At 42.6% G+C, this 143761-nt stretch overlaps 2 protein-coding genes across 4 annotated transcripts; both read left to right on the plus strand.

Annotated features, from left to right (window-relative positions):
* Positions 1 to 6983: 6983 nt before the first annotated feature.
* Positions 6984 to 8783, plus strand: LOC133626099 (uncharacterized). The gene is made up of 2 exons (XM_062002751.1): positions 6984 to 7006; positions 7616 to 8783. Exons 1-2 carry the CDS (start codon positions 6984 to 6986, stop codon positions 8781 to 8783), a joined length of 1191 nt encoding a protein of 396 aa, XP_061858735.1.
* Positions 8784 to 17142: 8359 nt separating this feature from the next.
* FBXW11 (F-box and WD repeat domain containing 11) lies at positions 17143 to 91563 on the plus strand. 3 transcript variants are annotated; one of them, XM_062002307.1, is made up of 15 exons: positions 17196 to 17233; positions 25715 to 25758; positions 25873 to 25952; positions 55612 to 55674; positions 56742 to 56967; positions 66567 to 66753; positions 67556 to 67646; positions 79262 to 79399; positions 79989 to 80107; positions 81286 to 81535; positions 82632 to 82750; positions 83420 to 83530; positions 84501 to 84579; positions 86057 to 86245; positions 89092 to 91563. In XM_062002307.1, the coding sequence occupies exons 4-14, from the start codon at positions 55624 to 55626 to the stop codon at positions 86216 to 86218; spliced, it is 1533 nt and encodes a 510-aa protein (XP_061858291.1). In that variant the 5' UTR covers positions 17196 to 17233; positions 25715 to 25758; positions 25873 to 25952; positions 55612 to 55623; the 3' UTR covers positions 86219 to 86245; positions 89092 to 91563. The 3 variants fall into 3 exon arrangements, with proteins under 3 accessions (XP_061858290.1, XP_061858291.1, XP_061858289.1); XM_062002306.1 differs by lacking the exons at positions 25715 to 25758; positions 25873 to 25952 and having other exon boundaries at positions 17143 to 17233; XM_062002305.1 differs by lacking the exons at positions 17196 to 17233; positions 25715 to 25758; positions 25873 to 25952 and adding an exon at positions 34219 to 34320.
* Positions 91564 to 143761: the final 52198 nt, after the last annotated feature.

Raw genomic sequence — 143761 nt, forward strand, 5'->3', positions numbered from 1 at the left:
TCAAAGTTTGATTGCGTTGCCTTCCTTGCAGCAGGTGCTCTGATTTGGAAAGAATGGCTACACATTGGTAAGGTTTCAGTAGTCATATTTTTGAGACAAAACATCCCAAATCTAGTCCTGATATTTTGTTTGCCAATCAATTTTTATTAATAGGCCTTGCTTTTCATTTTTATAATTGTCTTCTTGGAAAATCATTTGTCATTTTTATGACAACAGTTTTTCTTTATTCCCTTTTAGTCTTGGAAAAGACCAATGTCTAAAGAGGAATTATTTTCATGATAGCACACTCATTTGGATTTGTGCTCACTCTTGGGTTTAGACTCTCCAAAACAGAATCTACGGAACTCATTTTTGGTTTTAGACTCTCCAAAGGAGGATCTGCAGAATATCTCCTAATCTTGTTTTTGTTTACCATACAAATCATTTGTTATGTATGATTTGTTACTTCTTTGCATTTCATACATTTTAAATTGAATCCTACCTCCAAACATATTCCAATGTCCCCTATGAATTTCCTGACATCTCATCCTTTCAATAGCTCATAATTTATATATATACCTGTGCTTCTCTCTGACGTGCCCAAGCTTTTGTGAAGTAAGTAAATGCCATCTCATTTTTTCAAACATACACCTTAACTTAGTCACACTGCAGGTCCTTCAGCTGATTGACAGCCAGCTGGACATGAACCAGCAGTGTGCCCCGCTAGTCAAGAAGGCCAGTGGCATCCTGGCCTGTATCTGGAACAGTGTTGTCAGCAGGAGCAGGGAGGTGATCATTGACCTGCACTCAGCTTTGGTGAAGCAGCATCTTGAATACTGTGTACAGTTTTGGGCCCCTCTCAACAAGAAGGACATGGAAGTGCTGGAGAGGATCCAGAGGTGGGCTGCCAAGCTAGGAAAGGATTTGGGGCATGTCTCAAATGAGATGAGGCTGAGGAATCTGGGTCTGTTTAGCCTGGAGAAAAGAAGGCTCAGGGGAGACTTTCTTGCTCTCTACAACTACTTGAAAGGTTGTCCCTAGTAACAAGCAATAGAACAAGAGGAAACAGCCTCAAGTTGCACTAGGGGAGGTTCAGGCTGGATCTGAGAAGGAATTTCTTTCCTGACAGGGTTGTCAGACATTGTAAGGGGCTGTCCAAGGAGGTGCTGGAATCACCCGTCCCTGGAGGGGTTTCAGAGCCGGGTGGGTGTTGCACTGAGGGAAATGAGCTGGTGATTGGTAGGACTAGGACAAAGGCTGCACTCCGTGAGCTTAAAGGTCTCTTCCAGCTGAAATGATTCTATGATTCCTATACCTGACAAGATGCTGATAGAGGAATGAAGTATACTGAAATGCCTGAATTCACCCAAACATGACAAAAGGCTGAACATCTCTGTGAGGTTGCTGTCTGAAGGATGAGTTGTGCTGCACCAGATTTTGGGCCTTTTGGTGAAACACTGTCCCCTGCTGAGAGTTTTGTGGATTTTATCAGTTGGAAGGGTCATGTGGAGAGTAATTTCTCACTTTAATGTTATTTTGTTCCTAAAGAAAATATTAAACACATTATCACTAACCATAAACACCGCCCTGTTTGTAGAATCATAGAGTTAATATATCTTTTCCACCATCTGGAAAAGACCTTTAAGATCATTGAGTCCAACCACACACCTCCCACTGCCCAGCCCATCCCTAACTCAAACCACATCCCTCAGCACTTCATCTATATATCTTTTAAATACCTCCAGAGATGGGGACTTCATCACTTCTCTGTCACTGAACTATTTTAGTACTGTCTATAGAGAGAGGTGGGTAAGATTGGGAGTGAAAGGAACTAATGTTTTCAGTGACTTTTTGATATCCTTCTTTCACAGGCATACTTGTTAGATCTGTCAAAGTGTACATCTGTAAAATTGAGTCTCAAATGGCAGAACAGGCTTGTGCCCTGACTGTGCCAAGGGAATCCCAACTAATTCTCTCACCAGCTCCCAAACAAGACTATTTTCTGCCTGACAACTTGAGATTCAAGAGCTGTGTTGAATTCTTCTCAGCTTGCAGATCATGAACAGTAAAGACACTGAAGTACAATATTTTCTTGATATCATTAACCCTACCAGTGATGTAGAAGCTGTCATAGAACCCAGTTCACATGCTGGTTTTGCAGGGAACAGAAAATAGGGGAAATATATGTTAGTGGACAAAGAGCTAATAAGATTTAACTATAAGCAAGAGGCAGTTTGTTGAGTGAGGAAGTTTACATGGTTGATTTCAGATGGATTCCTTGCATTAAAGGAGGTTTCATTTTGTGGTAGGTAGCTTACACGCATTGATGCAAAGAGGTTTAAACAGCATAACTAATTAACTTCTCCTGCTGTCACAAAAGCTGATCACTATCGCTCATTCTTTCTTACTTTATTGAGGACACAGAGGGAATAACCACTGCTGTGAGTATGCTTTGAAATAACTGGAACTATAACTAGGATAAATGGATAGCTTTCTCACATAGGAACATAATCCCTGGGGAAAAAAGAAACAAAATACATTTGTCCCTGAAATCCCTGAAAAAGGTTATATTCAGAAATCAAATTAACCCCTTTTCTTTCCTATAAGAGAGTCAGTGAGCCAAACAGCCATAGTTACTGTTCTCATTGTTTTATGTAGCTATCCACATCTTAGTATTACAGTGAATAGTTCCAGATGCAGTCAAATTAACACCTAAACAGTTCAGTCCAATTCATTAAAGCTTAGACAAATGCATAGGAACAATAGAGTTACTAATTAATACATTATCTGTCCTGACACATGTATTCCTGAGTAATGTGCCTCGTGTTATGCATACCCACATAATGAAAACTCTGTATTTTTCAAACCCAGCAAATCATCTGGAAATTATGATGTTAAAACTCACTTGTTCTGATGTCCATATTATAGTCATATCATAATTAAACATGGATTTTTTTTTTCCCCCCTCAAATACATTTTATTACTCAGTTATTTCTAATATAGCCCAGCCTTTCTTTGACCTCAAGGACAGAGCCACGTTTTACTGGCAGGTTACCAGTACTACTGCAGTTATTCAGCTTGTTTCTTTGTGAATAGAGCTAAATGGGTTGTTGCTAGGCTCATTAACCATGTTGCCATTCACATCATGAGCTCTTTTCACTGTGCAAAGCTTTATTCCAGATAACTTTGTGCCACTTGCCCGTAGTCACTAGGTTACTAGTGGCAGACTTGCTTGGCTCACAAGCTCTGCAGAGATGCGGTGTGAATGCATCAGTGATTCAGGATCTTATAATCAAGCTTCACCTTAGACTTGAAGTACATCTGTAGGTGGGAGTTTATATTTCTTCTGCATCAGCTGTAATATTTTACTTGCTCATTTTCAGGTTGCCTATTTGCAGCCAAGTAAAATCAAATTTATGGAGCTTTTTAAACCAAGATTTGAACTTATGTATTCCAAGAGCTGCACTACACAGAATGTTCAGGATGCTTCATTGCTGCCCATTCTGCTTCCCAGCAGCAAAGAAAGAGGGATTTAATCAGATGAGAGTGTCTGGGCAAAGTGGTAACTCACACAACACTTTCCAACATTGGGCCATGCCAGTCTGATTAGGCACAGTAGACTACATCCAAAGCACAAAAGACCTATCAGACACATTTTTATTGCATCAGCAGTTGCCAACAGATCTTTGCTAATGAAATCTAAGTGTTCATGAACAGTGGCATGAAAGTTGCTTCTTGCAGCTTTTTCATCAAGTGGCCAAGGCCATGCTGCCATGTGGCTTATGCAGTAACACTGACCTGCTGATAGACCTTTGTGTCAGAGCAACTTTTAAGAAGGAAGCTATACAACAACCTTACATGACTTATCTTTGTGAAGTAAATTGAAATGGCCACGTCCTTGGATTTGTGAATCTCTTTTATGCCACTTTTAGTCTATTTTTCCACTGGTGCAGTTATAAAAACCAGAAGTCCAATGATTAGAACATAGACTTCTTCAGAGTGAAACCAAAAAGTAGCAAATATCAGAGAACTGATGAATTTTGGCTTCAGCAAAGGTTGAGTGGAAAGATAAGGCATAAAAACTACCCTGTAAATTACTGAGGGATATGTACCAGACTAATGAAGTTATATAAGCAGAGATCTTTTCTATGATGCTTATTCTTTCTCTTTTTTTGAGACACATACTGATTTTAACTGTTCAGTTGCTGAACTGACACAGTACTTGAGCCCTTAAAAGCCAAACATTTTGTTGTGTTTGAATTTTTGCTAACACAAAGTAAAAGAGAAAAATCTTGTCCTTCTGTTTGAATACCATTTTTGTGCTCTCACAGATTTAGTTCCAGTTCTTCCACTCTTTATTAGAACCTGGATTCTGAGACAGTTCTTTAGAGTCTCACTACATCTCACTTTTTGTAGGGAAAGCCCAGGCTGGAGTCTGGGTCCTGCTCTGGGTCCAAGCCTCCACTTCAAGACAGCAACTATTTTCCATAAATTTCCAAGTCAAGAGATTTTGTGGCTTCTTTGGGCCATTTCCCAATTCAACCATGGGCTTTTTCAGCCTCCCTCTCACCCGTGCAAGAACAAGTTAGGTTTGTTAAAAGTACAGTTGGACTTGGTCATTCTTAGGAGGATTAGTTATCTGCAGCACTGAAATGAGTGCTTGTGTGAATCTACTCCTTGCTCTCTCTCTTCTCCCTGAGGCACAGAAACAGACAAAAGTTAGCAAAGCAATATCTCTGCAAAGTCATATTCCATCCCTATCTGTAGTCTTTGGGTGATTGCATTTAGAAAATATAAACACACATAGACACAGACACACACCCTGGCATGTATCTGCAGTCTTGCTCTCTGAAGAGAAGCAAGCTGCCAGGCAGGAAATGACTCTTGCAATGTCACCATGAAGGACTGTCAGAATGCATGAAGGAAATGAATGTCACAATCTTAAGTTCTCAAGTTTGTGGGGGGAAAAAAAAATCTGATGTAATTGGGATAATATTCAAAAGCTCAACCAAAAAATAATGAATTGACAAATTACAACAACAACAAACCAAAACCAGTATCAAAAAGTGTTCCTGTCAGAATAATGAAAACCATTTACTTGGGGCAAGTTGAGATTGGCTTTGGAAATTTAGATTGACAGGTGTTGATTCAGTTTCCTGGACATTTTATATTTGAGTCATCCTTGTTAAAGTATTAGGGAAGTTTATTAAAAACTTCTTGATCTTGTCTCCATTACCTGAAAGAAGAGGTGGCTGATTCTTTTACAGCATTTGTAACTTGCTCTAATTATTTTCAAACTACTGTGATGTTTTAAAAGCAAATGAGGGCTCGGTAAACATGCTTTTGTTTTCTGTACTGCTAAATCAATGTCTCATTATACATAGCCTATCTACCAGTGTACCTTGATGTAAGGGAAAGGCAGCATAGTTCCTCAGAAGTGTATTTCAGGAAAGCTTTGCAGATGCAGGATGTAGAGCATCAGAACGGAGTATATTGCAGAATACACTCATAATAGAATTGCTTGGGAAACCTAAGATGAAACTAGACCCAAAACTGGGAAAGTGTGTAAAAAGGCACCACGGCACTCTCCGGGAGCTAGAAAATCTAACCGGAGGCACAGTGACCTCTGCAGTTCTGTAACAAACTCTGCAGCTTCATTGCAGCCACAAACAAGGAGCCTGACCAGCAGTGAAGCATTTGCTTTATTAGCCACTCTTTCATGTTTTAAAATCTCCATTGCAAGAGTGTAAATTCACAAACAAATATCTTTGTGTGCTACTAAATCAAACGAAAATGACAGGAGGGATTATGTGAATAAAATATTGCCATGTTTACTCAGGAAAAGTAAATATTTACACAAGAAGTTTTCCATTTCATAAGTTATTTGCTTAGAATTGTCAGAAACAACCTCCCTGCAATAGCATGCATAAATAAGTGCGTATTTATACACATATTTATACATATATTTTGCATATGTGTATGTTTTATGTTTTATACATAAATATATGCATCATTTCTCTGCATGTATGTCAGAATAGTCTTACCATTTCTGTTTTACTTAATTTCAGTCTACCCCCTTTAACTTTAGAAGGAAATGAATAGTGATTTGCATGTCCCAGAGGTGTCAAAAGAGATATTAAGTAATATTAGGCATAAAGAAGTAATCTGACTTCATTCCTTCTGCAGATTGTGCAGAGGAATAGTGTGACTGGATTAGGAAACTGTCATTGTCAACTAATGTTATGTGTGAATGTCTCTGAACTCTCAAGTTTAACTACGTTATATTAACTTCCTCAAGTGCTTGAGGAAGAAAGGAGCATAAATAGTCTACTGTCAAATTGCCTTGCAAAAAGCCACTTCCAATGGGACATTTTTAGTTTCTTGGTGCACAATCCAGTGCCTTGTCAACACGTTTCTGGCTGAAGCCAGCCTTGACACACAGATCGTTCTGCATCTTCAGTGAGAGGTAAGCAGAGAAGGGGGTAGCTTTGGGCATGTAATTTCAGTCTTTGTAGCCACATCAGAGTACACGGATCTGCAAATCATTCAGGCTGGAAGAGACCTTTAAGCTCACGGAGTGCAGCCTTTGCCTCAGCCCTATCAACCGCCAGCCCATTTCTCTCAGTGCAACATCCACCCAGCTCTGAAATCCCTTCAGGGATGGTGACTCCAGCACCTTCCAATGCCTGACAACCCTGTCAGGAAAGAAATTCCTCCTCATATCCAGCCTGAACCTCCCCTGCTGCAACAATGTTTAGGGTAACCCCTGTGGCACACTCCCAAGTTGTGATATGCTCTCTGCAAGGCTGAATCCAAGCATGCCATTGGGAGACATTGCTGCTATTGTTGATGGTTGTAATCAAATAGGTTAATTTTGGGATACAAGTGTTGTCTGGATGCATGTTATAGGAAACAGGACACCCTTTGATTTAACACTTGGAGAAGGTATAGCTGTAATGTCAAAGGAGAAAGCCTCACAATGTAACTTGAGTAAGCTTCGGGAAATGGACATGTCTCCTGCTGAGTGGTAACTAAAGCACCTTTGGGTCTGGAATAGGCTATTTTACTGCCAGTATTCATATAGTATGCAGTTCCCCAGAGGATGTAAACATTCTGGATTTTAGACTAGATCTAGACATTCCAGGCTTCCCTCCTGGCTCATGTTGTGTGGGACCAGAGGGGAAGATGTGTTCAATTTTCCAGCCAGGCTCAGGTAACACTCTGAATGGTGAAATGGGGGAGGATCAGTGTGGTTGGGTGGCAGTTCCTGCCCCTAAGGGACGATTAAGGGGGGGGACAGTTCCTGGAACCTCTTGTGGGGGAAAGCAATGGTGAGACATTTTCCACTTTTGGAGCCGAGCTGTGGATGACAGTCAGTGTGTAGATGGATGAACATTAGGAGGGTTAGGTAAGGAGGAACAGAGGGGGAATGGGAAGTGCACAGGGCTCAGGCAGGGAGTGGCTGGGACCTGCGGAGAAGGAACCGGCCCCGGGGTGCTGGGGGCAGCACTCACCCAGCACAGCAAACTTTACTGTCCTTGGTAACACTTTATTAAGTTATTATTACACATCGCGTTTAGAAAAGTAGTGTAAAATAAATATTATCAAAGATAACAATAAACGGATTATTACTAAGCCCCGGCCCGGCCCTCCCAGCCGCAGCACCCGCGGATGCCGCAGCGCCTCGCCCAGGGGACACGGCAGCGGTCCAGCCAGCGGAGCAGAGCGCGGGCCGCCGGACCCCAGAGGCGGCCCCGGCCGAGGAGCTGGTACCGCGGGGGGGCAGCGCTGCCGGATGGCCACCGCCGCGCCTCAGCCCGCGGGGCCGGGGCCATTCCAGCACAGCCAAGCCAGGCTCGAGGCACCGTCCGGCTCAGCCAATCCCGACCCGTCCTTTCAAACCGGCAGGTTGTGTCCTGTCCAATCCTGGCCCGCCCCTTCGATCCGCCCCACGCGGCGCCCCGGACAAGCTCTCCCTGTTCTCACCCAATCCCGACCCGTCCTTTCATTTGGGCTCCGTCCCCGCTGCCCCGTTCCAACCAATCGCAGCCCGTCCCTTCAATCCGGCCCCACTCCAGCCCGCTCTCCCGTTCCCTGCGGGATGCCGCCGCCGTGAGCCCGTCTGGAGCAGGAGAACCCAGCTCAGCAGCACCCCCAAAAGCCCCAGGGCTGTGTTTTCAGGGACCTCCTGCTCTGTAAGCGGAAGGCAGGATCAGGGCTGCTGGCACTCCGACCCGAGAGCCCAGGCTCTCCCCGGAGCACCGCCGAGCGGCCTCGGCCCCGACCTCAGCCCAGACGCACTTACTGCCGCTTGCGACGGCCCCCAGGCCGCCTCCTATGCCCCGTGCAGTCCCGGGCACACTCTGTCTAGCCCAACCCGGCCCGTCCTTTCAATCCAGCTCCTCTCCGTCACTCTCCATCCCGCCCAATCCCGGCCCGAATCCATCCCTTCAATCCGGCCCCGTCCTACCCGGCTCCCCAGCACCGACAGCCCCCTTCCACCGATAGTCCCGGCCTCTGCTTCTCCCCTGAGCGCCCCCGGCACGGCGGCGCTCCCAGGGGCGCGCGGTCTCTCTGAGCCCCGGCTCTTCCCGGCTTTGGAGACAGGGACGAGGAGCGGCCGCGCTGCGGGCCCACCGCCTGCGCTCCCTGGGACCCATCGACCAACTGCTGCTGCAGGGGTTGCGGCACCACGGCGGCGGCAGCACCGAGGCCCGCGGCGAACGCGAGAGAGGGATGTAGCCGGATTGAAAGGACAGGTCGCGATTGGTCAGAGCGGGACGGAGGGGGCAGGGCTGGTTTGAAAGGGCCAGCCGGGATTGGGCCGAGTGGAAGAATCGGGTAGGAGTGAGCGGGGTCTACTGGTGGAGCCGGGCCGGGATTGGCTGGGCTGCCTGGCGGGGCGGGGCCGGTGGCTAAAACGCGCGGGCAGGCGCTGCAGTCAGTGTGGGTGTCTGGGGACGGAGTAAGGGTTTACAGAAATAAAACAATTAATATCTTACTATGACCACGATAACTAACGGCATCTTAATAAAGTGCAACCTGTGCAATAAAGCTTTCCCGGTCAAGGCCCGCGGGGAACGGGAGAGGGGGCTGGAGCGGAGCCGATGGAACAGACGGGCCGCGATTGGTCAGAGCGGGGCAGCGGAGGCGAGGCCGGAGTGGGCGAGAAGCGCCGGCGCTCGCAGCGGCACTGCTCGGGTGTGCAGCGTCGGGAGCGCTGCAGGGAGGGATGAGACCGGTGACCGGGCCGTGCCCCTTCGGCCGGGCCGCGACTCCCGGAGCAGCGCCGCGGGATGGGGCCGGATTGAAAAGACGCGCCGGGATTGGTCAGAGTGAAGATAGCTGGGGCCGAAACGGGCGGGGCCTAACGGCGGAACCGAGCTCGGATTGGCTGAGATGCCTGGAGGGGCGGGGCCGGAAGCTATAAAGAGCGTGCGGGTCTCTGGGCGGAGGTCTCAGTGCAGAGGCGTCTCTGGGCTGTGGGGGAGTAGGCACTTAAATAATACTGAAATAATTACTGTCTTATAGTAACATGTAATATATAGAGATATATATATATAGAGCATATAATATAGCAACATGGTGGTAAAGTGCAGCCCGCGCAATAAAGCTTCCCAGGTCAATGCCTGCGGGGAACGGGAGGGGTGGCTGGAGAGGGGCCGGCTTGAAAAGGCGGGCAGTGATTGGTCGGTGAGGGGCAGAGGGGGCGGGGCAGGATTAAAGAGGCTGGCTGGGATTGGACGGGACAAGAACGCCCGGGCTCAGATTGGCGAGGCTGGACAGGATTGGCTGGGCTGCTGGAAGGGGCGGGGCTGACGGTTATAAAGGGTGAGTGAGGGCGGCTCTTGGTGTTGCCGGACAGGGCTGCAGTGGCGGTGAGCGGGCCGGTCCATGGGCAGGCGTGGGGCAGCGCTTGGCGGGCGCTCGGTGTGTAGCACAGGCCCCTGTTGGAGTGGGTGATCCCGCAGGAAATGACGAGAGGGGCAGGAGGATGCAGAAGCAGTGTGGTTGGCCTGGCAGGCAGTTTGGGGCAGACCTGTCCCACGTGGCCTGTGTGCCAGGGTGCTGATGCTGGGCTGGGCCTGTCTGTGTCTGGAAGGGTTTTGGGTCCTGGTCTTGCCTAGTGATGGTCCTGAGGGCTATCTTGGGCCTGGAGAAGTGGGAGGGAGAAGTGCCGCTGTTGGGGAGGGTGGCTCTCAGGTTGAGCTGCATGTGAGGATGGAGGTTGTCTGCTGAGATAGCCTCTGGGTGATGGGGCTGTGCTGCAGGGAGACTGGGCCTGGGGGGCAGGGGGAGGCAGAGTATTAAGTATTAAATATTATAAAAGTATTATTAATATGTTATTATTTTATCACATTGTTATTACTGTTGTGTGTATAAATAACCTAAAGTAGAGCTCAGTGCAATAAGTCTTTCTCTAGGTGGATGTTGCCCCAGTGCTGCTTTCCACAGGGAGGTGGTGCCCAGTTCCCAAACACTCCCTACCAGGGGAAGGTAGAGGGGGTGCGGAGGTGTCTTTTACTTGCCCCGGAGCTGGAAAGTCCCAGTTCTTGCCTAAGAGATGAAGTACCGTATTTGAGTCTGATGAACCCAACTTAGCAGCTTCCCCAAAGCTCCAGAGTTATGTTTTCATGGCTGGGGAACGGAGCCATGTGCAGCCTTTTCATGCCTGAAAAGAAGGTGGAGGTGTTTGGGCTGTTTCTGGGGCTCAGACCCACCCCAGAGCTGCTTTGGGGAATAGGAAATGAGTGACTGTTCCCTGTCCCCACATGCTGACTGAGTGGCCTGGAGGTAGTCAAGAGTATGAGATTGTCACTGCAGGTGGGGGCCTGGTTGTGTTTCATCCAGGGTGCAAGATGCTGACATATACCAGACCCAAGTCTATATCTCTGGGCAAAAGGAGCGGGGAAGCCTTTATTCAGTGGCCACTCAGGGCAGTAGTGGGACAGTGGTGACAGCTCGGAGTGATACTTGAGAGATGACAGTGATTTACGATTTTGTCAAGAGCTCTAGTGCTGTCAACAGCGGCAGAAAGGGTATAGAGCAGGATCTAAGCTGTCCCAAGCTGGCAAGGATGGAAACAGACCATGGCGCTGGAGCTGAAGTGAACAGTGAAGGGCCTGGATTGCCCCCCTACCTGTGTGGCTGGAGCCGAGGTGAGCCAGAGCTGGTGCTGAAACACAACTTTGTAGGGTTCCTCACAGCTGGGGAACAGGGACAGCTGTGTAAAAATAAACCCCAAATGATTTCAAGCAGTGGGCCCCATTTTGCTTGTTTGCCCTGCACCATTTACTTCAGCTTCAGCCCTGTTCTCTTTGATTTGGCTCCAGCTTTGTGACTTCAGCCCACAGGTTTGTGTTTCTGTGCTGGAGCTGTTGTGACAAGGTCATAAATCAATCACTGTCAGCCCTCAAGTATCACAGTGGAAGGCACTCAGGGAGGAGTAGTTGGTAACTGAGGGGGAACACTTCGCTGGGAGAAGTGAGCAGCACCAGGGCAGTTCTCGCCTGAGAGAAGCTTCACTGCACTGGTTACGCTTCATTAAATTGTTACGCATCACAGCTATAATAACTTCGCCGTTATAACTTCAACCGCTGCCGCTCCACCGCACACAGACCTCGCTGCCCGCCTGCGCTTTGTTGCCGCCGGCCCCGCCCCGCCAGGCAGCCCAGCCAGTCCCGCCAACAGACCCCGCCCGTTCCAGCCTCAGCTCCTCCGCTCGGCCCAATCCCGGCCCGCCCTTTCAGTCCGGTCCCGCCCCCTCTACCCCGCTCCGGCCAATCGCGACCTGTCCTTTCGATCCGGCTCCATACCCTCCGGGCCCCGATCCTGCTGCCGCCGCCGCCGCTGGGTGAGCCCGCGGGCTCCCGGCCTTGTTCTCACAACCCCCGCAGCAGCAGTTGGTCGGTTGGTCCCGGGGAGGGCAGGCGGTGACCCCGCAGCGAGGCTGCCCCTCGTGCCCGTCCTATCTCCGCCCTGGCTAATTTCAGCGTGTCCCTTTAATCCGGCCCCGCTCCGTGCGACGCCCCGGACCCCCTGCCCCGCTCCCCCGCTGCTGCCGCTCCGGAAGTCGGGACACAGCCCGTCCCCGGTGCCCTGCCGGAAGGGCTGTCCCAGCGACGCGAGGTCGCTGCGAGCTCTCCGCTTCCCACCCAATCCCTGCCCGTCCTTTCAGTCCGGCCCCGCCCCTCTGCCCGGCTCCGACCAATCGCGGCCCGTCCCTTCAATCCGGCCCCGCGCCAGCCCGTTCCCCGTTTCCCCGCGGGCTCATGAAGCAGCGTCGACGGCGGGGCCTGCGGGGTCCTGGCCTCGCAGCCGCAGCTCCTGCAGCGGGGGTTGCATCTTGGGGAAGGGGACTGGTGGCTCAGGAGCGAGGACACTCCTGCTGCCTGGTAGCGACGGAGCTCACAGCGACCGCCCGCCGCCGGGAGCGCTCCGGGGAAGGAGCAGGGGAGCCGCGGCTGCGGGCGGGATGGGGCTCCCGGAGTGGCAGTAGCGGAGACGGGGAAATCGTATGGAGCGGGTCTGGATTTAAGAGACGGGCCAGGAATGGGCGGAGTGGAGATAGTTGGTGCAGCAACGGGCGGGGCTGCACTTTTGGAAGTGTTTTCTGTTTTGGCGGCGGATTCTGGCGAGACTCGATGTGTTGGGATGGGAGAGTGTCGGTTCATTAGGTGAGGAGAAAAGCCCAGAGCCCCAGCGCTCGTGTTGATTCTGATGTGTTCCTAAAGGAAGATGAAGTGCAGGTGCTTCTTTCTGCTTGCGGTCACCTCTTGTGTGGGAGCTGTCAAGAGACAGTTGCAATTTTGGAGCCATGCTGCAGTGTTGAGAGTCAGTGTGTAGATGAGAGAACTGCAAGACTTCCTTCGAACCTGGCAGAGTAATTCCTCTTAAGCTGAAACTGCCCCACCAGATGGGTGTGCTTCCACCTGAATAAGGTTATCATTAGTGCTTAATTACAAGCTTTGTCTTTGCTGATGTGCAGATGTGTGACAAAGATCTGTCAGCACACACTGAGGAGCTACTGCTACAGTCTGGGGTTAACCTGAAAGCCAGAGCACACACCCAGAGACGTGTTCCTCAACTTCTTCCAGTCCTACAGTTCATGGAGTCCTGGGAATACAGGGCTTGGCTTCATCGAAATCCAATGGGTTCATATCTCAGAATAGATTTATCAAAAACCTGGGGTTTCATCCCTCTTGTTAGACTGTGGCTCAGTCCTCATGAGCTCTTAAGTCAGGAGTTGCTCTGAAATGATTTTATTTTAATTTACAGATGCAAGGATCAATGTCCCCTGTTCTTGCTTTTCTTGGTGTTCTGCACTAAAACCCTCAGAAAAGGTGTTTTTTAAAAACTAATGCTTTCCTTAATTATTTTTGGTATTCTCCTTTCTTTTACATCATAGAAATTGTTTTTTTCCACATGATAACAAGCAGATGATGAGAACTCAATTTCCATCTGACAGCTCAGGCCAGTTTCATAGACTCACACCTGCTTCTGTAAAGTCCATCAATGCATTAATCACTCAGACTGATAGGTTGAGATCACACATTTACTCTTCAATTAAAGATTTACTCTTCAATTAAATGGAGGAATTTTCTTTTCCTGGGTCCTGCACACTCTTTTCCATAGTCAGAGAAATAGCTCTACTTTGGAAAGTGCCACACAAAATAGTATTGTCCCAGTCAGCAAATGTCTTCCCTGTGGATATTTAGGCTGAGACATGCTGATTTTTTTACTTTGGTGTCACAAACAAATATCTGCTGCCTTGTTTGATCTCCAGAGTGAGTGTCTGATTACAGGGAGAGCAAAAGCAAGCTGGATTTTGTCCCATCTTGTTCTTGGCGACACCTTAGTGAGCTTCCTGAGGTCAGTGGTGTTACACAACGTGAAGGCTGGGCTATAATTTGATCTGCAAGTCCTTTGGTGTCAGTTGTGATGGGAAAGTGGAAAGAACTCAGCCTGGGTGCCCTGGTTTGACAGGAATAGCCCTCTTGATGTTTTTTCTCATGGAAATAAAGAGTGCCTGGGGAAGGGTCTGCGAGTGACTCCAGTGTCAGGAGGATGGGGCAGCACTTCGTTTTCTCCAGTTATACGACTAGGGGTAATGGGCATAAGCTGAAATACAAGTAGTTTCACTTAAGCACAAGGAGAAACTTCTTAATTGTAAGGGTGAAGGAGCCCTGACCCAGACTGCCCAGGGAGGGTGTGGAGGCTCCTTCTTGAGAGGTTTCTAAACCCACCTGGATGCATTCCTGTCCCCCTGATCAAGGGGAACCTGCTTTAGCAGGGGGTTGGGCTGGATGAACTCTAGAAGTTCCTGCCAACTCCCACCAGTCTGTGATAAATGTTCTTTTAAGCATTTTGAATGAGTAAAATACATTTTTGCTGACATAATTGTCCTGTAGAGCAGGTGTGTTGACAACAAGAAAGGACTTTGCGCTGTTTTCATTTGTTCATCCTCCATTTCTTAACCATTTGGCAGAGATTTTAACAGGTAACAGAAAAAAAATGCTTAGCATGAAGCCCCCAAGTACCATTGTCATCACAAGCAGAGTCTCTACTGCTGTGCTGTTACACCAAGTTGCTGCTTAGGGTATTTTTGCTTCAAATTTCCAATGCCTACAAATGCATTGGGTCTATGCTGTGTCATCAGACAGCAGCCTGTGTACCCTTGGTCACCCAAAGCTCTCAGTGCTGATGATCCCAAAATCCCAGGTGGTTCCTGGCACATGGCGGCTATGGGAGGGTGGAAGTGGAGGATGGCAGCGAGCTGCAGCCTGCAAGTAGGATAGAGACCCCCAAAGCTTGAAAAAGCTGCTCGTTGCAGAGGGTTATGATGAGCTGGATGGAAATGCCACCCAAGAGTTGCCAGGGCTGCCTGCAGGCACAGCACATCTGTGCACACTTTTGTGTTCTGGCCTGTCTGTCTTCATGTGAGCCATCTAACCATGTCCATTTCCAGGCTTCCCAGCTCAAGAGGGACAGGGAACTATTGGAGAGAGGCCAGTGCAGGGCTACCAAGATGATGAGGGGACTGGAACATCTTCCTTATGAGGAAAGGCTGCGGGACCTGGAGCTGTTTAGTCTGGAGCAGACTGAGGGGGGATCTCATTCACATTTACAAATGTCTAAAGGGTGAGTGTCAGGAGGATGGGACAGCACTTTTTTTCTGTTCTATCCAGTGACAGGACGAGGGGTGATGGAAAGAAGATGGAAACCAAAAAGTTCCATTTAAACATAAGGAAAAACTATTTTTCTGTTGAGGTGAGGGAGCCTGGCCCAGGCTGCCCAGGGAGGGTGTGGAAGCTCCTTCTCGGGAGGTTTCTAAACTCTGGACACGTTCCTGTGTGACCTGATCTATGTGGGACCTGCTTTAACAGGGGGGTTAGACTAGATAATCTCTAAAGGTCCCTTCCAACTCCTACCATTCTGTGAGCCCAAACAGTCACCACACTTCAAATCACAGCCACCATCACCTACCCCAGGAGTGCCAGTGATATCAGTCCCAAGACTGGGCAGAAAGGGGCCTCTGAAACAAGCTCATTTCTTAAATCAATGATGCAGTGTGTCAGGACACTTTCCTCATGCAGTACAGTTTGCAGCAGCTTTTTTTTCATGGGTTCATCTTTCATTTCTTGATACTACTTAAAGAAAAAAAGAAATGACACCACTTACCAATTTGGTAATTCTGAAAGCCATTATGCCAACAAGTTTCTGTGTGTTTGCTGGTTTATGAGGAAAAAGGTAAGAACTAAATGCCCTAAGTGCTTTATTTTGAAGTCTGATTCCCAGCCTCAGGTCCTGAGAGGCCAGTTCAGGGTGCTGTGAAGATACTGAGTCCTGGGTGGTAATCACAGAATCCCAGCATGGTTGGGGTTGGAAGGGACCTCTAGAGAATATCCAGCCCAACCTCCTGCTAAAGCAGGTTCCCCTAAATCAGGGGGCACAGGAACATGTCCAGGTGGGTTTGGAAAGCTCCTGTGGAAGATGGCTCCTCCCTGTTTCACCATGGGTTGTGCAGGGTTCAGACAGGGAGGTTTCTTATTTCCCAGTTTTAAAGTGTCATTTTGGACTGAGTTATAAACACCCACCTCTACCACCAAGAAACCAGAGCTGAGGAGCTCCGATGGTTTGCAGCAATTGGTTACAAGTATCATTTTTAATGAAGAAGTTCCTAAACCCTGAGCTGAATGTTCCTGTGCCACTGGAAGGAGCTTGCTGCTGCAGCACCTTACTCACTGTGTTGGAGCTTGTTCTCCTTCCTCCCCTGGTGTTTCTGATTTTCCTATCAATAAAACAGTCCTCAGGTGTGGCACAAAGATAGGGCCCAATTTCTTTCCTGGCTAAGTCAGCAGGTTTGGAAGGCCATTTCCTGGTGCATGCTTTGGAGCTGATGTGGGGATCCTCCTCGAGACTGGCTGCCGGAAGCTTTTGTGTTCTGTCATCTAGATAAAAAACAAATTAAGCCGTTCGATACCAAGATATTAAACCAGACTCGGATAAAATTACTTTACTGTGAGCAGGACAAAGTAATGGAATTCATGGAGGAAGTGGGGAGAGCAGAAGCTGGAGGGCAGTAAAGGGCTTGGCGGGAGAGCCCGGGGTGAGAGGACAGCGGCTCTCCGAGGCGTTTTCCAGTGATTTTGGTTCCTCGGGAGCCTGCACCAAGCCTCCCCCGCTCTTTTCTCTCCCACAAACAGTCCTCGTAAGAAAGGGAGCAGAGCGGCTGTTGGGCTCCTTTGGTTCCATCCCGCAGCCCGTGTAGCGGAGCGAGGCGAGGGCAGCCGGTACCCTGTTCCTGGGTAGCCGCTCCCTCAGCGCCCCTTCGCTCCGAAGGGGCCGGGGCAGTTCCGGTGCCGCTGCTCGGCGCTGAAGGTGGCGCAGGAGTCTGCGGGCAGGGCCGGGCCCCGCGGGCGATGCCGTCCCCGCTCCGCGCGGTCCCTCAGTGCCGCAGCTCCCGTCATCCCCCGCGCGCGCCGCGGAGCAGGGCGGAAGCCGCCCCCACAGCCAATAGCGGGTGGCGGCCGCTCACCCGACGCCCCGGGGCGGGCGCTGTTTCGCGTCTTCCGGGCGCCGTGACGCCGGGGAGGCCGCTGCGCGTGCGTGGGGCGGGGGGGGCGGGAGCGCGGCGGCGGCGGGGCCTGGCGGGCGCGGGGCGGCGGCGGCGGCGGGGCGGGCGGAGCGCGGCGGAGCTGCCGCCGCGATGGAGCCCGACTCGGTGATCGAGGACAAGACCATCGAGCTGATGGTGAGTGGTTCCCCCCTCCTCCCTCCGCCTCCCGCGCAGCCCCGTCCTGCCCCCGCGCCCCCCCCCCTTCCCTCCGCCCGCCGGCAGGGCCCTCACCGCCGCGCCCGGGCCTGTGGGGCTCCGGCGCCCCCGCTTCGCCGCGAAGGTGACTCAGGCCTCGGCACAGGCCCCGGCCCGGGCCCACAGTGTCCCCAGCTCGCTCCGCTCCTCCCGCCGCCCCGCGGGGGGGAGATCCGCTCCGCTCCCCTCCTCCACCGTGGCCGGCCCTCAGTGCTCCCGGCACAGGCCGGGGCTCGACGAGCACCTTAATTTTACTGCGAGGAAAGAAATAAAATTAATAAAACTAACCGTCGAAAGCAGAGTAGGTGCAGGAGGCGCGGAAAATCGCGCCCGGCGCGCGGGTGATGTGGGCACGCTGCAAAAAGCGAAACCGGAATGCCCAGAGCACCCCGGCGGTGCGGAGCTCGGGCTCCCGCCGTCCCCCGCAGCTGCGGCGGCTGGTTTCGGGCCGGGGCCGCGCAGCTCCCGCCCCAGCCATTGCCGTCCCGGAGCCCCCAGGGCCCACCCCGCTGGCACTTGCGAAAGGCTGGCGGGCCCGGGGATGGAGGAGGCTCGGGGGGGCGGATTTAAACTCACAGCCTCAGGGTTTGGGGCTCACTCCAGCGGCAGTGCCGCTGGGGTCTGTGCCGGCAGCAGCTCTCGACGTCCCGAAGCAGCACCGGTGTTGGATATTAGCTAACTAGACCTAATTGATGCGTTTGTTGTAGCCCCTAATTAACGCTTACGCCGCTTAATTCGGGTTAATGGAGAGGCGGCCAGATGGAAGTAACAGAAGGAGAAAGGGTGGGTTTTTTAGTATAAGTAAATCTTAGCTCTCTGTAGCCAAATATTAGGGGGCTTTAGTTTTACTACCTTTAGGGATGAATTAAGATTAAGTTAGGAGCAGAGAGAATAATCAGTAAATATATTCTGATTTGTCACAAGCATAATTTGATTTAATGTACAAAATTTCACACAAGACTGCGGAATTGAGGGTAAAACAGAAATCTGCTTTAAAGGCACTCTGAAGGTGAGCTGGAGATAAAAGCTACCTTTTTAGCCAGTAGAGTTCATGCTAAACCACCTGGTGTGTAAGGTACAAACTTCTTTTGAGTATTGTCTGCTCTCAAGAAGCAGAACTTGAAAACAACAACAATAAAAGACATCCTCCACCCCACCAACCCTTTGTGAGGTTTTTTTGCTGTGTTTGTTTCTGATTGCTGAGGCCAGCAGCTTAAAAGCTGTTCTCAGCGAGCCTCCTCTCCCAGTCCCTATCGATTCGGTGATCTTGCACTTAACCGTGGGTGACATCAGGACTGTTTCCGAGTTAGTAGACTGCAGCATCGAGGATGGAGGCTGGGGGCAGCTCTCTGGGCATCTCTTACAGGACCAATCGCCTACAGAAAAGATGTCTGCTAAATTTCCAAGGTGTGAAGTGAGTTCTAGTGGCTTTTTTTGTCTTGGTTCTTTTTTTTCCCTACCTGGAACTGGAGGGTTACTAATACTCTTCAGCCTCAGGTTATGTGAGGCACTAAAATAGCATTTGAGGCTGGAAGATATGTTTGCCTCACTTTTCTGGCTTTTCTTTTTGTGAATGATGTCTGGTTTTTGTGAGTCCCTTCTATATGGGGACAAAATATTCACAGGCAGAAGCAATTGTGACTTCTGCTGATAATTGTTGTGCAGTTGTTTGCAGTTTGGACCTGAGAAATGTGTTAATTGATGCAAATATCGATGGGGTTATTCATGTTTTTATTACATAGTAGGAAATTTAAGAAGGAAAATTTTCTCCCTTTTAAAATAAACAAATAAATATAAAAAGATGAATAAAAATGAGCAATTCATTCTATGGTTTCCAGTAGGAAGGGGTACTCTTTAAAATATAGCTGCTAGTTGCATAGAAATTCAACCTTAGCAAAGGTGTGTGTAGAAACCCTTGTGTTTGAGTGTAAAAGTTTCACTACGATCATCAAAAGTCCCTCCTCAATGAAGACAGAGCTCAGAGGTTTCGCCTTGTTGTCTGTTGTAGAAGATGATATTCTCTGGAAGGTTTAAATACACAAAGCAGAAGTAGAAGCCGTATTGAAAGTGGTTTCAGCCTGTGGTTTCAGTATTAGATGCAAACTCTTGTATCAGTTGTTATTGCCAGTGGCAAACATCCCGAAAACAAGGCTCGTCCCGGCCTGCCAGACTCAGTAGGCTGCTTTGCTTTTTAAGAATGTTATGTTTTTACTAAAAGCAGGATGTTTTATACCTCTTTTTGATACAGGAGACTGGTTTTGGTGCACTTTGGGTACTCAATGACTTCCCTCCAATGCCAAGGATGCATCTGTAGTAGAGGACCAAATATATGATGCAAAAGTTCTGAGGTGCAAATACAATGTGATTCCCAGTGGCTGATAAACAAGAGATAATGTGTCAACGTGTTACTTGCATGGAAGTTTTAGAACATGATGTTCTAGCTCTCAACAGAGCTTAACTGGTTAGATCATTTGCATTTATTTAAAGAAAAATCAGTAATGGAAATAATACTGTTCTATTTTTAAAGCTGAAATCCAAGAGAAATATTTTAAGGTTTCAGAGTGACAACTTTAGTTTGCCATGTGAAGTTTTAGCGAGCCTTCTGAAGTCACTGTGCCTTTTAGGACAGCTGAAGGCTTTGTGTGTCTCCATCTAGTTTTGTAAATCATGTCTTTTAGTCACTTTAACAGGGATAAGCAACAGATTTAGTGATGGCGTTTCATGGCTTTCATTTCCACATGGCACCTACCCTGACAGGCAAGATACCCTTTGTCTGTAGAGGTGTTTTCAAGAGGTACGAGGCCCTGACGTTTAACTTGTATTGACTTCAGGAGGTCCGGGTTTAGGCTAATGCTCCATCTGAGGTGCTTTTCAGTTTAGATACCTTTGTATTTGTGCTGTCTGTTATAAATGCTTTGTGTCAGTGGGCAAACTATTAGAAAACAAGTAGTAAGGAAGTAATCTAGAACAGATGGAGAGCTAGCCAAAATGATTGAAAGGGCTCTTTCTTCCCTTGGTTTTGATTTTCTCTGAAATTAGATAACCTTTTTGTTCTTTTAAAGAACCAACATTTTTTCCTTTCTGAGGTGAAGAACCAACAACAGTGCTTTGTGAATTAGGTGGGTTTTTTTACCTACAGATTTTGAGTTGTGTATAAAGTTAGCGTTCCATCAAACCCATTGTATGCATTTGCCTTCAAGACTTGTTAAAAGCCTCATGTTTTTAATTTTCTCAGGAAGCTTCACAGAACCACACTTTTGTTTAACCAGCAGACTTTCAAAGTTGGGGGCTAATTAGCTTCATAGTTTGTATTAATGTCATTGTAAAAGCATATGTAAGTATGGCAAACAGGGTTTTTTATGTAGGTTAAAATGTTTTATGTATTGTGTGCAGCATAAGATGTGAATAGTATTAAAAAGTAATCAATCTGTTGCTCTCAGGTTCTTTTCCCCACCAGACACCTATGGGATATGGTTATTGAAGCAGGAAGACAACTTGTGTGTAAATTCTCTGAGTTGATGAGCTTATTGTCATCTGTCTTTCCACCACATCCTTGATGCTCATGCTGTTCTCTAAATACAGATCCCAAAGCTGCAGAGTTGGTAGCTGAAGTATAATGTTGCTTCCCAGTAGTAAAGGGCTGTGGAAACACCATGTCTAGGAGTGAAACTGACAAACGTGTTTAAGATACAAATGACAATACAGTGTGAAGTTACAGATATGTAAAATACCTTATTTGCTATATTACCTTCACTGCCTAGAACATCTCTGTCTCTGATAAAAGTGTCCAGTGTTTAAGTGCCTCTAAATAATAAATGAAGAGCTATAATTGATTATTTTGCCACAACTCTTTCAGTTTCTCCTGGCAGAACCTTGGTGTGAGCTGAAGGTCTTCAAAAGGTAACAGAATGAATGTACCTGATGTGGTTGTGCCTGGCCAGCCACAGCTTGATCTGTAAATCATACCTAAAGTTCCTTGGGTTACTGCAACTGGGGGTGGCTCTGCCCCCAAACTATTTAAAGCTTTACAGTGCAAAATAAATCTTTGCATCCTGTTTGGAAGCTAAAATGCAGGTGCTGTATATATCTCAGTAGGGCTGTAATGTTCTGGCTTTCTTCTTCCCTGTCTTCATTGGGAGCCAAGCAGGCAGTTACTTAGTTTTTTGTGATAATTCCCCCCCCCCCCCCCCCCGCCATGTTTGTAGAGGAATCCTTTAAAAAGTTTACTTTTGTAGTAGTAAAGATACAGATAGGTGAGGCAAGGATCATCTTTGCAACTGTAACAAAGGAGGTACTGTCCTAGCTAAAATGTGACTGGCTCTTAATCAAGGGCTGGGAGCAGATGGAGAATTACTAAGACCTTTGTAAAACTGTGGGTAAACTAGTTGTACTTTCTTCAGTAAGATAACAATCTATTTGCAGTTATCTTTTGTTTTTAATCGTCATTATTGAAATTAGCAGAGTTGAGAGCTGTACAACAGACATTAAAGCATCCAGACAGTGACATGCTGGACAGTTTCTTATGAGGCAGGGGAAAAAAAGGAAATGTCTAGAGCAGATATCTAAAGAGGTGGTGGTTAGAAGGCTGTTAAGAAGGCACAGACGAGCCTTTGAGGCAGGGAATGTTAGATTTGTGCGGCTGCACAGGCTATCTGAGTGACAGTCAGATCTCAGAGTGCCTGTAAGAGGAAGGATGCAAATATAAAGAGAATAGATTGCTGTGACTTTGGCAGCGGTGCAGAAAATGGGAAGGAAGAGCTTGAGAAAATGAATTGGAGCAAGGCAAGTGCATTTAGAGCCAGAAAAGTGATGATGAAATGAGGGAAGTGGACAAAGAAGTGTGGAAAGCCGAATCTTTTGGGAAAGGTTAGACAAAACAATAGACTGAGTGGGGAGAGGGGTGACAAAGGAAAGAAAGAGAATATAAAGATGCCAGGGAATGGTTAGAAGGAAAACACTTATATGTTCTGTCATCATTATAGCAGCAGCCTGTACGGCTCTCAGTTTGTAGAAGTGAAGGAAAACTGCAGATGCTTCATTTGTAGGGAAAATTCTGAAACTACATTGCTTTTGGCTCTCAATGCAAAGAAGTTAAAGTTTCTTGGGGAGGCTGAATGCTGATGTTTCACCAAAGGCTTTTTAAATCTTATCTGAGATTTGGTGACTTTTTTTTGCCTCACAGTGTAGTTAAACTTTCTAACGTGACTAAATTTGCAACCCTTGCAGCAACGCTGAACAAGTAAGATGCAGGAGAGAAGGTTCCCCCGCTGCCTGAAACACGTGTGTCACTTCCTGTCTGCGTGGGCACCTCTGGGTAGTTTTCAGGGCGATATGTTGCCTCTGAGCTCTGGCCTGGGACTGGGAGGTCCTGAATTGTGCTCGTAAATCCAGCATCCAGGTGTCCCTGTGGAATGAGATCACTGCTCTGCAGGAACGCTGGTGTGTGTGCCAGAGGCCCTGTCTGAAATGCTATTGGGTCGCTCCTTTAAAAAGTTGAAAAGCATATGTATGCCACTTGTGCACCTCAGACTGGGCTGAATCTGTCCCTTCAGCAGAGTGGCCTTGACTGTTACTAAAAATTTGGGTCACCGATGAGTGTTGCAAAGAGTATCTCAGCAAACCAGTCTGCCTCGTTACAGGCTGTACCCTTGGAGAGACTTGGGAATGTTCTTTGAAGGATGGATGTACCTTTTCATTTCATGTGTGTTTTCTAAAACACCTTTGCTGCTTGTTAAATCATCTTGATGTTTATCTTTTGATGTGTTACATTTTGATTGCTATGGAGTTTAGAGGTCACTGTTGCATTGGCATTTTCAGTTTCATCTTCCTGTGCAGCTCAAGACTGCTTGTGCAGCAGCCGGCAAAGGGAGATTGCTGATGGCTTTAAAATGAAGTGGATGTTGCAGCAAACATGCCAATGTAAGAATGATGTGTGGGAGAGAATGAGAGACCGTGGTTATAAGAGGGCTGTTCTGTGACAAGGAATTGTTTTGTTCCAAGGGAGAAAAGAGGGAAATGAGAATATTTACTGAGTTGTTTAAACTAATGCTGATTAATAACAATACTTACGTTCCAGCTTTTTTCTCTGTGGATGTCATCTTTCTGCTAATGCCACTGTTTATGTTGTCAGATAATCTGACAACTTCATTATTCACAGAAAATCTCCTTTTTCTGGAAAATCCCTTCCTTCCCCAGTTTATTGGTGTATTTATGAGCTCAGTGGTGTGGCATCTGACAGCTTACTCAGTTTTCCTGTACCACTTCCACACATTTCTCAGTATGAGTAGTGCATGACTGAGACCAGATAATGCACAAATAGTGCAATGCCATTTGTCTTTGAATGACAGAAAGGCTCTGACTTTTTTTGGAGCCTTAATTTGCTTCTCATGCAGGCTAAATTAACAATGAGAGTATTTGAAGGCATGTTGTTTCTTCATCGCTTTTTTAATCCAGGTCCTCTCAGGAGCTGCATCCCTGTACTTCTACTCCAGGAAATTGACATTTTTATTGGGAATCAGAGCAGTTGAGCTTCACAGATCCATTTCTTGTATGAATACAGACAGGAATGTGTAAGATGTAGTTAGGTACCTATTTGCTAGGAATAGATGCTGATCTACTCTCTGGGTAAACAAGTTAAAAAAGCTTTTTGGGTCAACTTTTAGCTGTTACAGTACTACAGGATTTTGTCTTGCTCATTGACTAAGAGGAGAAATGCAGCTAGTATCTTCAGTCTAAAGAGTTGCAGGGCTGCATCTTGAGTTTCATGCTGTTGAGAAGTCCTCGATTATGTAGCTTTGTTAAAAAAGAAGTTGTGTCAACGTGTGTTCTTTGCCTTTCTGTGAAGCTTTTGTTTGCACATCGGGATGCTTTGTGTGATGATACTGTGTTCAAATCTTCAATCCTTTTCAGTCACGCCAGTCGAAAGTTTGCAGACAAAAATACCTACAGCTCTTTGAAAAGTCTATGCTCAGAATCTATTTGCAAAACTCATTAACTTACAATTACAGCTAGTATTTGATAGATAATCTTTTAGGTAATTCTATTTGGGCAGTGAAGGGCTAGCCAGGAAAACTTGATATTCAGGCTATCTCTGTCATGCCTGAATATCTCCATCTTCTCAAAACAAAAATCAGATGTTACAAATAGTGTTAAGGAATGGCTTTGTGGTGAAGTGCCTCTTCTTCCATCACCAGCTGGCTCTGTTGTGACTTACCAAATCAGTACATTTATATAATTTTGAAAGCTGGCTTCTTACTGAGATATATTGTACTCTGAAAATTCTGAGTCATGTGCCTTGACATCTTATCGCTTTACTTGGCAGCCTTGGAAATCATAGATTGGACATGGTATCAGGCTTACAGTGCTGCTTTGTCCTTGAAATGTCATCCTATAATTGACTTTTGCTTTACCAGTGATAGAAAAGTAGAAGATGGCTTCACAATGAAGATGCTTCTTTCTTCGGGTAGCTCTGGGCAGTCAGGGACGTGACTGTCCTCATCGAGACGATTTCTTCTCTCAGTTGTGAACAGTGGCAGTCTCCCTTACACTTCTCCGAGCTGCTAGTGCTTTGAGAGGTGGGGCACAGTTATGAAGAACGCTTGGCTCAGCTCCCTGGAGAGGCTGGAAAGGGTGAGGGGCAGTGGTGGCTTTGTTCTTCTATGGATGTTGCAGCATTATGTTCCAGAAAATGTTACTGTTGCTTCTGGCTGCTGTTATGGGAAGTTTTGTAGTCACTCTCTCAAATGTTTTGAAGATCTGACTGGAAGACATGTAGTCTGGTCTCTTCAGGATATACTTTCTGTTACACACATAGTGTGGGCTTTCTGCAGACTCCCTTCTTCTCTTATGCATATTGTTAAAACTGCTTTAGTCACTTATACTCCAAGTGTCCTGCTGAAAGTACTGGATGAAAGCCTTTTATCGTCTTGCTGAGCAAGAGGTGACTTTATCTTGTCTCGGGAGCAGAATGCTTTGTCTTACTCTCTAGTTCTAGACTGTTTTCCACAGACACGGCAATACTGAAAATTGACTGAATTCAGTGCTGTCATTTAGATCATAGGTGTCTTGGAGATGTCATCTTTGTGCTGCGGATAAGGAAGGCAAGTCAGATCACGTTGAGTCTGGAAACAGGAAAATAGTCATTGCAATCAGATGCTTTAGAGCATGTGTATAGTGGGTTAGAACTGTTTTGTGCTGTTGTGAAGACCTTTATGTTGCTGTTCTGGCACCTCACAGAGCAGGCTTCAGAGGCATAAGCTGGTGGGTGAAGCTTTACATTTCACTTCATTATTTGCATTGTAGTTTCTTCTCATCTTCCTTAATCTTTGCCAAGTGAGCTGTAGCCCCCAAACACTTTTTGTGCATTGAGTGATACAAGGGAAAGTGCAATTTCTTCTCCGTAAATCTGTTTCTTTGTCTTAGATCCACCAATCCGACGACCCACTACCGTAGTCGTTCCCGGGCTGGTAAGGTGCCTAGGCTGCCTTGTCTAACAGCATTAGCAGTACGTAATTGGGGTTTCGTTCACAAAAGGAGTAGATACCCCAAGCTGAAGATGATTGGCTGCTCTCTTTTAACAGACAAGTCTGAGAAGGAAAACCCATTCGAATCCCCTTTCATTCTGGATTGGTGGATCTGAAGCCCAGAAACAAAGTTTCAGGTAAGAAGTCACCCTGTACTATATCTCGCTGCTTCTGCTTAGATGAGTGTGTCCGCATATTCAGTATCTTGCTTTAACTGCTTCATGTCCCTCAAGGGTTAGAACACACTAATTAGCTGATGAGCTTAAAGTAAGAAAGGACATTTCAGTACATACTCATGCAGTTTATGAGGAAACTGCAAATGTGCTGTGAATAACAGAGCTTAGGAACATAAGGTGAACTTGCCTTTTGCAGAGCTGGGATGCAGTACCTACAGGTACAGAGACACTAAACAAGGGGCTTACAAATCCTGCAGGATTCTGAAAGGAGAAAGCAGCCTTACCAATGACTTCATGGAACTTCTCAGTCAAATTCAGGGAAGTAATAGCTATATCTGCTCTGGTTTCCTAGCCATATCTACTGATGAGTTCATCAGAAATTTTGAGAATGTGTCTAGTTGTGCATAGTACAAATTCCAGTAGCTTTATCCTGATGAAATGCCACTTGAAATTCTGTTATGGGCAGCACTTGGACTCAACATTTTAAATCCTTCATGAGATGCAAGGTAGAGCTTTGTTCCTGGCTGTTTTCAAAGGGCACCTGAGCCAGTTGTATGGCACAGTTTTCAAGATGAGCTTTATTGTTTCAGAGTAGAGGAGTATGGTTGTGTTTTGAATGACACTCTTGTGAACTTTTGAGATGACTGTAGAAGGCTATACCATGTTATCGTAAAGAAAAGTTTGAGAAGCATTTGTGTACATTAGGAAGGAAAGCAGGGTCCCTGGCTGATAGGAAAACAAAGTTATGTGAGTTAAATGTCTGGTGTGAATGGAAGACCTGCACTCCTCCTAGTGCCCAGCTGTGTTGTAGGTTAGTGCTTTAATAAACCTGGCAACTTATTTCTATGGTTAGGCTGAAGTAGTATGCCTCAATTCCTCTTGATATTAATAGCTATAACACTAAACTGCTTGAGTGTTCTCTTTTGTAGACAGCTATTAAAGCAAATACTAAGGCCTCAACATTTAATCTACTATACAAGAGCCTCTTGTAGGTGCTGATGATCTCATGTATTGTTTTAACTCTCCATTTGATTTGCTGGTGTGGTATTTTGAGCAAAAATTACACACAAATTTAATTGAATACGAATATAATGAATTACATGTGCACAGGGTACTATTGTTTCCTCATTTTGTGCTTGGAGTGCTTGGATTTTATTTGGTGGAGAAGTATTGGGCATGGATTTTTTTTAAAAGGTCTGAGGGAAAATGTAGGGAAAATAAATGCTCATTAGCCTTAGTCTGACACATTTCTTGCAGTCTCATCCAACATAACATTGAATTTTTCCCACACACCAATCAGACTCAGCTTGGAGTTAACACTGCAAATAACATCTTCCCGTGGAATATTTACTGGTCAGGGTGTGCCTTTTTCTAAAATGAGAGAATGGGAAGGCAGAAGTGAACTTGTCATCTTGAATGAGGAAAACTGAAAAGAGGAAATAAGTTAAAATACACTGGTGAGGGGTAGGGGGAAGGCAAGGGAGAGGAAGCATAAATGTGTACCCCTGCTGATTAAGATCCCTGATGTTATAATATTGCTTAACTTTCTGAAATGTGAAAGAGTCCTACCAAAGGCAGTAGTAAAGCTAAGTTGAAGTGGTGGGGTGCAGGTATATGCAGGTTGGAGGCTTAGTTCTTGCCCAGATTTTGGTTCTTATATTTCAAAAAGTAAAATATCAGTCAGCTATCAAAGGCTATGCAAATATTCCCCTACAGCACTGGATGTACAAACCCTGAATGTGAAGCCAGCGTTTTATTACGTGCTGAGCCCAGACCTTGTATGTGTTTAAACTTGTCAAGTTTAAGTGCATGCTGCCTTGTCTATGCTACATTTTTAGATGGGGTTAATGCTGTTTTTAAACTGTGTTTAGCCTTCATCATCAAAAACTTCACACAGAAGAGCTTAAGGTAACTTAACATCTTAGACAAGTTTCAGCCATGTTTTTCTAAGTGATTAACTTATTCCCTCAAAGTTTCTACTGTTTCAGTTGGCAGTGCTAGGTCTTTTTTTCAGTGTTTCTCTTTTTCCCCAGTTATGATTTACTATGAGCAGGTGTGCTGCTGCCTGTAAATGTCCGTAACACCTCTGTTCCTGCTGCATAAAAGCGTAGGAAAGGCATTTTTTTCCTTTGAAATGGCCTTTTAAAAGTAAAATAGGATTTGTTAATGCAGAAAGGAATATCACATTCCTGGAGTTTTGAAACTGTTGGAATAGGTGAAGAAAGAGAGGGTTAATCTAAACATTGTGTGTTTTGAAACATTCAGATGATTTCTGTTAACAGAGTGACTTATGTAAAGGTATTAGGATTTTCTTCCTACTCTTTTGTATCTTCCTGAAAACGAGCTACTGCATCTCATGAGTCTTATCCTGGTGAATACATTGTAATGGAGTAAGATTGTTATTATATTCAAAGAAAGCATTTAATCTTTGCTTCACTGAACCCATATTCCTCTTGTAGCATTCATTTTGTTGTAGCAAACGCATACTTTGATCTTCAGGAGCAGAGTGGGACTGCGTTACTGATCACCCTGCTGTGAATTCATTGTCGTATCTAGAACAACGGTGTGGTAATAAGGAGAATTTCTCTGATAAATTATTTTCCCTTTGTCTTGCTTTAAATTTCCTGATTCCTCACTTAGTGTTTTCCCCCAAATGCAAGAAACTTACGTGCAGCTCTTGAATGGCCACTGGAAGGTTGTAACGCTGAGCGAGTTAAATTTTGAATGGCAATCATTTAGTTAAACAGATTTTTCTAATTGAAGTGTGCACTTCAATTGAAGGGCAGCATGCACTTACATAGTCATTGGCTACCTTTTTATTTTGAGTCAAATGATACAAATAAAAGAATAATCAAAAATAGTTCAGGAGTTAAAATGAGTCTGCTACTCTGTGGATACTTACTTTTGCATTTGTAGTTCACTGAAGGACAGAAGTGCAAGAGTAAATTGTACATCCAAGACAACTTTCTTGAGCTGAGTAGCTGGTTTTAAATTGCAGCAGAACACAGAAATGCATATGTAGAAGTCCACGGATTTTGGAATTACACTGTATGGTATTCACAGCCTTCCAAATCAGACACTCAAGACTGGACGTGAGGTTGCACTTTGGACGTGGAAAAGGTAGCAATGTGATGGCACCGATTCCAACAATTGGTATGGAGCATGTGAATACACTGCATCTCTCAAGGGACAACTTGGTTTTGAAATGAGAACAGGAAGAGTCCAAAGTACTGCCATTGATAAAGTAAATAATTTCTTTGTTTTCGAGTACCTCAGCAAAGATAATAAATGTTGTACCAAAATGTTGAGCATAGTGAATGTGTTACGCTGCCAAGCCAGGCTGTCACTTGTGGAACACACGGGTTTGTGTTACATGCATGCCCCCCACACCTTCCTCCTGATTAAGTATTCACACGTGAGAGTGTACTTTGACATTTCCACTTGTTCACCTCTTGAAAGTAATCAGACTACTTGTTCCAATAGCTGCTTGGTTCAAGACTGTACTGCTTGTCACTGTTTTGAATGAATCACTTAAAGTAAAAAAAACAAACCCAAAACAAAACCAGGTAAGATCTGGATGATATCCCTGCTAGCAAAAAGGGATGGAGTTTGAGTAGTTGGCAACTATTCCATGCCAAGTGTAAAATAATACTGAAGGCCTTTGAACAGTGTTACTGCTTTATGAATTGTTGTATCTTATTGTGGTTAATTTTTGTGAAACTAAGATCTGAGAGTGATACTAAATTTGACTTGGGAGCATACAGCTTTCAGAAATGGTTGTAGTGTACTGAGAACTTTGCTTTTCAGAGTTCCCCTTTGTGCATCATTAAATCTGAGCTACCAGGGAATGTGTCTGTCATTCCCAGCCACAGAGAGAGATTTAAGTAACAGTCGTTACTCTGTAAATTTATCAATATTAAGTGTTAATGGAAATAAAGAAATATCATTTCTGGTGGTCCAGGCCTAAATCTAAGTAAACAAAACAGTAAATTGCTAAAGTTGAATAGCACACAAGAATCTTGCAGCTAAAAACGTGAGGAGAATTCAGAGTGAAGGCTGAAGTTTTTTGGTTGTAATGTTTTTGCTAGTCTGAATATCTATTTGTAGCCCTGTGGACATCCACTCCGTGAACTAACCTTAGCAGGGAGCTTGTTTGTGGTCAGAAGGAAGGTGGGACAATCATTTCAGACTTAAGGATCTGTCAACTTGAATGATTTGTTAGGTTCTTATGTTCAAGTTTGTTTTGTAGTAAATTTAATAGGGAGAAAGTTGTTGCAGGGGTTGTGAATTAAAGTAATTAATCATGGTCCTTGCAGAAAATTGAATAAATTAGCTCTTTCATTTGTTGTGCTGCATTTTTCTTTGACATTCCAAAATACCTCCCCCTGCCAATCCTTTTCAGACTGATTTTCAAAAACGAGGATATTTTTGTCTTGAAGAACAGAACTTCCCAAACTGTAAACATACCAATAAACTTTGTTTCCTTAAATTATCTTTTATAAATACAATGAATGTGGTGAAAAAATCCTGAGGTCATAATTTTAATACTTTGTAAAAGTTACAGCAACCAGGCTTGTTTATGTCAATGCTGCTTTTAATTGTGACATTGCAACATTTTCGTCCCTGGATATCAGAGGAGTAGGGATTCCATCAGGAACACAGGCTGTGTAATCCATAGTAATTTTGAGCCATTTAGTGGATTTTATATGATAAATATGGGTGGCTTGAAATAGTTTTGTTTTTTTTTTTTTTTTAAGAGGTAAGAAAGTGTGAGAAATTCTGTGGGACATGACTCTACGTTTCAGATGCACTGAAAGGAAAGGTTTCTGAACATCTGACAGTGCAGAGTAGCAGTGCTGTACACCCATGAAGTCCACAGTGAATGAAATATTTGGATTGTTCAGGGCCTGATTTTCTTTCTTTTGATGCCTCTATCCTAAAAGTTACCACCTACAAAGCTGATTTATTGGAAGAACACTGCTGTGTGCTTTGCTATTAATATAAGAATTCCATAGCATCTGACCTTTAAAGATCCTGAAGCATATTCCTAGTTTACTGATACTACTGAGAATTTACAGTTTGAATGAAAATGCAAGCATTTGCCTAGATTTCTTAAACTCAAGATTTCAGGTTGAAACCTGAGTCTGAGGCTGGACCACCAAAGCAGTTCTTTATGTATACAATTCAACTCAGTCATGCAGTTACAAAAGTAATGTATTAATCTTTCCAAACATAAGCCATCCAAAAGATCAGAATGAGGGGTTCTGTATTTGTCTTTATTCTTTCAGCGTCATTTACTCCTTGCCACAAAGCTGTAAAGCCTTTCTTTCTGCTTGCCCCTCTCCCAGAAGCAGTGTGTTCAGATAAACACACAGCTGTCTTAATATGAGTCAATTAAAGCTCTACATTGCAAATTAGCTTGTTCTTTAAAATTGAAGTTTTGATTGGCCTTATTTTAGGCTGTAGGGTTCTATTGTCTGCCAGCAGGATTGACACAGTCTTATTTGTGCGTTTAACATTATGCCTGTTGGCCAGTGTCATTTTCTCTTTCCTAGAGTGTATTAAGTAGTGCTGTATCTCCCTGGGATCCTGATTAAAGTAGAAAGTGAAGGTGTAAGTTCAGGCTCTTATTATGCAAAGATGAAATCTGTCATTTCACTATTATGCTTTTATTTATGACAGTTCCTATGCAAGCAGGGTCAAGAAATAACACGTCAGTGAAGCAGACAAATATTTGCACATTCCTGGTTTAGTGTGAAGTAGAATGTAACATTTAATTTGTAGTATTGTGTAATATCATTGCTACAGCTAAGTGTCCAGTGATTTTTAGAAATTCTTTTATTCAGTGTTTTGTAATACCATGGAAAGGTTTTTGTGTGGCTTAAACTTGGCATGGAAAAAATAGCCTGTGTCTAGTGCATTTTGAAATACGTGAAAAATTGTTCTAAAGTTTCCCATATTTCTCTGAAGTTCTTAAAATTCAACTTATTTGCCTGGAGATGTTCCTAAGAGAAAACAGCCTAAGAACCTAAACCACTGATTTTTAGGTTACAGTTTGTGGACTCCTGTAGGTGTAGATTCATTATACACACAGGTGTCTACATCTTAGCTGAACATGATTGCAGAGAAGTTTGTTGTGTTTCTCAATCAATGACTTCTACCAAGTGATGTGAGCAGAATAAAGTTTTTTGCTGGGCCTGTGTGTTTAAAAATGCAAAAATCTGTGCTTTAATAAGTACTCACAGCAATGCACTGAATTTTGATGCTTCAGTGTTGTGGGAACACTCTTCAGGTATTGTGCCAAATAAGATCAAATAGTGAAACTGATTAGAAAGGAAGTTTCTTGAATTCTATCTGCTTGTTTTGAAGCAGAACTGTCAATGGTCTGTATAAGATCCTGCATCTTCCATATCATGATCAGTGAGTTTGAACAGTACATCCTGTTATTCTCTAAAAATATAAAAAGCTTCCTTCTATGTTTTCTGGCTTCTTACTGAAGTGCAGGTAGTTTCCTTAATGTCACTGGCTGACTATCTTGGAACAATTCTGGCAAATCAATTTCAAGTGTTTGTGTGAGGACATGTCAAAGTAAATGCAAAATAATTATAGACATATGGGATTAATTACTTGATGGCTAAATGAAAAAATCAATTTCCTCTAAACTTTAAGAAACTTTTAATAATATCAAACTGTGATTTACTTTGAAATTGAAAGAAGAATAATGCAATATAGCATAAATGTGTGTGTTTACCTCTGTACTGAGGGTATATAGACCCACTCATCACATGACAAATGTATAGTATGGAGCATCCATATGGAGTCACAACCTTTCTGCTGAATAAGAGGAGAGGAAGTCCAATGGTTTTGGTGCTGCTAGGGTTATCCTTCTACTGGTTTTGCTTTACTTTTTCTCTTTATCATGAAGATGAAAATATTAGTCTTTCTTTTGTTTTATTCATGAGATTTGGAAAAAGTTTTTAGCCTCTTTAGTTGCTCTGGGCTCCCTCCTTCTCCTCACAAGCTGCTTTCCCTGAGTCTTCACCTCTGCTCATTCCACTTTCAGCTTTGATCTGTGAGGGATTTTTCTTTTCAAGATTTGTTTTTTTATTGTAACTAAATTGGAAGCCTGTGTGAAAAATACTGAAAGCTAACTCTGCCAAATTTTAGAGCTGAGTTTGTGCATTGCTTGGTAGTGAGGAATTGAATAATTTTCCCTAACTTTATATGATGGTTATGTAGTGGCTGTACTGTTCTGTCCTTAAAAGGAGCTGTGAAGTGGTATCACAAAGCTATATAAAAAGTTTGAGGAGTCTGTCTGCATCAAATTTCTTGAGCTTCCAAAAAGAAACAATAAGCATTTCCAAGCTTTCATAACATCTGCTGTCAGCAATGAGGAGTCTGGTAGTTCAGCTTGGTTCTTTCTGGCTTGGGTGGTGGTATGAATAATCAATGTAGTCAGGGTATAATTTAGCTTCAGGGTACTCTCAATTGATAATAAACCTCTTCCTGAGTAACCTATTGAATCAGGATACCATGCATCTTGACTAAGCACAATTTGGTCTTGCGATTGGAACCTAGCTAGGTGTTCCTCTCTAAAAAACACTTTTTAGCTTTCAGTGTTCTAGTATGTAGACTAACCTCAGAAGTTACTGTTGGCTTTGCAGTTGGAACAAATAAACACATTGTTTTGAGAAAGTTGAGGCAATGCAGAGTGCCAAACCTTAATTACCAAAGCTCCTCCAGGTCATATTCTAAAAGATGGATTCTAATGAAAAGCTCCTGCACTTCTGGCCCCAAGGGCGACTGCAAAGGTAAAAACCTCACCAACAATTGGGGCCAGGCCAGTTTGCTGAGTAAAGCATCTTCTGTCCTTGCAGCAGACTTGTTTTGTTGTTAGCAATGTTTGGATGCGTTGCTGACCTGATGGACCCAAACTGTAACAACTCTGATATTGTTGTTAGTAAGTTAAAATGTTCAGCTGGGCACTAAAGCCAAGTGGTTGTACATAAGGAAAATCATCTCGTTATCCTGGATAGGACAGAGAGCTTACTTATTTTCTGAAAAGGATCTTCAGTTGTTATTTTACCCTTGGCTGCTAACCTTGTGATTAACGTAGAAATAACATAGATAAGTACCCACGTTAACATGCTAATGAGTTGCCTGCCTTGAGTGAATTGTTGTGGCATCTAACTGCTTCTTCTCTTCCTTCCTTTTTGTCACCCTGCAGTGTTCTGTGCCAAGGTCTTTGTGGCTAGGCTGCTCCAACCTGGTAGAGAGCATGTGCGCACTGAGATGCCTGCAGAGCATGCCCAGTGTCAGATGTCTCCAGGTGCCTTTCTTCTTTCTTGTTGTAAATGTTATGCGTATGCTGTTGAACATTTGTTAAAACTCTCAGGACTCTGTTTAATCAAATTGTTAAGTCTGCTAAATGTTTTTTGTGCATCCTTTTCTGAAATCTTCTACTTAACTGCATTGTAGGAGTGAATCTTAAGAGGGCTTTCTGTACAGTAGGTTCTCGTGGGGGGTGGTGAGCTGTTGTGTTTTATTGCCTGTTTACTGAAGTTGTGATACAAGTAGCATAGTTGTGCATGTTGCCTGCTACGTTTTGCTTTCTCATTTAATTTTTTTAAAAAATAACTTAATGAGCTTTGCCATTTCTATTAAATTGCAATGAACTGACTAGCCTGTAATATTTGTGTGATTTTAATTTAGAAAGGATAAGCTTTTTGTTTTGTACAAAGCGTGTTCCTGGTTCTAGCTTGACGTAACAGTCTTTGCGCATGTTTGAATGAGTTAGCACGGAGTACAGTGGCTCTTTGGGTTACTCTTTCAAGTGAAGAACAAGGGATGGGGGACTCACTCTGCATAGAAGACCATGAAATCTCAAATTCTCTGATGTTTTTCTTCTAGTAAGCTGTTGAAGCTGAGCCTGTGCAATTTATAGATGGGGGAATTGCTGCTGTTTCTTCACTGGCTTGAGAGGGACTGGAAAAAATAAAACAGGAGGTTTTGATAGCAGTTAACAATTTGGACCTCCCGGGATATCTGCCTTGGAAAGAAAATGTATAGTAACTGTGTGGCGCTACCTAAAGTGTTTCTGAATGTAACATTTTTAGCAGAACATAATTATTATTTAATATTAATGTCTTGTATAATGTGAAAATGCTATTCAGTGGTTCAGTCTTTCATGTGTAAAGAAAACCAAATACTTCCAAAAGAATTGCTTTTGGGAATGAGAACTTAAATTGAGTTTTGTTTGCAGTCAGTCTGCTTGAGTTCAGACACTGGATAACACAAATGTCTTGTCCTAGAGAACAGCCGTTTATTTCCAGACCTCTCCTCTTGCCTACAAAATGTGGCCATTTGAGTTCCAGAAAGTTTTTCAGAATTAAACACTTACTCAAATTTTCTGTTAAAATACAAACATGTTTTTTTCTGTTTTGAATGCTTTGTTTCCAGTTTTGAAATACTGTTCAAACAAAGGGAAAAAACCACCACGACCAAGGTAAACATGTAGGTGTAAACATGTAGGCTGTGCTACCTCACAGCCAAATATCAGTAGATTACAGTAGATCTTTATAGTCTGGGCAAAGTCACAGAGGTTTGTGTCTGTCTTGGGAATATTTACAATCTAGTTCTGATGTAAGATCTTCCTGCTGTATTTTCCTCTCATAGTTGTTTGATTGTGATGTTGGGGGTAGGTTGGATGGAGTCTGGTGGGATGGCTAATCATCAGTTTGAGGCTTGTTAATGAACCTCAGTGAAAGATGTGAGTGATAAGCTTGAAGCAACTGCTGCTTTGCTGTCATGAGTCTGTTCTTTGGTGCAGACCTAGGGCTGCAAGCCTACGCTTTCTTGTTTAGTTTTTTTACCTTATTTTTGAATTTGTGACTTATCCCTGTATTTGGCAGTTTGAGAACTATTTCACCATATGAGCAGTTTTGCTGTTAATAACTATTGTTGAAATGGTAGGCGTGGATCTTGGTTCCATGGGCTGCAAGCCTTGGGGAGAGCTAGCTGCTGGCCCCACACACAGTCAATTTCAGAAAGACTGCTTGGGCTGCAGGGCTGCTTAACAAGCTCAGGTTCCCTTCTGCAGGCAAAATATGTATTTCTGCAAATCCCTAGGTTGTGAATTGCAAGGACTCCTTAATGATGAATCTGACAACCTTGCCTCAATCAACTCTGTGGAAATTTCTCATCAGTTAGCACATGGTGGCTAAGGAAGTGCTTTTTTTTCTGTCAACTGAACTTTTGATTAAAACAATATTACAAACAGAAAAATCTTTATATGCAATTTAAATAATAGGAAACCTATTTATTAAGAATGCCCTTTTCATTACAGAAGCTGTCAGCAGGAGCATAGTAGTTAGGGCTGTAGTAGTAGTTAGCTATAAATTGTACAGGTGAAAGCTCAGACCAGGGTGGGTGGTAGACTGATTGATGCAGACTACATTGTGTTACAAATTTCTGTTGATACTATTGATTACAGGATAAAACACAGAACAGTTTGTTTGTGAATGTACTGCTTAAATTATAAGATTTTTTTTTGGAAACCTGTTATCACACAGGTGTGATATCATATCTCCTTAAAAGCCATAGCTAATACAACTCTTCTGTCAGCATGTGTCTCTGAAAAGAGTTCTCAAGCCTATGTTGTTTCCAGGATTTGTTACAGATCTGTCAGCTTTCATGAAAACCTCATTTGAAGTACCACTTAATTTGTGTAGGCTTTTTGCTCCGTGTGCTTGTAGGAATTTTAACAGTCCTGGAAAGCTTTAAACTAAATCACATTAACAGCTAACAGGGTTAACAAATTTTATCACTAAAGTACATCCCTGTAAGGCCAACCACATTGTTTAGATGGTGGGATTGCTTTGTAGCTGTCAGGAGCTCAGTGGGTGGAAAGAAATTATTTTGCATATCCAGCCTGTTGCACTTCAGGAGCTACTGAGGAAGGATTTCACCAGGGTGTTTGTTCCTTCTGCGTGTTGCAGGGCTTGTGCTTTACCACTGACTGCACCCTTCTGCTGGACTCTTGAGAGAATAAGAGGGATCACTGTCCTCAGCAGATAGCTGTGGCGCACACTGCTTGGCAAGGTGTAGAAAAAGCTTTGGTGATGTAAATTTTGTTCCAGAGGCTGTTTTAAAAACTCTTTATTTGTTGTTGTTGAACTGCAACCAAAGGTAAAAGGTTTTGAATCCTTTGGAACATCTGTGGGAGAGATTTGAAAAAATAAAAAGTTCTCCTTTCAGGCATGTGATGCAATGATGCCCAAAGGGGAACTTGGAAGTGAAAGTGGTACCAACTGCTTTTCCCCATTTTTTATTTTTGGTGCCATGACTTGACCCTTCCTTATTGTTTCCCGAGCTGTAAGCCCACATGTAAATGTAGAACCAGGAGATCTTTGTTCTTTGAATGTTCATCACATTCAATTAATGTCATGATGATAAATATCAACTTTAAGAGGAGAAGTATAGAAGCTCTTCAGTGATTCTTAGACGTTATCTAGGAGTTGTATCTGTTACCTGTATTGTATGTGTAAGAGCAATAAGCAAATGGATCAGAAAGGGGAAAAAACCCCAGTTTTAAATCAAGAGCCTTGTAGAATTGCTTCATGAAGCTTTTTTTCACTCTTACTGCTTTCTCAGACATTCAGGTTTCAAGAGTAATCCGCCATCAGCCTACATGGAGAAAGCAGAGGTTAGGTTTACTCTTGCCTTTCCATAATGTTGTTATTAATCATAAAACCTAACTAGGCTCTTCTAAAATCGAGATGTAACATGGAAACAAATATCCTCAGATGCTGATGGATTGCAGATAGTATTCCAGTTCTCCACAATGAGTCTGTTTGATTTTTTTATTCTATGTTTTTTCTTGTGCAGTAAGAAGTTTGCTCTCATCTATTCTGATTTTCAGAGTAATTAATATTATTTGGAAATAAAGTCTTTGGCACTTGTTGTATTGAAAAGGATATATTAAATGCCAATTCATAATGCTTGAAACTGCTTACATTCTGAAGTCTTATTTTTAACTATTATCTCTAATAATGTCTTTTGTACCAAGGAATTTACCATTGTGAACATACTTGGATTCAAATAGTTACTGTTTTCATCCTCTTTGATACAGATTTGACTGCAAGGTGAAAAGCCCACTAGTCTTACTTGGGCTTTTTGAGCAACTGATTATTACCAATTGTGTAATGCAACCATAAGGATATATCACCTTTCACAACTTCATCCTTATGCACCATTGGAGTAGTTCTGAATGTATTTTGTCACGCTGATTTGGGAAATAGCTCCAACAGCACTGTCACACAAAGAGAAATGTCCGGTCTTCTTAGTTCTGTAAGTAAACATCTCCAGTGTGAAGAGTAATCATTAGGCAACAGAGCATAAGTACTCAAATGTTACTTCAAATTATTTCATACTGTAGCATGTGATGAAATAATGCTTGGAGAATAAATTATTAGATGTAATGAAATTAACTTAGTAACCAAATACTGCTCAATCACCTCTTTCTTCCAGTTACTTTTCCTTGACTTTTTAAAAGAGATTCTTGTATCTCTTTTCTAAAACTCTGCTTAGTTTTCTCTTGCTCATTTAATCTGCTCTTGAAAGGGCAGGGCTTTTTGTCTACATCTTTCCATTTATTGTCCATAACTTTCAGCTTGATTGTGTGTAGTATCCTGTTCTTCCTTTTATGTTCGCACATAGGGTATGCAGCTTGGAAGCTTTACCAGAGCATTAATTCACTACAGCAACAATAAACTTCTCTCTCCAGTGGGAGAAGTTGACTTTTTCCTCCAGAGGCCAGATCTTGCCATTCATGTAGTGACTTTCTCAGACTTGAAGCTGCCCTGGCCCCTCCCAGTCTGTTCACCCACTAGTGTGTAGGCTTGAGATTGTGCACTTCACTTTACCTCTCTTTTATCCTTGACTTCTGTGCAGTTGGATGTCCAGCTCGATAGTTTTTCCTCGATACGCATTTTCATTCTTGCACCACGTGTCCCGGTGATGGACAAGCAGTAGCAAGGTGACATTGACTTAGCTCTTGCCCATGTCATTCCTGCTTATAGATTAAGACAGGAGTGTATTGATTTACTCTCCATAACTGGAAGATGTCTTCACAAAAATGGAGTCTTAAAAACCTTTTGAATTGGCTGATTCATCATTTAATATTGTTCAGAAGAACTTAATACTTGCCAGTGGCAAGTTCCGGATCATTAGAGTTTTAATACTTATTTTTATACAATAGCATTCCCTACAAAGGAAATGATTTCTGAATGGAATCTCAGTGCTATCACAGCTGAGCTGAGGCACAGAGAAGGAAGTTTATCTTTCTTGATAAGATACAATTTAGCATTAAAGCTCAAGCGTCTGTTTGTTATTCTTCCCTAATTTTGAGCTGTTGATATTTCTGTTCGAATACCAAAAGGAAGTACAACAATGGAAACTACAGTTGGGAAAAAAAAAAAAGCATTTGAAAATGAAGAATTCTGATTCATCATCCTTTTTTCACTGTATAAATGATGCAGTATTCTTAAAATGACAATGAGTGCAGTAGATGCATTCTGCTAAAACCTTTTCCTATTGTGCGTGAAATCACAAATCGGAGAATGATGAATAGCCTGTCTCTGTGGAGTCTGCATCCTTTTGAAAATGTTATTCTTCTGTGCAGCTGCTAAAATGAGTTGTCATAGCCAGACAACTGCTTTGCTTTCTTCTCTTAGGTTTGAAGTAATTTGCAAATACTTCTTTGACATGTTTTCTGGTATTTTGCCTCAAAATAGTGGGACTGTTACCATTCCTTTTTGGAAATGATCCAAAGGGTGCATTAAGAAGAAATGCATTTTTGATTCCTTTTCTTTATAGGAACAGAATGTTCTCTCCAATATCTGAAATATTTGAGCTTGCCTCTCTATTTTAAACAGGCCTCTTTCTGAGACAGAAAGCTTTAAAACGAAGCACGGTATTGTAGAAGCAATTCACGATATCAATACCTGTGGGATGGCCTACCCAGTCTGTAGATCTGATGTGAAAATGTCCAGTTTTCCCTCTATTCATCATCAGCAGTGCTTGCTAGTATTCTTGCTTCTTCTGGCTGAAACTGGACTCTGAAAAATAATAGCTGTTTGGATTTTGTTTTCAGCAATTTCTCATAATATCTGGGGTTCTTTTAGTCCTTTTAACCTTTTGGAGATTTTTTTGGCCATCCTGGAGGTCTCTGGACCACACTCTCTTATCCCAGTGGAGTGTTCAAGGTTGGGGCCAATAGTCCAGATGTGGGGTCAAGAGAGCCAGGTACAGCTCTCTACAGTCATATGGGACAGCAACTTGATGTGGTGCTTCCTGCTGATGTGGCCATGGCTTTTTGCTAGGTCTAGACACCATGAGATAAGCAAATGTAAAACGCAGGGGTTGTTTTTTCTCTGAGTGTGATTTATTATCTGAAGTGTTATGATAAGTGATTTTTTTTTTTCCAGTCATCTGTTGTGTATCAGTGCTTTCAGTTTTATGACTTCAGTTATTAATTAAGCCTATTCTTTGTTAGGGACAAGAAGGGAGACCTCTTTATTAGGTCAATTCATATAGTTTCTTTTTAAGTAGAAGAGAGTGGTTACTTACGAGATTGCTTTAAACTTCAGCCAGTGAGCCAATCTTGAGCTACAAACCAGAACTTTTCATCTTCAGAGCAGAAGTATGTTCCCTGATGTCAGAAGGCTAGCAAATAGAGTAAATTTCTGTAAGTTTTGGTTCCCGATTTTCCCCAGGCATGATGTGCGTCAGTCGCTTGTAGCTGACAGGCTTCTGTGAAACTGGTCTGGCTGTGTTGCTTCTGCTCTGTGGTAAGTGTGCAGCAAATGGTGACTATGAGCTGGGAGGGGAAAGGCAGCCTGTGAAACCTCCTCGTAGGCTGGGGTCATCTGCCGTAGCCTCTCCAGGGTGGGGCTGTAAGGGCTGCCAACCACTAACCTTTCTGTGTGTGGGTAGAGGGTTTTGCTGGCACAAACAGCTCAATATGTACTACTGCTTTTTTTGGACTTGTTTTCAGCAGTTTTTAGAGAGCACTACAGATCGTACACTTCATCTCCAAGCTGAAAACCTGCCTGAACAGAAGAATGACTCCTTCTCTTTCTAAAGAGCTTTTGAAGTTATTTCATCTGTGGTTGTTAGTTGACGAGCAACTTTCTCACCTTGGTCTCTCTTCAGAAGTTGCTGATACTCAGAAGTTAGTAATTTACTTTATAATCTTTATGGTAGAGATTAGGAGGAAGTGCTGATAAAAAGCCCTCTTGAGATATTTCGCTAAGCTGCTGTCTGCTGTAGAAGGAACTTCTGAAGATAGAAAAAGTAACATGAGCTTAGAGATCCGGTCTTCATTCCTTTGGGTAACTCGCTAGCCTACCTTTTGCTAGTGTTTCTCTCATGTACCATTTAGAGATCACAGTCTGTCATCTCTCAGGCTGGCAAGGATATGTCTCTAAGGAGGCAAGTACATTTCTTCATGACGGGCTTCTGTATCAAGACAAGCTACTAGACATTGCCTCAGTAAACCTAGACCTGTTGCTTATAGCTGCAACAGATGAGCTTCATTTCAAGCATGAATTTATGTTCCTCAAAAAAGCTAACACAGTCACACTAAGTTTAGTATATTATTTCACAAGTATCAGGAGTATCAGCTCCCCCCCATTACCTCTTACAGTTCATCTGCAGAAGACTGTGTCTTTGAATAGAGAGTTGTTGTTAGCCACATCTTTGTGTTTATGCTTTCTTAATCTTCTTTGGAAAAGAGGATTTTTATTTTTTCTTTCTGATCCTCTTTAAGATGCAATGAAATTTTCCAGGTAATGTGCCTTGCTCTGCATGCCTGCTAGTAGTGCCATGCTTTTGCTAGGAGAGAGTGAAATCCTTCTTAGGAGAAGAAAACGCAAGGCAGTTTGTTCTAGGTATATTTGATATAGTTGTCTTCCTTACACGTCTTTGGTCTTACTTTCCATGAAGAATTTTCAAGGAAACAGACAAAAACATCAACAAATCTTTCCCACTAATGTTGAAATTACATTAGTGCAGTTTCTTCACACAGCACTGTCAGACTTCTTACCCAAAACATCACTGGCAGAAGGATCATATCTCTTGCTTGCAGGGAATTAAACAGCAGTCTTTATAGCAGTGTTAGTAATGATTTTGCTGATATTAATGGTTTTACTCTAAGAGTCATCATAAGGACATTTAGTCTTTCTGTGTGAAAAGTTCCTGAGGTGCTTAGCAGGTCATTTCAGGGTTTCTCTGGTCCTACTTTATTTGCATCCAGTGAGTTACTCTCTAGATCTTCAAGGCTGTGGCATATGAGAGTCTTTACATACCTGGTTTAGTTTTTATGATGCCTTGAAATGGTGACAGAATCCATCTAAATTAAAGGAAGCATTGGAGGCAAGGGTAGGTCTATACACCCAATAGCAGGATTGAGCAAGTTTTACCAGTACCCATCTGTCAAGTATGGAAAAAACGTATAGTAGAGAAGGAAGGAACTATAACCAAAGTAGCCATGTTTGCAAAGCCCCTCTACAAAAAAGCATTGCTTTGTGTCACAGGATGGCCTCTCACAGTACTTGGGACAAGTGGATTTTTTACAGGTACTTCAGGAGTTGCATTTTGCCCTAGAGAAATACTGTAGGTCACGTTCATCCCAACCTTTTCACTTTCATTGTAAGTATTGAATTCTGTTCAGTGGCATTGCACTGATGTTTTTAGGAACTCCCAACTGTTGAAGCTGAGCTCTTTGCTTTTTAATTCTTACTTGTTTTTTGCATTCCTCAAATTCACATGCAGTTTTTGATCTACTTCCTAAGCTAGGCTCTAGGAATAATCCGAACTACGTTTCTAACCTGAGTTTTTCTGCATCCATTCTACTTTTTAATCTTATTTTTGAATGAGTAAACTGTTAAATAACTATAAAGTGTATCAATGTAAATGTCTTTTGGCACGTCTGTGGACACTTGAGCTGTTTTTCTTTGTGTTGCAACAGAGAAATGTTGAATGTCATTGCACTAAATTGATCAGGGCTGTTAGAATTCAATTCTGATAGAAAATATTTTAGAAATTGACATTTAAAAATTACTAATAAATGAAAGCCAACTTGAAAGTTCTGAGTTATTCAGTAGCTAATAATTAAATACGTTGCATGAAAAAAATCCTGTGAACAAGGATATAGTGATGATATCTTTAAAGTTGTATGTTAAAGTGCAGAATTTGGATGCACACTTGAACTTTGAAATTCATTCATAGTACTTTTGTCTACTTTTGAAGATAGCTGAGCTAGAGAATTTATTCAAGGCATGTAATACCAAAAAATGTTTGTTATGGCGTTACAGGAATCCATGTACAATTCTGTACACTTAAGCTCAGCTTGTTAGAGCAAATGTAATCTGAAAGTCTCATGTTTACATAGAATACATGCTTTTGGGAAAAATTACAAGAATTAGGCCAAATGCTTTTGAATTCAGTACCTGAATAATAAAAAATGCAGGATGCCTGCTGCAAAGTGATTGTCATCACTCCACAGTGCAGCCTTTTATATTGTTCTGTGGTACCATTAAATTCTTTGAGCCCTGCTAACTTCAAAGTCATCCTTCAGTGTAGTTTGCTCGAAGCAAAAGCCCTTTGAGATTCTGGATCAGGCCCCTGAAACTGTAGTTGGCACTTGGTATAATGCTGTCCTTTTGTTCAGAGGTGAAAGAAGCATATAGCAGTTTTCCTGTTGAAGTGACATCAAACTCAGCTGTCTTCAGGAAGCAAGAGGATGCTGGCTGGCATGCTGTTGTGCTTGCAGCTTTGATTTCAAAGGCTTTGTTGTACAATACACTAGTTTCAGCTGTCCCCTGCCTTTTCGATCTGCTGCCCAGTGCAACAGCTTGCCACCATTCATTTACATCCCTTCAAGCTGGTGCTGTGTAACTTAAGGTCACTGAAGTGATAAAGATTAAAAGTCTTCCAAAAAGAGGAACCTGAGACCTTGGGCAACTGTTCATCCCATTTTCAAATCCTTTACTGTAGAGTCTTACAGTAATGTGCTTTTTGTATTAATTAACTGTATCTTGAAATTGTAGAGGGAAAAAGTGGTGCTGGCCTTTACAGGTCAAGAGCATTTAGATATCCATTATATAAATCACATGAAATCTAAATTATGCAGTTGGACATTCCTTTTAATACCTAAATGAAATCAGCACTTGAATGCAGAATGTCTGGCTAACCCCAGGCAAGGCTGAGTGCATGTCTGAAAAAACAATGGAGTGTATTTTTACGTCTTGTATTACTGAAAGCTGCTTTCTTTAGCTGAAGTCAGTCTGCAGCCTTTTTGGAGATAAAAGTAGTTTTTGGGTTTTTGGTTACTTGAATATCAGTAATTACAAAAACACACTGTAATTGTGTATGTGCAAAATATTTTATTTCAGCCAGTTAAAGAATGATCAGGACTTCCTGAGTAGTTGTGATGGATTGATACAGTTTCATGAGCTGTCAAACCTGGGACATGTTGCCGTGTATCTTTGGAGGGAAAAAATGGACTTGGAACACAGCAATTTTTTCTGTGGAGTGGCTGAAGCTGGCTTTAGTTTTAATGAACATTTCATTGTGGTGGATACTTTTTTCTGGTTTTCTTTTGTTTGCAAATACCTTCTGTTTTACTAAAGACAAATAATTGAGATTTACTGCAATTTCATTGAGTAACCTCTTAACTTTTTTTCCGTAAAAGTTTGTATCGAAAGCTCTTGAAAATCTGGTTAAAGTTTTGCTGAGCTTTGGTGAAGAGCAAAAACCTAAGAATGAGAATAAATTCTGATATATTGCTGGGTGCCAGGGATGTAGAGGAAGAAGTGCCACACTGTTGTCTTAGGAAAATTAAGAGAAAGTACATAGGCATGGTTGGAAGAAAGTATGGAATGTTTAACTGAAGCTTCTAGCTTCTTTGGGGTCTCTGTTCTTAGTGTATTAGTATTTAATGTTGGTGAACTTATGGCTGTGGGCTTGTTGTCAGGAGTTGGTTGTCTTTAAGTTATTCTTCAGTTATGTGTGCTTCCATGTGCTTGTTGCTTGGTCACTTTTATCAAGCTGGAAGTATGCTTCTGCTGCTTCTCTTCCTTCTGTTTCATGTTATTGTTTTGCTTGAGGGTTAAAGTAATGCAGATCTCTTCCAGATCTTGGGGGAAGAAGGTGGTATTAAGCATCAGTGCATGTGGTAAGCAGTTGCGTAGGAGGAATAGAAATTGATCAGCTTTTGAAAAAATATCTTAATGATCTGGATCTTTAGCAGTTGCAGTGTCTGTATTTCTGATGTCCATCAATGTCCTGTCCTTCACACAGTTTTTTAGATACCTTTGTTTTGGGAATTCTGTCCATCTTCTGACTGACATGCTGAAGTAACTAAAGTTGGGCAGAGCTGGTTTCACATGGAACCAGCAGTTGAGATCTCAACCTAAATCAGTCTAGGAATAAGCCTTGAAGTATTTTAGGTTTTGCACCAGGCAGCAAAGTTGCAAATATAGTTAATCTTAACACAGGCTATTTTATTTTTGATGAATCTAAGGCCATCTAATTACTAGCTTAGCCTGAAATTTGTTGCTGAGATGTTTCTTATCCTATCTTCAACCTGAAATATTGTTAACAGGTTTATTGTGTAGGGGAGAATGGTGTGTTTTCTGCCTTCTTTACCCATGAACATAATGCAGAGAAAAAGGTACAACTCACAGCTTTGGGACACAGAATTGTACAGTGTGAAGTGTAATTTGGAGTTTGCCTTGCACCTGCCTCGGAGTATCCACCCAGAGCAAACACTTTAGGAAGGGATACTCAGAGCTCCCTGGTTTGTGGGAGCTGCATGCACACTGGTTGAGGACCTTGTGAAATGTGAGCACTGATGTAGAAATAGTGTGGTGTAGGGGCGCATCAGTTTAGTTCTAAAGTCTTGGCTGTTTCTGGGGCAGGTCAAGTCAGCTGCTGTTTATGTGCTTAAATTCTTCGGTTAAAGTGATTCTTATGGATGTGCTAATTTGAGCAGTCAGCAGTGAAATGGGACTTTCTCAATAGTTTGGTTTTTTTGTACAAGCCCTGTAAATGAAAAGATGAGTGAATCTGAAGAGGCTTCTTTGCATCTGCTCTGGAAGGAAGAGAAGTTAGTACCATCTTGAGCCAATATTTTCCTCTCAAAGTTTTTATTTGTGATTCCTTTTTAATACAGGAAATAAAAGCCAGAGGAGCTCTTTGCTAGGTATGGAGACAGTTTCTGAGGTAGTAAATAGTACTTAATGTTTCCATTATACAAAAAAAACCCCACTCTAAAAACTTACCTAATCCTCCTGACTGTAACAAAATCTAGCTATTTAGGATAGCTTTTGGTGTAGCTGTAGATGCAAATAGTCTGAACAAATCTGTAGCACAGGACAAGTATCCACCATGCAGTGGAAGCTCTGAAAACTTCTTGCATTTACTTCAGTAGTTTCAACAAATTCACTTATAGGTACCAAGATTTGAAGTTTCCTTTGAATCTTAAATATACAGGGGAAAAACTGGTTTCCTTTGTGATAGATTAAGATTAGAAATGCAAATAGGTTCTACCTAAATAGATTTATTTAGAAAATTGATTAGCAGTACTATTAGTCCAAAAATAATAATAGTAGTTGTAACTGAGAAGGTGAGATTGAATGTGGATTGCTGAGTTACTTCACACATGCAGTATCTTCCAAGAAATGCTGAGTGACTGTATAGTTAAAGGTGTAAACTGAGGCTGCAGAGTCTTAACTGGTTAGAAAATACAAACAACTTTTCATCTGAAGTAAAATCTCATGATCAGCGAGTCTCAAGTGGGACATTGCAGTAAGGCTTACTGGATACTCCTTCACAACCTAAGATATACTATTGTGATTATTGTTAATAATAACAATATTGATTCAGATTTTTTCAACTGCTGACTTGAGCCGTGGAAAATTTTACAGCAAGGCTTAATGTAGCCCCCAAACCTTGACCAGCTGAATTTAAACCTGCATTTACCATTTTTGTTTAGTGAGCTATGGCTGCTTAAAACTGATACTTTCTGTTTTCAGCAGTAGATGTAGACCAAGTGCTTAAAAAAAGAATAAAATATATTTGGGACTCAACATATTTATATTCAGCAGAATAGTTTGCATGATGTGCAAGTTTTGCAAGCCTTCATGGTTTGGTACTTGGAGTGGTGCAGGGATGAGTCATCAAATTGCTACAATTACACAGTTCTGTACTCATTGTCCTTGTAAATACAACACATTAATACAGGATGGATACAGGCAGTTTTTGATTACTGACTCTTTATTCTAGACACTCAGAAAATTAAATGAGAGCCAGGGTGTCTTTGAAACAGTTACGCAAGGAATAGGTTAGGCACCATCCCACAGTACCTGTTGCGGTAACCCTGCCCCCAAGTACTAATGAGCTGTTGCATTTGTTCAGTGTTTTCATCAGCGACCTGGATGAGGGGACAGAGTGTACCCTCAGCAAGTTCCCCGATGACACCAAACTGGGAGGACTGGCTGATTCCACAGAGGCTGTGCTGCCATTCAGTGGGATCTCAACCAGCTTGAGAGCTGGGCAGAGAGGAACCTCATGAGGTTCAACAAGGACAAGTACAGAATCCTGCATCTGGGAAGGAACAACCCCATGCACCAGTACAGGTTGTGGGGGTTGAACTGCTGAAGAGCAGCTCTGCAGAGAGAGAGCTGGGAGTCCTGAATGATAATAAACTAACCACGAGCCAGCAATGTGCCCTCGTGGCCAAGAAGGCCAATGGCAGCCTGGGATGCATCAAGAAGAGTGTGGCCAGCAGGTCAAGGGAGGTTCTTCTCCCTCTCTACTCTGCCCTGGTGAGGCTTCATCTGGAGTCTTGGGTCCAGTTCTGGGCTCCTCAGCTCAAGAGGGACAGGAAAGTGCTGGAGAGAGTACAGCACAGGGTCACCAAGATCATCAGGGGAATGGAACATCTTTCATATGAGGAAAGGCTGCAGGAACTGGGGCTGTTTAGCCCAGAGGGGTTGTGGAGGTCTTCGAGACTCGCCTGGACATGTTCCTATGCAACCTGATCTAGGTGAACCTGCTTCTGCAGGGAGGTTGGACTAGATGATCTCTAAAGGTCCCTTCCAACCCCTACCATTCTATCATTCTATGATATGTATAAAAAGAAAAACATGGAAAACTGAAATTAGCTCATGGATCAAAAGCATCCTCCCCATCTAATTTTAGAAACTGTACCTGCTACTGAAAACACTGGATATCTCTTGGGATTGCAAGAGTTGGGTTTTTTCCCTAGTGATCTCAACGTGCTGAATAGAAGGACAGACGTGCTGGAAAATAGCTGGTAGTTTGGACGAAAGTAGCACCTTTTTTTTGTTTCTTACTACATCCTAAATTATCTCCTAGTTTAATCAGCAAATATTTCTTTTTTATACTAGTCCTTATGAGAATCTGTATCGGACTATTTCTGAAGTTCTAAAAGCTAGCAGGGTGATTTTGCTGTGTTAGGGTACTTCAGCAGCAGTTGTGCTTTTCAGGTTGGGGTACGAATCAACACATTAATTGGTCCTCTGGGTCATTTCAGACTGCAGTTGGTGTATACAACTGCCTATTAAAAGGATGTACCATCACCAAAAGCTCTTTGTTGGAGTCAAGTCCCTACTTAGTGTTTCATGGAATTGGATCATAATAGTAATCTGAGCTGCTGGTCATTTTTGTGTATAATTACATTTTGAAAACAAGTTAAATAGTTTAGTCCTCTGTAGATAGAGCCCACACTGATCTGACTTCTGAGATAAACTTCAAGTCAGACATTAGTCTGAGTATTAAGTGATAGGCAGTTAGGTATTTACAAAAGATCAGTACGTTCATTTTGTTATGAGGTTAAGGTGAAGACTGATACTTTAGAAACAAAGTGAAATAGTTTTGTTAATTGAAGTCATGAAGGCATCAGTCTTAGAACAAGAGAACCTGATTTGTACCTCCAGTATTCTTTTGAACCTGAAAAAATAACTCTTGTGGAACATGGAGGTGAAGAATGACTCAAGATTTTCTTTCAGCAAAGACAGGAGCAGATGACTCTTGGTTTGGGGGAATTTACGACTCTGGGCAAAAGTTCCTAAAAATAGGCCCTTGAGAAGTGCCGAACTGGGCATGTAATAGCATTTGGGTATCTTTTAAATACATCACAACTTGTGGTCAAAATATGGTGTTATTTGTTCGTGACTTGAAACACAAATTGGATCACTGTCTGCTGGTACTGAATTTACCCTGTCTTCCTGTGAACCTTTTGGTGGTTAGTCAGAGGCCAAATGAAAACAAGGCCTTCTTTTCAGAATGAAGGGTTTTTTTTCTAATGTTGCCTTCAGCTGTTGGATCTTGGTAAACTCTTTTAGTATTTCAAGTATATTTTTGTTTGAACTTCCAGCATAACTGCACTAAAATAAAACCTGGCAACTGGGAGAATAGCAAGCTAGGTAAGAAATGAAGTGTATGAAGCTTAATTTGTGCAGATCCCTTGTGCTTTCATAAATAGTTTAATTTAAGCTGAAACAAGCAGTTACTAATAGAGATGTCAAATATAGACACGTACCTGGTCAGCAGTTTTAATTTTCCAAGTTAGAATCACAGAATATCTCCAGTTGGAATGGATCCATAAGGATCATCGAGTCCAGCTCCCTGCTTCTCACAGGACTACCAAAAATTGCATCAAGTTTAACTTGATGAACCTCAGAGCTTTGTATTCAATGCGTTTATAGTGACTGTGGACAGTGTTTAGCTACCATCAGATATTTTCAGGAATTCTGTATTTGGAGGATCATTTGGCTGTGGGCTCTGTTTTCTGCTTTTCTCAAGACTAAGAAAAGATATGAGTTGATGATCTCACTAAATTTAAACCAAATAAATGTGCTTTTTATCTTGTTGCGTTATTACTGGAGAGATGTTACAAGGAGCCATTTTCTTTAGGCAAGCTGAATGAGGTTAAACCTATAGCTGGAGGTGTGCTGTTGCTGGTACTCTCTTCTTTGTGAAGCCAAACATCTTCATTGACCGGATTTGAATGACTCTCCATATGTTTTTATGCTTACTCCTTTGATATGGGAATCTTTCATGTTGTTGTTCTCAACATAGCCTGTGGCCATGCTTCTGAAGAATGTTTTGAAGTGAGGAATCTTTACAGTGATTAGGATAAGCACACTCTCTCAGTGACCACCATTTCTGACCTGGCGTTTGGAAGCACTGTAGTGTTCTTGCATTTCTTTGCAGACTGATATGTCCAGATTTGGAGAGATGTGCTAAGAAAGGGATTTGGTCCTTGCTGTGAGAAAAGTTGATGCACGTTTTGTGCAGTTTCAGTTACTGGTTCTCCAACTTTGTTTAGTGTTTGTGCTATTGTGTGTTTTTATTAAGAGTCTCTCAGTAGTTAAGAAAGTTCCCTCCTATCCCTGACCAAATATAAAGATGGTGTTAATAAACACTGTTTAACAGGTTCCTGGATTAGAGAGTGGTGACCACTACATCCTAAAGAGAAGTTTGCATTCAGTTTGAAACGCTTTACACCCTTTGGGGTTTTATGGCTATAGTAAATGTTCTGGCTGTATAAAAAGCAGGAAGCCAGGAGGGGCACATGCTTGTCGCTTTTAGGTTAAGATGGCTACCCATCTTCCTTACTGATGTGGTCCAGTTGTCACATAAGATGATGGATTCCTCTGTTCCTCCGGTTAAATGTGTAATTAATACCTTCAGCAATCCTTGTGCTCGCAGAGCTGGTTTCAGAAAGCAATTTGAGTATACAAAGCTTGGACTTAATCTGCTGTGTTTGACTTTAGGATAGCCAAGTATGTATTAGTTATTTTTTATGATTTCTTCAACTTCTCTAAAGCCAGATGTAGATGTGATTTGTTAAAGGACATCAGAGTCTGTTTAGCTCTACCATTTTAATTAGATTTGTTTATTTTGTACTTTTAACTGAAGTGTCCTGGTATCTTTTCCACTCAGTGGGAATTTTATCCAAAAGTAGATCTTTAAAGATGTAGCTTTGTCTGTAACTCAGGTCAGAATTACGAGTATAGTCTCAACAGTAGTGGGAAGTAGAAGTTCTTGTTTTCTATGACTTTACCTTTCATTGTAGCTGAAAACATAATAATTGAAGACTGCTGTTCTTTTTCCAAGGTAACAACAGCTGTTCTCCAGTTTCATCCGTGCATTCTTTGGTAGGGAAAGGTTTCTCTTCAAAGAAAGTTAGCAATGTTGTGTGCCTTGCTGGATCTTACTCCTGCAACTTCTGTGTCTTGTCCCAGTTCCCAGGATTACTGCTATCACTTCTGTAATTGCTCTCTCGATACTGGAAGTAGAACTGGGTTAAAGAACAAAGCTGCACCATGCTGTCTTCAGTGCCAATTAAGTGACTAAAGGCACTCCCAAGTCCTGAAGCATGGTGCAAACCCAAGTGTTACCTGCCTGTAGCTAACAGAAACCTGGTAGAAATCTAGTTAGCCCAGACAAGTTTGATAACTTTTTACTTAAAAGAAGATGCAGTGTTTTTTCACTTCTCATGAGCGAGTTGAGCCTTGCAGCCATTCAGCTACAGTAAAACTTTGGTGCCTTTGCACCTAATGTCATAGAACCACAGATGTGTGGAAGTCTTATGCTCAAGAGTCAGTTTTAGTTGTTACCAGGTATCTAAGGACCTTCGTTAAAACTGTGATTTATGAAGCGTTAGAATTCCTACAAAACATTTGCCTTTGAGGATCATTCATCATTGGGGGTTTTTTGGAAGCTTTTCATAATCTCCAAAGGAAAAAAGCTTTCTGTAATTAGACTTGTCAGTATCTCTTTCTTCCCAAGTAACTTCTGAAGCTGTTTGCCATGTTCATCCATATCTCATAGAAATGAGGTATTGTGGAGCAAGAGGAGTAGAGAAAACATGAATATACCTCCAGAACTAGATGAGTAGGGGATGCAAATCTTTGGGGGGCAAAAAAAGCTGTTACAATTCTCCAGCTTGCAGAGCAGTTTGCAAATTTTATGATCATTACTGGTTTTATCATTAGTGAAAATAAAGACAGAGGCCTCCTTCAGTGTTACTTTATTGAGTTGGGTTATAACAACTACAAGGCAATGGAAAACATTCATGCTTAGACCCATTGTTAGCACTTTGCTGTTGCTGCCATTCCCAGTTGGGGATGGAGAGCGCTTATTCCAGGCTAATTAAAGAATAGCAGCTGGTTGGAAATAATTGTCCTACTTTGGCAAGAGCTGTGAACAAGTTAAGAAATCCTGGAAAAAAAATAAATGAACTTATGAACAGGATTAATTGGCACTAGTTAGAAGCTGCATTTCCACTGTGAGAAGCTACTGGGCTCTTGTGGTTCTGAGGGTAAAAAAAGCCATGCCTGTTCTTCCAGCATCTGCAAATGCAGGTCAGTCGTACTGCAGGGGCTCACAGCCTTGACAGGTTAACAGGAATAAGAGATCATAATTTGCACCAGGTGTTGATGCTGTTCAGCTGCAGGGAAAGGTACATGTTAATACCACTTCAAAGCTACTTGGGAAACCTGTGGAGCCTTTATGTAGAGGGTGGGTGGGTAAACAACAAGGTACAGGTGGAAGGAAGGGAATAGGATGATGAAGGGAAGAGTTGAAGTTCTAGATAGCTATCTTCTTGCACAAGGGGTGGAAGCCTTACTGACCAAGGACTAGTGAGACCAGCTGCTAGGAATTTTGAAATCCTTAGTGCTGTGGATGTACAGGACAGATTAGAGCTCTTTAATTGCTTCTTCCAGACAACAGGACAGGATCCACCCGTCATCATTCCATCTGCAAATAGCAGGTTTAAGTGCTTTAGAGACACTTTAAAGTCTGAGTTAGGATGCATGAGATCTGGGAAATGATGTAAAAAATTAAGACAGAAGTAGAGTGAATTTATTAGGAAGAGAAGATATCATAGGAAAGATAGAAGATGAAGATATAATAGGAAATCCAAGGAAATTTAGGAGCAGAAAGGGAAAGAGTGAGGGATTAAAACCCTTAAGCTCGAAAATATATCAAGACATTGTGCCTTGAGTTTAGGATGGGGAAAAAACACAATAAACCCTATAGTAATAGATATTAAATGAATGTAGCTACCTACTTACTGATTAAATAGATAAATACAATGTTTACAGCATAAAAATCAATCTGTGTAGTCTGCCCTCATGTTCATGGCTTAGATGTTGAGAGAGGACATGGAAATGTCTCTCAGCAGCAGTGCTACCTGTGCCAGGTCATACATTTGTGGATCTAAGGCACCATCCTCTTAGCCAAGACTGTGCTCTGATGGGAGAGGGACAAGTGGAGAGGAGCAGGAGAAATGCAGAATGCACAGCAGAGTTGAGTAGGTGCACACCAAAGACAAAAACTTGCTCTGCAATCTGCCTGTTGTGTAAGTCTGGTGACTTTGGTGAAGTTCGTGTTCTTGCACACTTTGTGTAACAGTGCTGTTCTGCTACAGTGTTATTATGTATTCCTAGGATGAGAACACATAACATTTAGATGACAGTTCTTGGACAACATCTCAGGGACATCTAGCCACGATCTCTGTGATGTTTCCCAGTAAAGGAGCAGAAGAAAGCAGTAGCAGAATCTCACCATGACCTACCAAAGGAAAGTTAGGTTGAGGCTAAATTGATATAATGTGATATTTCTGTTGAATATACTGACCCAGGCCATCTGTGTGTGATCTTCTTAGTGAGAGTTCCTGTTCTTTGCCCTTAGCTTGCAGGATTTATGCAACTTTACCTGCAAAAGGGAATGAGAGATTCCTTACTCATTTAAGGACATACTAGTTGAAAACAGTGTTAACAACATATAATCAGTGTAATGAGTGTTTCTACTCATTCAAATTAAAATAAAATTAAACTGTCCTCCTCCTGCATAATTCCCTAGAGTCATGTGTGCTTTAAACTCTTCTTGAACTGGTGAGGGTTAGTTGGGTACCAGTAAGTCTAGAGCTGATTTGTTCTCCCTCTTGTGGCACCATGCAGTGGGAGAGCATTATTGGGACATCACATGCACCTTAAGAGGATATCACATACACCTTATGAACCAGTGTGTAGTTAAGAATAATTTGAAAGGCCCTCAAGAGACTGTAACTTAGAAAGTGTGAAAGGTGTGGTTTACTTTTCCAGTGTTACTGTTCTGTGTATAGCCAGAAACACAGCAATATATCTGTGGAATAACCTTCATCCATTTTTTTTATTTCTCACTAGCCATCCTCTGGGCTTGTATTTCTCATTATGATGTGTGTCATAACTAAGGTAGCTGAGTTTTTCCATCACTCAGTGAACATAGTTTTATAACATAGTCCTTAATCCATGGAACGTGTGTTTTTTCACACCTAACTGCGAGGTTCAAGGTAAACTTCAGGCAAAGCAGTGTAGTCAGATAGTGGAGGAAGGCTTGCCTGTAGGGGCAATACTGGTAGTTTTTCAAGTGTTTTACTTCTTGTGCAGTATATTGCTTGCTTTTGAGGTGGTGTTGTGTTTTGAATGGGAGTGGATGTAGTTGTTAAGGAGTTAATCCATAATCTCCGATGGCATGAGTAAAGGAATTGTGTGACTTATTCCATCATGTGTTTCATTTGAGTACATTGTTCCTCTTGCTGCTGAGACAGCTGAGCGAGGGGAAGAAGGCTGAAGTAAAGGCAGGCAATGTTTGAAGGCATTGAGTTTCTCATAACAGCTCACTACCAGTCAGCCTGTCTCCTGGGCACAAATGATGAGGAGGAAGGGACTGGTGTGAGGCTGAATGAGCAGTTGTTGCCTAGGTGTGGGGTACCTAGGAGCAGGTACGAATAGATGATAACTGGAGTATGGTCAGCAAAAGGAGGCAGGTAGTGAAATATTTAGAAAAACTGAGGTTAAAGCTCTAACAGAAACATTTGATGTGAACATTTATAGAAATTCTTACATGTCATTCTGGAACAAAAGGGAAGAAAACAGTAGGGAGGAGCAGTTATGATGTGGGGAGAACACTGTAATTAAGTCAGGATGAAGAAAGATGGTGACTGCCAAGGGTTCTAGGACACAGACTGTGCAGTGAATTATAGAGATGTTCTGCAGAGAATGGTCCCTCCTCCTTGTGGTAAGCTAGAGCTGGACAAAAAATGCTATTCTGTTGCATGAAAGTACTCTATAGTGATTTGATTTGATTTTTTTTTTACCCCCCAACTATATGTGTGCAATTTAACTTTGGCAGAAAGTGCTAGCTGATTACTTTGACAGCTTTAATTACTTTGGCTTGAGTAGGATGAAAGTGAATTTATTTCCCAGTGAGAAAAGCGTTGAAAGGCTGCATGAAAACCTGTCAAAGGAAATTGAAGAGGGGTTGGGGAGTTGTCTTTACAGTAAATGGAATTGATAAACATGTCAGTTAAAAGGATAATTTATTTATAATACCCAGGTTTTGTGGCCAGAAATCTTTGATAATTCTGTTCACTGGGAAAATTAATTTTATCTATTCAATTGATTTGCTTTTTCATAATACAGAGCAAGGAATTGCCTTAGAATAAATTGAAGTAATAATTCTTTTTCTTTTTCCCTAGAACACGTCAGTAATGGAGGATCAGAATGAAGATGAGTCTCCAAAGAAAAATACCCTATGGCAGGTAGGACTAACATTCACATAGAGAGTGGGCATAACTTTAGAGGTTTCTGCTTTTGAGAAACCAAATTTTGCATCTGCATAATCATCCTTGTGTGTAGCTGACTGTATCATCCTAAAATTAGCTCAGCTTTCAAGTGAGGGATGATGCAGATGGATAATACTTTAGAAATTACTAGATCTCAGATTTTGTAGTTTGTGCTGACCTTGAAAAGACAGTTTTATATCGAAGGATACTTGGGAGTGCAGTTCAACCTTTCTGAGCATGTGACTGTCATTTACAAGGGAAAAAAAAACCAACACCTTCAAGTGGCAAGGAGTTGCAACCAATTTCCTTTGAGGAAGTCTCAGAATATTTCAGAGAACTGACAGTTGTTCCCCAGCAGCCCTCTTGGTCTCCTGAAGAGCTCAGAAGAGCCTGCTGTCAATCTTGATTTCTATTTACTAATTAGCAGTAAGTCCTGGGGTGTTCTTCCTTGTAGCATCCTTGTTTGTAGCTAAAGCTCCCAGGATTTTAATGAAGTTTTTATGTGAATGTCCCAAACATTGACAGGAGCCATGCTTCAAAGCCAAAACAAGCCCTTGACAGTGTATAATTCACAGTTTTCATTTATGGACAAAGAGCTCAACACTGACATGACTTGAATTTTTGTGTTAATTAGAGTATTAATACCTACCTTTGAAATGTTTCTAATTGTGTATTATTTGAAGTGCTGTGTAAATCACTTAGGGAGTAAGACTGAAATAAGCAGCAGAAACCACTGATTTAATCTGTGAAAGTTTGTTCTAAAAATAATGAACTTGCCTGCTGTTGAAATGGCAAGAGGTGTAAGGGAACTCAGGTCTTTCAGTGTAACAAGTAATGTAATTACCATCAAAGTCCTTTCATTGATCTTTACCTATGAAGGACCTAAGTTATGTTGTGTAACTCATGGCTTTAAGAATAAGTTTTAAAATGAGTTGTGTTGATCATTTCTCCGCATCATCTCACATATTCTTCCTTGAGAGTGTTCTTACAAAACCATTCCTCCTGTTTATATTTAACCACTGATGTTTCTTTTCTAAAAACAGATAAGTAATGGAACTTCATCTGTGATTGTCTCAAGAAAAAGACCATCGGAAGGAAACTACGAAAAGGAAAAAGACTTGTGTATTAAATATTTTGACCAGTGGTCTGAATCAGATCAAGTTGAATTTGTGGAACACCTTATTTCACGAATGTGTCACTATCAGCATGGACATATTAACTCTTACTTGAAGCCCATGTTACAACGGGACTTCATCACTGCGTTACCAGGTAAACTAACGTTTGTTTTACGAGAGGTGCATTTAGAAATACTTTTATTCCGTTTAATACTTCAGGGCTATGCAGACTTTTGAGAACATCTTCCAGATTTAGGTTGCCTTCTGTAAATAAAGTGATATTTCCTAGTCAAAAGAAGGGCGAGAGGGTAGCTGAAGCCATTCACTTCTGTGATTAATTGAATTGGCCACTGGATGCCAGTGTTGTTCCATGTGCAAGCACTTTGAGTAGCATGTCCTGAAGAATAGTTGGGTGTTTAAATTGGAACTGAGTTGTCACAAACCTTGTATCTCTGCAAGCTCTGGTCTAGATTCCTTCTTCATAAGAATCCCATAAATGTAGAAAATGCTATAGAGGTGTTTTAATTTCTGAAGTCTTTATGACATTTTAGTTTTGTTCTGAGTTTCCTAAGTTTTAAATAAAAAGCCTCCTGCTTAGGTGAATGACTCGGGTTTGTCTGCTCTTGTTACTGACTGAAAAGCAGAAGCACTTGTGGATTTTGATTGTGTAGTCCAAGCATGATTCCCCACTTCTGTTGCTCAGAACATCTTCTGCTCCTCATTGGTGTAAATCTGTATCAGTAGGTTGAGTATGCATTTGTCACAAAAATAGGAAGCAATAGTGACAGGGTGTATAGAATCTCCAGCTTTTCTGGTGAGCTGTATGTATTTTTCCATTAATTTTGGGAAGGAATAGTATCCCTGTTTTTTTTTGCTGCTGGGTAGAACTATTCATTTGATTCTTTGAAGCTAAATGTGTGGACAGTGTTTCCAGAGTGGGAAATAAACGTGAAATAAATGTTCAGAATGTTCAGTTAGTCACTGACAGTATCACAGCACAGATTCACACGTGCAGCAAGCGAGTAGTCTGTGGATGTCAATCCCAAGAATGCATGGACACAACAGTGAATGAACAGTGCATGGAGAGTGGATGAGGAAGGTGATATAAATCATAAAAGGACTTGGAAACTGGTAATTTTTTGAGCACAAGGACCACTGAAGTAAAGTTCCTTTTAAGGTTGATCTTATAACAAGCTCTGAAGCTTTTGTAGCTGTTGATGTGCATAAGTGGTTTTTGTGTATGGACCTTGCTGGTATCTGGAGGGAATGCTACTGGGATGTTATGGATTTCTCTTCTCTGAAGAAATCGTGAAGAAGTTTCTGGGACCTGCATAAGCTGACACTTCTTTACTCCATTTTGTATATAAAAGTAAATGTTTACAACTTCTGTTGTTTTTTAAGGTGGAAATACTGGGAGCTGTTCCCATACTCAACCTTTTTGAAGGTCATGTAACATGTGAAGAGTATCTGTATGAATATACCAAAGAACTTAATCTGAGCTGTTTGAAAACAATCCTGCCTTGGACTAACATCACTTGAAGATAATGGTGACGTGCCACCTTTTAAAAAGGTGGTTTTACTTGTCTTTGAAGTGATATTCCTTTGTTTGAAATGGAAATAGTTTTTGCTTGCTACTGACTCTTCTTTATACCTCTGAGAATGGAGAAGTTGAAGGAGTTGGTGATATCTGGCTGCCTTTTGCTTCTGTGGAAAAAAAAAAGTGGTAATTCCAGTGTGCTTTCATATAAGTGATGTCAGAATGTTTAGTCTTTTCGGGGTCTGCGCTTACAAGTTGGACTGAAGTTAAGCTCTCTACTGCTAGTCACTCATGGAGCATGGCTAATACCGTATCAACTGTGGCAAGTCCTATTGATCAGAGTGACTCAGAAGCCTGTATTCCTTGTTTTTTCACACCAGCCAACGGTGTTTCCTCTAGTGTGTCAAAAACAACTCTCAGATGACAGTGGTGTATAACAGTATAAAGACAAGAATCATTTGTCATCTCTGTGCTTTTGATTCTTTTAATTACCTTTAAGATGTTAATCTTGGTATTCCTTGTATGATCTTGGCCAACTTGAGGCCTTTCCTTACGATCATTATTTGTCTGACCCTTAAGCACTACCTTGTCACTCTTGATTAATAAAGAAAGTCTCTTCCATGTCTATTTTGTGTGTTAAAACTGTTAAGAGAACTGTGTGCTGTGTCAGGCATGTAAAACCATGCCAGGCTGCTTCTAAACGATATTTGTAAAATACCAAAAGCCTGTGCAGCTGCAAGAGCTAAGCGACTGTTTTGTGTCTGATGTCAGTTTTATAGAGTTGACATCTCACGCTTATGTTTCATTTTTATGTAGAGTGATATTTACACATGGAGCTTTGAAATTCCAGTGGCATTTAATTGTTTTAATTGGTTATTGAAATTCAAGCAAACCTTCATCTGCTACCTGTGATCAACAGCTGTATTTTTTTTTGCCATTTCCTATAAAACTACAAAAGCCATTGTAGAGGCATAAGAGCTGGGAGTATTATATTTGATTGAGGGGGGTAGTTTGAGTCTACAGATAAATACTGGATGAATTTTACTATGGAAAATCATTAAGTTTTAATACTCGTTTCAGAGACTATACAACTAAGTGCCCACTGTCTTTCAAGGTAAAATACCCAGCTATTTCAGGCCTGAAGGTGTCTTAAATTTAGTCCTGCAGGCTGTCTGAAATAATGATAGTGGGCCTATCTGAGTATCTGTACTTTGGACCTGTTCCTTTTATGTTGGTTGAGGTAAATATTAAATTTGATGTCCTTTTTAAAATGTGAACAGTTTAAATCTGTATACTTTTGGAAGCAGTAAAAGTCTTAAGAATAGACTTGGTGACAAAGCATTTGTGTAGTTGTGCTCAGTATGCAACTTGCAAGGGTGGATATAATTGGAGAAGATGAAATTGCCACATTTTAACACGAGAAAACATTTGAGTTTCTGACTTCTTAAAAATCTGTTTTTAGCAGTGACCGGTGTTGTACAGAACTGTGAAAATTATGCATCTTAATCAAGGACTTCTGCCCAATAATTTATAGTTGATGATTAAAACTCAGTGAAATTTGGCTTTATAATGAGCAGACTGTATGCATTAAGTGTGCAGTGGCTGCTGGATTTGCATATATGTTGATGTTATTGCTGTTGTTGAGCTGTGGTAGCTGATTGCAGTTAGCTTTTATTGAAGAACTTGGTTTAGTTCAATTAAACATTAATGAACTGTAAGTACCAAGATTACACCACAAGCAAGGGTCTGAAGAAACCCTGGGTTAGTGAATGAAAACAACCTTGAGTTCTTGTCACTTGCTTTTTGTCTTCCCAAACATTTGGTCTGATACTTCCAGAAAATACCTTTCTGCAGATAGCAGTCAAATCATAGAAACACAGAATGGTTTGGGTTGGAGGGGACCTTAAAAAAACATCAAGTTCCAACCCTCTTCCCCCCAGCCATGGGAAAGGACATCTTTTACTGGCTCAGGCTGTGCAAAGTCCCATCCAACCCCGCCTTCAACATTTCCAGGGATGGAGCAGCCACAAACTCTCTGAGCAGCCTGTGCCTCAGCACCCTCACAGGGAAGAACATCTTCCTAATATCTCATCTAAATTTCCCCTGTTCCAGTTAGGAGCCATCACACCTTTTCTTAACACTCCAGGCCCCTGTAAAAGTTCCCTTTCCAGCTTTCTTGTTTGGCCCTTCTGGGTACTGAAGGCTGCTCTAAGGCTTCTCTTTTCCAGGCTGAAGAACCAGTGTTCCTCATCCATAGGAGAGGTGCTCCAGCCCTCTGATCACCTTCATGGCCTCTCCTCTGGACTTATTCCAACACATCCATGTCCTTTTCATGTCGGGAGCCCCAGAGCTGGATGCAGAACTTTCCCAACCTATAGAAGACAAAAGTCATCTTTAGGAAGGAAGATTTTCCTTGTACTTGGATTTTATTTGGAGAGTTACTTTCCTCAGGAACTGTGTCTCTAAGTGCTTGATGTGCATGTTCTAGTGACATGATTTTTTACCAACTGGATTTTGAGAAGGCCCTGGGCCTTAGCGTGGTACTTCAGAGTTCTGCATGTGCCACAAAGCCATCAAATGCACTGTAACGTTTGCACTCTGGAGCACAGTCTGTTTCTCACTGTTTCTCAAAGTGAAGAAGAGGCTTTGATTTGGGGTGCTGGGGCCAGTTCTCCAATGGCACAGTCAGTGAACTTTGTACCTCTCTGTTTGAGGAAACAGCATTAATCACTCCTGATGTGTCAGCAGTGGTTTACCCGCTCTTTACCTCTGCTTCATATTATCTTATTGACAGCAAGAAATGGCAACACTGATGTCTTCTAAGAAAGGCTTTGCTTTTGATTGAATTGCTGGTGATAACCTTGGTCATTCAGGTTTTGTTTTCAGATTAAGATATGAGAAGTGGCTTTCGATCTGTATTTTCACAACTGTTTTCCAGAGAATTCTTACTGCTCTTTCAAATGCACTTGCAAAGTGCAAAAATTGCAAAATGTTTCTCTTATGTCGATTGTCATTGTTCTTAATGAGTTCTGTGGCACTACATTTAATCTGGAGAACTATCAGTTTGGAAAATAGTATTTCACAAGGAAAGAAAACTCACAGCTGTTGAGTGTAAGTTGATGAATACACATTGTAGTAGTCGGGCATCATGCTCATTTCTAAATAGTTAAAAACAGAGATTTCAGCAATTCTGTGTTTGCCTCATGCTAAAAGGTGTTAGGATAGAAAGCAAACCCTACTCTGTGCTGTCTACCAGCAACAGGCTGCCCAGGGAGGGTGTGGTGGCTCCTTCTCTGGAGGTTTTCAAGACCCACCTGGACACGTTCCTGTGTGACTTGATCTAGGTAGGGCCTGCTTTGGCAGGGGGGTTGGACTGAGTGATCCCTAAAAGTCCCTTCCAACACCCACCATTCTGTGGTCCAAATACTTTTTTTTTTTATGGTCTCAGAATTGTAGTTTAAAAATCTTCTGAAACTGCTTAAATGACATGTATGTTCTTACTCAAAGGATTTTAAATAGAATATTGATTGCTTATAGTGGAAGAGGCCATATGCTGCACATGAAACTCCTCAAGTGTATGTGTGCGTGGTTCAAAACTACTTGCCTGCCATAGAAAAACAAGTGATATGGTCATCTGAACTCTGAAAGGCATTTCAAGTGCCACTCAAGCTGAGCTGTTTGGTATCTGCTGAAAGATGATACATGTATGTTAGAACAGGGAGGAGAAATCCCAAACCACCACTACCAGAAAACCCCAGAACCGTTACTGATTGAGTTCAAAAGATGTTTTGCAGAGTAACCTTTTTATTGGGTTGGTTACTGGTAACTTTACAGCTCCTTGGAGTTCTCATCTCTTTCAGGGGAGGATAATTTAGTTTGTTGCCAGGAGATGGCAGTAACAGATAAGCCTTTCAAATCCTATTTTGTGCATGAATGTAATTTGAAGGTCACCTGTTTTCCTGTCACTTTCTCCCTTGGGAATTGTTCATTTCACATCTGATGTGTTCATGATATTTATGCTTGAAAAGTTGCTCCAAACCATAAGCAAGGTGTCAGCAAGTTCCAGTGTGGTTTCTTTGTCCTGTAACCTTACTTTTAAGTATGTGGTTGAAAGAAATGGAGACTTGTAGATTGCTGAGAGCTCTTTGTGTAAAAGCATTTAAGTTTACTTCATCTAAGGAGATTAGTATTGATGTGATTAATGTTTTACTAAATTATACCAATGAGGCAAAATTACACTTCTCAACTTGGGAATGAGAAAAGCATGCAGTAGGTGAATACCTGCTCAGCACGGATCCTGTCATCCCATCTTTGCTAGCGATAATTAGTGACGTTTTGACCAACACTTGCCTAAGGACAGCTGTTCCCTTGGCTGTGCAGATAGTTCATTCGATGATCTCTGCAGCAGTCGTTTACTCATTCACCTGTAATCTTTCAAGTGTGTGAATACAGAATTTTACACCTTAAAAGTGCAGATGTTGAAAGATTTGCCTGTCATCAGTGTATCTCGTGCTACTGGCTTTTTTTTTGTGATACAAATATAGCTGGGGTGTGTTTTTCTTCTAACAAAGGAGAATTAAGGTCATTTGAGGCTAGTTTGAGGTTTGCTTCTGCTCTTCGACCATGCCACCACTGACTAATACTGCCTTTTGCACAGAAGGAATGGGGCAGCATCCTTGTGTCTCTGGGACAACTGGAAGCTGAAAGTCAATGCACTTGTCATTGCGCCACACTGCAGAAGTCCTGTTGACATCAGGATGTTTTCCTCTCTTTTTAGTAATTTCTGTATCCACTGATTTAATTGTAACCTACTTCGGTGTTTACTCCTAGTTTCTTCTGACTTCTTCCAAACTTTGTAGTCCTTCGTTTTAACATTTAATTAATGACCTCAAAACATAGTAGCCCAATACTGGTGGAACAGAATTATCAATTCTGCTGTTTCTTAGCACTATAGTGTCTTTTATTACCTCATGGTTTGATTAAATATCCCTCTGAGGTAAATTTTAATACACTTTTATCCCTCAACTACAGTGCACTTGTTGGGAGAATGGTGAACATACTTATATAGTACTCTGGAGAGGGAGGGTAGGGTGATTAAAGCTCAGACATTGTGTAATGGCTATTGAAAGTGATGCAGTGAAATGGGAGCCTTAAACACCTTTTGTACAGTGTACTGCTTTACTAATACAGTGTTTGCAACAGTGGTGGTTAATTGCCATACCCTTTTGCACTGTTTGCTTTGGGAACTGCAGTGCTTTATGTACAAAATCCTTCCTTCTTCAAAATGTAATGTGCTGGGAAAATACATACAGGACTATGTTGTGACTACAGTGCTAGAGGTGTACTAGACAGTTATGTGCTCTGTATGGGCTGATCTTGCATTCTTAAATACAAATAGTCTAAAGTAGTTGTTGTATCTGTTCCTGTTAAAACATGATGTGCCCTGTTGAGACCTGTAGCCTTCACAATCAGAGCAACAGCAGACCTGTTTTGTTTTCTTTAGCTGTGTCCTCTGCTTTCCTCAAGGAATTAGTTTGTGGTCTTGATACCCAAGGATTTGTGATTTTATACTAACTCTTGAAAATGACCTTGGGATGGTTGTATTTCTTGGAAGGACCTTGAGAACTGTTTCAAGTCACGTAACATCCCAGCAAGATAAACAAATAGTTATTTACTAGAAAGATTGAGATATGGCAGACTGGAAGACCACTTGTAATTTATTTAAGTGCCCTGGTATTGTTTTCAAACTGGTGTGGGAGATGATGTAACTTAAAGCTACTCTTCAGACATGGTATTGTTAGGAGAGAATTTGCTGCTTTGGGACTGGTTAGATTTGAGACCTACAAGTTATTTGGAGCATGTTACATTTCAGTTATTTGAGTCTTATTATGACTAGTATTGAAAAATTTGTATAAAGTCAATTTACATTGCAGGAGCTTCCACATTCCTCGAAGAACTTTATAGTTCTGCTCCTTTCTATTCCATTTTTGTGAAGGCCATGCCAAATTTAGCATGCAGTGGAGGACTCTATGAACACACTCTGTTAATTCCTAAAAAAATTAACAGTGGTTTCTGTGATCTTTCAGGACTATTTGAAACCTAAAGCAGGCTGTCATGAGGTAAAGCAGAAAATGAAAAAGATCATCATCCTCTAGTTTGAAAGACTTTTTTCATGCTTGGCCAGGTGGTAGATGTTAGTCTTGAAAGTGAAGTTATTCTAGATCTCTGATTTAGTGGAGTTTTTGGGAAAGCAAGATTGCAGGACCTTTGAAATAGGTAACAGACTTAGCAGTGATGTTTATGTGTGTGTGGGACCAATGATGCTGTAGTTGGAATATGAACAAGAAAAGTTGAGTTGCCATTTTAAATTTAATGCAAGTGTATTATCCGAGTGGCTTCTGTGTATGTACATTTACTCAATTACAGTCAAGTTTTTTATTCATCATGTTTATTAATGAATATTACATTCTTTCTATCAGTATCAGCTCAAGTATGTACTTCTTTTGCATACATAATAACTCTTGTTTTTTAAATAATGTATTGCAGCACATTGCTTTTCATAGACCTCGATCAATGGCCAGGACCCCAATTCTGATCTGTTTGAATTATGTTGAGTGCATTTAATGTGTAAATCTAACCCTGCTGTTATACAGAAGGATCACAGGGGCTAATAAATTGCCTTTGGTAGCTAGGATCTTCCACAGTGAAAGACAGTTTCCCCAGTCCACTAAGAATCATAGACTCGTACAATGGTAGGGGTTGGAAGGGACCTTTAGAGATCATCTAGTCTAAACTAGAAGCAGGTTCACCTAGATCAGGTCACAAAGAACTATTGCTTCTAGTACCAAGATCTATTGCTTGTTGGCCAACATACCTTGTGCTGTAGGTGAAATAAGTGTCAGAGACTCAGGTAAATGGTTCTGAGGTGTCTTAAATACTGCCAAAGGGCTTTCATTTGGAGTAATGTTGGTTTACTCAGGAGTTCTCTTGTATCCTACTCAACCTGTCCTTTGACCCAGTAATGCTGACACTGTCAAATCAGCAGTACACAAACACAGAGCTCTCCTGCTGAGGAAGAAGGTAGTGTGCCAGAGCATCAGATGCAGGAAAAATGCTGGGATAATACCTGTTCAAGTGACTGTGGTAAATACATTGGGAAATCTTTGTGGAGCTAAATTACATTTACTTTGTGCTGTAACTTTTAACATGCAGAAGCTGAGGTGTCACCTCTCGTTATTTTAGTTACTCGACTCCTGCTCATCCTGAGCTTAGCTGACTCGTGCTGGAAACTGTTACATCCAATGCCCCCCAAAATAATGCTGTATTGAATGTCACAGTCTGAATTGAAGTTGTTTCAAAACACCTTCTTGAATTTTTCTCTGGCTGAAGAGAAGCCTCAAAACCCTGAGCTTCTGGTAGAAGTAATTGAGTAATAATTTCTCCAAGTATGGAGCCTAGTGGTGATAAACTATGAATCAGGATAACTGCCTTAGGTGTTAAAGCACCATTTGCAGTTAACGAGTTCTTGTTAAACTCATTCTCACTGATTTCCCCTTCGTACACCTACAGGGTATGGTGTCTCTGACAGGTTCTCTACCACCAGAGTCCTGAAAAAAATTCAAAAGTGGACTTGGCACCTGCAGGTTATACAAGGAACTTAAATGTGAAAAAATGGCCTTGCATTTGGTGCTGGATTTTAATTTTCCAGAACCTTTGCTCGTACTTTTACTGCATATATCTGCAGTTGTTCTGTAGTGTCCTGTTTACCACTGAGTTGCATTACCTACTGTTATATGTAAAGGAATAGTAAAAGAATCAATATTTAAATTTTCGTTACTGCTGCATAGTGCAGCATCTGCTTGAAGAGGATGATCTTTCTGGACCGTGTATCTCATTTACTGCGTGCTCAAGAAGTCCAGGATTCTGTGCACAGAAGCAGCAAAATGCTTTCGGTCTGGATTTTAGTTTGTGCCTGTTCTCATTCTGTGGAAATGGGACAATCCAGTAGGCAGATTGTACTAGGAAAGGAATAAAGTATTGGAGATATTTTCATGTACTTGTTTAGATTCATTTGTAACTGACTCTTCTGCTTATGACAATGTAATTATCATGTCCCAGTGCCTTAAAGCTGTTGGTGCTCTCTCGAGTGTTGCAAAACGTGTTTAGTAGTTTACTGTGAAGTGATTGACCTTTTGATTGCCTTTATTTCTTTGTAGAGCAAGGCTTAGATCACATAGCAGAAAACATCCTTTCCTACCTTGATGCCAGATCACTCTGTGCAGCAGAGCTGGTATGTAAGGAATGGCAGAGAGTCATCTCTGAGGGAATGCTGTGGAAAAAATTGATTGAAAGAATGGTACGCACAGATCCACTATGGAAGGGACTGTCAGAAAGAAGGGGTTGGTAAGTACCTTCACAAGAACTCCATTCACCTTTTACAGTGTTCCCTTTTACAAATTTCCCTAATCACAAGCTCTGGCAAAAAGCTTGTTTCTAGTAGATGCATGTCTCTCAGATCCTGCTCTCTGCTGTGGGTGACTGAGGGTAGCTGTGGTGAAAGCTGTCATCTCCTGTTTCTGGTTTGGCTTTGTCCCCTCTACACCCATATCTTTCAGCACTTACTGTCTTGCTGTAAGTCTGTGAATGTGTAGCTTCTGTTTAACATATAGAACCAGCTCACAAAGACTTACAACATGTTCTGTGAGGCTTTTTCTCAAATGAAGTATTTCCAATTAAACTTGGTTTTCTTAAAATGTAAAGCAGCCAATTGGGTGCAGAAACCTCTGTAAGAGAAACCATTTCTGTTTGTGGCAATGGAGCCTTTCTATCCTTCACCAGTATCTGAAGAGATGAGGTGTTCTGCTGTAGAAACCTGTTTTTCTGTGCTCTCTAGTGGTGGGCCTAAGAAAATGCAAGGCCTATTGTAAGGAGCGAGAGGACAGCCTCCTCCTGCCAAAAGCCTTATGAAGCAGCAAACTCTAATTTGGAAAACCATAAGGAAAGCACCTGTTGCTGCTTTAGTCATGGACATGTTAAATACAGCTGTCAAATGGTAAAGTCACGAGGGTTATAATGACAATACTATAAATTCTTGACAGTATTCTATGAGAATATGTCATAAGGTTTATGTCCTGTGCAGAGCTTGAATTCTGTTAAGGTTTAGCTTTTGCAGTACAATGAAAAATATGTTTCTGATTCTTTCTAGGGATCAATACCTGTTTAAAAACAGACCAACAGATGGCCCCCCAAATGCATTTTACAGGTCCTTATACCCAAAGATAATACAGGATATAGAGGTACGTTTTCTGATTTATAGTATCTGCAGGAGAAATCGTGTTGCATGTTGTTAGTATTTCAATGGTAGTGCATGTTGGAGCAGTGGACCGTATCATACATATCTGTATTGTTACTACTTTGTGAGCTCTGGCTCTTCAGACGATGTAAAAACCACTCAGGAACTTACTGCTATTAACTTTAACTGTTAACACCATCCTTTTTTCATTTAAAGATTGTTGGAACTCTTCTGGGACTATGGATTTTAATGAAGCAGCTGTCTTGGGATACACTCTGCTCCAAGACAATTCCACATATTGCTAAATGTTCTCATATATTGGTTACATTCACTTAAAAGGTGATCTGAGGGCTAGTGTCTTCAATACCAATTGTTTCAAACATGACTCATTTAGTAACATTGCTTCTAAAGCAGTGACTGTTGCAAACAGAGCTCTCAACAATGATCAGTCATACAATGATACACCTCACAGAGGTACCAGTGGTAAAGAAACTGCAGAAATGACTATTTTCTTTGATATAAAACTTTGCTTATCTTGCTGAAGATCTGCAAAGCTGGGCTCACACATTTTGAAATGCTGCTGATAAATCAGGATCATCTTCTGCCTGTAGGCAGGAAATCTGTCTTGCTCAATTTGCAGTGTACCCACCACAAAACTCTTTAGTTATACTAAATAATTTTAGTTATATTATTGACTGTAGTGGGTTTATTTCACCCTCATGATGGATGTCAAGTTATTGGTCTGAAATTCGTTAGTGGAGAAACACATGTTTTGATGTTTAAGACAGATGTGACCTAATGGAATCATTCTGCTGTGGTAAATGTGCATTTGTGCTGCTTGGCACTCAGTAAACAAATTTATCCAGAGCTTTTAAACTATCTGTAAAATGTATAATGCTGGAAAACATAATCCCATTTTTAGATCTTTTTAATAACCCTTGTTACACAGTTTATAAAGGTTTAAAGAGAAGGAACTAAGCATGAAGTGTAGCCTAGACAAAATAAGATCAAACTTGATATTTACTTGTAAGCTAAATGGTACATGTTTTATTATTCGGAGATGACTTCTCTCAAGGAACGACAGTGTGATATTGCAATGATAGAAGCCCGTGGGATTCAGGAGAGCTCTTAATGGGATATTTTCTTTGCCTTCTGCAAAATTCTGGCATAGTTCAGTAAAGAAAGTGGTCAAAAAGCAGTGTGAAAACATTTGCATAGAACATGGAAAGAGTTCAGCTTTATTAGAACTCATACTTTCACATTTACTCTTCCTAAACTCATTTGTGTAGGTGTAAGGGGAGTATTTGTATAGGAACCCTTGTTATTAGAGATGGGAGATTTCTTCAGAGGTGCTCTGAGGACTTTCTGAGTCTTTTTGAAGTGTCACAATCTGCTATTAAATACTTGAATTCTTTAGTTGCTATAGATCTGCTAATACAATGCATCAAAATGAAGCTGCTGAGCTGGACAGTTCTTGTTCACATGAGATAAGTAGGGAAAAAAACAACCCCTTCATGCTTATCACTAATACCTATGTAAAAAATGTTCAGTCTCTTATGTATCTGGGAGTGGCAAAGGGCATGCCACTAAAGATAGATTGTAGTAATGAACATGTTTCTTGAAAAACTAAATGTCATGAAATTAACAATAAAAATATCAAACCCTCAAAATAGGAGAAAAAATTGTGCTGCTGAGCCTGAAAAGTAAGGACTTGTGTATTTAAAATGGACAGAAAAAAGGCACTGGGGTTTGGAAGTCAAGAAACACTGTGCTTCTTTGAGCCCTAAGTGTCTTTCAGTTAAAACTCATGATTTCTTGGTTTTCATTATATAATGCTTAGGTGGATAATGTGGTAAATGTAGAATATGCAGAGTAAGGGGTTATCTGGTGACAAGCTCTGAGGTGGAGCTGCATGGTAGAGTGTGCTGCATGTGAAACATGCCATGTCACTAGTACTTCAAAATAGTAACGTAATAAGCGTGGGAAAAGTTGTCTTTTCTGTGGTGTACAGAGAGTAACCTGTGAGCTGTTGCCATAGTTTCTACCCATTCCAAACTGCCTGGCAATCCAGCTGCTTTTAAGATGATTTCTGTACTGTAAATCTAATCCTCCATGACGTTGAATATTACTGGGTCATACAGGGAACTCCTCAGGCAGAGGGAGGAAAGAACAGAGAAGCAGTGTTGGGGCTGTTCAGGGAAAATCCCCGGTGGTTCTGTACTTTCCATTCCATGCTTGTGTCAATAAACAAACATTTGGTGACTAGTGATTGTCCATCACTTGGGGCAGAGTTTAAGGTATTGGCAGCTGAACTCAGTGTTGTCCATGGCCCATGGATACTTTGGTAGAGCTGCAAGGAGTTGAGACCTGTCAGCTGTGGGCTTTTGCTCTGAACTTCACTTCAACAGAAGTAATCATAAGCCTGGGTTTGCCCAAATAAATACATTTTTGTCCAGTCTTCTGGAGTGGTGAAGTCTCTTTTAGAAAACTAATGTCTGCTTCTAGAATCATCCCTGCTCAGTTTATTCAGGCAGCATGTTTCCCGTTCCTGGTTCTTTGAAGTTGCTGAACTGGAGGGAGAAGGCAGAAGGACAAGGGGGTGTTGTACCACTTCAGACTTTTAACTGTTCACATATTTCCTTCAAAGCTTCTGAAATATTACTGCTTTTCAGGTTTCCAGCCTGGAGTGGGGTTAATGTTTCTGCTAATAGTCAAGGGTCTAATAATTCTTCCACTTCCAAAAGTCTATTATAATTTTTCTAATAAATCACCCTTTAAAGCACTTTTCACAAATTACTTCCCTAAAAGACTGTCAAAAGAAGCTTTCAACACTATTAAAAAAGGTAGATGGTGAGGAACGAGAACAACAAAACTTAACTAGAAGATTAGGAGCACTTTCTTAACTTTTCCTTCCCCACATTCTGTCTTTAAACCTCAAGTCATGCTATCCCTGAGCTTCATGCTTTTCCCATTCCTTCATTTTTCAAAGCAATGTGCAGAAGCTCTTAAGTAAGACTTTCATCTTAGCTATGATGAAGAATTTTGTATCTCTGAATACCAAAATGTTTTTTCTTCAAATATTTGCCTGGACCTTTAATGAGATCTTCCTGTTTCTGTCAGAGGGTCAGAGTTTAGGGAGCTAGTGATGAGCCAAAGGCTACCATATTAGCATTTATATAATTATATAAGTGTTTTTATAAGACACTTATCTTGTGTTTAAAGGACTTGATTTTTCTTTAATACAATCAAATATATTTTATGTAACACAACAATCTTGTCTTTCAGTATTTATCTGATTACAAAGATTAACTAAATTCTGCTAGACTGGTTTTTATTATAAGAGTTATTAATTTACTGTAGCCGGTACCAAGTTGGGCTGTGGGTAGAGATAAGCTCAAAGAAGAATGCACTCCCTCCTTTGGATTGACTGACAGAATTTGAGAAGTAATCCAAAACCTGAATTAACAATTGGAAAGAAAAATGAGGAATGATAAATAGCAAATTTGAATTCTTTCCCTTGGGCTGTATTAGCATTTTGGGTCAAAAGTCCATGCAACCACCAAGTGTCGTTAGCTGCAAGGTAACACAGACAATGATTTGGCAAAGTGAGGTTCCCTTGCCTCTCTGAAAATCTGTTGGTGCCAATATCTCTTAATTTCGTGCCAAACACATTTTAAGAGCATAATGTCACTTGTGAAATCATTGGGTTTGAAAATAAGAGGACATTTAGAGATCTGAAACGAAATTCTTGGAAAGAGGTTGTTACTCTCCACCTCCACTGCGAAGCCAAATATTTAATTAGGTTTCATTTCACAAGAGAGGTAGTCTAGTAACTTTAACTGTCTCCAAGTCAGATGCTGAATTGCCAAGCTTCTTCAGGAGCCTTTTTTTAAGGGAAAAACAAATTTGGAGCTTATATTAGAAAACTGGGTTTGCAAGACCTTGTCTGTGGAGATAATCTGGTTGGTGTGGGGTATCCTGTGCCTGAGTGCAATCCCAAAGCCTGTGGGGAAGGTCAGCTGTGCTAATGGGATTCTGGTAATCAGCATGTTGCCAGGATGGGAAGTTCAACACTGCTGATTTCAGGACCCCAAGTCCTTGGATTTTTTCCATATTGTTTGTGAAGCTTGGCCAACTACTTTGTTTTCCCTTCAGGATTAGCAAAAGTGTCTGTTTCTCATGATGAGTTGAGAAGACTTATTTCATAAATGTTCCCCTTATCTTTAGGCACCCTCAACTTGTTTCCATGGAGACTTAGGTCCAGCTAATTAAGATGAGAGTTAAACTATGATTTTTTTTTTTTTTGCTGAAGACTTCAGGAAAATGTGGTGCCAGGCCATCAGATAAACACCATGTGTTCTTCTGAAATTTGAACAGGTTCAGATTTTAGGACTGGAACTGAAATTTTGAAGCCTTGGGAAATTTTGACAAGGAAGAAAAAGTCAGTTCTCACCCAGAGTCCCTGCCAGCACTGGGAGATCTTTCCTTATGAATGTTGCAGTGCATGATGTCTGAGGGAAATGGGTTTGTTTAGTACTGGTGTAATTGTGATGTTGGAGAAGCTTTCTGTGCATGCATGGCTAGAATCCAGTCAGCATCATATACCTACAATTCCTTTCAGATAGCCTTTGGAATCTCCTCTCCACAGGCACTTTCAAAAAGACATTTCTTAAAAATGAAACTAGCCAAGGGATGGAGAGGCTTTTGAGCAGCAAGGACAAATTTCTTGTGGTGCACAGCACAGATTTTGACTCTCAGGTTTGAACAGGACAGAAGGCTTCCTCCAGATGTCCCTAGCACGGGATGAATCCCTGGCTTGGCTCTTTTTGTTCACTTTGCCCACATCACACCTACTTTATTCCACAAATGGGCAAGCTAATACTGACATTTTTCTTCAGATTTGAAAGGGGGGTTTATTGTTCCTGTCTGAGTAGTTTGAATGCCCCTATGATCTGGTAGGGGCTGACAACTACCAGTCTAATTAGTGTTTTATATGTTTATGGTGTTGTGCTTAGACAGTTATTGTCTCCAATAAAGCTAAAAGGTGCAATAGTTCTGTTTTTCAGCAGCGTTGTGTGTCAGGTGGTGTGTATTGTGCAGATGGATGTGTCATTGGGCTTCCTCAGAGGACCTCAACCTGTTTTTGTTGCTGTTGGCTTGTATTTCTAAGATTTCCTCTCCAGATCTGCAGCTCACATCAGTACTTCTCTGTCATTTTGGTATAAGCAGGAGTCTAGTTCATGTTTGTGTATTTTGAACTGTAATCTGAAAGCTTGAAGTGGTACTGTTCAGTGTGAGACCTCACTGATGGCAATTGATGGAAATGGGGATCCTTGAAGAGAAACCCAGTGAGCCCCATCTGTGGGTGTGACAGTGACCATTGCAGCTGCGGAGATGAAACAAAGTTTTTTTGATCAAATGCCCTTGAATCTCTTTGGGGATCTCGTGCTTTGTTGGCTGTAGCTGCAAATGTGTTTGATAGAGGAGACAGACCTTCCAGAGTCTCCTGTCCTGCCTCTGCTGTGTGTTCTGCCTCCCTCAAGTCAGGCACAACCACCATCCTGGGCAGTGAGATAGTTCTAATGCTGAATTATCATTCTTTAGATCTGAAACTTCAGTTTGTTGCCTTTTTTTATCTGATTTGCCTGAGTTCTCTGGTTATAACATCTTAGAGATGAGGGTTAGTATAACACTTAGAGAACATGCCATCTTTTCTTCATGCTTGATGAAATGCTCACTATTACACCACCAGCTTTCTCCCAAAGTGCTTTCCTAATCCTCCTTCTGTGTCATGTGCCTTTAATGCTGTTTCTACATGTCTTTTCTTCTTTTGTCCAGACTTATCTTGTTCAACTTTTTAAGGTCAATCTGTTCTTTTTAAATGTGACTTTTAAAAGGGCTCAGCAAAGCTGCAGTGAGACTCAAGAAGTGGACTTTTGAGCAGTTCCATACATATTGGATCAATCACATGCAGAAAAACACTTCATCAATTTATATTGTCCACATTTGGATCTTATCTAAGCAGCTGGAGCCATGAGGAGCTCAATTTTTAGGTCTTGAATTCTGGCACAAAATCATGTTTTAATTGTAGCACTTGCTACGAAACGCTTCCCATTCCCTCTTCTCTAGATCTGTTTAGTTCTTTGGACTTCACAGTTTACAGCTTTTCTTTGGGTCTTGGAGTTGATACTATAAGTGATACTTCACCCCAGACTGATATCTGAAAGCCCATATAGTGTTCAGGTGTGGAGTGGCTCTCAGTAGTATGCTCCTAGCTTTTTGGCCTTGCTTTAAATTCAGACTGTTCTTCAGAACATAGCCTGAATTGTCCTGTGTTTTCCATAAGTCAAGCCAGAAGCCCACTTTTTAGTTCTTGGAAGTTTTTGCCTCTCTTTCTTTTTTAGGGGGGTGGGTTGGTTGGTTGGATTTTTCTTTGAAAGTGGACCAGGGAGGGTGTGGAGTTCTCCCTCTCTGAAGGTTTCCAAGCCTGCTTGGACACATTCCTGTGCCCTCTGATCGAGGGGAACCTGCTTTAGCAGGCGGTTGGACTGGATGAGCTCTGCAGGACCCTTCCCACCCCTACTATTCTAGGATTCTGTGACCTTTCTGCTTGTATTTGAACAAATACACACTAAACTTCAAATGTAAACACATGTATGTGTTATATGTTAGAGAAGTATAGTAAATCTCACTTTGCTTGACTTGCTTCACTTTTTCTTCATGATGTTGCTGTTTGTTCTTACTTGACTCTTCTGTTTGTGTGAAATGAGGTAAACACCAGAAATCAGTTGATCACTTTAAAATAACCTTTGCCTAGGTTTACTTCCTTGTGTTTTACTGTGTTACCAGTTCCTGCCTCTTCCCATGTAGCATGGCAACAATTTTCTTCAGTGTAACTTTTGTTCTGGGTTTTCACTTACCTTTAATTGTGTGTAATCTAAAATACAAAGGATCCTTGGTAGTGGCAAACACAAATTCTTTTTAGTAGTGCTTGTATTTTTAGATCAGTACTATATACATTTTAGCTTAAACTTGAACACTAAACAGCTCTCAGATGAGGGACACAGTGTCATGCAGCTCCCAGTTGTACAGCTGCTGCCTTCTATATTTAAAAGTATTTTGAGAGTAGCATCCAAATCTAGTCACTCCTCTGAGTCCTGTAGTGTAGTATGAATCATGTTGGTTCAACTTTTTCATGGGATAGAGCAAGAGAATTAATAGGAAAAGGCAACATTCTTAATGGTAAAAGTAGGGCAATAAATGGCAGGATACACTGGTGGCTGGTTTGCAGCACATGCTGTTCTGTTCTAACCGTAGTGCGAGCTTCTGTTCTAGGTATTGGTACAGACATCCCTGTACCCTGCTGTGTATTTCCAGAGAGGTGTTTATGGGCTCAGGTGACAGTATGTTCAGATCTTAGCAGTTATGTAATTTGTTACACCCTGCCTGCAGCCAAAACTCTCTGGTTGCTCAGTTGAGATGTAAGCTTTGTAGATCTTACTGACCACGTAACTTTCTTGCTCATCACGTCCATTATGCACCTGGTCTGAGAAAGTGTTTTAGGAGGAGGATGTTGGATGCAGTGCCAGTACTTTTTCTGCTATACAGCTTTGGCACATGGGTTTTACTGCTTTCTGTGTACAATAGCTGCCCCAGTGCTGGTCCAGTTTCTGTGGGGTGTGAGTTTTTAGTTGTCTTTGCTGCTACACACCTACCACTGGCACTTAGCTCTTTAACAGACGTTTATAGAAGTGATGACACAGGAAAGATGATGATTCTCCTTCCTTGGGGGGAATTTATCCCTCTGCTGCTTTAGAAGGAGACTTTGTTGCTGACCCATTTTGTCAAGTGTTGCTATGAGGCAGTCATCCCGATGTGGTCAGAAATCTTGTGGTTTATGCTGTTATAGTGGCAGGGTTATAATGTCTTGCTCTCTGTAGATTCCTCTTGAGGACCGGTTCAAGCCCTCTAGGTAATAAACGTCACAGAGCCTTTCTTCTTCAGGCTCTTTGGCTCTCACTAACAGCAGCTTACAAGACCCACGAGTGAATTCCAGACTCTAACCAGTGAATCCTTCAAGATCTTAATGCTACTTTTAGCTTCTAATGGTTGTAGCATCTTCAGAGTCCAAGAGAGGAAAGAGCTCAAAGTTGCAGAGAGTCTGGTGCTATGGCCAGGCTGTCATTTTCTCTTTGCCTATCAAACCCTCTTAACTTCATAAGGAATGAAATACTAAGCCCTCTCTACCCTGATGAGATAAGCTCATTTACTTCTGCCTTTCCTCCTCCACGGTCAGGAATGATTTTCTTTTATCTCTTTGAAGAAAGCACATGAAGAACAAGGGTTTGTATTTTAACTGCCCCTGATGTAAATGCCTCATGCTTCAGGAGAAACCCCTACATATGTAGCAAATGTGTATGTTCATCTTTCTTTTTCTCCACTCCATTTCTCCTGCAGGGGAATTGTACATTCAGAGGGAACAGAACCCCCTTGGTTTATGGGATTAAGATAAACCCACTTATTCTGCAATAACACTCACAAGGATAAAAATGCAATTTTTAGCCAAGGAGCTGAACACAGTGTACGTTATCAAATAGGAAAAAAACCCCTGTTCCTAGAAGATTATCCTTAACACTTCCAATATATAGTTAATGTTCCAACTGTTAATCCAGATGAATTGCATCTCTCTTTACTGTGCATCTTTTTACCAGTGAATGTATTTTGGCAGGGTCAAGGCTTGGCTATACCTCTACATCTTGGACTATTTTTTTATGTGTACTTTTCTCTCTAAATGCCTTTTTTATCCTTTTATGCATTTCCTCAGCTGCCAAGTGGCTCTCCCACTGTGGCAGATGCTTTGGCTTCATGCTCTGTCTTTATCCCTTGTATGTCCAGATTTTGTTGGTTATACAGGATTTGTCAGCTACTTGCTGCTATTGCTCTAGTGAGCTTTTAGCAAAGTGTGAGAAACTTTCTTGTGTGTGTGTGACCTAAGGAGAAGAGTATCCTGCAACATCTTGCTTTTAGTTGTGAAATTCATCTTCAGAGGCAATTATCTTCGAGACTTTGAGAGGATCTGTAGAAAACACAGTAGTGGGTGTTGCATATATTGGTATTAAATTTGGTACTATAAACATGCAAATAAGCAATGAATCTCTTCATCATCAGCTCCCTGATACCTGTAACAGTCCATAAAACACACCAGTTTCTTCCTCATCCCTTGTACGTTCCTGCCTACCTGCTTGGGATAGCCACAGTTTATTAAGATATCTCCTGGAAGAAGGTTGCAGATGAAGACTTTTAGTAACTGCCCTATTCAGTAACAAACAGGAATTTCCTATAGCAAGAAATTTTAATGTGATTGCCAGTATTGTATTAACCATGTTCCTCTTCAGAGGGTCCTCCAGATTGCCCACCCACTCAGCCATATTTAGTCATCTAAAATAATGTTATTTCTCTGTAGGTCCACATCTGTTTTCACTCTGTTGCCAATTGAAATGCTGCTGTATATTCTCTGTGTATTGTGGCCACTTTCCCAGCATATTGAGAATTTAAGCAGTGTAAGGGGATTTTACAAGTTCTTGAAAAACATGAAGTATTTTCCCACAGTAGCCACCACGTACAGTGTCTAAATGAAATGACATCTCTGCACAGAATTAAAATGTGCACCTGCATATGACTTACTGCTTCATTGTGCCTTCACATAGATATGAGTAATACTTGAGTCTCTTTCATTCGAAGCCAACATTTTCTTAGGGAGAGCTTATTAAGTAGCTTCCTATCATGAACTTTGAAGAACTAAGCCAACTAGCATCCCAAATATTTGCTGAGCATACTTTTTGCTGACTCCTGTTTTGTTTGGGCAACTGTTACAAGCAGTATTTCTGATGTGTTCTGTAGCTATCTGTGATTGGTGTCACAGGAAGCTGAAGTGTGAAGGTGCCCAGCGTCTGAGCACTCGGCAGCTACGGTAATCTGGCTCCTGTTATGCACAACTGCAGATTTCAGACCTTTCCAAGAACATTGCTTTAGGGACAGTTTCCCTTAAGGCTTCTTAGAATTGAGTCTTTGGACATACATGGTTTCTGAGACTGAGCTGGCTGACTCAAATCTGTGATGCTTTCTCTGCTGTGCCTTCAGTGTTAGTACTGCATCTTTCAATACCTTACCTTCAGGTCTTATGATGATACTGATTTTGGCTATTAATGTCTACAATCCTCTCCTGTTTCTGAGGCTCACCTCTGTAGCAGCAAAGGAGTTGATGAGTTGAAAAGATAAGTCTTCAGATCAAGCTTGAGAATTGCTTCTCTTTCCTCAAAACCTCTGTCCCATGCCAAGCAAGTCACAGAATGAGCATTCTGCTACCTTCAAGGCAGGAGTCCAAGGCTGAACCAGCGCAGGGTCAGATTTGAACATTCAAAGCCCAGTTCCCAGCAGTGCATCAGCTGCCCAGAAAAGCTGATCCCAAACTGACAGATGACTTAGAGATTTTCATTTCATTATCTGCCTCACCAAATCAGAAGGGAATGAGAAGGGATAATATGCTTCTCTAGAAGCATCTCCTAGTACTCATGATTTAGACAAATTCCTGTGGCACACCGGGTTTGTATTATGACTGTGTATGATTCTGTCCAAACTGCATAACAAGACAATTGAAGGAGCAAATACCTAGAAAGCCAAGGAGTAGGTTTAGTTTTCCTGTTCTGGTGCCTATACTGGCAGGCAGAAGGCATCCCAGCCAGTCTAAGTGTACTACAGGTGTTGGCCTGGAGTTTTGGACATGAGTTCTCTTATAATTGTTGCTAGGAACTTCCTATCCAAAATCCCGTGTTTCTTTGAAACCAGCATTGGTGGTCTTACAAGTAGTAAACCTAATTCCAACACGGAAATCATCCTGGTTCTACTGTGAAATAATTTGTGACTTTTTAAGGTGTGTCTGATCTCTTTCCTTCAAAAATTATCTCAGAATGAAAATATTGAGAAGTTATCCTTCCACAGGTTTTAAGGAGGGGAGAGGGGAGTAAGTTTGCATTATTTGAATTTCTATAGTCCCTGTTCAGTTTTATTTTTATCAGGCTTTAAGGTGCTTAGAGGATGCTTTCATATGTCAAAACCCCTTTCTAAGATGTGTAACAACAGTTAATAGGTGAAATGACTAGGTAGGAGAAGGAGAGGTCCAAGAACTCCCACAACCTCCCTGTTGACTCAGCAGTTCTGTGATGGTAGTTACACAGACGAGGCTGAACACAGCACCATATGAGCTCCTGGGTTCATCTTTGCTGCTTGCATGGTCTGTAAGTATGAAGGGGAACTGAATCATTATAAAATGTCTGTCTCTAATGGCTCCTTTGGAAATCCTTATTAAGGTTAGTTGATCATAACTTTCAGCATTAAAAGCAGCTTTTGTCATGAAAAATTCTAGACATCTTAATTCTACTTCATTGTGTTTTGTGTATTTTTATTGGGGGGAGTGAAGGAAAAGATCCATGTAAGTTTTGTGTACTTCAAATTTAAGGATGAGGTATGTTAAAGTGGAAAGATGGCAGTGTATGTGTTGGAAAAGCCATGCTCAAGCACACAGCTTTGTGCTTCACTCCTGGTTGTTTCCCCTGTCGTTAGACTATAGAATCCAACTGGCGATGCGGGCGACACAACTTGCAAAGGATTCAGTGCCGCTCTGAAAACAGCAAAGGTGTCTACTGTTTACAGTATGATGATGAGAAGATTATCAGTGGCCTACGAGATAACTCCATTAAGGTAAATGCTTTTTTGAGTCTTTTCCTTTAAGTGTGTAACTCCAGCTTGGAAAGCTCGTTGCTTGCGTTTCCTTGTCTCTTCTTGTGCCTTCAAGACAAGATAAATACTTCCAGGCAGCATTGATCTGTGCAAGGTCTGTGAAGATGGGGTGTTTTCTGTAGCCTGATGAAGTTTCCACCTGAGCTTTACTCTGGAAACTTTGCCAGACAGAGATCAATACTGTTGGCCATGAAGAAATGCTTGTGAAATCAGAGTTCACACAATGTGAACAAAGACTGCGTGGGCCACTGTCCTTAGCTGTGACTTCTGTCCTTGCTAGTAGGTTTCTCTCACTCTAATCATACTCAGTACCTCCTTTTGCAAAACAGACTTTTGTCTTTTGGTGATTATTGCTTATTTCATTGTTGTCTCAAAAACTTGCATCAAGATTTCCTTAAGCTAAAAGGGAGGACAGGCCCACTTACTGGGCAGGTTAACTGCCCATAGGTTCTTCCTGTTGTCTCCAGTTTTCTTCCTTCCTTTGTAGTTGCAGCAATGTTCAAGTCTTGGATCACTGTTCTTGATGAGCCATTCTTTTTGTTTTAAACAGATCTGGGACAAAACAAGCTTGGAATGTTTGAAAGTATTAACAGGACATACTGGCTCAGTTCTTTGTCTGCAATATGATGAAAGAGTCATTGTAACTGGATCTTCAGATTCTACAGTGAGGTGAGTGTCAAGTTTTAGCACAAAAATCATGTGAGTATCAGGGCTGGGAATATTTAAAATAATGTCTGAATCAGAAAACATCCCTAATATGAATGTGATACTATTATTCCTAACCCAAGATACTCATCCTTGGGAAAGCATCATGTTCAATAAATGTTTCCCCAAATCATAGAATCATAGAATGGTAGGGGTTGGAGGGGACCTTTAGAGATCATCTAGTCCAATCCCCCTGCAGAAGCAGGTTCACCTAGATCAGGTTGCATGGGAACATGTCCAGGCGGGTCTTGAAGACCTCCAAGGAAGGAGCCTCCACAACCCCTCTAGGCAGCCTGTGCCAGGGCTCCCTCACCCTCACAGTGAAATCTCTCTCAATTATTTTTGGTATCAAGGAATTTGGAGGAACATGACCTGAGTGATTCAAGGCTTATCCTGAAGCTATGGAGTTGATAGCCAACTATACAATAATGTCTTCATTTAGGGTTTCTTGTACTGACGTCTCTTAACTATGACTATTTGATTTAGGTGTTGCATTTGTCTGCAGACAACTGCAGTTTTGATACTGAGTTTAAGTTCTTGTATCAATTCAATGGTCAGTAGACGTCTGTTATGAAGGTACTTGGTATCTTCGTTTGGTGGAAGGGCCTTGTCTCCTTGGTGTCTTACACTGATAGACCAAGGTCAATCTCTGTAAAAACTGAAAAAGTTAAGAGCTGATCTTAACACCCTTCACATGCTATAAATTCTTGTAATGCTGATAGGTAGCTCTGCAGGATGCTGTATCCCAGTTGTGTGTGTAATCTGAATGAATGGTGTAAAACAGAAAAAAAATGGATTGGTTATTCTTTGTTTTGGCCTGTTCCATCAATTTATATGTCACACAAGCTTTAGTTTCCCTGGAAGAGCTGTAGAATTGTTAAGTAGCTTTTTCTTTGTGTGATCCCACCTCATCTATCACCTGGCCTAATTGTTCACTGCTGTTAATTATTGCTTGTTTGTCTGAGATGTAAACTAGGATACTTCCCCAGCACTCATCCTCCCACCTTCCCCAAACCCTCTGAGATGTTAAACAACCAGAGAGCCCTTTGGTATAGAGGTGATGGCAGACTTGTGCATGTTTGTGCTTTGTACCACACATAGCCATCATCCTTCCCTTGGAATGAAATCCTTTTCTTTTGCAGAGTTTGGGATGTAAATACAGGGGAAGTTTTGAACACGTTGATTCATCACAATGAGGCAGTGCTTCATTTGAGGTTCAGTAATGGCTTAATGGTGACATGCTCCAAAGACAGATCGATTGCTGTTTGGGATATGGCATCACCTACTGACATCACCCTGCGCCGGGTCTTGGTCGGCCACCGCGCTGCCGTTAACGTGGTAGACTTTGATGACAAATACATCGTGTCAGCATCAGGGGACAGGACCATTAAAGTAAGTGGGCAGAGCTCTCACCCAGGTCTATGTGCCTACCGAGCCAGAAAAGCTCCTGAGTGTTACTCAACTCTGAACAGCCAAGGTGTTCCTAAGCAGTTGTGTGCCTTTCTCTTTACCACTCAGCTAGCTGCTTCCTCTCGCTAGCTGTTAATGTCTTTATGTGCATAACCAGGCTTGTAACATTTTTGTGGCTTCTGTCATGCAGCTGTAAAAAAATGAGAAGCCCATTTGCTGTTTGAACTCCAGTCCCAAGATTGGTTTGTTTGTTACATGTGGTGCATTTTGTGCCTTTTTCCAAGCGGTATTTTTTATTTCAATTGGCACTCCTGTTCCAGACCTGAAATTGATCAGCCTTTCCTCACCACACCCTCCCAGGAGCTCAACCAGGCTTTGCCATGTTTGAAGAGTTAAGAGGCTGCATTTGAAGAGTGTTACGTACCAGAAGATTTGAGTTACCCAGAGTGTATTAATACACCAAAGGCGTTTCCAGCCTTCCCTCTCTAGAACCGGAGCTACCTTAGACTGTGCCAAAAAGCTCTTGGCAGTTTAATGCCCAAATATCTGCCAGAGATCCCACTGCACTCTGTATTGGAAAATGAGCTACTGGATTGGATACTCTGTGTTACAACTTCAATTAGAGTTGATTAAAAAGGGGCAAAGTTGATTGAATCATTTAAAGAAGCAGCCACCAAACTTACAGGCCATGGTTTTGGCCCATGTTCTTACTATAGTAGATAAAATGTTGGCGTTTTTGTGTGTGTGATAACTTCCACTTTTGAAAATGATTGCTAACTGATCAAGATCCAAGTGTCATTGAGTTTTTTAAATGGTTTGGAGCGGTCTCCACCACCTGAATGTATTTTTATATGCAACACCCCTAACTTTTCTCACTGACTCAGTTTGCAATAGCAGTGGCTATAGCAGTGTCTCTTGTCACCTTTGCTAATACTCTGTGCGTTTTCCTTTCACTGTCCAGCAAAGATCAGCTTCAGACCCCTTCTGTTTGTGAGTTCCAAATAACCTCTCTTAAAATTCAAATTCAAACCCCTAACTTGGGCATAATTCTCAGAAGAACATTTATCTCGTTTCACAGGTCTGGAGTACAAGTACATGCGAGTTTGTTCGTACTCTAAACGGGCACAAGCGTGGCATCGCGTGTCTCCAGTACAGGGATCGACTAGTTGTCAGTGGATCTTCAGACAATACCATTAGGTGAGTGCCCACGAGCTCCTGTCTGGATGGAACAGTGCACACTTGCACATGTGAAAAAAGGATTTACTTCTCAGCTTTGGTGCTGTCCTGCACTGCTGCCTGTGCAAAAACATCCTTAGTATGTCTGGCTATTGGAGGATGTGATTAAGGTCCTTTCCAACTCAATCCATTCTGTGATGTATGAATGGGACTTAACTCGGTGTGAGAGTGAATGTGTTTCATCTCTGTGAAAAAGTGGTGCATGGAGGTTTATGTCAAAGGTAAACAAAACTTACCTATTGCTAGGGTTTGTCCCTTTGTCTTCCGCTTGGAGAGATGAGGAAGACACTAGTCCCTGGTTTTCTTAGTTACTTTCTGAATGCCTCATCATTGATTTGTGCAAAATAAAGTGTATTAGAGTATCCCAGGGTAACACATATCCCACTGTTACTTGTGTGTCACTTTGAATGACTGAATTGACTTTAATACACTGCACCTGCAACACCAGCTTATCTCCACATGGCAGGCAAGGAACATCTCGTGGCTCTCATGCCTTTTGAAGCCAATTATGAGCTATCTCCCACAGTGCATCATGCAGTAGCATGCTTCAGTCTCTGCCTGGGAGGCTGAGGGACAGTGCTGAACCTTGAGGTGCTCAAAGAATTTTTTTTTCCCCTCTGTTCTCTTAAGGCTATGGGACATTGAATGTGGTGCCTGTTTAAGAGTATTAGAAGGCCATGAAGAACTGGTTCGGTGCATCAGGTTCGACAACAAGAGGATTGTTAGTGGAGCCTATGATGGGTATGTTTTTGAAAGCAATTACAAAACATTTTTCCTTGCTTAGCAAAACATTTTCAAAAAGCCATTGAACCTTGTGTAAAGGTTCTCTTCTGATGTGACTAATATCAGTACTTAACTGAGTGGCTTCTGCTTGAGCATTTCAAGCAGCAGTTTTAAGTAGTCAAGAAACTGCCTTTATGGTGCTCTTTAGCACACTCCTGAATTTGAATTGTCATTCAAATTTTAAATTCTCTTTGGCTGAAGTGACATTCCTTTGCTTCTTCCCTTAGGAATTGTTGCTTGTCAGGTCCTGTGTGCTTAGAGAAGTTTAGACTTTCTATTTTTGAGACAGCAGCACTGAAAGTATTTCTTGCGAGTGTAAATATATCTTGTGGGCTTCTCTGAAGTCTTTAGTGACTGTTTCTATTGGGTTGAGGGCAGGAGCCTCCCTGTAAGCACTTCTGACTTGCCCACAATTTTCAGTGTATAGTGGATTACAGCAGCTTGCATTCATGTCTGAATTCTCCATTTCTTTCTCTGCCTAATTGATACTTTAAAAGAACAGAAGAGCTAATGAAAACAGTTCTGAACCCTGTTTGTCTCTAGCCTTTTGTTTGGATTTAGTCTCTCACTGGGGTTGGCAGTCCCAGCTTAATTCCCACTGCAACTTTGCACCTCATCAGTAGTGTTATGAGCTTTCAAGATCTGCAGTTCTAAAGTGGCTTGTGCATACATAGTCAATTTATCTTTATATAACCAAGTCACTTCACAAAGGCATCACTGTATTTGCTGTAAAAGGAAATACAAAGCTATCTGTGTTTCATGAGATCTTAGCATTAGTATTTTAGTGAAGATAGACCCTCATATTTTGCTTGGTCTCGGTGGGCTAGTTGTAGGGAAAATCTGGCGTGCTTTCCTTTGCTTTAGATGTGCTTCTATGCTTATACCTGAAACAATGCTTTCATAATGATCTCCTTATTTTACTTTGTAGCAAAATTAAAGTTTGGGACTTGCAAGCTGCTCTTGACCCTCGTGCCCCAGCAAGTACGTTGTGCTTGCGTACGTTAGTGGTATGTACACTTAATTCATTGGAGCTGATCTCAAATCTTTATCTTTGTCAGAGGCATTTTCTTATGTTACAGTGGGATAAGTGACAAACTCTGGGATGTTTTATAAAGCCTAGGGTGCTTCTTACTCTGAGAATGAAGAAAAATGTGTGTATTGTCATATCCTGAATGATTTGGATCAGAGCTTAAAAGAAAAGTCAACTTTTTCTAGTTCAAGTTTCTCAGCTACTCTTAAAAAAATAAATCAGTATATCAGACACTGTGTCAAATCATTCTTGTTATTGGTGTGTTGCCCTGGTATCATTGTAAGGCTGGCTTTCAGTTTCCTCATATTAAAAAGAGGGGAGCAATCTTGTGGGCGTTTCCCTAACCTTTCTCCTAACCTTTCAGTTTGGAAGGAAGGGATATGAAGAGGGAAGGGAAGCTGTCAAATTCAGTTACCACAGGAACTCACTTCAGACTACTCTCTAAGTTAAGACTGTTGCCGAAGTTATGGGCTTCTTTCTAATGAGGGCTTTTGTTTATGATAGTAGACTTCATGAAAAATAAGTTGGGGAATTCAGTTAATTATTCTTTTCACTGTTTTGTGTGTTAAATGTTACTTCAGGAGTCAGTTTGATAAGCTAGTAGCAGCCCAAAGTTACTGACTATGTGATAGTACCTGGCTTGTTCAGCATGTGCATGGCCTTTCCAACACCTGAAGAAATACTTCTAATTTTTCTTTCTGTGATGGAGATTTAACTGTTCTTTTATTCCATCTATATGCAGTGTATTTAGTTTTACTTGAAGAAATTGATTCTTTCCCATTCTGTGGGTATCCTGTACCTCAGGTCTGGAGATCAGTGTGACAGCTTCAGTTAAATCCCTAGTAAAAGCAATATAGTCATTTAAATTGTTTAAAAATTATAAGCAAGACAAAGAGGAGAACCTTTTCTGGGCCTCTTAGTGGCATTTTGAGAGTTCTTGAAAGAGCTGATGAGCATATACTCCTTCCCCTCTCTTTCTGATGGCAATGTTTGAACATGGTCGTCTTGGCTGTAAGTGAGCCATAATGATCCTTTCAGCAGCATGTCCTAGAAGTTGTGATGTGGTGCCCTAGGGCTGTACAAAAATGCAGTTAGTAGCAGCATTGAAGGCAAATGTAATGCCAAGGAAGGAGCCCTGGTAGATTCTTGGTGCCAGCCCATCTTCTAAATTGCTGCTTCACGATTGATAGGCTGCTTTTGGCTTTAATAATCACAGGTTGTATTGCTGGCCCCTCCGGGGAAGCCTCAGGGTTTGGAAGCTATGTGTTTTGCTGAATAAAGCTTACATGCAGCATCAGCTTTCCTTAAACTTGAGTGTTGTTATAACCAAGGGTCCCTTAACCAGCACACCAGAGTCTGAATATGCTGTTCTGTGTCCAGATACATGTGTGAGTACAAGGTAGTGAAATGTTACCCTCTTTTTGCCTTGCTAACTGATTTCATATTGCTCACAGGAACATTCAGGACGCGTCTTTAGACTCCAGTTTGATGAATTTCAGATCATTAGTAGTTCCCATGACGATACAATTTTGATTTGGGATTTCTTAAATGTGCCACCCAGTGCCCAGAATGAGACCCGCTCTCCATCTAGAACATACACTTACATCTCCAGATAACAGTCTGCACTTTACTGCCCTCAGAAGGTAAGTCTCCCTCTTTTTATTATAAGTATTTGAAATTATCCATCTGCCTGCACCTTGGCTTAGTCAAAACAACAGGCTGATTAGGGAAAACAACCCTATTTATGCCGCTTCTTTCGCTAGTCTTTGTATGGTTGTGCTTCAACTTGTCCCATCACCTTACCTCCTTCTGTAATCCCTCCTGTCTATATCTGGGTACTTCCAGATGTTTGATGGAAAGTTACTACGTGTTCACAAGGTTCTTGGAAATTGAGGAGACAATTGCACAGGTATTCCACGTGTCCTGTGACATAGGAGCCTTCTGTAGCTCTCAGTACATCTCCTCATGGTGTGACACTGTACCGAGCATTGTAATGCATCTCCAGTAAACCCAGCTTGTGTATGATCTTTGGACAAATGCTCATCACAAAGGAGCAGTTCTGAGATAACCACAAACAGCAGGGAAAGCTCTTACAACTAAAATACACAGTGTATTAGGCACTGGGACAGCTCTGCACTGTCAGAGATGCTGCACGTGAGCTTTGCTTATTTTGTTTCCATTTTTCCTGTAAGTCAGCTTCGTTGGGCTCTCAAAGCACAGCAGGTAAAAGCTCTGCTGTAGATCTGGTTTAGGACAGCAGATCCTTTTCCTTATGTCATCTATACTGCTGCCAACAATTGCACTTGAAGCTGTAAATAGCTGTGAATGTCGAGACTTGGAAACACAGAAGTTGCTTTCCCAAAGCAGAGCAGTCACCCCTTTCTACAGTGCCCTGTCTCTGCCAGCACTGAGGCTGGATGCTTCCAAGGAAGCGGAGACAGGCAGGAAGAGCAGTTGGGAGTTCCATTGCCCCAACAGGAAGGATTTGTTTTGTTTGAAGTAGATAATTAATAGTTTGCTTAAGCACTGTGGGAAAAGCTTTCCCTGTCTTCAAGTAAGCATGGTTTTTCATTATCTATCTGTATATGGTTATCCCTGCTGTGGCAGTGACTTCCCCAGGTTTTTCCACTCCTCCTGTAAAATCTCTGCCTCTGGCTAGGAATTACTTTCCCTTGTGAAGACACACTTTGCTTCTTTGAGATGCTAATAGTTTTTTTCACCTGTAAGCATTCCTCAGGGAAGTGCTGACTGCCTTTCCTGGCAGCTGAACTCCTAGTTGATTTAAGGAAAGCCAAGATAATAGATATGACACTTGGATCTGTTGGCTCTTTAGACTTCACAGAGTGTCAAAGCCAAAAAGTGGACATTGCTAGCCTGAGTTGCCTGTTTTCTGAACCTGTCATTATTTAACATAATTAGGCCTGTGATTAAGGAAGAAGTCTTAACAGTGGTGTTGAGCTAGTGGTGCAGAATCAGCAGTTAATGGAGCTTTCCTTTAAAACCACACTGTAGTTCATACCCAGTGCTTTCTTCTGGTTTTGTTTTGTTTATTTTTTGGGGTTGGTTTTGTTAAAATAAGAATGCAAATAGTGTATTTGGCAGTCTTCTTTCATTAGTTTTGATTCATGGAAAAGCATGTCTTGAGCACAAAAGAAAATAGGAGTTGAATAAAATTGATATCAATTCTCTTGACCAGCAATATGCTGATGCTTTACTTTCCTCTCTTGCCACGTGAGGCCCCCAAGACCCACTGTCATTGAGATTTGTCAGTGAAATATGAAATGCCTTTGGCAGCGTGTTCTTCTGTTCCAATTCTGCCCACCTGACAGTTTTGCACAGCTTATGTCTGACTTGTTGCATGACACACAACTGAAACCACTCAGACCTTCATATCCTGGGAGCTGTTGGTGTTGGTAATGACAATCCCTTAGTAACTATTTCCTACGTAGCAGAGATGCTGCGATGTCACTTCTTGACAGGTTATTCTGACTTCAGAATGCAAAAAAGCTAGGAATCTACATAAAATTATGGTCAAGCAGCTAGTATTTCATTATGACATTTAATGAAACAGTTTTATATGCTTTCCAACATTATCGTTTTGTGACTGTTGAAGCAGCCCTGTATGCTTTTTTACAAGGCTTGCAATGTTTTGCCTCTTCAAAGCGGATCATTTTTGACAGTCCTGGCAGTTGGCTGTGAGAGTTTTATAGCTTTCAGTGGAATTCCTGTTGTTTATTGTAACATGATAAAAATTGTTACCATATGATAGTCTAATATTCTTATATTGAGCATTACGCCTCGGGATGGGGGAGGGGAAGTCAAAGGGGAAGTGCCTAAAGATGTTTTAACCTCTCATGGGAATTTCATATCAGAAGTGGGTGGTTCTCCATCGCCCATAAAAGCAATTTTGGGAAGTGGCAGGTGAAATCAAAGTTGAGATTTAATTACACTAAGAGCTTGGACTGTCTCCAATCTGATAATGGGGGTCACGTGGCTGTGCAAAACTTGCTGCTCTGTGGTGTGGAGAAGAAAAAAACACTTTCTCACAGTTGTATGTAGGTCAGTGTTTCATTAAAGAGCGTTTGGTGAGACTAGCTGGTAATTCACCTGTTATTTCCCAAGAGGGTTTTCGATTCTTACTACGTGTAAGGAAACTGCCAACCTATAGGTGACTCCCCTGAGGACTAGTGCCATTGAGATTCTTGCTCTTACTTCAGTTGAATTCAGAGCATAGTCTACAACAAAGACAGTGTCCTGTGGAGCTGAAGCTCTCCTCCGAGGATGGATTTCTAGCATGGAAGGATGTATTTCCCGGCGAACACCCTCTTTGTGTCACAGAAGTGGTGCACCCCTTACAGGTGTTTTGCCCTTTGAGATTCGGCCTGAAGAGCAAAAGATGGTGTGGGCCAAAACCTCCTCCAGATGTCTCCAACTGTTGCTTTTTGATTTGTGTCTTCTATCAGTTCAACTTGTCTTTTGTTTTTTTCAGGGTTTCACAGTCTTGAACTACTGGATTTTTGGCTACTACATGCCTGAAGATGCTGATTGACAGCTAAAGTCAGAATTGGTTCTAGATGCTGTGTAGATGCAAAGCAGCACAATTCTATATCTAAATTTCTTAATCTTTCCTGCTCTCAGTGGTCGTCTTTGAATTTACTACAAATTCACTGACTTGGAGTAGATGAATTTCAGAAGCCTTTCCTTCCCTGCAAATGAGAAATCCAAAGCTTCACATGTAAATTGTCCGTAGAAACTGAACTCTGATGGCTTGTTTTTCAGAAATAAATCAGAAGTCAAGAAAGGACTTGGCCTAATTTATATTGCTTTGCACTTTTGTCTGACTTCAAAGAAAAAAAAACATTCTCCAATGAAATTTGGGTGCCAAACACATGCCCAGAATGTACAGAGCTTTGCTTTCAAAGTCACCATTGTCCTTTAGACTTTACCCTCATGACAGGTTCAGAGCCTGTTGTGTTTGATAGGAGTGTACGCTGGACACTTAGAAATATTTCTGAATTGCTCAGTAATATTTTTGGATTACAGTTTACTTGTTTCTGCACCAATAATTTCTTTTAAATTAAAGATTTACCTGTAATTCAGGCTAGGTTACCTAAACTAGTTGTATAGCACTGTCTTTTCCTTTTTAACTGTGCTCTGTACTACAGCCGTCCTGCTCTTCCTAATGTTTGGTATAGTAAAACCTTCCCATGTGTGCTTGCCTCATTTCAAATACTGTATAAGCATGTAGATATAATGTACATAACTGTAACCTCCAGGTGCTGGGAGTCAGGATTTCCTGACACTACACACTAATCCGAATTGTGGTAGCACTTGGCAGCAGGATGTTCTAACTACTGGCACTGTAGGGGTTCATATGAGTTACCGAGTCGTTTTGGGGTTGTTTTTTCTCTGCAAAAGAAGGTTTTTCAGTATTCATTAGGGTTTTTTTTTTAATGGAAACTACATATTTTAAAATGTAATTTCTAAACTTTTTAAAAATTAAAACAAATGTTTAATTTATGTTCTGTATCTTACGTTCTTGTGCCGCAGTACTTACCCTCGTCTTTCCTTCAGCACCACGACAGCCTCCCCGGCGCCTGCTCGCCTCCCGCTCTAACATTAGTTTGGCTGCTCCATGGAGAAGATGCCACGGGCCAAAGCTTTAAAAGTTATTTATGTATTGATTTGTAACACTTCCTTAGAGTGGAGTGCAGTGGAGTTCAGTGGAGGTCCCTTCAAGTCAATGCTCTGGTTACCGTGCTGCTTTTCTTTTCCGTAGCTGTGGTGTCCTGGTCGTGGTTCCTCTTCGTTGGGAAGTCTCAGTCGTTTTGTCTCACGTTGTCATCGTCTCGCCTCTCATTTCCGTGGTCGTAGGAACACTGCTGCATTTTTCTAATGTCACAACAAGACATGGATGAATGCAGAGGTGACTGTTTTAGCTGCATTAGCCGTGTGTGGCAACATCCGTCGCTGGCTTTAACGCTTCAGCCGAGCTCAATGTGACATCCGCCTGTTTCCCTGGGGAAGGTGTGTGCTGGCACAGAAACATACCATCATTCCTTTCAGCCTTTGTATGTCATGTGTGTGTTTTTTCTCCTCCGGCAGCACTTCCTTGTGTTGGCATTTTTCCCTTTTACCACTCAAAAGGGATGGGGATGGCCGAGGGCTTGCTCCTGCCGTGCCATTCCTGTGTTGAGAGAGTTCAGAGGGAGCGCACGTCAGGCGCTGCCGAACCCACATGGAACCACCACTTAAGGTTTTCTCCCCTTTGCCTTTCACACTGAGAGGTGTTGGGATCAGTGTTTAACTCCCACTTAAACTGTTACAGCAACGATATTTATTTCATCGAGACGATGGAACGTGTTGAAGTACAGAAGATTAAAACCATGCTCCTAAGCGTCCATCACTCTTTGGTAAGCTTGACAGTAGTTTGTGAAAGTGTCTTACTTTACCCTTCTCATCTAATAGCTTTAATATTAAACTGTTTCAAACGAAGGCAAAAAAAATCTGCCACAGCCCTGAAGAAACAGGTATTTGTTTCCGAAGGAACGGAGTCCTTGTTTTTAAAATGCATGTGTAAGATTTAAATTCATGTTTTTTCCTTGGGAGGTAAATGGTATTTGAACATGCAGTCTAAACTTCTTTGTGCTTTGTGTAACATAGCAGTGGACTTTTGTGATTGGCACCCGAGGAACTTGACTCCTGGGATTAATGGTAGTGATCCTGGCTGCACTCTGGACTTTGTTTTGCTAACCATGATCGAGCAAACTGTACATTACTGCTATATTAATGTTTCAAAGCACTGGGATAGTCTAACTCTAACATGTAATTGTTTGCCAATTTATCTGTTTGGAAAGTTGGTGTATGAACAGCTTCTTGAAACTGTTAAATTGTACAGATATCGTTCATGATCTAAAGCTTTGTACTGTGGAATGTGCTTAATAAAAAAAAGAAAACAACAGTTTGAACTGAACTTGTCAAATCAATGGCTTAAGCGATGTCGTCCAACCCAACGCTGCTGCCTGGCATCAGCCGCTGCCCCGGAGCTCGGGTGGGTAAGTGTTTGCACAGCCTGCCCCGGCATTTGGCAGCGCCAAATAGTGGCTGCCACAGGGCACATGGGACAAAGTGCCTGGAGTGTGGCAGGTGTGGGCAGTGGCCCAGCAGTGTGTGTTGGCACAGGCACGGGCAACTCAGAGATGGGGTTTTGTAGCCCTCGTTTGTTGCAGAGCATGTTTTGGGAGGATGCAGTGAGAAACGGGGATGAACTGCTTCAGCTGTCACAGAGGAATTCTGCTGCTCCGCTGTGCTGCAGTCATGTGTCAGCAGAAACTCCGCAAGGGTTTCTTCTGCCTTTATCAAGAAGGCAGGTACGAATGTCTCAGGTCTGACCATTTCCTGGGCTGCTGTAGCAGTCCACATTCACACCCTGAGCCCTCTGCACAGAGGAGTCTTGCAGTGCTAGCTCTGCCTTGAGGAAGGCTTGGGTTTTCTTTAACTAATATACCATAACTAGTGAGAGTGACTCAAAGTTGTGGTCATCTTTGCTCTCTACGCCCTGATCTTCTGTCAGTTGTATTTGTGAGTTAAGTTTGGTTTTAAACACTTTGAGAAGCTGCTGCATGTTTAACATGTTTTTCCAGTTCATTTCATAGAATCACAGAATGGTGGGGGTTGGAAGAGACCTTCAGAGATCATCTAGTCCAACCCCCCTGCAGAAGCAGGTTCACCTAGATCAGGTCTCATAGGAACACGTCCAGGTGGGTCTTGAAGACCTCCAAGGAAGGAGACTCCACAACCCCTCTGGGCAGCCTGTGCCACTGCTCCGTCACTCTCACGGTGAAATTTCTGAACAATCAGACCAGAAGTGGTCAAGCTTAGAGTGTAAGAAGTCCCAAAGAAACACAATCAAAAAACTTCACTGTTCAGGTGAGGGAGCCCTCGAAGGGGCTGCCCAGATGGATTGTGGAGTCTCCTTCTCTGGAGACATTCCAAACCCACCTGAATGAGTGTGACTGACTCTAGGTGGCCCTGCTCTGGCAGGGGGGTTGGACTTGAATGATCTTTTGAGGTCCTTTCCAGCCCTCGAGATTCTGTGATTCTGTGAGAAGTGACGGTACAGTCCCTCTGCTGCTGCCTTGTGCTGTCAGCACGGGGACACTGGCCAGGATCTCACTGCCTTGTCAAAGCCCAGGAATGAGGGCAGCAAGGGGCTAAAGATGTTTTGCTAAATCATCGTGCTTCAGCCTCTCTGTGGTGCTTGAGCTGGCCTTGCCAGCTGTGTGGCTCACCAGCAGCCTTCTCTGGCAAGTGTTGGTTTTGATAAGGTGCACATTGGAAGCACTGACTTGAAATGTTTTTAAAGGTGCTGTAAACTCTTTGCTTAGAACATGAACAAATTTCTGGCTAAGTGTTGTCACATTCAGTATTCAACATTTGTCTCTAACCTAGATTGCTTTTAATTTTTCTTGGCCAACTGCGACAGTGGATAATCATTTGCAAAGTGATTTTAGTGCTGCTCAGGTCGTAGCTGCACTTCTGTAAGAGGAAAGAGGTAAAATCATCATGTATTTTCTGCTGGAAATGCACTGTAAAAAGCAAAGCCTTGCTGAAGTGTTTCAAGGGGTTGTGAATGTCCTGCTGAATATCGCTACCCGAATATGCTGTAAAAGCTCTGTGATAAATCTGCCCAAATCTGGAGTATAAACATTGAGGTCAAACTTTCAAATTCTGTCTTACATGGGTGGCCTTTGGGTTTGGTTGTTTTGTTGGGTTTTTTCCTTGCAGTGTAGGCCATTTAAGTAATTTCTTAGTTCCCACCAGAGAACTTCTTAGCGAAGTTGTGGAGGCACCTCTGTGCTGAGTGCTCCCACCCATCCTGGTGTGGGCTGGGGCCCTTTTTGCCTATTCCCTCTCACAGAAGGTTGTGAGCAATACACTGCCTGGGACACAGTGTAACCATGCCGCTCTCCAGTGCCCCAAGAGCTTGAGGGGATCTCCTCTGGGGACCACCTGGCCCTGGCTGAGGAGGGGCCATTGAGTATTCTCAGGTTGCAAGGTCTGAGGTAGGCCTGGCCACTGACCATGTGGTGGGTTGATGTTTATCCCCCTTGTTGCTCAACAGAGAACTAGAAATTATATTTGAGATTCTTTTTAAACTTCTACCTGAATCACAGAATTGTTCAGGTTGGAAAACACCTTGATTGAGTCCAACTGTTAACCCAGCGCTGTCATGTCTACCACTAAACCATGGCCCTCAGTGTCACAGCGACAGGGCTTTTGAATCCTTGCAGGGACAGTGAGTCCACCACTTCCCTGGGCAGCCTGTGCCAGGGCTTGATGACCCTTTTAGGAAAGGGTCTTTTTGTAATAACCAATCTAAACCACACCCACGATTTGAGACCATTTCCTCTTGTCCTGTCACTTGTAACTTGAGAGACCTACCCTCACCTTGCCACAGACTCCTATGAGAGAGCTGTAGAAAGATTTGCTGAAGATATCACTGACATAGGCTGAGCTATTGTAGTTGAGCTGTGACTCTGGCAAGGTCTGGTGTCGGTGGCTCTCCCAGCTCTGGTTTTCCAGTGGAGCACAGTTCTCCAGCGACTGCCTGGGAGTGAGATGAGGCAGCCTGGCTGTCGCTGCTGGGACTGGCTGCAGCCATGTGTCAGTGTGTGCAGGGAAGCCCCTCTTTGCTTTTCTCATGTCAGCATCGTGAGGCAGCAGCTTCACAGAGGTCCTGCTGCCTGGAGAAAGGCCTCACTTCAACAGCTGGGCCTGGGCTGGCTGTGGAGGCCAGAGCTGTGCCAATGAGCTTAATTGGGCACAGATGCACTTCAGTCAAATTAACAATGCAAAGTGTGGCTGAAGGACATGGGGAAAGATGTGGACTGCATGCTCCTGGGAGGAGGATGACGTGTTTGGGCCTGATACTACCAACTGTCCATCTCTGAGCGTCCTCACTGTGAACAGCCGAGCACTTTGGGCCCAAGGTTTTGCTTCATTTTGAACCTCTCCTCTGCTGCAGCATGGTTTTTGAAGGCCTGCTCTTCATTTACCTCTGCTGCTCACCATTTCTGTCTCTCTTGTTTGTTTTTCTGAGCAGCAATGAGACAGAGCAGGGGCAGAGCAGACCTGAGCAGGGAGTAGAAGCAAGTGGCATGGCTACAGATGTCAAACCCCTTCACTAGGCTGGACCTAGAAGCTTTTAATCAGCCTTGTATTCTGGTGTGAAGATTACGGGCCTCTCCTGAAGCCTTTCCAATTCCTCGTGTAAGATTGAGGGTAACATGTTTGAGCTATGGATCTTCCTGGCTCTGTGTATATGGATGTCTCCATAAGCTACCTGCTTACAACAGGCACAACCTTGTCTTCAACAGCATAAGGGTAGCCATAAGCCATAACAAAGTTTTGCTAGTTAAATATTTTCTTAACAATAGTTACAGCTCATGATTGCCTCCAAAGTTAACTCTGCTCTATCAGCCAGGCTGGGTGACTGGACCTGCTGTGGGTTTAGCCCAGTACCTGTGTGATGCTTCCATTCTTCTTCCTTCATGAGATGCCAGGACAGAGGACTGGGTCTGTGTCTGCCTGGAAGCAATTGAGGGCTGCGGGGAGGAGGTTTTGGGTTGGGCACTGTGTAGGGAGCTCTTGCTCTGCTGTGGCTCTGCACCTCCAAGCCTACCTCAGTCACATCTTGCAAAGGCTGTGTGCCGTTGGATGCTCCAGTCTTAGTTGCAGAGCTAAAATGACATGCTAAAAGGTAACAGCAAACCAGGTACCTAATGAAGAGGGCAGGTGCTGAGCAGAGCTCTTGGCCTCTCTGCAGAGTATGGGATGTGGTGCTGAAACCCCAGCAAGCAGCACAAGAGGGGTTTGGGGAGCATCAAAGGGATATGGTGAATGTCCTCCATGGTTCAACACCACCCAGTTACTAGAAGGGAATCTCAGATCTGTCTCTTGAACAGGTCATATGAGGAAAGCTTTAGAGATGGTTCTGGGAATCACATGGAAACAATCCTGGAGGTGTAGAGCCAGGGCAGAGAGCAGCTTGCCGATGGATAAGAAGGACCTGGCAGCATGTGTCCCCTCCTACTCAAGTCCATAAGACAGAGTTGCTGGGGTCAAAACTTTTTGTTTTACCTTTAACCTCTTATGCCTAAGGCAGCATGAGGCTGTAGGCTGCTAACTAGGACCTAAATATGTCAGGGGTTGGCAACAGGAAGGCTGGAGCCGAGTGCTTGCATGCTTGTGATGAGCTTTCAGGGTTCAGGAGGCTATAGGGGACTGGGACGTGTGTTCTGCAGCACTCTGGTCCAATGAAGGCTTTGGTGTCCCTGTGATCTGAGCTGCTTTCCAAGCATAGGTGCTTCCTGCTAGCTGCACAGGGCACTCATGGTGTTTGGTACCATTGGCCCAGGCCCCTTTCTCCATCTGCCCAGTAAGTGGGAGCTTTCTTGACTCTTCTCCAAGGGATGTCGGGGTTTCCCTCTGTCCTGAGCTCGTCCAGCCCTGAAATCCACTCAGCCTGTGCCTCCACCGTGAGCTCATCCCAACACAGCGCTACCTCTGCCAGCACCCTCTCACACCTTCAGACAGCAAAATGACTGGGCCAAGCTCTGCCCTGTCTGTTGGGGATGGCAGCGTGGCTGTGCATCTCTGGTGGCCACAGCTCTTTGAGGCTGTGGGTCCCTGGGCCCAGGGGTGCCTGCTGCCAGCTCTGCTTGTGCCCCTGCCCAGGAGGCAGCTGCTGCCTCTGGGAGGATCAGAAGCAGCAACTTTCCCTCCTGGAGAAGCGTGCGGGGGGTGTGTAGTTTTGGAGGTTTATTCTTGGTACTTGCTGGAAAGACTCCAGGACCAGCCGTGGCTGCCTGTGCCGACTCGAAGAGGACAAGGATGGGGGTGAGTGTTTGCTCCAGGCAGTTGTTTTCTTTCTGGACACAGTGAAGAAGCTGCAAATCCTCCCATGATGTGGTTGTGGCTCTGTTGTGCATCGCTCGGCTCTGATGTGCTCGTGCAGGATGTGCTGCTGCAGGAACAGCTTCTCCTGCCCGGCTGCCACAGCCTCAGTGTACCTGGCTGTGCTGGCTGGGGCACTGAGGCAGCCCCTGCCTGGGTGGCCTCCTTTTTTGTTTCTGGAGACAGGTCTCAGGCTGTAGTAGAAACAGTTTTCTTTGTCTGAAGGATTTAAAGAATTGCAGTTTCATCTTTTCCTCGGCGCAGGCCAGTGCAAACAGGCAGTGATGCCTTTGTATCTCTTGACTGGTTTTTTCCACAGTTCAAGGTCTTGTATTTTCTTTTCCTCTTTTTTTTTTCTTTTTCCCTTTGAAGGAGCCCTTTAAAGGTTTTATTTTTAGTCTCTGAACACATCATGCGTGGAAGAAAAGTGGGATTTTTTTCTGTAAGTCTCCCACCAGGACAAGCTGGCATTTCTGTGCCAGAGGAGCAGGTGAGGAAGGGACCAGGGGACAAGATGCTCAATGGGCAAAGAGATGGTGCCTGCAGGAGATCACAGGCTGCCCACAGAGACACCTCGGCAGCAAAGGCTGCCCCTGAGGGGGTGCATATCTCCAGCAGAGCCTCTGCCAAAAGGAAAGCTACCTCTTCCACATAGAAACCTCTGATGTTAAGAGACCAAAGGAGAGCCAGAGCACCAGGAGCATCTCATTGAGGTGCTAAAGCGTGTCCAGAACTGAGCACTGTAGCTGGGAAAGGGGCTGGAGCACAAGTCTGATGAGGAGCAGGTAACGGACCTAGGGGATGTTCAGTCTGGAGAAGAGGAGGCTGAGAGGAGACGTGAGCACTCTCTGCAACTCCCTGACAGGAGCCTGGAGTGAGGTGGAGGAAATGGCTTCAAATTGCACCAAGGGAAGTTTAGACTGGAGCTGAGGCAGAACTGTTTCCCTGAGAGAGTTGTCGGCCCCTGTGCCAGGCTGCCCAGGTAGGTGAAGGAGTCCTTATCCATGGAGCTATTGCAAAGCCATGAAGCTGAGGTGCTGAGAGCCATGGGTTAGTGGTGGGCTGGGCAGGGTGAGGGAAGGGCTGGGAGTCTATCAGCTTTTCCAGCTGCTATGATTCTGCATCCCAAACCAGCTGTGCTCTGGGTCACACGGAGCAGGGCAAGGCAGCTCAGGGCTCGGGCTGAACAGCCAGTTTGCCCAGTGTCACATACAGCACAGCCCCTGAGCACCCTCAAGTAATGACTGAGAAATATCCTCACCTGGTCCAAGGATAACCCTGAACTCTTGCTAGAACACAGAGTCATAAACAAAAAGAGCAGCATTGTGCTGGTCCACGGTGAGAGCCTTGGGGAGGACCCAGAGCAAAGGGGCATCATGAGCACTACTCCACCCTTCCCAAGTGCCACAGGGAGCCTCAGGGCTGGCTTCTGCTGGAGAAAGATCATAGGAATAAGGCAAAAAAATAAACTCAGGAAAGCTCCTCTTCTCCACCCCACCCCAAGAGTGCTTTTCCTAAAAGTCCCATACCAGAGCCAATCTCAGGAATGCCAGCCCCTTGAACAGGCCGCTGCAGCGGCAGAGGTGGAGAGCAAAAGCACCGTGTGCCAGACACCAGCTCAGAGCACAGGCTGTGATCATCGCTGCAGCTTAAAACCCACCCTTGGGGATGCTAAAATTGCATTTGGGTTGCTGTGTTGTGGTTTGATGGGCTTTTTCTCGTGCTCCAGGCCCTGCCTGCTGAGTGAACTGCCATGCTCTGTGTCAACGGCAGCTTTTATGGCCGCGCGGCACAGCATCAGACCTTGTGTTCCGGCATCCTCGGCATTCCACGGCTCTGGAGCAGGGTGGGTTTGGCTTTTCCAAGCTCCAGCTTTTCCCTGGATACTTTAAAAGTATTTGTGCTATGCTCCGTGGTAGTGAAACAGGACATGAGTCGATTGTTAATTCCTTACATACCAGGAAAGAAATACTGCTTTGGGAGGCAGCATCTTCATGGTGGTGCTGTGTGGCTTCTACACAAAGGTTTTTCATTGTCCAGTATTACCAGAACTCAGGACAGAAGGTGACAGAATTACTCAGATCTCTAGCTAACATCCTTTTTGAAGACCTAGTTGAGTTCAGGTAGTGTAGCAGAGTAAAGGACCCATTTATATCTAGACCTCTCAATGTAGTTGTTTAGTATTTTCACTAAAAGCTGTTAGCACTGTCTGAAATAGTTAATTTTTACCCTTGGATGATTTTCCTTTCATTTTAGCATTTAGATTTATATATATGCATATTCTAAATAGTAACTTAACAAGTCAAAATTACAACTGACCCAAAGAGAGATTCCACAGAACGTTCAATGTGATTTTTATATCTTTGCACAAGGTAATTGGATGTATCCAGTTAGGTCTTAGAAACGGTCACCTCTTGTCTTCTCTCTGATAGTAGCTTAGAGCCTCACCTGAGAAGCAGCAGTGCTGTGGGAACTGTTCAGTTATGGCTGCACATGGAAAGGTTTGGAGTTCATCCTTTCTGTATCCTCCTTCCTAGTGTCTGATGGTGGCTGGAAACCCCAAGCAGCCCTTGTGGTCAGGTGCTCCAGCCATGTCAGAGGAACACAGTTCTTTCTCTTCTGTGGGGTTTCTAGTACAAAGCATCATCTCACTGGCAGATGAACATGATGATCTTTTAGGTCTTTCATGCTGCCTCTGGTGAGTTTTGCATGTGACTGCTCTCTTCCCCTGCAGCGTGCTTTGTCTGCACTGCAGTGGCTCCTCGGAGGTGGCAAGGGGGAGCTGATGAAGCAGTCAACACACACATCACTGACCCCAACCCCCCTGAGCTGCTTTGGCAAGGGATAGGCCAAGACATGCTGTGGGCTCCTCCCCAGTGCTTGCAGGCCTCTATCTATCTCTGCACATGGTCCTGGCTGCCTCACAAACCCTTGTCATGCTTTACAGTGGGTGCCACAAGGCTCAAGCTGTGAAAGGAAAAGTCCAAACCACCAGCATTTGGATTGAAGTGCAAACATTTCCCTCTTGAATGGGATTGTGCTGAGTGAGGAAGGGAGGTGTGGGGAAGTGGCCAGGGTAGTGTTTCCCCAGACCTCTGCTTCCCCTTGGATGGGAGAGAAAATGATTTCCTTTGTTTTGCACATGGATCCTCAGCTTTAGAGATAGACACAGGCATAGATGGGCAAGTAGGCCTTGGTGCATGGTCTGGCTGTGATCTGCCTTCATACTCCCTAATCCTCATCCTGATGCTCCTTACCATGCTACTCCATCCCTCTTTGCAGCTCCCCTCTGTTTGATCCTGGCCTAGACCCGGTCTCCAGATGAAAGAGGCATGTGCAGGGAGCATGAGGCTGGGAAGAGCAGCACAGTGGCAGGAGGAGGATCAGCCCTGTCCTCTGCCACAAGCAATGGTGACAGGGAAAGCTTGCTTTACAGAGGTACCTCTGGGCTCTGCATTAGAGCTTCTGCTCTGAGCTGCAGGGAGCTGAAGTTAGCACTCCTGGCTCTCCCTATCTGTTTGCATCCTATTTGGGAACTGGAAGTCATCAGAAGCTGGTGGAGCAGAGAGGGAAGGGACCCTTCAGGAGGGACCTCTTCTGCCCCATTAGTTTGGCTGTAGAACCTGATATCTATTGGCTGGGAAGCCCACCCAGGCACAGGGCAGGACAGGGGCCACACTCTCTGGTGTGGGAGCTCCTGTGGGAGCCTCAACTATGTCCTCAGGGAGGAGGTTACCCCTGCCCCAGACAAGCTGTCTTCAACTGTGAGCCAACTCTCCTCCCAGCACATGGCTGGTGCCTGAGGCGTGCAGGCACCGTGGGCAGGACCGCTGCAGGCCAGGCAAAGATGTGCTTCTCCCTGAGACAGCCCATGTGGGATGTGTTCAGCAGGAGGCTGAGCCATCACACCTACCTCTGCTTGGCTGTGACAATGGGAAGCTGCCCAACACCAAAACCAAACTGGGATCAGCTTCTGCCCCCCTGTGACATGAGTGATGCTCCAGTGAACCCCCTGGAAACTGCACACTGCCACGAACCTCCATGGGGATGGCTACAAAAGGAATATCAAGCACTGGAGGGCAGTGAAGTGACAACATTCTCTTCAGCAATGGCTCCTGCCTCTGTGCCTGGTCCATGGATGTGCTTCAGGAGTGAAATCAGACCAAAAGGCAAGTGTCCCAGGAGCCACCTGAGTGCAGCCACCTCTGCGTGGAGGACAGACGATGCTTTGCCCACTAATCGCATTTCAGGACATATAATCCTTACTTCACACTTTTTCCCAGACAATATCTTTCCATATAATCTTAATGATTCCTGCTGCAAAAACAAATAGGCAGCCCTGAGAATAACTTCACACTTAATTGCTCGTGCCAAGAATCTCACCACTTGGCCCTTCTCTGGGTGTTTTCCCTCCAATCCATCTGCACAAACAGAAGTGGGCCAGTTCTGTGCCTCAGGAATGAGCAGATAAAAAGGCAATCATTTATTTTTCCACCAAAGCTAGAAGTATTTTATAGAATTTGCTAAAGTTTTTGTTTCAGGAAATTTCATCATGTCTCCAGGAAGAAAAAGAAAAAGTGCCTAATTGGCCTCAGATTTTTCTACCTCCCTTTTCATTTCTGTAATATGAGGAGGTCTAGGTCATCTCAAGGTCACTGCAGTTAGTGTTGCTTTAGTGCACCTCTGTGGATACCTCGTTTCTGCAGCAGTTTTTCCTTTAAAACCAGCCCTAGCCTGATGCTGTAACAGCCACTTTCTTTGGCAACCATTTGCATTCCTTTAGCATATGGAAATATTTTTGAAAACACATCCCAGTGCATGCTGCTTCTAGGTGAAACTCCCCATCAGGAACGGAGCAAATGCTTCGAAGCTCGCTCAGTGGTGTTGAGAAGGGTTTCTGTTTAACAGAAAGCTGCCTTTTCCCATTATCCAGACTGGAATCATCTTTAGTTAATGTCAAAAAAAAATGCTGGTGGTTATAAAATGAATACAAACGGTTTTGCTTGGGAAAAAATGTAATTTTACCACCCTCCCAAGACTTCCTGCTGTCTTGATGTGTTGGTTTACATGGCTTCTGCTTGTGAGTTCATTCCAGTCTGGGCTTAGCCTGATTTTTCTGATCTATGTCAACAAAGCTCTGAACTCCCAAGTCTTTTACCTTAGGAAAAAAAATATTAGGTGGCATCTTGAAAATGGAGCAAATGCTGAATTTGTATATGCTGTAGGAGGCAAAAAAGAAGGGTGTGCCCCTGAATGGTCAGATCTTTCTGAGCAGATAAGGCCCAAAAAGGATGGGCGAGAGGAAGTGCCATCCCTGTTCATTGCTGAGGAGCATGGTGGAAAAGAGCGCTTTGCATCTTGGATAAGGTCTGTGGAGGGACCAAGGCATTGCACTAACCTCTGTGCCAGCCTTGTCTACAGGAGGGCCTTCCTTTGGACATGATCATCATGGGCTAGAGTTATTGAGTATTCCAGCTGTACATTTAAAGCAAAGCTGGTGCATTTTATATGCACCCCTATATTGACTCCATTTGGTTTTGTCTCTTCATGCTGCTAGTGGCAAAAACTGCCAAAAGTTTGCAAGTTCACAACTGAAGGCCCAAATTCAAGTGAAAACTGGAGGGATAGAGCTCAGGCAGGTGTGATGAAGGAGAAGATGCTGCCACAAAGCAGTGGTTCCTGATCCCATGCACAACATCTTCTAGTAAGGCTGAGGAAGCACAACAGGCTGCCCAGGGAGGCTGTGGAGGCTTCTTCTCTGGAGGTCTTCAAAACCCACCTGGACCCATTCCTGGGTGACCTGATCTAGAGGAGACCTGCTTTAGCAGGGGGGTTGGGCTAGATGATCTCTAAAGGTCCCTTCCAAGCCCCACCATTCTGGGATTCTATAAGTGGCCAGGGTGATCCTTGGTGTTCTACCACAGCACTAGCCACGATGTGTCTTCTCAAGCATTGGAAAGGCTCAATGGAAATGGGGACCAGCTCAAAGATCAGGGCAGAGCAGCAGGCTCTGCTACTTAGCTTCACCATTGCATCCACTTAGCAATTTTATGGGGCAGCTGCTGAACTAAGGGTCTGGGAAAGGACCTTAGAAGATGGTGATGCTATGCCAGGCAGTTTGATTATAAACAGGACTTGGAAAAAGATTGGTGTGTTCCTATGGGGGTTTTATTGGATTTTAGATAAGAATGTGGTGAAGTAGAGTATCAGGCTGGATCCTGGGATATCTGTGTATTTATTTAGTTAATAACCCAAACTAACAGGAGAGCTGGAATCTCTTGCTAGAAAGGCACCAGTCCTCACTTCTTCCCACCTCTGATCGTGAGCTGCACCAAACAGTCCCTCTGGAAATGTGACAAAGGCACAGGTTTGGGGGGTGGTGAGCACATGTTGTAGATCTTGAACAAATATTGTCTTTTCAGTAGCAACATCCCTACTGTTCTGGGAAAAAGCTGCCATATGCCCACTGCCTGAAGGGAAAGCTGTACTGGCCTGAAAGGCAAGAGAGGTCAAACTTTGCTTTGCTAAAGATTACATTTCAGCAAACAGAAAGGCCATAAATGCCTGCACTGGTTGCCTTGACAGGGCTTGGAAAGAAAGCTGGAACAGAGGGAGAAAAATCATATATTCAGGGCAAAAGCAGCAATGAAAGCAATGCTAAAATTAGCCCTTCATGACCATCAAGGCAAATAGTGATGCTGAAGAATGAATTAACTTTTCCTTCAAAGCCATGCTTATAGGGCCTGGTTTGCCACAGAACTGCAGCAGGTGTGGGGTTAGCAGATGCTTGAGCTAATTTGCACACTGTGACAAGTGTGATAATGCTGTCACACACAAGCATGTGCTCACTCACGTGCTCTCCTCACAACACTTTGTGCTTTGAGGTTACCTTGGGAGTTCTCAGTGAGGAGAAGGTAGCCCTTCCAGAACAGGGGGAGCAGGAGACATATGTATCCTCTTTTATCTCTGTAAGAGAAATATTCTTGGTCCTGTTACTGGGCAAGAAACTAGACAAGATGCCCTCTTGAGTGTCCCTCTCAGTGTATTCGCAGTCCCCAAACATGGATATTTGCAGTTTTGAGCCTGTGTATATCAACTGGTATCTTGCTTGGTCTATATTTGCCTCTTCTGCACTGCCCCTGCTGAATATTTACAGATCTGAGGCCTTTCTACTTTGCATAATACTTGTGGAAAATACTAACCTTGCAGACATTTGCACTGGAAATGTTGCATCTTAGACATGATAGGGCCCTGTTCAACACAACTGCAGGATGTAAAGGTGTGGAAAGGGCACCCTAAATTGTTCAGTGGTGTTTTGTTGCAGTGATAATCAATACCATCAAATGAGTACAACAAAGACTTGTCTGTGCAGATCGTTTGGTTGGGTTTTTTTCCCCGTGGTTCCCTGTACAGTTATTTTGTATGAATGCAAGAGGGAAAGTGAACATAGATACTGTATTTGGCTAACTAACCTTAGAGCAGCCTAATTTCTTGGGAATAACACCTCAGAACACACTTAGAGCAGAATTTCCTTTTACTTTTTTTCTGTGTCATATTTTGCTTGTTTTCTGGATATTGTTCCTGTTCTTCTTATGTTTAAATGGAACTTTTTGTGTTCCAGCATCATCCCATTACCCCTTGTCCTGTTCTAGATATCATCAAAAAAAGGGATGCCCCAACCTCCTGACACCCACCATTGAGATATTTGTAAATGTCAATAAGATCTCCCCTCAGTCTCCTCTTCTCCAGACTAAACAGCCCCAGTTCCCGCAGCCTTTCCTCGTATGAAAGATGTTCCAGTCCCCTGATCATCTTGGTGGCCCTGCACTGGACTCTCTCCAGAATTTCTCTGTCCCTCTTGAGCTGAGGAGCCCAGAACTGGACACAGGACTCCAGATGAGGCCTCACCAGGGCAGAGTAGAGAGGGAGAAGAACCTCCCTTGACCTGCTGGCCGCACTCTTCTTGATGCATCCCAGGATGCCATTGGCCTTCTTGGCCACGAGGGCACATTGCTGGCTCATGGTTAGTTTATTATCAATAAGCACTCCCAGGTCTCTCTCTGCAGAGCTGCTCTTCAGCAGGTCAGCCCCCAGCCTGTCCTGGTACACGGGGTTGTTCCTTCCCAGATGCAGGACTCTGCACTTGTCCTTGTTGAACCTCATGAGGTTCCTCTCTGCCCAACTCTCCAGCTGGTTGAGATCCCGCTGAATGGCAGCACAGCCTCTGGGGAATCAGCCAGTCCTCCCAGTTTGGTGTCATCAGCCAACTTGCTGAGGGTCACTCTGTCCCCTCATCCAGGTGGTTGATGATGTTGGACAAGACTGACCCCAGAACTGTCCCTGTGGAACTCCACTGGCCACAGGCCTCCAACTCAACTTGGCATCAGACTTTTCCTAAATCTGGCTTTGTCAGATTATTTCCTTGATATAAACTCTGCCATGACACCATTTCAGACAGCTGTCCAAGTCGGGAAGTTTATATCCTGGCCATGAGTGGGGGTCAAGTTTCTGAGGCAGGAGCATGAGTGTGGGCTGGTGGGCAGCCTCCCCTCCTTCAGAGATGTGGGCTCTGGTTCAGTTCAGATACTCATCATGAGTTTACATGAATCATTTTACTCAGCCACAATAAGACCTTGATCTCGCTTAGGGGCCCTTATTCCAGAAACATATACGAAGGAAAATTTTGCAGCTATTATTCCAGGGCTTAAGTTCTCTCTCTCACGACCAGACACATGGCCTAATATCTGTTGGCAAGCTGGGAATACAAAATGAAACACCATTATATATGATCTATTTACAGCTGTATATGTGCTGGTGCTGATCCATCTGTGTTTCAGGCCATGTGCCACTTGGGGTATAGTGGGAGGGAAGCCCATTTAGAAAACAAGTTTGCAGAGCAACATGTCTGTACTGACAGTCTTGGATAAGATCTTTCGCCCTCAAGGTTTCATTTTTTCTCTCCCACATCTGATGACCACTGTGAGACAATAGCAAGTCTGAAGCCAGGTTATTAGCTTTGAATAGTTAGTTCCAACAGAGTTCAGCCCTCATCTAGGGACCAACTTGGATGACTGGCTTTTCAGAAGGGCTCTGTATGTCTGGTATCACGTGCTTTTGAAATGCTCAGAGATGTGCACGGGGTTGAATTCAAACAAAGCTTTCAAAAGTTGTGCCCCACTTGTGGTTTCTGAGAGGTCTGAAGCCTGTGATAAGCACAAGTGTCCTTCCAGGTGCTATGGCACCCTCGTACACAGCTGCTTTCTGGTGAGTATATCATGGTTTGTTTGCACCTTCTGCTTCATCCTTACCACGTTTTGCCACCTTAGGCAAACAACACAACTGGCAAAGATGCCAGTAACAGATGCCCTCTTCTTTTCCTGTTGACGTGTTTCCTGCAAATCCCCATTTCTAAGTGTCTGCTGGTCAGAACTGGCTGAACACTCCACACAAATGCAGTTCAGCTTGCAGAATGGTGGTGAATTATTTGCCGTGACTAGCCCTTGGCTATTGAGTGCGACTTGTGCAGACCAAGTGATTAATCATGTATGGTAGATGCTCTTGTTTTGTTTTGCTTTTTCACTCCATGACCAGAGAACTGAAACAAGAGGAGTGAAATGAGGAAATTCAAGTTGCCACATAAAGACTTCCAGCGTGAAAGCTAGAGCCAGCACACATTCATGTGAGAGCTGGCGAGACTCTCACTTCTTCCACTACCTCTGTGACATTTTGGCAATTCCTGAGCCCAGTGCTGAGCTTTTAACTTGTCCCATGTGACACAACCCAAATATGCTGGGCCATGCTCTTTCTCAGTTGCTGCAGTGATAGAACAGGCATCCAGATGATATCCTTCCTTAAGGAAAATCAATATTCTTGTGTGCAGGGACTTTATGGACTGGATATGTGTCATTGTTGCTCAGCCAGTGCTGTGGTGTGGCGTGAGAAGAGCATCAGCATTAGTGTGAACAAGGCCACCAGAGTTCAAGGTAAATGGGGACACAACCCTGAGCACAGTTTTGGTTTGGCTTATTCCGAGATAGTTCACAGTCATCTGTGCCAAACCAGTGGCTTTAATTCTCCATCTGAGGAAAGTTCAGCACAAATCCAGCCTGATTCCCAACAATACAGTCCTCAGTGGGAGCAGAATCACGTTGATTAGGAAGGGTATATGGTGGTGTATGGGCTAGCAGCATGAGAACTCTTCTCAGCTGAGACGCTCTTCTTGTCCCAGTCACATACAGAGCTGCCTGCTCTGCTTTGGCTGAATTTGAAGTAAGAAAAGTGATTTGTCAAGCATGAAAATTTGGGCACTAGGTGGGGATTAGTTCATGATAATGTTACTTGCACATACAATATGAAAACTACTGATTTAAAGCATGTGGTGCAGTGACCTGAAGCCCACAGCTGGGTAAAACTAGCTAACATATACAGCTGAAGTTGATATTGCTCTCTTTAGAGTTATATTCCCTGTATAGTTGGAGTTTATTGCTTATGTGTATACCTGTTCATTGCTTAGCTCCTTCTTAGCAGCATCTCAGCATCTATTGCTTGTAAATAGATTGTGAGCACCTTCAAAAGAATCTCTTTGAAGATTCTTACTTACTTACTCTCCAACTTTGCCTGGGGATGGAGATTCCTTGCTACCTGGACTAGATGAGGTGGGTTTTGTCTTCATTTTAAACTCAGAGGCAAAGATGTTGTCATGTGGTTTTGGAACTCATAGTGGTTGAAGATTATTTTAGAGGTGTTGTTGAGCTACTTTGCAACCCAAGATTTGCATTTCAAGCAGTTCAAGTCATACTCCAGAATTAATAATCAGTTGTGTTTGAATATTTACCTATGGTATGTTCTGTTACCTTCTTACACTTTCATTCACAGGATATAAACCTGTGACCCTGGACAGCAGGAGCAGTAGGTCCAAAACAGGAGACAGAGACAGTTAATGCTTTGGCAAACCTGGAAACCACCTGCAAGGCAAAGAGAGAGTAAGAAAAGCAGCAGAGAAGCTGGCACAAGCAAGTTCATTCAATTACCCTGGTAATTCTTCAGGTACATTCAAGTCCATTTATACCTCAGTGTTTGACCACGTTTCCCGTTGCGGTTCATTTGTTGCACACTTTCATTGCATAACTGTTAATTGTGTGTGGCTTTGTCTTGTGCTTCCTTCTTTCTACCACTTGCAATACTCTGTCTTGACTTGAGTCAAGCCACTTGAGTGGTCAGAAAGATTTGTACTACTTGCCTGGGTTATTTCCTTGATAGGGAGGACGAGTGGAGCCTATTTTCCAGATCTCTCTTATTCCTAAGTTATTTACACCCTTGGACAGGATTCTGATGGCAAAGCTGACGCTAATAGCAGGTGCAGATCTATTTTCAGAGCTACAGCAAGATCAGCATTGTCTCTCAGCACCTCCAGCCAACAGCAGTCGATTCTCTGCCCAAAGCATCCCCTGACACTGCGATTCGGAGCCCTAACTCTTCCCCAGCCCAAAATGAGGCCCCACTGTAGAGAACATGAGCTTGGCACGCAACCTGGAAATGATTTCTCTCCCATATATTCAGCCACCTGGCTCAGCTGTCCATTAAGTAGGTTGTTCTCCTCGTTTATTTTTGGTGCCAATCCAACTGGGGTTGTCTGGCTCACAAAGGGAATGAAGGGGTCTGTATTTGCTTATTGCACTTGAAAGGAATGGCTTGCTTGTCTTTAGGCAGGCCGGGCACATCTGCCCTCTCCTCAGCAAAGCCATTCCCTCAGTTGTAAAGAGCACGTGTGTGCAGGTGAGTCACACAAGTGTCCTATCCCTGCAGCACACCTCCTTGGGAGCCTTCAAATAAAGCTGCTTTCAGACTTTCACAGGGAAATGAAAAGTTGTGTAAAAGGAAGCAGAAAGTATTGTATTTTTCTTCAAAATTACATAGAACTTCATAGCTTGCTGATATCTTTTTGGCTAGTGCTGCTCCATTGTTTTGTCATGTTGGCTTATACACACCCACTGCCGTTATTACATCTGATATGATCAAGAATACAAGCCTTTCTTTTGGGAAATGGGCTTTCTTTGTTAACCTGCCTTCTCCCTTTTGGCTTGGCTGTGAAATAGTATCATAAAATCACACACACACACACGTACAAATAAGATCTCTTAAAATATCATTTGTTGTCCAAAATCAGGAGCTCAGAAATAGAAGGGACAGATAGCTATGAGAACATGCTGTGATTATTTTCAGCAACTGGTGAAATGTAAATGTTTACCAGGATGAACCACTTGATAGCACTTTAGACAGCAAGAAATAGAGCAAAATATTAAATTATGACAGTATCCTTAAGGTAGGTATAAAGAATCAAACTGGCAAGATGAAATTTGGCACCTCCATGGAGTGTATTCTATCCCCTGACTAATTCCAGTGATTTGCCCAAAGCAAAGTTCCTTATGTTGGGGATTGCACAACTTTTGTGGTGTTACATGCAATTACCTTTTACTGCCTGGACAAACTGTCAGAGCATTAACCTGAGGTTTTCCATGTAGTGTTCCAGATGCATGCTTCCCTTGAACAGGCCCATAATTCAGCTTCTTTATAGCTGAATAAAAAACAATGCCTCCAAATAGAAGTCAAAGTTCAGAGGGATTGGCTAGTACAGCATTTTAAAGCCTAGTTCTCGGCAGGTTATAGGACTGGAGAGAGGCCATAATAGGATATTGAAATGGTTTTCTTTTTCAGCCCTGGCAATAAATTCCTTGACATCCCGCTATAATTTTATGAGCTGGTTGAGATTGTCATACTGCATTAGCTCCTGACGAGCCTCCACACAGGGAGGAGCACGTGCCTGCCTCCCTAAGGTGAGTGAGTAGCTCTTTGACTCATCTCCCTGTAGGGAGATAACTGAAGCAGCCTACACACTGCCCAACGGTGTGGCATTCTAGTGCCAGAAGGGGCTACCTCAGACCCTTTGAAAAGCTCAGTCTGAATCTTGAATGTTGGTGCCAGTTCACACATGGAAAGTTGGGTGTGGAAGCCAAAACCGAGGGAATGAATATATGAGCAGGAGCTTGCTGTCCAGGCTACATCAGTTGGACTCCTAGCACACAATATTGCAGCCCATGGTTTTGTAAACAGACCCACTGCAGCATCTCACCTGTATGAAGTGATTTTGCATCTGCTTGCTTAAAAAAGCATTAGCAGGCCCCCTCCCACACCTTTTCAGGGTGTTTTATGTGCTGCTTCCCTTCATGCAAAGTAAACAAGTAAATGGACTGAAGGGAATTTTCTATGTGTTGGTTACATACATAACAAAACTGCACATATGACCTGTCATCTGTTTCTTTTTCCCAATGAACTGCAAAATCAACACATACAAATATGTTTATATGAACAGGCCAGAAAAACAGCTGGTTCATCAAATAAAAAGAGGCATGTTTGGCTGTGCTAGGCCAAGTGTTCAACTGGATCCCCTGTATTTATAAAGTGAGAAAGTAGAGCATATTTGAAAATGCAGGTGTATAAATATTTCTGCCAGACCTGTTGGAGCATTTGAAGTCTCCCTCAAGCCACTGCTCTGACTCACCACTTTCCAGCACAGGGGGAATGCTGCCTCGTGGGCAGCAGCACTCCACAGCCCAGAGACAGCATCAGCTGTGGCCCTGTAGCCTGGGCCGTGTTGCCCCAGGGGGGCTTTGCCTGAGGAGCACTGGAGGGACACTCTCAGGTCTGACCTCATCTTGGTTGTAGGAGCACAATGGAGGTGGGGCCAAGTGAAGGCTGGGGTGGGAGCTTCATCCAGGGTGGGAGCTTCATCCAGGGTGGGAGCGTCATCCAGGGTGGGAGCTTCATCCAGGGTGGAAGCTTCATCCAGGGTGGAAGCTTCATCCAGTGTAGAAGCTTCCTTCAGGGTAGAAGCAGTAAGTTGACTCTGTGGAGGTGCTTCAGGCAGATGTGGAGCTGACTGTTTGTTTCCTTGGCCTGCCATCCATGGAAGAGGGCTGCAGCTTAACTGCCAACATGGAAAAACTGTCTCAGTTCTTAAATCTAAACTTGAAAGCCGGTCATTATATTTAATGTTACAAACGGCTTAATAATCCCAAGGAGGGAGAGCAGAGCAACAACGTTGGCATGCTGACCGACACAAACTGCAGGCACAGCGCAAGTATTACATTAGATACTTCCCAGCTCTAACTTCCTCTGGGGTGCTGTCACTGCTGCACATGGAAAAGTAAATCCTTCCCTAATAAAACACATGCACACACGTGTAGACACGCACGCACCTGAGCAGACGTAACGCAGGCTTTCCCAGCTAAGCTCATGTGAGAGCTCTGTCCGTTACAGACCTATCCTCTGCTTTATCCAACTACAGCCAGCCAAGGCAGGCTAATATGCTTATACAGAAGAGGTTTTCCAATGTTTGGTCTCTTTTCCTGTAGGTAGCTAGAGTGTCCACAATTAAATCAAACCATTATTAACAGCTTTTTCTCAGTTATAGCTTTTTTTGTTCTCCAACGAACCTTCTAGATGGAAAGTTTGACCAAGTAATGAAGAGGTTTTTGAGCCAAAGGGACGGGAAGAAGTATAAGATCTAGGGTAGAATTTGAAATCACAGTAATTTCCAATAGTCTGAATTGCCAAAGCCAGCTGAGCATTGTCAGACAAGCAGAATCCACTTTGTCTGACAATGCTTGTCTGGCAATTTTTATGCCTGACTAAATTTTTCAGGCAAGCTGAGAGAGGAAGAAAGGGAACCCCTGAGTTGTTTGCAATATTAATGCTATACCACAGTCAGCAAAAAGTATTTTCAGCTACAAAGCTAATGATAAACCTTCATGCCAGCACTAGAAGTGTTACATTTACCAAACTCTAATGTTGGTTTTAGCTCAGGAGCTCTGTGAGTGTTCCCACCTCTGCCCCCTTGGCGATTGCATTGCCTCAATCCTGTAACTAAAAGGCCAATCTTGACCTTTTTCAGTATTCCTGAGTGTAAAATTGGTTCTGCATGCAAGTGTGTCCTGGCTGAAGGCCTGAGAAGGAGCCTCGGCTTGGAAAAGTCTAATGTTGAAGACAGAGAAACATGTGGCACAAGTCCTGCTTTTCCCAAGGGGAGCTGGGCTGCACCTGAGGCATTTAGGCCACATGGTCTATAAATGGCCTTTAGGCTGAACGCTCATTTAAATACCTGAGAATATTGTTTCTTCAAGAGCTGATGAAGGAGCTCCCTAATCCAACCAATGAGACATTTCATCTGGGATGAAGGAGGTAGTGAATTTTACCTTACTTATTATAAACCTGAGCTGAAGAAATCACCCATGGGTGTTACACGGTTAGAATTTCTGACCTTAGAGTCTATTTGAGTTATATTACTGGAATTATCTAATTTTAGTAGACTCTAAAGAGCTCATCCAACTTACAGTGACTCTCAGCAATGCCATAGTAGCCCCTGAGCTGGCTCAGTTCCCACAAAGCCCTGCCAGCTGTGCCCTCCTCTCACTCATCCCAGCACGGGTGAAACCCACTAGATGTCACTGCTATATTGCAATAATAAAGTTAAAATAATATTTTGCTGGCAATAAATGTCCTGACTCATAAGGAAGTTGGGTTATAAAAGCTCTGGATAGTTTGGATTCCTTCCAGTTAAAAAACAAAACACAACTTTTTCTCTTTTTTTTTTAAACTAAAAAAGATTGGATCCAAGTTCAAAATAGTCATTTAACAAATAACATTGACTTGTATTTTAAAAGGAAAAATACTTTGAAGTTAATACCAAGTAAAGAAACATGGTCTGTGGCTCTGTGAACTGAGATGATGGGAAAAAATTCTATCTGAAGGTCTGCGGTGCTAAAGACGAAGCTTGACTAAACGCAGGGGTTTGGGGACATTCAGGAATACTCATATTCTCTTTGCTCCACCAGCAAAAGGCCAGCGAAATAATAGTAATAGCAGCAATAATATTGTATATTTATATGGTGCCTTTCATCTCCCAGGTTTCCATGCTGCAGTGTCTAGCTGACTGCAGATACAATAATCACTTCACTCACCACCGAGCAGGAACCACCCTTGGCAAGGCCATGGCAGCTGTCAAACAGCACATTAGGAACTGCTGCTCCAATTCAAAAGACCGTGAGGGCATTTCTGAAGCAGGCAAAGTGTATTTTAATGGGCCAGCTCCATATTTGCCCTTATTGCTGGGGCTGATTCAAGGTCTCTCATATGTTTCTCTCTGCTGGAGCTGGAGGGTGTTTTGGCTTTGTTTGGTTTGGTTTAGGACTTTGGTTACTGAAAAACTGGCAGGTGAAGTACACTTTTGATTCCTTCCTGGGAAGCAATTTAGTGTGTCTCAAGTGGGCCACCTGATTATTCTTTGCTGTTACCTAGCCGAATCCTTACATTTTTCTTCTGGTGTCACCTGGGCAAGAACCAGCCAGACCTGACTTACACTGTCTCAGGTAATGAACGTGCTGAACTCTTCACTGTCTCAGGTAATGAACGTGCTGAACTCTTGGTGGTGGAAGATGCAGAAAACATCCCAAATTCCAATAAGAAAATGCTCAGCTGAGGTAGAGGTTCCCTTCTCTATTGGGGAAAGGTTTTTTTTCTTCAGAGATGAGAGGAGAGAGGTATTTTCACCTCCTGTGAACCCTTTGCCTTTTGTCTCCCAATAAGTGACCCGGACATCTTCATGCAATTTGGTAATCAGCATTTTGGTATGGATGTGAAAACACATCTTAGGAAGACAGACATTTTGGGGAGTGCAGGAGCCTGTCTTGATTTGGTTTTTTTTAATCACAGTAGAATTAGCTGAAGTTACTGGTGTTTTACAGAGGAGCCTTTCACAGTCTAAGGAGCCTCAGTGCAGCTGCAGCCTGGAGTGAAGCCTCATCCCTGTGTCTGAGTGCTGTTCTGTACAACATGAGGGGGTCTCAAAGATGTTTTTCTCACAGTAAACATAGCTGCTCTGTGTGTCCTTACCCAGAAAGATGGAGAAGAACCTTTATGTACTGCTGGGTACATGTGATCACTGAGGGAAAGCAATTAAGTTCCCTGTCAGGACTTGAGTAGTTTTAGTCTATGTCTGTAAGGTAGGTGGGCTAAGGTGTAAAGTGAGTGGAAATTGTGCTCTGGCCCTTGTGCATGCAGGACATAGTTAACTCACTTGGGACTCGCATCAAAAGTACTGAGATGGCTTTTGAATTGTCTGGAGCTGGGCACATTGTCACTAGAACACACTAACACACTAAGGCACACTAAACTAAACCATAAAACACACACTGTTACTAAAACTGGAGGGCAAGTTATCTCCTGATGTATCTCCTACTGTAGAGTTTGTATGTTCTAGGTCTAGGTAAACTCCCAGGCGGAGAAGGAATGAGACAGAGAAACAAGGCAAAGGCAAGAATAACTCACTTCCCTGGCTCAAGTTACCGACAAAGGCATGAAAGCCTCAGCCTGTAGTATAAATTATGACCTATCAACTCAACCAGAGTCATAATAAGAAGGGAGGAATCAGATGAGTAAGGCAATAGGGGAAAAGCAAATATTGTGAGTAATGGCAACAAGAGGTTAGTTCCCTAGAAGTTGTCTAACCACATTAGATAGCACAGCTTAGTGACTGAGTCTGGGCCCAGTGTCTAGAGAATAAATCAAATGGGTTTTTGTTGTTGATAAAACATTTTCTCCAGAGCAGATGGATTTAATATTTCCTGGATCCATACTGTTCAAGGCTTGGAGTGGGGATGCTTTTCCAGGAGTACATTATTGATGGCCTTGTTTCCAAGGGATGCAAACTTAGAGAGTTCTCCTAGGACTTGTTGCTATAAACTGTTAAGTGAGAGTTTTTTGTCTCCCTCTTCTTTCCTCCCTCTGTTGATGTGTTTGCTCCTGATCTACTTTGTTTCTCTGAGACCTGTTAATTTGTCCTACTTTTACTTCTACTTTTTCTCTCCCCTGCTCGTCCTCCACTGTCACTTCCACACCTCTCAGCTGTCCAGGTTGTGAGGACTAGCCTAGATTTTGCCAGGCTGACAGTGGTAGCATGCGGTCCTGGGGTCAGCATCCCACTGAGCTCTCCCTCCCCTCCAACTAGCTCCAAAGCTACTCTTTGCCCAGAGGAGTATGAATGGTGGAGCATTCCCAAAACACATTCAAGGAAGCAGAATGACTCTGAAGTGCAGCGTTGTCTCAGCAGAATGGCAAAGACAAAGTGCTTACCAGCTCCTATGACACAGGCTGTTATTCTTTTAAAATGATGTTGCTATGGAGGGTATTTTTCTGAAAGGTGCCTTCCCTCCTAAAATAAGCCTCTTTAAACTAGGTACTGTGCATAAATACATCCAGCTGACACATAAGTATGCATGCAGCTGCCACAAGATCATGGGAATTCATAAGTATCAAGTAGTACATTGCCACCTCCTTCAGTTGAGTTGTGTGATCTAATCAGGGCTCTTGAATGAAAGAGATGTAATCCATCTGGGCTAACTCACCACCAAAATGCTTTTCCACATGTGAATTTCATTCTGCCATATCTTATCTTTCAGCTTTGTCAGATAGCAGTGGATTTGCAACAAACTCGAGCTCCACAACCTTTCTGTCCTCTAAATACATTGTGGGGAGCTCTCCCTTCCCTACTGTCAGGCTGTCACTTTGGTCTTCTTGCTGACCAAACCTGAAATTCAGACTGTCTAGCTCAAGGAAATTTGTTTGGCAAGTCTAGATGGAGATGTATAGCAGAGCAGACACTACAGAAACCTGGCAGTAGATACACATATTTGTCTTCAGATAGACAACATTTTAATTCCCAGAGAACTGTGGAGCCTGGGACAAGACATGGCTCTGCGTGTGTGTGTGTGTGACAGCTGCCCTGCTCTCCCAAACAGAAGTGCACTATTGCCACTGCAATGAGTTCTTGTTTGGCAAGCAGCTATTTGAAATGGCAGGAGGACTGAGTGGCTGGGAAGAAAGGCCTGCTTTGAATGTGAAGAAAATCTTTCCAAAAGGGTCCACAACTGGCTGTAAATCCTTCAAAGCTCATCTTTACATATAAAAGATACTGACCACATATAAGCCAAGAGGTGAACAGCCTCTTTATAAACCAAGCATCCCAATAGGTGCTGTTGTGCCGTTCCCCTACTGAGCCAAAGTTTGAATTTCATTTGTTTTTTCATCAAAAATGTATCTAGAATGAAGAGTCAAGTTTTCCTGCTTGTACTTTTTGCTGTCTTCCAAGTAGATGTAGGGGAGTCACTGCAATGTTTTCAGAAAATAATTAGTTGTTAGTGATCAGTGTTTGGGGTTTTTTTTCTTTCTAACTAATTCATTAAGAGTAGTTGATTTTAATGTCTTACTCTGCAAGTCCTTCCTCTTTCCCTCTCTCTAGTCCACTTCCTCTTCAGCACTTCCTGAAAGGTATTTGTGGGGCTCACAAGACAGTGTTATTCCACAATGACTAAGTTGTCCTGAAGTGTGTTATGGTTTAATAACAACAGGAATTAGGTTTGCTGCTACCAAAACCATTTTATTATGACACATCCAAAGACATAAAAACCTCTTGTGCAATAATAAGGGGAAAAAAACCTCTTTCCATCCACTTGTACAAAAGAAGCCTCAAGAGATTGGTACTATAATAAGAAGGAAACAAACATGATTCAGTTTAGAAAAATGTAGCTAATATGTCTAAAGGAAACTGCAATTACTCAATCAGACAGAGAGATTTGGGAAGCAGTATTATTGGACATGGCCCTTGAGTTATAGGGAGACAGCAAATCAGATATTAAATGGATAATTACACTTTTTGCTGAGACAGCACTGGCATCAAGGGATTTGGGATATTGTGTTCAGTTGTGTGTGTGGCCCAATTGGATGGAAGATGGGAGTGAGTTGGTGGGGATTAAGTAGCCATGAAAATAATCAGATGAGGGAGACAAAAAAAATGGGGGCATAATTAAAAAGAAAGCAAGTGTTAGGAGTTTGATTAAACGATGGCACAAGGAAGGGTGAAGGAGTTCAAATATATGAAAGCCCAAGGTGGGAAGAGGAACCACACAATTAGATGCGTGAGATGGGATCTGAAGGGTGAGAGAAAATTGTAGGTTGACTAGCAAGAGAGGACTGTGGAACCTCTTATGACTCATAACAGCTACTCCATCCTTTCATTTTATTGAAAATAAATATGTGGAAGTACTAGGAAATACCAGACTAAACAACTTGAGTAACTTTGGGCAGGAATGGGAAGGAGGGCTAAGAAAAGCAAAGTGAGGTCAGCCTTCTGCATCTCTAATTTCAAGGCTGATTCAGTCTCATCTCACTAAGGTACCGTGGGATTATCTTTTCCAAACTTCAGTAGATCAGAGGTTGTGTCAAGCTTAGTGAGGCTTATCTGAGTTGTCTTGCAGAAATGCTGTGAACTCTTTATTTGAGGCAGATAAAGTGGGGTGATTGCCTCTGGAAAGCTTCCTATTTACTCAAATGTTTGAAATGGAGGGTATAACCTCCTCTCCTCATCAGTCCTCCCAGTCTTTGGCAACTCAGAGATATCCTATCCTCAGGACTACTGCTGATAGTGACTTAAGGCTACTGTGTTTGGTGAACCAAGGTAAAACTGTAACACACTGTTATGAACGTTAGCACAATGTTCCTTCTGTTTTGGCACTGGACCCACTCTGGCTAGATATCAGAGATGGAAAGAGAATCTAAAGTAACTTTTCATTATCAATCCTATGTAAATGGAATCTTTTTCAGACCTTGCAGTGAAATGTTCTCTCTGGTTCACATCTTCTCTTCTCCAGTCTGTCTGTGCAGCTTTCCCTGTGACACAGGGTGTCGTGTGAAAACCAAAAGTGCTGATGCCTCAGGAGTTTTCTGGCTGGTTGTGACCTCTGATTCACCTGAGTAGGAGTCACAGAGATGTAAAATCAGAAGTTCTCAAGAGCCTACAGTGCCCGGGAACTGAGCCACATGACCTGCAAGTCTCCTGCTGGGAGGTGTTTTGTCCAGGCTGAGATAGACGGGAAGTGAGAGTTCACTGAGAAACAACATACTCTCCTTCTCTTCGGTGCACCCAGGCACAGGATGCCAGCCTGAATTCCTGACACGTTAGCATTTGAGCCATAGGCAACTGCCAATGGCTCTCTGGCTAAGCCAGGCCAAACAAAAAGTTCCTCTTGAATGTTAAATTTAGAAATGAGATATTACTCAGCTGGACATCACAATAGCAGCCGTTGCTCACACTTGCTGGGAATTGTTCTAACAGGTTTAGGACTAACTCTCTCCCCTCCTTTCTGGAGGCTGCAGGTACATAGCCCTGTTTTGACCTGTCACAAGGCTTCTAAATGCAGTTGCTGTAGCAGAGTCTGCAGCTCTGAAACATCAATGCCTTGTTTTCTTGGACATTGTAAGAAACAAGAGTTAGCTTTGTTTTTACTTAAAAGCCTTTTAGTCCTATTTTCATGATACACTGAACCTCTCAGGTAGTTGGGTCTATTACTTGTAGCTGTTTGGGGATGAAAAGAAAGGGGATGAGAAGCCTGGGGGAAATTGTCCAGTGTAACAAACAAATAAATGCCTTAGAGATGAGCAAGTCCTGAAGTTTCATATTATTTGTAGCTTTGAGTTCCATATCTCTCATCAGCACAACAAGGAAGTTCTCTGCATGAATGAAAATCACCTCTGTCCTCATGTGCAGGACTTTGAGAAGAGGCAGGCGGATAGCTGGGCAGGCACATACCCATAGAGAACCCAGAGCCTTGTTATGTTTTCTTGTTCTGCCTTGCTTTCAGAGTTCTTTGTTTCTCTACTGTTGGTTACCAGCTCCCTAACATGACAGGTCTTTGATGTAGAAAGCATGAGACTCTGCAGGTTGTAATAAAAGCCCAGCCTTGAAGCTGAGGCTGTAATGACTTAGTGCTGTAGATGGACTTGTCCCAGTGGGAGAATGGTGACACGCATCAAACCCAAAAGTTATCCTTCAGAGTTCAAGTCTTTTACTTTAGATAAGTAAAAAAATAAAAGGTGGTTCATCCCAGCAGAGCTTGATTTCTCTGTCACTGTGGAACAATGAGTAGTTAAAGCTACATCATCATCTGAACCTGGCTTGGCCGGGGCTCTCTGCAGCTGCAGATTTGAGAGCAACGTTTGAACTGGCTCTACTAGAAACGACTGCAGTGGGAGTTTATGGGGTGGGGAGGGGTGACTGTTCACTTGAATTACATACTTCTGGGTTAGTTTTTTTCTTTCATTTTTGGTAATGAAATGTTCTTTTCTTGCTAAAACTTAGGAGTGCTCCAGACAGCAGCATGGGTGTGTAGTGGGGACTGCTGCCTGCGCACCATGGTAATAGCTCTCGCATGTCATACCTGGCATACTTCTGTGCATGCATGATCATCAATTTTTTTGCCATTGGGTGAGACCTCTACATCAAAGAGGTTTATAGGCAGAACCTCCAATGTGTTTGAGGTTTGCCCATCACTGCATGATACTTCCCAAGAGCATATTTCCTCATTAAAAAGTAGCCAGACTTGTTCCTGACTGCATTATGGTTAGTTTTGATTCAGGGCTGCCTCCAGAATCGATGGGAGTGTGCTCTTGGAAAGTACTATACAGAGATGGGGAAACCTCAGACATTTTGGAGGTTCGGTTTGGAAACCTCTTTGGTTTGGAAGTCCACCAAAAGCATGTCATGAGATGGTTAGAAGGCTGGGTGGGGTTTACATCTGAGGATAGAGTGCAAAAGTGAGAATTGTTTAGCTTGGAAGAAGAAAGGGTTGGAGAGTATGTGAGTGAGGTGTTTAGGAAAGATACCGTGAAAACTAATCCACTCCTCAAATTAACATTGCTCCCTAATATGAGACCAAGGAGTCAGTTAACAAAACTGAAACAGGGAAAATATTTTAGCATGGACTACTTGCTGTAGAAAAGCAATTGGTACAAACAGCACAATTTAACAGAGGTGTTATTACTTTTGAGACTTTGCTGTGTGCCTCTAAGCAAAGCTTTCTCTCCTCTGTATGCCTCCCTCTCTCTCTGTGTGTCTTGCCAGTGAAGGTACCGTGAAAGTGCCCACAGGACAAAATTCTGTTAGGAATTCAGTTTGCAGCTTGTTTTGAAAAGTCTACCAGGTGGGTGTTTTTATCCTGAGAGCTTATATGCAAAAAAACTCTGTTCACCTTCCACTCTTGCTCCTAGTAACACCACAGGCAGACCAGCACCACCTCCTTCTGAGGGTACCTTTTGGTGGGCAATCTGTAAGATGCCTAGGTAGTTAGAAAAGAAATAGAGCTTAGAAAGACTGGATTGAGGCTCTTCATCCAGATCCTTCAGAGTAGTGGTGGTGTGACAATCTACTCCAAGAATGTTGCTGGATAAAGTACTTTGCTGCTCAGAGAGTCACCTGTCAATCTATCTAAGTTCCCCTTCTGTTCCCTTCAGAGAGCTCAGGATGCACTGAAGCCATAGGAAGGGAGTGCATGGTGAATTCAATGCAATTTTTTAAAATGTGAGATGACAGAACATGATACAAATCCAAAAAGGAGCTGAAAATACTAAGCCAAGTGAATAGACTGGGGTTGAGGGATTAATACCTGAAACAGCAACAGGAAACAAGCTGGATCTGAAAAAAAATCTAGATCTAAAAGCATCAAACTGAAGGTCATCTGTCTCCACGGGGGTAGTGGACTAAACAAAGCAGTGTAAGTAGGCAATTCTGTGATGCCTACAGCCTGGGACTATTAATGATGATCCAGATCTGTATTGACATCTTCAGAGGTGGAGAAGGGGAGGATAATTTAGTGCAAGTATCAGATTGTCCCAAGGGTAAGAACTAGGAGTTATGAGAGGGCAATTTTCTCACCTTTCCCCTCTATCTTCCAACCTGGAGCTTCTTGTCCCTCTGTACCCCAGGTGAGGCTGGGCATAGGTAGTCACCACTGCCATGGGCAGGACAGCACCAGGCAGAAATCTGCTCTACTGCCACTGCAAACCTTGTTTTGCCTGTCCTGCTGAGAACTCTTCAGTGGCTCTGAAGATAATGTTGCTGTCACCTGGAGATGTTCTCTTAGAAACTAACAAGTCCCTATAAGTATTTGAGGACCTAGAGGAAGGCTTCAGAACTGCAGCTCTCACAAGAACGCAGAGACACGTCAGAAAAGAAAGCAGCAAGGCCAGTTTTGAAGCCCCTAAGGGTTGAAATAGCAGTGCACATGGGTAATGGGTTCAGCAGCTCGTCTCTCCCTGGAACAGGTATGAGCTGTGATTTCTTGAGACAGAGTTACCACGAAGGCCCTGTGATTAATGTAGCTCACCACTGGATGTCATTGTTTCTCTACAGGAAAGCATCAGGGACACTTTTATTTGGCAGTAAAATTGTTTTTATTGTCTTTTTTTTTTTTTTCCCCTCTTCTCCCCCAAATAGTGAGTCTCACATATGGGATCTTCAGGTGTTTGGCACCTTTTCCACTTGGCTAGGGCAAGCTCAGGAACCAGATTACGCTGCTTGTTTTCCTAGGGTGGGGAAGGTTTGCAGCCTTGTGATGAATATGGTCTATCCTCAAACTTGCAGTTATCAGGCCAGATCGTCAGCTGGTGTAAATTGAACTGCTCTGTTGAGTCAAAGAAGCAATGCCAATTTCAACAGGCTGAGGATCTAGCCAATCCTTCCTGCTTCCTTATACACCTCCTTCATGCCCCCATGTCTGACCTTTTTCTTAGTGTTCTCTTCCAACAGACCTAGTCCTTTGTTCTTTTATATCTCAATGCACTGTTTAAAAATGTGATCCACATTTTGCTCTCACTCATTTTTCCATCTCCTTTCTCCTTTTTTTTTTAAATTGTCTTCAAAATCCCCCTTCCAGATGAAATCCCAGCCTCAAAGAGATGCAGTCAATTGGAAAAGGAAACAAGTCCTATAAACTGAGCCCAGGACTCTGCCCAATTTAACATCTACCTAGGTTTTTCGGTTGTTCCAAACTTGCTTCTGACTCCATCTCACTGTTAATTTGCCACACTCACGCCTTAAAATCTCAGAATGTGTATTTGGGCAGGTACAATTGTAACACTGAAAATGAAAACTCTTTGGTATTAAACAAGCAACATGGGATTTTACTTTGATAGTTCCTGACACAGGCACAGAGAAGGTTTGGGAGGAAGGTAATTTTGACTTAATTAGCAGCTAATTTGCTGATAAGGCTACCAGGCTTCCTGCCTCTTACTGCTGTCACAGGCACTCAATGCCATTCTCCAGTGCAGTACATTTGCTTTGTGGAGGTTAAGGACTTGGAGGCCTGTGGCCAGTGTAATTCCACAGGGATGGATTCTGGGGTCAGTCTTGTTCAACATCTTCATCAGCCACCTGGATGAAGGGACAGAGTGTACCCTCAGCAAGTTCCCTGATGGCACCAAACTGGGAGGACTGGCTGATTCCCCAGAGACTGTGCTGCATTCAGTGAGATCAGGACAGGCTGAGAGTTGGGCAGAGAGGAACCTCATCAGGTTCAACAAGGGCAAGTGCAGAGTCCTGTGGCTGGTGAGGAACAACCCCCTGCACCAGAACAGGCTGGGGGTGACCTGCTGAAGAGCAGCTCTGCAGAGAGAGACCTGTGAGTCCTGATTGATAACAAACTAACCATGAGCTAGCAATGTGCCATAAGAAGGCCAATGGCATCCTGAGATGCATCAAGAAGAGTGTGGCCAGCAGGTCAAGGGAGGTTCTTCTCCCCCTCTGCTCTGCCCTGGTGAGGCCAGAACAGGGCTCAATGAATAGTGTTCTTACCATCCCTCTGACAAAGTTCAGTACCAGCAGAAGGCTGGATGGTTTATCATCTCTCAATCACCTTTCCTTACCTAGAATGAAAAATTTGTTATTCATATAGCAACAAACAAGGAAAACACTTTTCACATCACGTTAATAATATAGATGGATTCTTTCTACTTTCTTTATGCCTATCATTGGGCATTGTTTTTCCCAGTAAAATTGTACCCCAAGGTCTAGAGTTGCATGCACTGAAATTGGTGATGAATCTGATTGTGCCTTTTCCACACCAAATCAGTTGGCTATTGTGCTAGTAAAAGCACTGAAACAGGACTAGAGAAAGTAATTCACACTTTATTTCACTCAGGGTTCTGGAACAGATGAAGAGAAGCTCCTTGCTGCTTGAAAAGAGAGCACAAAAAATAGCAAAATAGTTCTGTGAGACAGCCTTCACCCATTTTTTGGTGTAAGCAAAGATCATTTGTAACTGAATAAAGAGATGATGGAGCCATTTGTGGGCTACTGGGATTTGAGAGAACTGTGATGTAATGAAACCATTCAACTTCAGAGTGTAAGGATAGATGTAGCTTTGATGAAATAGAATTATATTCCTAGTTTCTCTGCAAAAAAAAGAAACCAACAACCAAACACAGACCCCAAACCAAACAACTTGGCAAAACATTTGGCATTTGATAATCTTTTGGGATTAGATAAACTGAAATCTTAGTGAGTTTTAAGGTCAAATGTGCTATAATCTCAAATGTGACTATAATAACAACACCTTCCTCTTGATCAAATAGGTGGTCTGCATGGGTTTGGGCTCTTACTCACAGAGTTATAAAGAAAAATCAAAATATTCCTAACCTGTACTGCTGTTACCTGACCCAGTCATCAGGGCTCAGCAGAGGGGTGTATTCTGCTCAGATTTCACACTGACAATTAGTTTTGCATCCATATTTTAATTTTCATGTTTTAGACAGAGGAACGGTGTCTCTGGCAAGGAGATGACTCATGAACAAGGCCCTTACATGGGCTGTTTGATGTGTCTGGTGGACTAGTAAATTCTGAACCTGTGAAGTCTGTGAAGGGCTAAAGCTTCTGCCTGAGTTGGTGATGCTCTTGATGTGATGTGCCAGAGTGGGATCCATCTGTCTGGGCCACCTGGAGAAAAGTCATGGTCCAAACCTCCAGGATGCCTGGCTTACAGTGCAGTAGGTTTGGGTTTGTGATTTACTTATCAATACACCAGAGAAAATATTTGGAATAGCTTTGCAGATCTGAAATTGCTGGTGAAATACATTCTAAAGTAGAGACAGGAGATGCTGGATGAGACTAATCACATTTTCAGCAAAAAAATGAAATCTAGACAGAGTCGGCAATAGGAAGCCACCTGACTGAGGCTCTTCAACAAGGAAGTAATTTAACTGAAGGCAGGACCTTTAAAGGTCTCTGACACTGTGATTTTTAAATCTGATACCAAAACCAGTTATTTTACACCAAGAGGGTTCATCTCCTTATTTATTTTGCCAGCTGTTCTCTCATCTGCTTCCATCCTTTGGTTATTACCTCAGTATCTTTGACGTAATGAGTTCAGGTCCTTGTTCATTAGGCTGTTTAGAGACCATAACTGAATCAATGTTTCATAAGATGCTGAAGAGGGATGACAGAAGATATTAAAAATACAAGAGGACATAACCTGGTCTTCGTCATGGAAGACAATTTGCAGCTCAGCTCTACCACTGCTTAGGTTACATAGATACATTTGTATAAATATGCATACACATTTATTGCTTTATACAAATAGCTGAAAACAATAGGGCAGCTTATGTGGACATGACTCAAAGTAATTACTTTTTGGGGTTTTTTTCCTGGAGTTTCTGGTTTGTCAACAAACAAACCCACCAAAACTAAACTTGTGGTCTCTGGCACAAATTGCTTTATGGGTCAGAGTCCTCAAGGAAGCAGTTTTTAAGGACACTAAAATGACAAGAATGAAACTTTTCTTTATTCTCATTTGGCCTGAACATTGTCATTGTTTGCTTTGAGACTAGTTCAAAATCTATAATGATTCTTCCCCTATTTCTAACCACATTGTCATTGGAAATCATATGGCAGCTGCCATTATTACTCAATAATCAATATCTGGTAAAACTAAAGTTCCTGCAGTGTATAACGTACAGCTACCAGCATCATAGGTAATAGCTGCACTGCTGAGGGGTTTTAGCAGAGTGTAAATGGTTTAGATATTTAACTCCAGTGAAATAAATAAGGCTTGGGCTTCTTTGTAAATGTTAGCTATCGTGCCTGTGCATTCAATTTGATGACTCAGTGCTGTAATCCATCTGCCCAGGCTGGAACGTGGCAGCCATTCTGTGCTAACAACTCAACACAGTGGTTTATTTTTTCTGAAGAGGAGACATGAGGAATAATTTCTCCAGTTGAAACTGCAAGGTGAATCACAAAGGTGATGACAAAGATTAACTTCCTGCAGCCTGGTCTTATGACTGCAGAAACATTTTAGGCAGTCTCGCAGGGGACAACTTCCCACAGAGCTGGAACACACCCGGATATCTGTCCATCAGGAATGCCCTTTGAGTAAAGCTATCGGCCTGGGCTTTTCATCTCTGACTATAAAGATGATACTTTAAAGGCTTTTGTCTGAGGCTGTGAATATTTTCAAATGACTGGCCAGGTTCGAGAGCTCTCATGGATGACTGAAGGCAGGCTGGTGTTCATTTAAACCCATTCCTTTAGTGTTCCTTTCTGCTCCTCCAAAGTGCAAAGGAGGAGTTCATTACTTAAATACTTGTGGTTTTTCACCAGGAGTGTGATACCCAACTCCTTTTGGGTGCCTTGAAAAATGTCCCTTTACAGTCCTGCTGAAACTTGCTGTGTTGGTTGAAAGCAATTTGTCTCATTTCACATCCTGAACTCTGTGTAGCTCTAGTAACCAGCTCCAGAAGCAACAGTCCTTAGTGCATGCTTTAAGACAGTATCTGATGGTGGGAATACACTGACTAAGGGAACAACATCTCAGAGTCTTGTGTTGTTTGGGTAACAAATTAATCTTCTGCTTATTTCCCCAAATTGCAGCTGTGACCTGGACATTTTGCAGCTGCTGCACCATTAACTACAAGTTCATGGTATTGCCAATAAAAGATATGAAAGAAATAATTTTCAAGTGGTAGATTTGACTTATCTTCTTGTTCCAGGGGCTCTAAAGTGGATTTCGATCATGTTCTGTCACAGCCATGTCAAACTCAATTGCTCAAATCGAGCCTGTTCCCAACTGCCTAAAACTGGTTTTGTGTCAGGAGGTCTATGTAACACTTTTCAGAGTGCTGACCTAGTAAATTTGCCCTCTGGAGCTGCTCTTTTGATTCTTTCCAATACATAAAAATCCAATTCGTTGAACCAAGTATTCAGTAAACTCAGTGACCAGCTCTACTGCACAGTATGTAGCAAGGCAGGAGAGGCCTGAACAAACCAACCACTGCAAGATATTCACTTAGACAAAAGTGAAAATAGCTCAGAATTTGTTAAATGGTAAAAATGACTGTGCCACTCTCAGGGGTTAAATACAGACTTTGATAATGACCATAAAGGGCAGTGATTTCTCTTAGATGAAAAAGGAACAGACACGCAATGTTCTCTCTGGCCTCTTTGGAAAAAGCATTTGTGGGCTCTCATGTTATATGAAGAAATAGGAGAAGCAATTAACACTGAAGCCAAACTGCAACTCTCAGTCTGAGTAGTTCTTCACACAAACAGACCTGCTGAACCCCGTGGTTTTATTCAAGTAATGAAGTGTTGCTCAGCGTAATTAAGGATTTCCAGCACTGGACCCTGAAAGTATAATAACAGCTTTCATCATGTAGGATCTTAAAGCATGATGCAAGCTATAAATCAAGTTCTCTGCACTCTCTCCTTTCAAAATGAAATCAGACACATTTTCTGCTCTTCTAGGACCAGTCTCCCATTTAGAAAATGTACTTTTTTGTTGAGCCAAAGAGCAACTGCTTTACTGGCAGTAGTTAACACTAAGGAGAGTACTTTCCACAGTTTCTATCATTCTCCCAGCTTGTTCATGGCTTCGGTGAAGTTTATCCTACTAGCTCGTGCTGCAGAGACTGTCTCCTCACAGCCTCTGGCAGCCTGTTTTGTAGGGCTCACTGCAGCACAAAAAGTACAACTGTGGCCATGAATGTTAAGACTATCAGTGAAGTACTTTGTAGATGAGGTCTGATTTTCTTTCAGATGTGATTCTAGGCTACAACACTACCTTGATTTGTCATTGTGGACCTCCTAGGTTATCTTGATGACAAATAAACTGCAGGTGCTTTGAAGGGCCACCTGCTACATCAGGTGAGATTGATGCAAATGTATGAAATACTTGCAAGTTTTATCCTTTTGTTAAGCCTAATGTTTAAGACGTGGCTGAATGTGCTATTGAACTGTGTGTTCTGAGAAGCAACAGACCTGACTAGCACATATGAGAAATGATGCATGAACCTGTGAGTTTATATACTCCTTTTTGGGCCAAATACTTTACTGAGGGGGATTGTTGTGAGTTTTAACTTCTGCAGCTGTTTCTCTGTGTTCATAAAAATTCAAAGTTCGGTTTCATGTTACAGCAGGGTAAACCAGATGTACTTCATGTTTCAGGTACTGCCCACTGAAAATGACTCTCAGTTCACAGCAGAAAAAGCATTGTGCAAGTGGGATGAATTTGTCTTTCAGCGAGGCTCCTTGTCCTTATCTCTCCAAGTAACTGGTCCAAAACTCCTCTTACTACAAGATCTTCTATGATACTAATTCCTTCCAGTATTGCCAATTTTTTACAGTTTAATCATAAATCTGCTGGAGCTGGATTGGAATTAAGATGAAACATGTCAGTTGTCACGCTCTGCTCTTGCCTGCCTGGGGAAAAACCTTTCCCACTTCTATCTTCTAGTAGAATAGCTGGGTGTTGAGAGCAGGCAATGATCTCTCCTTCCCCTGGGGAGCTGAAAGAGTTGTGAGATAGGACAAGAGGAAAAAAACCCAGACACATGGATGATAAAATACCTTTGCTCCTCTTTGAACAACAGGTTGTTGTGCAGAAAGCAAGAAGGGAGGAAAGCAAATGGTCCCTTAGCTGTAGGACAGTGACTTGAGGAGAACAGAAGCACAGGGGCAAAATGCTGGCAAAAGACGGATGATAATTATGCAACTGGGAGCACTGGGGATAGCTGGCAGTCGTGTGTCATCAGGCAGTGCCTCATGCCAAACCATAAGCTTTACTTTGTTCCAGTGAGAGCTGCTGTGAGTCTGGGAGTGCTGCTAACAGACTGTCAAACAAGAGAGGAAATTGGGAGGGAAATTTAAATGTCAAAGGGTGGGATACAAGCTATTTTTAAAATGCCTTGTTTTCCAGCCGTTGGCTGGGTAGGAGCAGCCAGGAGATACCAGTTTGCAATCAGTTGGGTGGGTCCAAAGGAGACCTACAGCAGCCATAAAGCTCCACTGGAGCTCTACAGAGCTGTGAAAAGGTATAAAATGATCAGTAACTTGAGAATAGCCTCATAACTCTCATTCATTTATACCTGTCTCTCTATAGAATGTGTATATACTTGAAGATATTGCTTCCAGCCTAGGGAATGCTTTCTAATAAAGAAGGCATAAAAATGATGCTTCTGATAACACTGGCTGGGCCCAGGCTTTAAGGACAGGAGTCCGAAGTGATTTTTAAAGTAGCTTCATTAGATTAAGTGGTTTTCATAATGAAACTTTGATTTCTTGTGGCCTGTTTTGAGGTGATTTTTTCTGGCTGTTGCTATGTGGTTTGGGTTTGTTGACTGGGCTTTTTTTTATGCTTCATCTGTGGCTTAGTTTTTCAAGATTGGCTCATACAAAGCAAATGGACTTAAAAGGTTTCTTCTGAGATCTGTAAAAATGCTGATGTTACGAGTTCAGGTGCTTTTTGGAGAAGCAGAATAATGGACCCTTAAGGATTGCTCCACATGTGTAAGAAAGAGTAGATGTTAAACGAGCTACAATAAGTAATACCAATATAAGAGACAGCATACACTCTGTAAATAGTACCTAAGCCCTCAGAGTTTGTTAGATGTCTCCTTGTTGTTATTCCCAGAGCTGGGCATCCTACCACAGTCCCAGAGTGATAGAAAAGGTAAGCCAGTTTCCCCAAACACATTAGAAGTATCCAGAGGATTCAAATCCAGAACTTGGCTAAGAGATTCAGTTCAGTGTGGGATTACCAGCTGTTTGCTGAGCATGGCAGTGTTTCCTGTGCCATCTTCAGAGACTGAAGCTATTTAAAGGATGCTTTGAGTGGAAGACTGAGTAACCACCTTTTTAATAAGATCTTTCCATTTTTTGATTGGATTGAGTTAGGATACTGTAATACTGAAATTAAGGTCTTGATGTTGATTTTGGGAAGCTGTTAGCACACCAAACCTCAGACTTGGTACAGATGCACGTTGCAATACAAAATTATCTTGCACCTGAATTCTGTCTGTAACCAGTCCCAAGTCCAGCCTCTGGCCCCTGCAAGCCTGTCTCCTCAGGGTAAGTGGCACTTGCCCCAGGTGGCACAGGCACATGGAGGAAGTGACTTGCCCCCAGTGCTACAGGCTTTATGGTACCACAGTGCTCTGCTCAGTTCTACAGGGCTAAGCTTTAGTGGGTTATATATAAAAGCTTATGAACCATTCTTATTTTTACTAATGAACAAGCAACTTTTTCTTTTGCCTGTTTTCCTCCCTGACCTCTCTACCCCCTTTCTCTGCTTTGACAGTTTAAACAAGTCCCAGTGGAATTGCTGAAATTACCTCTGAGTGACATATTGAAGCACTGGAAAGGTAGGATCTTGTTTATAAGCTGCTTGATGCCTGGCTTCTCTGTGCCTACCCATCATCAGCACTGGGAAACGTTGTGGGGTGGCAGATTTTGATATTTCTATGTGTATTATCAACTGTCAAACAGGGAACAGAGTCCTCCAGAAAGCTGATGTGCTGACAGTCTGCTCATGTCCTGTGCTACAAGAGTATTTTCTGTGGCTTCTGACAGGAAGATTATTACAGAGCATGACGTGCTGTGTGGTATGATGGCTTTTCTGGGTACCTTCTTGCTGTGATTCTGTGATTCTCTGGACTAGATGACTCTTTCCTTCATATACTGGAGAAGCAGGTGAAGTTCTGAGTCAAGGGCACTTGAGTTTATTGGAGAAATACCTTGCTTAGGGGGGAGGAAAAGTTGATTAAATGCTTAGAAAGATACCATGGTGGTTATGGTCTCATTGTTGACTCTAGCCAGTCCACTTTGCATTAAGATATGGAATGAGTCTTGTTCTGATGTTGAAGTAATTGGTCTTTAAGCAGGTGTAGAGGTGCTTCCATCTGGGGTTATTTTGGTTTTTTTAGATCCTTGGTTCTTCATGTAATAGCCCATGGGGGGGATTTGCTTGTGGGGAAACACAGACACTTGGGTAGGAACAGTCATTTCCAGATCTCAGAAGTGGCTCTCCAGTTAGTCTTCCTTGCAAGACAGGCTACTGAAGGGAATGATGGCAGAGTAGCTGCCATAGCTTTTGTGAGATTTGAAGGTCCCAGCTGGAAAGTTGACGAGGTCAGAATACTGTTTCCTACAATATCCATTTGAACAACTCTCCACCCTGGCCATGAGACATGTTCATGGGGAAGTGGTTGTCTATGTTTGGGTTTCATTTTTTTCAGTGAAAGACTGTGAAAAAGAAACAAGACATTTTTTTCTGTCCTGTTCATTTGCTGCTGCTTGTGTTTTCCTAACACCTCTTCCTTCCCTTTTCATTTATCTCTCTTGATTTGGGAGAAAAATTGTTCAGATCCTAATGGGCTCTAATTCTTATTATTTAATTATACATGGAAATCATGATTAAAGAGTCTAGTTAGTTGCCTATGTTTTACTCTTAGCTCTTGGGATGTCAACAGTGCTGCAGTTCTTCAGGGAGGCTTCTTATCTGAGTTTCTGAAAGGAAGTTTATCTCTTGTGCTCTTGAAACAATAGTTCAGGGTAATGAGGTGCTGTCAGACTGGGAGTTGGTGTCACTACATAGTGGTAAAATGATTTGCCTCTCCGGTCTGATTAGAGTGAGAAACCAGTGTTCATGGGAGAGCAGACTTCAATGGTGATGTTTCTAGCCAAAGACCAATAAAATGCTTGGGGAAATAATTTAACAATCAAGTAATTTTACGATAGTGTTATAGCCTGACATTAATAAGGAGCATGAGCTTGACGTGCAGTAGTAGAAAACTGACTGATTTGTAATGCTGTTGTATGTTACAAGTCCAAGGATATGTCAAAAATGGTGTTTTCTGACAGGCAAAACTACAAAGATCTCCTGTAGTTGATGGTGTAAATAAAAAGATACCGTTCACAGCAGAAAGTTGTATGAGGCAATAAACAGGTTTTGTGGAGCATTAAATTAGGAAGAGATGAAGTCCATCCCTATGAATATGGCTCCTACTGGAAGAGATGCACCATCTAAATAGATAAACATCAATGGGATCAAAATAATTGTCTATTTTCAACTCTGTCTGAAAGTTCAGAGTTGCCAATGCCTCAGACTTTTTCACTGAAAGTGTTCTAGGTGATAAGTATTTGGGGGAGAAGTGATGAAGGCAAGTAATAAAGGGAGAGGGATAACAGAGTGAATGGAAAAGAGATGTGACAGAATTGAACACATTTAGGGGTTGGTTTTCTTTTTCTGTCTCCCTGGAGCATGAAGCTTGCAACCCAGGTCTTTATAGGCATACAAAACTCTGTCCCTCATACAAAAAAAAAAAGGATGATTGCAGTATGTAGCCCTAATAAATTTATGGATGTATATTTTCATGTGCATACAGTTTTCTAGACTAGATCTTAACTGTGAATTCCTTCTGATTACATCAATTTAAGAAATCAGTGGAGGTTGTAAGGCTGTGATATCTTACAGTTAGTGATAGCAGATCACTGTTATTGTTTGCAAATTTAGCATAATTACCCAGTTTAAAGGTAATAGCATCTGCCTGATAGACCTAATACAGATCCTGTTTTATAGAAATGACACACACTTTCCCTATCTATTTCTGTTTCCTCTTGGGCAGAAGTGCTTTCCTGTCTGTTTTATACCTGCGTTGTTTCCTTGTCCTGACATCAATGTGGCATTGGCCTTTCAGCAATTGTTTGTGTTTATGCTGTTTTCTGGAGTTTGTATGCTCACAGAAGTCTTTACTGCTGGTTGCCTTTGGCTTTTTTTCAAGAGGAAGCCCATAATGCCCTCTGGGTTTCTATTTAAGGATTAAGCAGATAGAAGCATGCCTTGTTTTTCCTTTTGCTTCTTGCCTTTGCTGATGTGCTTTACATCTAAAACAATACACTGTCTGGACCTAAGGTGTTTCAGTTGCTTCCAACTCCCACTTCTTCCTTCTTTTCCTTCTTTATTTAGTCCATGTGGCTTCTGGGGTGTGAACAAAACCTGCTATTTTTAAAAATCTTCTCTCATATAATGTTTCTTTTCCCTGTCTTGCCAAGTATTTCAGCTTTGCCTTCATCTCTTCTATGAATTTGACACCTATGTAATTTAATCTCCCAGTCAGTGTCTTGCTTTACTCACGTCTTGAGCATGCCAATTCCATTACACTTCTCTCTTAGCACATGTGCTTCCAATTCCCTGTATTGCCACATACCAGCTACAAGTGCTGCAACACATTGTATTTATGGTATGGTCCTTCCTTGTCTGCTGCAAGGAGAGGGAAGCAGTAAGATGTAGTTCATTCATTGTTCCCTGTCACCAGTGTGAGATGCTTCCCAGTGATCTGAGGCGGGGTTGTATGACATACTTTTTTTACTGTGACCTTCTCTGGGGAAAACAGTCCTCCAGCTAGGACCATATGTGCTGCCTTGTTTGGGTGCAAAAACCCATAATCCTAAGTTGGAAGGTTGTATTATTTTGATGCTCATTCCTGTCATTACTTATCGTATTGTGATCTACTGTTGGCACCAGTCAGTGCCGCAGAACAGTTGGCTGTGCTGCAGGGCTGCTACTGTAAGCTGCTTTTCCATAAGGGGAAGGAGAGTGCAAAAGATGAGTCTCCCTCCCTCCTGCCCTTGTTGTGAGTACAAGTTGTTCCATGTGTAGCAAAGTGGGTGAAATCAGGTTCTAAAGGATTTTTTTCTAATAGCTGGCATCTCTGGTATGTAAGAGTGAACTGGAAGTGGTTTGTAATAAAGACTGGAGTATGAGTGCATCCCTCTCAGTCATGAAATAGTCTCTTCTATCTGGCCATGTGTTTTCATGACTGTTGCAGGACAAGCATTTCAAATAAATTTGATAGAGATGTAGTAATGAATGAGATAGGTTCTTCAGTGGAACAAACAGACTCTGTGGTTGCTTAAGCCTTGTCTACCTAATAAGCCAAAAATCAAACACCTCCCAGTGTGGGAGGACATATGAAAAATATTTGCATAAGCAATCTACTGTCCGCTAATTGTGGCATTTTTCATGTCTTGAAATCATTTAAAGCTCTTTCTGTAACCACCAGCTCTGTGAAATATGTAAAGACTGGGCGTCAGGAGGATGGAACCAGGTTGTTCTCAGTGATGTCCAATGATAGGACAAGGGGTAACAGGTATAAGCTGGGTCAGAAGAAGTCCTAAAGAAATACAAGGAAGAATTTCTTCCCTGTTGAGGTGAGGGAGCATTGGAAGGGGCTGCCCAGATGGATTGTGAAGTCTCCTTCTCTGGAGACATTCCAAACCCACCTGGATGAGTTCCTGTGTGACCTACTCTAGGTGGCCCTGCTCTGGTGGTGAGGTTGGACTTGGATGAGCTTTCAAGATCCCTTCAAACCCTTGAGAATTTGTGACTGTGGCATACTGGCAGGAACTTCTGGCCAGCACAGCTGCCCTGGCTGACCTGGAAGTCAGCCTTTCATTCACACAGCAGTACTACTGATCTTAGACAGCCCCTGGAATGATCCTGACTCTGGAAGCCTCTCTTGACTTCTGAGTTTTAGATGATATCCCTGGGAGATCAGAAACCAAATACATACCACATTTCAGTTGGCATGAAAGCTGATGTCCTGAATCACAGCTAAAAGCTCAGGAGAATAATTCCAGGGGTACAGGACCTGACTGTGAAAGCCACGAAGTGTACTGGGTAAATACTAGGTAGTTGATTGGTGTGTTCTTCAAGAGTAATAACAGATTAATAATACATATTGTATGTCAATAACACATGTTTCTGTAGCTTACAATGAAAGTAGCAGCTACCCCAGCTTTCTTCAGCGTTAGAAAGTATTCACAAGTCCTCTGTGAAGTGCCTTATTAGAGCTGATGGCAGCAGGTCAGCTGTACCTGAGAGAATGTTTTTACTTTCTTACTTAATTAGTGTGCTTTCTCCTTGCACTTTACCACTTGGTGGCTTTGAACCTGAGGACTGCTTGTTGGTCTTGGAGAATTCCCAGGTGTTAGATGTGTGAGAATATGGTTAGGAGAAGGCACATTAGTTTTTGAGAGAGTGGGTCTTTAATGCACTAATAAAGCTCAAGAGATAGCAAATAGTGCTGATTTATATGCAACTAGATTAAAGTTTGGTAATAACAACATAATTGCTGACATGCCTGTCTTATTTGATCACATACAGTGTTCAGCTGAGGTAATGACAGGCTTATCTCTATGCTGGAAGCCCGTGCCATGTTGCATTTACAGCTTAATACAAGTAAGCAGAATTCTTTTGTGCTTCAGTGAGTGAGCATAATTGTTGGCAGCTGTGAGTTTTAGGTTAGCCTTCCCAAATTGCTCCCCATTTACAGAGTTCCCCTGAAACCATGCCATAGCCCAAGCCTCTAGTTCAATGATGGGAGATGAAGGCTCCATGGTTGTAATAGGAATGGACAGCAGAGGCAAGACTTCTCCATAGAAAGGCCAGTGCTGCAGTATCCTGGATGCTTCACAGTGCTGGCAGGCATCCTACGTGTTCCTTATGGAAAAATGCAGCTTTGACTGGTTTTTTGTGCCTTGATCTTCCAGGCATGAGTCTGGCTTGTGACAGATGTTATACTGGTGTGTTTTTGGTAGCTTCCTGCAAACAGGAAGGTTTGCAGCCTGCCATTCTCTTTTTCCACAAACCCTTTCCTGTTCAGTGCTGCTGCAGCTCACATGAAACTGTGTCTGTAAGAAAATCTGGTCATTTTCATTAAAATACTACTTGGAAAAAGAGCTGGTTTATTGACTTGAGTAAAGACATTGTTACCTCACCGTGTATTTGATACAGGAGATATGTGAAGAAATCTGTGTTTTTGTGCATCTGAGATTCAGGATAAGTACTGTGGAAGTGCTTCAGGTGAGTTGCATACTCTGATTCCTCTGAATGTTTTGATGAAATCCAATGCTTTTGCATGTCTAAACCTGCCCAAACACCTTTCCCCTATCCTTCATTCCTCCTGCTCTTGACAGGAGCAGAATTGGAGATGCCAGAGTACTAACACTGAAAAGGGAGGACTAAGTCTATGAGGGTAAGATAGCTTAACCCTTTCCTGAACTGCCCACAGTGCCATAGAATAGCTTATATCCCTGGGAAAAAAAAAACCCTCCAAGCCTTTAATATTCAATATGCCAGTTTGAACCTGAGCTCCTAGGGAGCACAGGTAATAGAGGCAAAACCGCATCATGAGTCTAGTTTTGAGGGTGAAAGCATCCTTGTCAGTCTGTGTTCATATGAAATAGATACAGAACTGTGAGCACTTTTCTAAGATAGAGTGAAAGTACTCTAAACCAGGCTAATTTCACGAGTGAAAGAGTGTTCTGTGACCAAGCTGTTGAAGCTCTCCTGCTTAGTTTGCAGCTTCCTCAGATGTTGTCATATCAAAACTGGGTTGATTCTCATTCCTTTAGAAACTTTTCCTGGGATACAAGTAGGGAGAAATGATCACTGTTTGAATTTTCAGAGCAATGCCTTGTGCAAAACGATATGCTGGGGTTCTGCAATGAAAACAAGATTAACTGGATTAATGGTGCATATTTTGGGGAGAGATGGTAACCGATACATGCATCAACTAAGGAAAATTCCATATGTGTCAATCTTATATGAAACATGCAAGTTGGAAGAGTTGTAATAAGAAATTGCTTAACATAATTGTATTAGAGACGAAGTACTCTGAGCTCAGATCAATTGAATGTAGCTCTTGTCAGTGCACCACATGTATCAGACTGACTACCAAAGGCCAGCTTTTGTGTGAGGAATTGCTTGCATTTCTGTAGTGTTGGCTAGTGGTGATGCAAACAGCCCAAAGAAGTACAGACACATTGTGTAATTGTAATTTTTGATGTAAAATGGAGAATTTTCTTCACTGTAAAGATAAATATGTCCTCTTTCAGCTCCTCTATTTGACATTGAGGGGGCTCCGATTCAAGGCTGAAACAAATTCTTATGGTTGAATTGTAGACTTCAGGAGATGCTTTTAATAGCAGTACTGCTGTCTGGGTTTAGGCAGACACAATGTGAAACTTGCTGCTATAAATCAAGTTCTTCCACACTTGTTTTCATAAGGATGATGTTGCACATAAAGCCTAAAACTTTAGCATCAGTTTTGAGAAAAAATAACCAATCCAAACCTGTGGTGCTTAGCTGCTGAGAGCCACCTTCATTTTGTCAAAGCTAGGAGTCGTTTCCCTACTTTCTTACATCACCTCTATTGGTGCTGCAAGATTGATGTAAGAAATTTTGCATAAATACACTCATCAAGAAGCCGCTGTGTCATCAGTGAGCTCTTAAAGATGTTCATTGTAATGTAGCCTAGTTGGCAAGGTCACTACGGAACAAACTTCTGTGATTTAGAAGTTACAGATATGAAGTCTTTAGGAAAATGGGAGAAGTACTTTACAGATCACCTTTACTTTTACTACCAGAGGTGCTTTGCCTCCCAGGTTTGCTTTCATGTCACTGTGTATTATTGAAGAGAAAAATGAAGTCACTGTATATTTAGCAGAGTAGAATATTAGACATCATCTTGGGGGAGTTTCCTCAAAAGAGACCAATTTAAGAAGCACTAAATAAAACATGAATATTTCATTAAAATGAACAAGGGTGTAAAACTGGCTGGAAATAATGGATTTTATCAACTGGCAGCATAAAGAGCTGGGATTTATTTCTATTGTAACCATGCTTTGAAATGCCCCCAGGATATGTTGCTGTTGCGCAGAGGGTAATATACAATGTACAGGATGGAAGCTTGGCTATACAGGAGTGCTCACCTGGAAGAGTCCACCAGTAGAAGAGAGCAGAATGGAAAAAGTGGTATTCACACTTGAAAAGTAGGAAGCCAAGGTAAAGGAATCAGCCAAAGTTAAACAGAGAGAACTGGAAGCAGATCTCATGCACTTCAGGTAAGGTGTTGGCCAAAACTTCATTCTCCCTCTTGATGATAAATGCATTTTGATTGTTTGTAGAACAAAACAGAATGTGACATTTACATAGGATATATTTTCACTCTTCTTAGAAATTGAATAAACTAGAAATCAATGGTGAGAACACAGAAATTAACTCCATTTTCCTGCAAAGTTTTCCTTCTAGCCCCTCACTACTGTATCCAGTTTCTGAGTTCCTGTAAGTCATTCTTTGGATTAGTAGTTAGTAGGAATGGGGTGGGAAGCCTACCAGCATCTTCAGGTTGAAGCCTCTATTGAGTTTCTGCTTTTGGGGTGGTTTTACATTCACAAAGTAAAGCATGAAACTCCCAATAAGTAACTGTGGTGAGCAGTCAGGAAGCCAGTTGTACACAGTCGTGCTGCAGCCCCCATAAAGCAACCCCAAACCAAAAGATCTGTTATGCTCTAGTGCTGTCCTTAATCTTTCCTTGAGAATTCTTTGCTACAGTTATGTGCTAATTTATAACCATACAAATGCTGAAGATTGCAATTTATTACCCAATAAAGAATTTATCCAGTGTTGCAAGATACCATTGCAATTTATTGATTCCAGCAAGAACGGGAAGAGAAGGCTGAATACATGCTGCAGAAGCCCACGGAGAAAGCTGGGACAGTGAGTACTGAGCACTGCGATGATGCCAGCCAGCTCCTTAGACACCAGCAGATCTAACCATGTCTTTTGAGCTTGGTTCCTTTCCTTTTGAAATTCCAGATAATAATTATTGGACAAATCTGGTGAAAATTCTGTATTAACAATTTGCTCTTATCTTAAAACCGACTTTTCACCAAGAAAAGCATCACCATTTAACCAGATGTAGTGATGATCTCAGTACACAAACCAGAAAATGTTCATGTTAAATGTTAAAACTTGTGGAAACTCTTGAGAGTGTTGAAAACCTTTGAAAACTTGTGTCTGCTTCTACTTCATGTGATACAAGTGAAATTTTTCTTTTTCAAGTCATGACTTCTCTGTCTGATGGCTGATGCAAACAACTGTGTTGTAGTTTTGACCCAGTTTGTGAAAGACCCCAGACTTACAAATGCAGTTTGAAATTTAGACATGTGTAAGAAGCTTCAAATACTTCTGTACAGTATTCCTAGAAAAACAGACCTAGCAAAACCAGGATGAAATTTTAGTCCTAAAACTATTATAAGTGCTGCCTGTAATTAAGCTTGCCTCACATTTCCCATTCTAAGACCCTGCTTTCAGTGACATATAACTTTGCCAAATTTTAACTATTTGGGCTGAAACTTTCCATGCTGAATGTCTGCCTCAGATGAATTGTTTGGAAAGCTTCAACAAAAAATGGTTTCACCATTTCTGGGAATGAAATTAAGAGAAAAATATTTTCTTTTGCCCATGCAAACTTAATTCTGGCATTTCCTAAGTTATGAGTGCTTGGGTCTGTTGCCTTGATGGTTTTGTATATGTGTATTTACATTTCCTTCTGCAAAGGAAAATTTATAAAATAATGCCTCCCTGGATCTATTTGGAAAGAACTTTTAGCTCAACATGAAACATTATTTACTTAGATTGGAAACAATCTAATTACTTTGACTTACTGTTTACCCTTGGGCAAATTGCTTGAGGTCTGCTTTCAGCAGGCCCACCTATAAGGATCTGGATTATGGGTTGGTTTGAAGATGAATCTCTTCTTTTACTTCAATTCTTACATATGAAGTATGGCTAATGCTGCTCTTCTCCACAGTTTGCTGCCAGGCTGAATTAAAGTTTATAAGATGTTTTAATTTGAGTACAAATGTACCCCAATACCGCTGAAATCTACTTCAGTAGCAGGTTTGATCTTTAGCTGTCTGAAGTGAGGTTGTCTCCTGCCATACTCTATGTGTCTTCAGATCCTGATACCATCCAGAAACCTAATTTTAGTTGCACCTCTGAGTTCTAGTAGTCAAAATGTGTCTTCCTATTCCATAAATCTCTTGCTCCTCCAGAGAAAGAAGTTAAAGGAACATCCTAAAACTTGGATTTAAAATGAGAAGGAAAGAGAAACTGTATCAGGCACTCAAAATGCTTTGGAGAAAGATTTGGTTTTTCTAGATATCTATAAAATGGAGTAGTGAGATATCAGATGCCATTATTGCCTGTACAATAATGCAGCTTTATCCTGCCAGCCACAAACTCCTTAAGGAGGGATGAAGTCTTTTGGTTTTGGAAAACAGCTCAGTTGCTTGGTTTTTTTCCTCCTCATTTTGCTGATTGTAATTTGCTTGTGTTGCTACTACATTGAGCTGTTATCTGTAGGTGTGTGTTGCACTTCTGAGCAGGGGCTAGGACTGAATCTGCTGGGAATCAGCCTGCATGAGAGTCTGGGATTTAGGGCTTTTAGCAGTATATCCAGTGCCTGGTGGTGCAGCTCTGAGTTTACCAGATGCTTCAGTTGTACATAGGATCCCAACCACAGCAGGCACTACACACACATCCAAAGCAACAAAGTCACTACCTAAAGTTCAAAATACAAGACTTGATGTGTAGGAGAGGGATGGAGATAGGTGTTGAACTAGTTTGTGAGCCTTCAGTCAAGGGCAGAGTAGCACTTAGTGCTGCATGTTAGAGACCATCTCACATGAGTGGAAACACTGCTTTATCTTTGGATGACTTCAGCTTGTCTCTCCTTGGTCTGAGCTAGCCTAGGGGTACGTAGCCAGATTGGCATGAGTAGATCACATGTTGCTCATTGCATGGCTGTTGAATCACAAAAGAGAATGTGAGCCAGTAGAGAAGGTACCTGGGAAACTACAAACACATTGGTGTTTGTGAGCTGACATGAGTGGGGAAAAAGATGAGGAAGTGTACAAGATGGGAGCACAGGACTATACCCTATTTCCATGAAGGCATCAGGCCTGCAAATGGGTGGCAGACAGGTGTCTGCTGCTTTGATCTTGTTTTCTGCTCACCTCCATCTGTGCTCAGCAAGCAGCTCCGTGAGCATGCTGTGTACCAGATGTGTTGGTGTGGTTGTGGTAGAGCTGTTTTTCCATCCAACTTTGTTTTCTTTTGATTCAGCTCCATCCCTGTTGGTTACTCCTGCTTGTAACTGATATCCATTGCAGTCCTGCAGTTGAAACCCTGCTTTTTACTCCTGCATCATCTTCCCTTGCTCACAGAACTGAAGCAAAGGAAAGAAGCAATAGTGACTGTTCTCCAAACAGATCAGTTCCCAGAGAGATCCAAGCTGGTACATGGCATCTGAGGGAAATGATGTTGACATCTATCCTGGAAGAAGGACGCTATTGAGAAATACTGCCTGTAGCAAAAGCAGACCCATGCTTCAGAAACTGCCATGTGATGCCAGAGTCCTCAAAATCTGCTGTCCTATACACAGATATTGGTGATGGAAACTTCAGGATAGCTTCAGGTTTCCTAGCTTTTAATGTAGGTGCTTATTTGTTGTTTATTTGTCATCATTCACCCAAAATATTTCAGAGAACTGTCTCTTCCACCGAAACAGTTTGTAGTTGAGGCTCAGTTGGATTCCTTCCTATTTTAAATCCAGAGTTTTGCTGGCTTAGATTCAGGAAATGGCAGAAATCCCAGGAGTATTTTGTATCGTGGCTCCTAGGAACCACAGCAGACTTCTGGGACCATTTCCATTAGCCTGAACTGCAGAAGAAGAACCTCTGAAGTGCTTACAGTCTGAGGAGGTGCTTACACTTTGTGGAGGGACACAAGAGGTCAAGATAGACACAGAAGTGAAAAGCCTTCAGTACTGTGTTAACTGGTGATAGTGGGGATGAAACCCTCCCCACCACACTGCTTATAGTGTGGACTGAAGCAACCTGCTGGTACACAGAGGATGTTTGTAGGAAAGCATTGGGTGTGCAGTTGTTCAGCTTATTCAATGAATGTAAACAAAACCATGGTTGGTTACTTTCCCTAACAGGGGAAAAGAGGAAAACAGTTTGGAGAAGGCAGATGTGGGTGTGTACAGCTTCATCCTGATGAGCAGAGAGTTGCTTGGGCTCCTGGATGTTGTTTCAGAAACTGTTCAGAGATTGCCAGTGTAATTGGCATCTTTGGGCCCCTCACAGTCAGATGATCTGGTTATGTGTGGACACAGTTATTTGAGTGGTACCCTCAAGCTAATCAATATTTTTGTTGCCTATATGACTTTTAATTACTGGATATATATATTTTTGGGGAGGGAAGTTTCTAGTTGAAGTATTTGTGAAGTAACTAAGATTTTCACTTGACTTGAAGAGGAGAGTTGTTGGGCACTCAGACAGGTGTGTAAAATATATCATTTGTTGTGTTAACATTGCTATTGCCAAGAGGTTTCAGTTGCACTGCCCAGGAAATTCTTTTTGGGGAAAAAAAAAATTAAAATGGTGCCAGTTTGATACATTTTTTTCAGTATTATTGGCAAGAGCTGTGACAACAGTGAAATAATTTTCTGTCTCTGTGCTGCAGACCCAAAGCAAGATTTTCTTCCTTTCACAGCTTCTTGTGTGCTTAGCTCTGAGTAAAATTAACTCTAAATAAATGTAGTTTGATCAAAAGAACATGCATCTCTATAAACTACCTTAGCACCCTCTTGAGGCTCATACCACCTGCCCTCAGACAGAATCAGTGCAGTCCTCTCTCTTCTCATGGCGCTTTTCCATTACAAGAAATAAAAGGTTCCAGCCTATCAAGGAAGGAATTACCAGAGGACTATAAACTGCTTTCCCACTTCAAAGGCTTTTGAGCTAACTTGGATTAGACTCCCATCTTCAGTGCTCTCCTGTGGAAGGGCTCTATCCAGCAGCTAACAAGCTTGGCCCTGTTATGTCTCTGAAGTCGGTCCCTCGAAGCTGGGAGTGGTGGTATATGCTGAAGGGGAAGTTGTTTGCATAGCATTTCTCCTGAAATGTTGTCTGTGTCTCGTCCTGTTCCTAAACCACGTGTGCATTCTTTCAAATTAGTTTGCAGTGGATGTGGTATTTTCCTTCACTCTCTCTCCTGAAGGGGTGTTGACATACTATTAAACAGCTGCTTTGGTCTGCTCCAGAGATGGGTGCCCTTTAGGAGTAGCTGAAAGAACTCCAGCCAGCCTAAAACCTGCATGAAACTGTTGGATTGCTCAGGACCAAGTTGATGAAGGCAAGTAAGTCTGTGTGGCAGGTGATCTAAAAAGGTCCTTTGCTGTGTACATGGGGTTACACATCCAACATGTATCTTTTGCTGCTTTCAGAACCCATCATACAACTTTTATTCTCAAATCAAGAAAATACTGAAGCAGTTCTACACCTTATTGAAGCTCAAAGATTTAACTAAAAAGCTGTTGTACTGAGTAAAAGCCTTAGAGCAGGCTTCCTTCAGGAATACTTATGGGAAAGCCAGCTTCACGTGAATTGTGTGCACCAGTGGTCTATGTATGTTGTGGCTCTTGTTTTCCTTTCCCAGCTGTTCAGTGGACTTTTTTAGAGACTTTGCAGGCTCAGCACAAAAATGATCTTTCACTCTTATTTCTATGACCATCTAAGTCTGGAATACTGCCGTAATGTAAAGGATATTTATAGTCTTCATGGGCTTCCAATTAGCATCCTGTTTCTGCACTGGAATCTCTCTAGGAGTATCTCTGATCTCACAAAATCCTTTGGGGAAACTGGCTACCAGGAGTTTATTAATAGAGGAGTTCACAATATTCTATAAAGGCAATGATTTAAAGCTAAATACAAACTGTTGCTTTATTACATTTCAGAGCAGTGTAATTTGAGTTTTACACTGTGCTGAAGTGCTGCTGTGATCTTTTGTGAACACCATGCTAAAAAGAATGCAAGAAAGAAGGCACTGCAGAAGTTGAGAATGAGACAAAGTTGGACACCAAACACTGACTTCACCAGAGGACTCCCCTTTAGTGTGTGGAGGGGTAATTTCAATGATCTTCTGTCTTCACTGTGACATAATTCCTTAATATTTTTGTCACTTCATTCAGTTTATAATTCATTGACGTGTTTTGGGTTATGCTCCTAGAAGAGATGAAAAACCTGAATTAAAAGTATACAAAGAAAAAGGTGGTGTGATCTAAAACAAAAAAGAAAAACATGAGTCAATAAATAAAGCAAAAATGAGATACTGCTGCAGATTTAACATAAGATACAACCTGGTTCTCTTTGCTGGGAAAATGTTAGGATTAGAAGGTTGTGAAGAAACTCGTCCCTGCTGCCTGTGACCCAATCCATTTCAGGGTTTCTTCTGGTCTGAAGATACCAACAATGGTTTTGAAAGGCTACAGTGGTGAGATCTGAATTGCTTTGGCAACAATTGCTTTGACTTTCTGAGGTCAGGATCTTTCTTTCCTGATTCCTTTGGTTTTTCTTCAGTCTCTCAAAACCTTACCCCAGTTGTTCTCAGAAGACCTGTGTGTTCTGAAGCAATCCCAAGTCAGACTGCTGAATCTAACCACTCACAGGTGTTACCAGGATTCCCATAGGACTGACAATGTTTGCCAGGTGTTGTCTGATGTTCTGGTGTCAACCAACACACAGTGCCAAGTGTGGTGGAGTCCTGGCTGAAGCTGTATTCTCTGGAAGCTGTCTGTACTTCAAGTATTCAGCCTCCAGCATGTGCTTCCTGCTGGAGGATGAACTGTTCATCTGGGTGCTGTAGAGAAACACCACGCACTGTGAATAATTTCTGTGCCTTACAGAGCTTGTACAACAATGTAAGACCTCTGTGACCCTTTTTATATAAAAATATAGATATTTATTGCATTGTATAAGGGTCCTAATGGTGACTTTAGTGACGTTGAGCCCAGAGGTTGAATTTATCACTCCAATAAGCAGGAAAGGGCTGTGAGATTTGGGTCAACTAGGAGAACAGCAAAGTTGTCTCTTTTTTTAAATATCTGTTATATCTGGCCTCATGTGCTGTAGCTGTGGCCAAAAATACAATCCTTGTGCTTATCTTGCAGCTGAATGAAGATGTGGAACCTTCAGAGATCTTCATCTTTCTGAATATGCTGGTTGGGGTGGGTTCATTAGGCTTGGAGACAGGCCGGTGTAGGGCAGAAGGTGCTTACATGCAACATACTTTCCATTA

Source organism: Colius striatus, chromosome 9 (genome assembly GCF_028858725.1).
Source record: "Colius striatus isolate bColStr4 chromosome 9, bColStr4.1.hap1, whole genome shotgun sequence".
Taxonomy (NCBI): domain Eukaryota; kingdom Metazoa; phylum Chordata; class Aves; order Coliiformes; family Coliidae; genus Colius; species Colius striatus.

Bases quoted from the DNA above. Each gene is read 5' to 3' on its own strand.
- FBXW11 (XM_062002305.1), top strand. From the start codon at position 34,270: ATGTGCGCACTGAGATGCCTGCAGAGCATGCCCAGTGTCAGATGTCTC. The intron at 55,675-56,741 runs GTAGGACTAACA...TTCTAAAAACAG, and splicing joins AGAAAAATACCCTATGGCAG to ATAAGTAATGGAACTTCATC. The intron at 84,580-86,056 runs GTATGTACACTT...TATTGCTCACAG, and splicing joins TGTGCTTGCGTACGTTAGTG to GAACATTCAGGACGCGTCTT.
- LOC133626099 (XM_062002751.1), top strand. From the start codon at position 6,984: ATGGACATGTCTCCTGCTGAGTG. The intron at 7,007-7,615 runs GTAACTAAAGCA...ATTATTACTAAG, and splicing joins GACATGTCTCCTGCTGAGTG to CCCCGGCCCGGCCCTCCCAG.